Raw genomic sequence first — 144179 nt, 5'->3', positions numbered from 1 at the left:
ACTTAACAAAAACAACTATTGATTTCTTGTAGCTTTTTAACTGCTGCTGTTGAATTGTGGTATCTAATGAAATAAATAAAGTCATGAGATCACCAAGGACCTCCAAAGTGCTTCCCTCTGTTAAAACAGTGGCAAAAGAATTAGCCATAACAAATAACAACTTCAAACAGAGCTCCCTAGTGAGGACTGACCAGGCGCTGGATGCTGTTCAAACACAGATTCCAGGGAATTACCTCAGCTCTCTTGTGCACCTTTAACTTTTACTGTGGCCTTGTACCAAGTACCCTGACCAAAGGAGGTTGAATTGTCTGAAGGTAAAACAACTTACTGAATAAGTCTTATGTTCCAATTAGAATTTAAGTCTGCAGAATGTCGAGACGGTAAAACACACACACACACACACAATCAACAAGAACACTAGATTTCAAGGTATTTGGTGAACAAGTACATGCATACAAATGGCCAACAGTTTACTGCCACGTTGTACAGGGGATGCATTGTGATGTCAATCTTACCCTATAGTAATGTCATTCCACGGACTAGCAAAATTGCTAAATTGAATTGAGAGTATTTGGTTTAGTTACTCTTGTTGCTATGTCAGCAATAATGTGCAATTTCTTTTGCCCATTTTTTCATGTCTCAGTTGTTTTTGCATGTCTCCAATTATTCATTTGACATTTGTATATTAAAGCAAGAATGACCATCTCATTATTTACCTCAGATGACATCTATGGCTTTTTATTTCAATTGCTACCCTGTAAGGTGGAATAAACTAAACCTATTTTAAAATGTGGTAAAACGCGTTCCTCTCCATTTGCTCTGGATAATTCAAGGGGATAAAGTGTACCAGTACACCAAAATCATATCTCTAATATATTATGTTTTTATATATTGCATGTCAAATAACAAAAAAATGAATATTCATTTGGATTATTAACAAATATTTGAATATCCAATAAAATGGTTCCCAGTTTGGTTCTCAAATGCCTATACATTTAGTTCCACTAATGATAACTAAATAGAAACACAACTGACACAAAAGTATAAGTAATTGCCAAACTACAAAAATAGCTAAAGTATACAGTGAAGAAAAAAAAAAAGGTTATTTTTTTCTATTCTAACAAATCCTTAGGTAAACAATGTGGCCATCCAAGGAAAACATAACCAAGACAGAAATAGCATCAAGACACAAGTAATTTGTTTGGGTTACCTAACTGGATAATTGCTAGCTTTAATTAAACTAACCTTCCTGCAAATTGGTGCAATTGAGCCTCAGAATCAGCCCTGGATCATTAATTTCAAGCTGTTTATAAAAAAAATACTGAAAAACAGAAGCAGTTGCTTTGTGCTTTCTTCAGCACCAAAGGCAAGTCCTCTGCAAAACAATTCACTTTCACTAACAATGTAGCCGCTGGAGTAAAACAAGTAACACACATCATGCAAGCGCCATCAACTACAAGCCATATTCCCAAAGCTTTAACGTATGATTTCAAGTATGACAGTCATACAATGTTAACTTTTACTGCACATTGTGGGATTCGGGAATGGATGAGTAATACTTTAGCTCTGTGCTAAACCTGTTTTTTACTCTAATGAGATTCATATACTGTATGTGTTTTAGCATGGCGCTACTTGGAAATATCATGCAAAAAAAAAAAGCATATTTAGCACCTGAAATCTTTAATACAGTATTAACTGTGTTTTAGCCTAATTTTAATTTTTTTACCTTTAAACAAGTTTGTGGTAAAAAAAAATATCATAAAGCCATGTGCTTCCTCCTATACGTGAAGTTCATCAAAGGCCAGTTTCGGTTTATGTAGCCTCTGTTTTTTCATGATTCTGGTATGTCATTTGTTTTTTCAACACAGATTTGCGCTACACTTCTTGAGAGATGTGACCTGTAGCTGGCTAGTTGCTTCATAACGGGACAATCAGCAAATACCTGCTGGTTCAGATATATTATTTATTTGGGAGGGGCCAAATAGCATGCTAAATAAGCTGTGGCCATATACCTGATGCATAACAAACATTATGAACATCGGTAGGAAAACCAACTGTGCTAAAATAGCCTAGTGTTAAATAAATAGCCTTACGCAAAAAAAAAAAAAAAAAACCTTTATGAATATGGCCCTCAGTCTCAAACTAATCAAACTCTTAACAGCTTTACTGGTCTACCTTTTATTGTTCTGATAATGTTGGTGCTTCACTTTTTTTTTTCTTCATTAATTTACGATACGCAAATATTTCAAACACTTTGGAAAAACTTCTGCGTCAAATACTGCTGGTGCCCATGTTGTGGATCACATTATCGGATTGCAACTAGACCACATGATCAAGTTTGAATAAAAAAACATGAAACTTTTCATCTAAATCAAAGAATAAACTACACACATACTCATATTTAATTAATGTCAATAGTGTGGCATGTTTTTAGGATATTGGTAGTGCTTTGAAGTGTCAAATTAAGTATCTTGGTGTTTGCAACCCTATGCTGAAGCAAGGAAGTGTATTATTTTAAAAATAATCCCAATAGAGATTAGTTTGTTGGGCCCAATAACCTTTTTCTCCTCCTAAATGTGGTGCTTTCCATTGCCCTTTCTCACTGAGCACTGTGTTAATATTATCAGTCACAATCCCAAAGCCAGTTATTTAGTTTGTAGAATTTTTTTTTTTTTTTTTTTTTTTTTTTTTACATACTTTAAAAAAAAAAAAAAAACGTAATCCTTAAGCAGAGTAAGATATGTTGGCGTAAATATAAATATTAGGTTCACAAGTGGTGAATATTTACCTTTGTGTTTGCCATGTCCACAATATACTGGTCGCCCTTGACACACTCGATTACCTGGAAACCATCTCGGTCAAGGATCTTGGCCTGCGAGTTCCCAGACACAACAAGGATGACATCCCCTGTAATGCTGTACTGTAACGACCTGATCTGGTGACTGGACGTAGTGGGAGATAAAGAAAAAAATGAATAGGTTTTGTGAAATTGTAAAAAATGACTGGAGAGTGTACAGGATGTTACATACCACTTCTGGTGGGCTGTGGTGTGTAAATTAAACAGGATTTGTGGTACTCAGTCGATAGAACTTAATAGAATTTTGGTTAAACATGACGGCATCAGAATAGACTGTAAACATTATTTCATATTGTTAAGAGATTTAACTTTTGGCATATAGTCTTGTGAGATATGAAACCTGGAGTTGTTTGCGGACCACCTGGAGTTTACTCACGGACCACAGGTGGGGAACCACTGATCAAGATTAATTAACTTCTACATCCCCTTGACAGTTTCACTTTGTTTAATGTGTTCTTTTAATTCCTAGACATTGACCACCTATATTTATACAAGTTACCTTTCACTATATTAAAAAAAGCCTGGAAAACCTTTTCATTATATCAATTGCAATTGGCTGCGCTGAAAAGCAAACTATTAAAAAGGTAGGCCACAGTAGGCAGACACATAGTTTAAGATAGAAAGACAGAAAAGAGTGGTCAATATTGTTTTGTAAACTATTATGTAATGTTATCTACAGGTACTCTACTATAATGCCTTGTACTAAGTTTCCATTATTAAAGTAATCCATCAGTGCTTTGCGAAATCAAAGACATCACAAAAACTCCACACAGGCCAGACACTGTTCACACAAGTTGTACGAACATCCCGAATAAAAACAAAGCGTCATACTGGCATTCAAAAATATGTAAACCACTTTTTCTAATGGAGATCTGGTCTTGCAGTGCCAGTGGCAGCAATACAATGCATTGTACGGAAGGAGTCATTTGTGCGTGTTCCATCAAAGCAGCCAGTTCCGCTGATGGAAGCCACAGACGAGTGGAACGGAACCCTCTTCCAAGGGAACAGCATGTGGAATTTCAGGGATCATGAACTCTGAATGGACCAGAGCAGCAGACATTTGCTTATTACTGGCGACCTCTCATGCTGACCTGTAGAATATGCCCTATTACAAAACAATAAAAAGGCAGTTTGTTATACTGCTGTAAATGACTCCATCTTTTCTGGAACCAAGGGGTTACCACTTTCCAGAAAGCTTGCACTTTCATGCTCCAGATGATGTGATTTGATGTCCATCTTCAGATAAATTCTTGTCTTTTTACAATTATTTTATGTATTTGTTTTAACTCCAGTGTGAACTGCCAGCACATTTCAGAGTTTTAGAGAACAAGACCAGAGTATCCCTTGGGGAACAATAAAAAGTCTTATTAGACGGAATGGTTTGTAAAAATGAAGCAAAACGGATATGTGAAAAACATCTGTATGAAACAAGGTGGCAGTGAAATGGTTAATACTGGATACAACCTGTAATTGAACTTTATTGAGAGAATACTAAAATGCAGCATTGTACTAGCTGAAGACACTATGTCAAAGAGTGTGGTATGTATCAATGATATGGCCAGAGTTTAATGCAATGCTACGGTAAAGGGGCTAATTTATCGGTAGTGGAGAGAGAAAGAAAATCAGAGAAAACTGCTGTGTTACAACCAATAAAACAAATGTGTACATCTCTATACAGCAGAAACACAGGTTCGATGTCATTAAGACATTTTGCATTCAGGGATTATATATGAAACCAAAATCTACTGTATATCTATATAAATTGTCACAAAGACCTTGCTCAATCTGACCCAATAGTGGAATGGGTTTGGAAAAGCTTTCTCTACCTACCACTCACAAGGCTGAAGACAGCGAAAAGCCTGGAGAGCTGAATCCATCCCAGCAAAATCCCAGAACTTGACGTCATAGTCATACCCACCAGTAACAAGCCGAGCTCCAGAGGGGTCCAGCCCCAGCGCAGACACCTGAAAAATGAATCTTAATAAATGTAGATTATGTGAATCAAACACCCCTGAACATCTCAGTCATCCCTTAGAAAATAACAAAATATATCACAATTACTCAAAACACATCATTTTTAGTTAGACAAAAAATTCAAGTACAGTCCATTCACCAACTAGCAACCTAATCATACTGTTCAGTACAGTACATGCTTATGGTTACGTACAAAAATTCTATAAAAAGGTATGTTTCAATAAGACAGTAAAAAAACTTCCCACTAAAACTGCAAGCAGCATTTATTTATTGATTTTTTTCATTATTTATTATAGACTGGGCCTAAATTTCGTGAGTCACCATGGTACCGGAGGGGGGGGGGGGGGGGGGGGGGGGGGGGGGGGGGGGAGTATACAGTATATAGAGTATATAACAGACTGCTGGACAAGCCCTCCTAAAGAAAGCAAGTCCGCCTGAGCCATGTCACACTCCCATTCCATAGCTATACAGTACGTGTGAAAGCTCAGATCTTCTCCAATTGCAAAAATCAATTATTTCTTGAGCATAATATTTTACATCACCGGTATGAAGAAAGTGTAAGACTCACCGTTTTTGTCCCGTGTTGCAGTGTAATTTCATGTGTATCAGGAATTCGCTTCACAGGGTTCTAAAGCAAAAACAAGAAAGTGTACAGAAGATTTATTAGGTATTATAACTACAAAACAGTAGAGCTACTTGGTGTTTTGTGGTTTCGCGAATTATCCATAGTGTATACCAGTGTTCTTCACTAATTTTCAGAGGGGGGCCACTTTTGCCGATAAGACATCAGTGTGAGGGCTGCCACACCACCTTATTCACATTTGTGTATTGTCAGGGGCCACGGGCCTTGCAATGAAGAACACTGTGGCCCATTAAGCTCATAATAAAATCTGTAATGGCGCACACTACTTTGCAATGGGGACTAATAAAGAAACACACACTCATATATATATATATATATATATATATATATATATATATATATATATATATATATATATATATATATATATATATATATATAAATATATAGACACACACACACACACACACACACACACACACAGTGCCTTGCAAAAGTATTCAGACCCCTGACCAATTCTCTCATATTACTGAATTACAAATAGTACATTGAAATTTCGTTCTGGTCGATATTTTTTTTTTTTTTAAAACACTGAAACTCAAAATCAATTATTGTAAGGTGACATTGGTTTTATGTTGGGAAATATTTTTAAGAAAAATAAAAAACTGAAATATCTTGCTTGCATAAGTATTCAACCCCCACACATTAATATTTGGTAGAGCCACCTTTCGCTGCAATAACAGCTTTAAGTCTTTTGGGGTAAGTATGTACCAGCTTTGCACACAGTGTCGGAGTGATTTTGGCCCATTCTTCTTGGCAGATTTGTTCCAGGTTGTTCAGGTTGGTTGGACGACACTTGTGGACCGCAATTTTCAAATAGTGCTACAGATTCTCAATGGGATTGAGATCAGGACTTCGACTGGGCCACTGTAGGACATTCACCTTTTTGTTCTTGAGCCACTCCAACGTTGCTTTGGCCTTGTGCTTGGGATCATTGTCCTGCTGAAAGGTGAATTTCCTCCCAAGCTTCAGTTTTTTAGCAGACTGAAGCAGATTTTCTTGCAGTATTTTCCTGTATTTTGCTCCATCCATTCTTCCTTCAATTGTAACAAGATGCCCAGTCCCTGCTGATGAGAAGCATCCCCACAGCATGATGCTGCCACCACCATACTTCACTGTAGGGATGGTGTGTCTTGCGCCACACATAACGCTTTGAGTTTTGGCCAAAAAGCTCTATCTTGGTGTCATCTGACCACAAAACCTTTTCCCACATCGCAGCTGGGTCACTCTCATGCTTTCTGGCAAACTCCAGATGTGCTTTCAGACGGTACTTTTTGAGTAACGGCTTCTTTCTTGCCACCCTCCCATACAGGCCAGTGTTATGCAGAGCTCTTGATATGGTTGACTGGTGCACCATTACTCCACTCCCAGCCACTGAACTCTGTAGCTCCTTCAAAGCGATTGTTGGCCTCTCTGTGGCTTCTCTCACAAGTCTCCTTCTTGTTTGAGCGCTGAGTTTTGAGGGACGGCCTTTTCTTGGCAGTGCCTGGGTGGTGTGATGCAGCTTCCACTTCCTGATTATTGATCCAACTGTGCTCACTGGGATATCCAAACACTTGGATAATATTTTGTACCCTTTCCCTAATCTATGCATTTATATTACTTTAACTTCTGTAGAATGCTCTTTGGTCTTCATTTTCCTTCAGATTCACAGCCTTACCAATGATCCTTCAACAGTGGGGTTTTTATCCAGAAAATGTGACAGGAACTTTAATGGTCCACAGGTGGAGGCCAATGGTAAAGTAACTGTGTCCTCTTTAGGGCAATTTCTTTCATCGGTGCAAACTGGGAGTTTCCACAGCACAGGGGTTGAATACTTACGTAAGCAAGTGTAATAAAAAAAAGTGTGTTCTAGAAAGTTCTAGAAATGCGTTCGAGTTCATCTGTGCCCTTGCCCTATAATAACCCCATATCTTATATAACTTGTTTTTGTTAGAATGTTCTAGGGAAAAGGATGGTTTATTCAGAGGGCCGAGCCTCGAGGGAGTGATCTGGCCAATTACTCTCTCGCATGCAAAAGCCTAACATGGTAAGTTATAAAGGACGGGGTTCTCCCCTGCTCTGATGAGAGTCAGCCGTGAGGATTAGCGCGCAGTCCTGCTCGGTAATTTCTTGGAGACAGCTGCTTTCTCTTACCAGGGTCGAAGGGCTCTCCCGATCCGCTTGGAAGGGTAAGAATTAGTTCAGTTGCGTCTCATGGATTGTATTGATCTGTGATTAATATAATCTTTGTATGTAACCTTGTTGGGTTGTGTCCCGTTAGGGATATCGTTATTCGCAGTATAGCATCTGTGTATGTAACTGTGTGTGTGTGTGTGTGTGTGTGTAATAATAAAGGACCTTTTAAAATTACTCTGTGAAGTAATTGTCTTATTTACTTCCACATCAACTTCCTTTTAAATTTAAAGTAATTAAATTTCACACAACAGCAAGATATTTCAGTTTTTTATTTTTCTTAAAAATATTTCCTAACATAAAACCAGTGTCACCTTACAATAATTGATTCTGAGTTTCACTGTTTAAAAATAAAATATCAAACGGAACGAAATTTCAATGTACCATTTGTAATTCGGTAATATGAGAGAATTGGTCAGGGGTCTAAATACTTTTGCAAGGCACTGTAAGTATGTTGTCATGCTGATGCGCTGGGGATTGTGGTTGATTCCCGGAGCCAGCATCGCAGCCATTGTGTGTGCTGATGCGCTGGAGCCAGCATTACACTTTAGCCATTAACACCAGGCAGAAGGATATCTACATCATCAGATGGATAGAAACGCAAATGGATGGAGATGTACATGGACCACATTAGTTTACTGTAAAGTTATGTCTTAGTTGGCGATTATCTTGGCAACAGCAGAGTTCAAATCAGCATGAAGTTTTAAAATCTACTCTCCTGTAATGGAAACCATTATTTTGGACCCATAACCAACATCTTTGAAATTCTTATTTTTATAATCAAACAGCTGGGGATGCTAAGAAACTTCAGCTAACAGTAGCTCCTCCATGTTGATGGATACTCAAGTACATCAAGGCTCGACGTATCCCACACCATGGACCTGACTGGCTAGACCTAGATTTGCCACTGCGGGAAAATGTTTGAGTGGCAAAATATCGCTCACCAAGCGATATTTTGCCGTTCTAAAATTCTGCTGCTGCACCACTTTTTCGCAACGTAATTTTCTCAATAATGTATGTTAACTCTAATTGAAATAAAAGGTGCCACACCACTCTTGTGTGTCCTAGGCTTTAAGGGTTTCAGCGAGCAAGTGAACACTGTTAACCGGCCTCCCCTGGTATTTCCCCTTTGTGTAGGTTCATAATGGAACAAAAACATGACGTTCACACGACAGATTTTTTGATTGACGCTGCACAGCGTATTGTTAATAAATAATTTTTATTTTGGTAAATTAAGTAGCATTAAGTTTTCCTGTCAATCTATTTCCTTTTGCTATCAATCACAGTCCTTCTGTCCTATCAGTCTGATACATCTGCCTGCTTGATGGTAAGCAATTTTAGACTTAATTTGCTAGGTGAATTTATTGACACTGCTTGCAAACAGTGATGGCGTGTCCTGGGAATGAGTGGAAATTAGAAGCAAAGCACAGAATACTTAATCACACTGCAACTTTCTGATATTAATTAAAAAGCTCTAAAAGTATGATTATGGCTTATCTGATTATTTATCATTTGTTTTTGTTTTCAGTAAACTCAATTAAATTATGTTTATTTCAATAATGCAGTTTTAGAAATGTACTGCTAGTGCTTAAACTTAGAACACGGTTTAAAGTAGTAAAGAGAACTTGTCGGCATAGTAAACATCATTTATTCCTTTTATTGTGTATACATCCACAGTGCAATACAGTCCCAAATTTAATTAAATTTATTGTTCGCTTATTAAAAATAAAGTTGCACATGTCCATTTATTGCGAATTTCTTCATCAAAATGACATCTCAGGAGGACTGAGCACAAGCTGATCATGGGCTTCATATGACACCGATGAAGTAAGGGGAGCAACCAATAGATGCTGAAGCTGTATCTTCAGGTGAGTTTGTGGCCTCATTACATGCGAGGCACACATATTCAAGTCCATTTTCATCCTTTCAGATCTCAAAAGAGGTTTTTGTTAGTTGTCGTACACCCTCGCATCCAAGTCGTGCCAGATTAAGTTGTTGTTGAAGATCAAACCAGACATTACGCATAAATCCAACCGTGGTGTCAGGGGACAGTGCCTCAGTTTCCCACAGATGCTTTAAATCCAGGCCGGTGATTCAGGGTGGTGTCCGGCCTTGTCTTTACCTGCTGTTCTAAAAGTTTTCATGACTGACAGGAATACGTTCTTGTTGGTTTAAAACTCACCATTAGCAGAGATGTTAAAACTTCTACTGTTAAAACATCTATGTAGTCCAGCTCAGCGATATAAAATTGGAGACTGAATACTGAATACCCAGTGGAACTTTGCATAAAATGTTGTTGACGTTTTTTTTTTTTTTTCCTTCAAATGAATGTCCATATTCTTTTTCTTTAAACCAGTGTAAGTACATTAACAACCCATGTTGTAGTTTGTTTACTGTTTTTTACTTTGTTTTCTTCCATTTCATTTAGCTGTTCCTCATCTACTGTTATGTGTCTACTTTTGACAGTTGCTGGTGCACTTATTTTATTTTCTTCAGATGGAATGCCTTCTTCACTCAGTAAGTCTTTATCCCCAAATATATTAACGTAAATAGGTAGAATGACACATTTTTGGTAGTGGTTTTGTAACTAGCAACAAATAAAATGGTAATTTCTCATGTAATTTAGAATGTAGTGGTACGTAGTGATTTATTCAGTGTGAAGTGGCTCATTAGTATGCAAGCCATGGTATACACTATATATACGCACAGTCATGTGGTGCTGTTTAACCAATCAGAGGTTGTATTTTTCCAAGCCGTGTTTTATATTTATATGACCCCGTTCACACTTGCGGTTTAGGCCGGCCCAGGGCCGCCTATCTCATGTGTGAACGTTCAAAAAACGAAAAGGCGGTCCTGGGCCGGGTGAAATTTAGACCAGCTTTTTGATGCAGCCTAAAGTAGGCAATGCCGCCTCAGGCCCGGCCTATCGGTATGTGTGAACCCAACACAGGCCTTGGGCTTTCCTTAATGCGTGAATGCGGTGACGTAGCTCAAACCACTCCCCTCCATGGTTGAGCATAGCAGAGCAAACAATATCGGTTTTAAGAGATAGCAACTTAGCAGTTCATTTATTCAGCGCTTGTTAGGCACGTCAGGTTATTTTCACACGCACCGTTTATTTTACATATGCTGTTTTAATTATTTTTTTCTGAGTAAAACAGGTTTAAAAGGTATTGAATAGTAAAAGGACACCATCTCCAGCCAAGCCCCACCCCTAGTTCGCTGTATTTTTGAGTGCTGGATGCAAAGCAGCTATCTCCTTTATGTCCATGTTACCTCTGAGGTGCTAAGGGCTATCAGATACACCCTTTTGAGTGGAGTTCAGAGAAAAACCTGCAAGTATAAAACATATATCACATATAATTTCCATTACATGAGAACAGGTGTTAAAATTTCATGTTGATATTGGACTCGGCTCTCACCAACGAAGATATAGCTTCTTGTACCGTAAACTAATGTGATCCATCTGTAGCTATCCTTGTGCCTGGTGCTGATGGCTGAAGTGTAATGCTGGCTCCAGGGATCAGCCTGTTTTGCCTCCCTGGTCCATCGGCACACACAAAGGCTGCAATGCTGGCTCCAGGGATTCTGGCGTTCCAGCCTCATCCAACACCTCCCCACCCCCCCCACAATCTGTTCCCCACTCAGCTAAGACCAGCTTACTTGCATGGGCAAGACTTGAATTCTGAAGTGAAATCAATGGACAAAATCTGCAAGTGAGCGTCACAAGGATGCACATTAAATATACTGGAAGAACTAAATCAGTCCCGCCAACTGAACATAACTGCACTGTATGCCAGAGGCATACCTAGCCAAACTTTAATCTAAGAGTGGGCTGGAGTTTGCTTTCAAATTGAATGAGTTTCCCAGAAAACAAAAGGAAATGTTTTTACTGTAACAGCACAAAGACAATGAAGCATCCCTTCCATAAATCATTGTAAATTAACACTTGGAAGAACTCTTATAAGCTTACTGTATACGTTAATGTTAAGCACCTTTCTAAAGGTCTGCAAACAAACTGGTCTCCAGTTTGGAGAGGCATTCATATTGGTGGGTGGACCAGTCTGTTCACAAGTCAATTTTCACACCTACTACATTTACAAATTGAAGTCCCAAGAATTTAAGCAATTTTGCAGAGTGGAAATGTCACTGAACTTACTTCCTTAACTGTAGGTACATTCAGCTCAAGCACTGCTAGACAAACAACCAACATGCTTTTCACATAAAAAAAGCAGAATTTGAAATACCTTTTGAAGAAAGCTCTTCATGATAACTAGAAGGAGGAAATATCAGCCAATTGGAAGAAACAATGTCCTCCTCATTGAGATACACATGCTATCATGAATTTCCTGCGCATGATCATACATATATTTTAGATTTGTCCTAAAATTGTTATTGATGAAGTGCCCTGTGTAACAAAACTTAGGTCAATGTATCAACATAAACCCAATCCCTTATAATGCTTTTGAGCATTGCATTGGTGCGATTCTTTTTTTACTTTTGTACGTTTAACGTAATTTCCTCCAAGCTTGTAATGCCCAATCGCTTTTCCCCCTCGCCGTGCAGTGGGCATCCTCCAATCTCCCGACCAAGCCACCTTCCTTTTTCACCCAGGAACTCGAGGGTTAGATGCCAACAAGCTACCGACCTCTGGAGAACAAAAGTTAGCCCTGCAGGTATTCACCCTTGAGCTCACTGCCAGAGGGGTTCGCTGCGGCATGATGAGGAGAAACATTCCCTGCCAGTTTTACCTCACAAACCCATAGGAGCAGCAGAGCCAATGTGACCGGCCTACTTCACACAGCTAGAACGAGAACCTTTGTTGTATGACACCCTGTACAGCACACCACTGCACTCAGATACCAGACATGGGCTGGATTTTCTTTGTTGCTTAACTTTCTGACATGTTTGCCAGCACTATTGGATTCACCATTACCATGAGTGTTAGACATTCCAAAATTAAGATAAAGAACGAAAAAAGACACTGACCCATTTTTCAATAAAGGAATGTGGTCATATTCTTTTATGCAAATGTTCAACTTTAGGCAGAGAACTAAAAAGTATGTTATTGTTTAAAGGTCTGTATCAGTCTTTTGAACCCCAAACCCTTTCAAGAAGGATACATTCTGAAAATAGCAGTCACTATATTGCATCCCAGTGCCACGAAATGGTGCAAAAACAAACTTGCGTAGTAATTTGTCACTTACAATTCAAAAAGGCTCTTAAATGTAAACTATACACACACATTATATATATAATATATAATATTAAAAGCACACAATAAAAAACAACTGTGAAATGTACATACTGTGCATAGACAACTGAATAGGCATACTGTAGACAGGAAATACAGCTGTGGACAGACATTAGCAAGAAAGATGACAGATAAATGATAGACTACACCAAATGAGTGGTAGGAAGTCAATTAAATGATCCTTAATACAAACACCTTCACCTCTAATAGGTGTGCCTGGTATTCCATGAACGGGGTAATAAATCTTGGGAAAGTGATGTTCTCTGTTTCAGGAAGGAAGGCCTATCTTCTATCATACTTACACAGCTGGTTTCAATTCTCCTTATGCTTTGATTAGCAATTATCTCATGCTAGCAATCAATTTCATCCCAAACTGCGCCTTTAAGCTGTGTTATGAACTGTGACATAACTAAAGATTGTTATGGCGTGTGACATAACTGTGAATTACTAATCTCTAATTAGACCTAAAAGGCTTTACACATCTGAGCATTTGTAAGCCAGAGATGCACTACACTGTTTGAAACTACCATGTTCATATTTTATAAAAACAACAACAAAGTACTCCCTTTACAAAAATAGTAGAAAATGTACCAACTTCAGAAGAAGAGGACTTAAACAGACGATCTGATTAACCCTTGGAGGATTTACCAGATGCATTTAAAAAGTGGCAGAAGGGTGGTCTACTATAATTCTCTCAATTAATTAATTTTCACATAAAAATAATTCAACCCCTTTTGTCTTTCCTATGTAAAGTGAATGATTTAGTTTATTTTGGACTCACACAGCATGTTTAGTATCTCAGACATCTCGTAGCATTTCCAGGTTTTTTTTTTTTTTTTTAATATATTTGTTTTTGTTATTTATTTTTTTGTTTATGGATGTTTTGTCATGTAAATTACACATTCTGCTTACCAAACTGGATCTCACTAAACACCTAGACACTAATTATGGTACATCAGTAGAAACCTACAATTTAAGGAGGGGCACAACAATGCAGGTTACCCATTATCTGGTGAACTACAATTAGCAGGCATGTTATGTTCACGTAGCACAGTTTTTAGAAGTATTTGTTAAAAAATAACTAAACCTACCCACTCTAGTTTCAGAAAAATTCCAGACAAATAAGACTAACTGACAAGTGCAACGGTAGGGAAAGGGATTAAATATAGAATTAATAACATTGTTTTTATCCTAATAATAAGAGTATGACTACATATATTTGTGCTGAAAAGAAACATAAGCAGAACGGGTAAATTACAAAGCATCTATAAAAACTTAAATACAGAAATAAACAAACACAGATATAATGCAAAACTGGAAATGACCTAAGATGTCCGAGATACTAGACATGTCGTGCGAGTCCAATATAAAACTAAATCATTCACTTTATATAGGAAATACTAAAAGGGTTGGATTTTATTTTTGTATGAACATTAATTAGTTGAGAGAATTATAAAACCCTAAAAATACAATTCAGTTTAATAAATATCCTGTGTATTGTGTATAACTGAGATCTGTCTACACCATCATTACTTGTTTATTTAGCAGACACCTTTATCCAGATTCCTGTGTAAGGAAGGTAGGAGCACAAGGAGTTTAAGTGACTTGCTCAGGGTCACATGGTGAGTCAGTGAGTGAGCTGGGATTTGAACCAGGGACCTCCTGGTTACAAGCCCTTTTCATGACTTCATCTGGACAGCTAAATCTTCAAGTATTTACTGAGCACAATAGAATCTAAACAAACTGCCCCACACTTCCTGATGATAGAATATCCTCATACAGTTGGTCTGTGGAACATCTGGATGTCAAGAAACTTGTATCTTGTGTTAAAGGAAATTACTAAATCAACAACCTGCCCAGTAATGTTCTAAAAGAGAGTGGAAATGTTTATGAATCACACTCAGGAAAGGTAACTGGACATTCAATAGACACATGTGTCATTTTGTTTTCATGCACTTGTCAGGGAGACTACTCTACCCTTGTACCGTATCGTACAGATGTCTGTAGGTGTCATTTTTTTCCCCCCATGCAAAGTTTCCTAATGCAGTGAATTAGGTCCTCAAACTCTGAACTTGATAGCCAAGTTTACACTACACATGCAATATAACAGAAATTCATGCTGTACCGTATGCTTTGCGTCCATAAAGTTTGACTGCCGTCAGTGTCAGGCTTGTATTAAACGTTGCATTTTTACTGTGTCTCAGGAGAAATGTTCAGCTTGGCAGTGAAAATATAATAAAATTTGCATATTAGGGATGCACCTTAGTCTGGAGTGGATTGTATTTTGAACGTATATTACTGGTGGTGAAACTGGGTGAAACCACATGATGACCACGAGGTCCAGCAGATTTTTTGTGTGTGTGTGTTTTTGTTTTCGTAATCAGGTATCTTTTGAAATCAGTCCATTTCACTCTGATGAAGCAGTTAATTATCAACCTTTTTTTTATTGAAATCATTCCACATGGTTATTACCATAATGGGAGGTACACAAATCCAATATTTGTAGATGATGCAAAATATAATTTGCAAGCAGTTAACCAATTACTTCACCTCAACTCCTTAATTTAACAAAAACTCCCTTAAATGGATGAGCGGTTCTTAAATTCTGCATAGCACACAGATATGCAAGGCAAACTAAATCACCCCAACACAAAAGAGGGTTATATAAAACCAGCTGTAACAAAGCCAAGGGGAAAAAAAAATTACCAAAATAAATTTCTCTTAGACTTTGCGTATCATACTGGAGTAGTTATCTTTCACCCTGGAGATAGACTGAGTGGTTGATTAATACAGCCCACACTGCATATGAACTTTTGAATGTTCTTAAAATCTTTTCAACATAGTGACACAGATCTGGGGACTGTTTCCATAAAGCTCATCTAACCTGTGAAAGTATCTTAAGCTTTTTCAGCCTACTGGATGTCCAACCATTTCATTTTTTTTTTTTTTCTTTTGCCCAAAAGGTTAGTTGAGATCAAACACTGCTGCAGTGATCATTTATCATGAGGAATTGTACAGCAATTCAAACATGCACACACCACAAGATATTTATTTAAAGCTGCAATTATCTTGACATAATGTCTACATTAAAAAGAGATTTCTCTTACAAGTTTAGCCGAGATAAATAATGTTCAATTTGCCAACTCGCATGAGAAAGACTTAAGGCTCTTACACACCAGACGCGACTCAATGAGCAACACGACAAAGCGATGCGAGAAAATCAATAAAATCAATTTTCAATAGTGCCCTTCACACCAAAGGCGACACGACAAGTGACGTTGCCACAGACACAAATTCCACAAGAACCTGGTCCTATTTTTGCAAATTCATCGAGCGACAACTACACAACTGAGCAATCAAAGAACAGCTTCATGTCATGTGGTTTGAAATCAAGCCCTGTTTCACTTTGTGACGGGGAAAATCAGCTTTCTTGCAAAACAGTGTTACTTAAATCGCAAGCAATTGGGATTTGAATGACCCATTTCTGTGCCTGAAGATAAAATGCAGTGAAAATGATTTATTATTATTTCTCTGAATATATTAGGAATAAACATTTCAACAGAATGGTTTCAAAGTTGGGACAGGTAGTGTTCTATTGAACTTTGCAGCAACATATTTAATATGTGAATGATTTTACTGTTTTTATAGTAACTGAAGAATGCATGAAGTTATGCATATATAATATTAGGATATGACGGCAATTACAATCCCTTTATATAAAACAGTTTATATTTATGCGATAACTACAGTGCCCAACAAGTGCATAAGAGGCTTTCAAATAGGTCAAATGCAAAACAGAGTCAGTTACGTGCTGCTTCTGTTTTGAGACTTCAACAGGATCAGTCTTTCTTGACGAAACTGAACGGCATTCCACTTGTTTTATATTGTATGATCAAATACACATCAGCAACTATTACTTCAAATGGCTTGACAGTGTCTGCAAGTTTTTGCAGACATTTTTGTTGGTTGGGAGTTGAAACTCAATGTGTTCATTCTTACTTAATGTCAGTTTGGGTCTTTGTGGCTTTATGAAACAAACAATAGTATCCAATATGTATGCTTATACCATAAAAAGGTAAACATTCGAAGCGCATAATAAAAGGAAATGGCGGTGATTAAACTAAAACCAATAAACTTGTCTGGCAATGTGGCAGTACATTCTGCTGGTGCGCAATGCCGACAGCATAAAAATATAGCCTTTATTATAAAATATTACTGTCAGTTTAGTCCTCGAAATGAATCTTCAAGACAGCATTAAATTGCCTTTACATACCAGTTGTTGGTTTTGCCATTTCCACTTAGGAAAACTAAATGAAGGACCCAATGGATTTGCTTGCTCACGTGTGCCCCAGCATCAATCATACTAAGTTGTGGCTGACATTCAGCATTATGCACAGCCAGGTTATAAAGCTTGAACATAGGTAGATAAACCCAGCCTTAAAAGCTGCTTAACAGCTTCAATACACCATACAAGGAAGCAATTTACTGGGCTGTGTGGTTTTGAGCATTTCTACCTCTCCCCCATTACAGCAGAAAGAAAACTACTATCAGGACACACTGCTAAATCATTTGTACTGGAAATGAGCAAGGTCATGACTATGCACCACGTAGCATTTTTCTGGCTGTACTGGAGACACTGACCGAGCTACAAGTGCAGGTATTCAGTTTAATTACTGTTAAAATTAGGGTGAAAAACAAAAAAACATCTTTAGATAAGCCTATTGGATGTCCAACCACTGCTGCACTAACCTTCAATCTTAACCTATATAATATTACTAAATTTGTACTGTAGACAGATGTATACATAAATCATCCTCTACATATGCGCTCCAGCCTAATTGCACCCATACTTGTACATGTTTCATAGATCATTACCATGCTAAAGTCAGAAAGCTGTACAAACTATGCCTTTGTATTTAAATAGGCTATATGCCAGTCAAACCACATGTTGGTAGAAAATGAAAGTTAATTTATATTGAGCCAAGAAGATAGCTTATTGAACCCTGTTATAAGTGGATTCTTTCAATCCCTAATGAAGCCTCTGTTGCCCTCCAGTGTTCATACCACGTAGTTGCCATCCAACAAGTTTCATTACTCATGATACTAGTTGTACATTTACAGCAGCGTAATAAAGCACTACTGCAGATTAAATAAAATTGATCAATCTATATGAAATCATCATTTTTATTTTCCATGTTTTTTTTTTTTTTTTTTTTTTTTTTTTTTTTTTAAAGTCACTTGTCCAATTAAACAGTCTTCTTGTCCCATGGTAGGTGGTTTGGGAACATGGATACAAGAAAACATAAGTATATTTTACAACTGTACCTGGACAGTACAGGTTTTTCAAGAATTCTACAGGTCACATGGAAATTGGTTACCAGACGCTAGACTACTTTAAGTAAATACTTTTTGTTTAAATGGTAAAATAATGCAAATGCTTAAATCTACACACATTATACACAGAATAATTTACAACATAGATGCAACATTTACCTTAAGCACCTTTTTTTAGGTTTATTTTAGATAGAAAAAATATATAATGCCCTGGGTCACAAGATATTGCCATTTCAAGAGTCTACCTAAATTAAAATCTGTGAAAGTAAGTAGGTGTGTTCTCTTATCAAACATAACAAACAAAATACTTGTGCTGCAGAGCATACATTGCACAGCGGTCCCGTTTAACTTTTTTTCAAAATTGCTTTTTTTAAGATGTCATTTTCACTGCTCATGTACTCCCTGCCAATAGCAGAGCTAGGTAACGAAGTGTGCCCACCTCCTGTCAGTTATCAGTAAGAAAGACAACTTTCTCCTTTCTCAAAAATATCGTGTCAAGTTTCTCCAGTTGTAGTTGAGCATTTTTCTATTTGTTTTAGAAATGAACGAGTATTTGAAACTTGATCAAAGTATTCGAGTAGTAATTTTATTTAGAATACTCTAATCATGTCTGTGACAGGACACTGTAATGAAAGCTCAATTCGCAGCTGCTGGACAGCAAATCAATAGGGAAGACACGATTGGTCCACACGTCTGTCATCAGCTGGATCCAAACAACACTCACCTTCAAAACCTGCCAGTCAAACTGCCAACCCTGTTTCAGTTCTTTCTGCAATAGCCAATCCACTCCCTGCCAGCTTGAATGATGCCCCGCCTCCAACAACAAGTTTCGAGTCCGATGCTACACGGACTATTCAACAATTGTATATGTCCAGATAAATTATAATAAGAAAGAGTGAGACACCAATAAATAAATATGTTAGCAATAATAATAATTTTATGTTTTTAACCATTTTCCTCAGTGGAATGTTACCTGCCAAAATATCAGAAGTTCAATGCAATTATTTATATTATTTTATATAAAAACATTTATATTATCATGCAATGCTGGCTCTGAGGATCAGCCTTAATTTAGCCTCCCCAGTGCATCAGCATGCACAACTTTTGAATGAATTTTATTTATAACTTTTATACATTTATTGGAATTAATTAGTTCATTCTTTTCTGTTGAGTCCCGCTGGCATAATCATGTTCAGTCAATTTATCCATTTACTTTCTTTTATTCTTCTATATGTCGCATTGTTTAATTTTATCTGTTCTAATACTACAAACTTTATATAATTGATGTCATGTCATTGACTGGTGAAGTGCTGTACTATTGGTTCATTCATTTTTTATTTCTAATTAATGAAAGGTGGTTCTGAATTATTTTATATAAAGTTGTTCCAGTCTCTCCAACATATTTTATTTAATCACAGGCTATTCCATAAACAACACTGCTATTTTTACAGTAGGTATTAGTATTTAGCAGATATGTGTTGTTCTTATGTTTAATTATATTTTTACTTTTGTCCATGAATTTACACACTTTACATGTACTAGTGTAAGTATTTGTACTACCTATTCTGTCAATTATTCTTTTATGTTTACTGTGAACTAAAATATCACCTAAATTAGCTTCTCTTTTGAATGTTGCAACTGGGGCCTTAAGAAAAACTTTTTTAATTTCTTCTGAATTATGTAGAATCCGCAAGTGTTTCCAAACTATCTTAGAAATATTGGGCAAAAGTTTAGAGTAAGTCATTACTAATGGGACTCTTGACCTTTTTATCTCTCTTTTTAGTCTATCCACTTTTCTTCACTGTCTAATTCTTTCTTTGCATCCTCTTTAAAGATTTGTTTTTAATAAATTTTTGTTTTACATAGTCACTTTATATATATATATATATATATATATATATATATATATATATATATATATATATATATATATATAAGTGTGTGAATATTATTACTTTTTAATTGCATTAATTTTGCACACATCACCTCCTCACATTTCGCTTATTTACAGGTTCATACATAATCGCCCCTCTACAATTGAGCACAGCACACCTACAACCCCCGCCCAAACCCTCTGAAACATTTCCAGCTGATGCACCAGTGCATAATAGGTGAAATCGAGACAACAGCAGCACCCTAAACACCAGCAACACATTCCTTGTCATCACCCCTCTCTCCCAGTTCTTTAGTATGGCCATACTTGCCTGACCCAAGAGGAAATTAGCCAGCTGCACTCTACTTTTTACCTTTGCAGTATATAACCCAGAATATACAGTCGCAGACCAGTAAACAGTTCCTTAAAAAAAAAAAATAGACGAGGCTGTAGTCTTGAACAGTGAAAATAACAATGGAATATTGTTTCTCTGCTATTGCATAAAATACATTTATCAGAACCCCCTTGTTTAATAATGGTAAGTAAAGAGTTACTGGCCATAACAGTATGCAACACTCTCCACTGTAAATGTCCTACTCACTTCTGCAGTGGTGGCTTATACAGAGCCCTCCAGGCTGGAACAATGGCCTCACCTACATTTGTTTTCACGACAACATGTGTCTGGAAGTTCTTTGACATTTTTTTTAAGTGTTTAATTTTCACACAGTCTGTATAGCTCTTTTTTTCCCCCCCATTTGCACTGAAGTGTATGGTATAGCTGTCCCCAAACTGCAAAAGCTTGTCTGGACTGTCCTCTCTGTTCTACAGCTGGTCTAGCCTATAACCCAAAACACTGGGATTTCTGACTCCAGGCTGTCAGTAACTGTAAAGAACTCCCCCAGTACTGCCAGGCACTCTCCTGACATCAGCACACAGCTGCAATTAAACACACACCAATGAATCTTACTGACCTCACACTCAACTGACCTACCAGGAACTCAGGGCTTTTCCAAACTCACCTGTCCAAATGTTTAAGGACTCCTCTAGACATTAATTTTTATAAAACTATCAGATTCTAAAATTGGCCAGGTCAAAGCTTGACTGTATACCAATGGTATACACTAAAACCAATACAACTAAAAAACAATAGTGTCACCTTGCAAAAATCTCACTGGATCCTAAACAACCTTAGAAAAACCAGGTTAAACAGACAGGTTGAGCTTTTCAGTGTTTATTAAAAACATCTGTCTATCAAAGTTCAGATTCTCCACTTTAGTTTCTTTCATAAACACCAGTGCTTTCCAGGGGAGAGACTCGAGGGGCAAACAGCAGCCTCTGCAGAGACTGGAGTCAAAATGCTGCAACCCTGCTACATCCACCAAGCCCTACCCACCCTCCTTTACAAGCAGATAAAGCACACTGTTTAACCCAGTGAATACCGTCCCAGAAACACTCTGCTAGAAGTCTTTGGATCTCCTTTACCAGCAACGATGGGGGGTCTGCACAAATGAGCTTGTGCCATAACAGTGAAGTGACCAGAGTGTTAATAACCAAAACCCTACCCCTAAAGGATAGTTTTGTTAAGTCAGCTCCAGCACTGCAGCCTTCCATTTACCTGTTCAATAACCCCACTCCTGTTTTCCTTTGCCACCCCCTCTCTTCCCATAAACACATCCAGACATTTAAAATCTTGCTGATTCCACTGCAGACTGGCAGCTACAAACAAGGGACGAGCACAATCTATAATTGAGTCTTTTAGTTAATAGTATTTTTATTACCAAATGGAAATATATCACCAAATAAGATTTCAGTTTGAAACTTACAATTTACCGCTAGCCCCCTCCCTGCATAATAGAAATGTCAAAATGCAGAACTATTTACTTTACCGTTACAAGAAAGGAGAGCACCACCGTTGCCATACTCGAGCAGTAACGCTCCGGAAAAACTTACTGACCTGAGTGTTGTCACCTCCCTCAATCCTCTCCCCAACATTGCCATTGTTTGCCTGTTCAGAGCCCACATTCCCTCCCCTCTGCTTCTGGCTCTACAGCACCCTCAATAATCACCCCAGTAATGTTAGAAGTCCAGCTTCCTGGCTGGCCAGCTCAGTGATACTTTCCTCTGCTTCACTTTCCCTCTGACCTTTACTGTAACATACACATGCATGTATTATGTACACAATTTCAAAACAAAATCCTATTATGTTCAGAACCAGATGCAGCTCTCTTTGGCTCCAGCTGGTATTCAAAAGTCAGCACAAAATCCTTCTTTGACATGGCTGTTGATATTCAAATCAATCTGCAGGGTTATATAGGAAATTCCAAAGACAACAAAAACCATACATGCTCTGTACACCAAGAAGAAAGGCTTCTAGCACAAGGGCTCCACCTACCAAAGGCACAGAGAACATCATGCAGAAGGGAGCAACTTTATAAACCACAACAAACTGGTGGCAAATCATCAACAGCTTCAAGTTACAGGACGATAACTTCTCCCTGTAGTGTGGCAGGCCCAGAATCCTGTCTATTGCCACTGTCAGGCCCAACGCCAATACCTCTTAGCGCAGCCTCAGACTGCAGCAAAATTTAATAAAACTGACATACCAGTCCCTGGTGCTCAAAAGACAGCACTATGTACTGTAAGGCTGTACCAACATCTTTTTTAGGTTTGTGTTTCTATATCTGCTACATTTCTGTGGACAAAGCCAGGATGGACTGCAGTATTGTGTTAAAACTATCAATATCATAACTGATCACATGCCAAACTCTCTCTAAGAACAAAATGACATGCCCAGAAGAACTCAGCATCTGGATCCCATCAGCAGCAAACCTGGTGTTCCTTGAAACTCATAATACACACCTGCAAATGTGACAAGCATTTTAAGGGCAATCCTTTTTTATTACACACTTGTTTGTAAAATCAAAAACTATATATTCAACAAACTGCAGACGCCCTGCTGCAAACAAACCAGGTCCCACTGGATAAACCTAGACCTCACTGCACTCAGTTTTAAATTCCCAGCCCACTGTTCTTAACTTCTTGCACATTTATTACTCAAGCATCTTGAAAATGTTGGGTTATGTAATCAGGAAACGCCACCCAGTTAATCTTATATTACAACACACAATGAAATTGAATCTGCCTTTTCTTATGAATTATTTTTTTTATTATGACTTCATATACATGTAGAACATCCAGGCTTGAGAACTAATTTATACTGTTCAGTTCACTGTGGCCCTTTGGTCAGCATAGGAATTTCAATGATTATAGGAAAAACTGACCATTTTTATTATAGTGTCTATAGAAAGTCTACACCCCCTTTAAAAATGTTCACCTTTTGTTGCCTTATAGCCTGGAATTAAAATGCATTATTTATTTTTTTTCATTTATCTACACATCCTACCCCACAACTTCAAAGTGAAAAAAATATTCCAGATACTTGTAGAACATTAATAAAAAATACAAACTTAAATAGCTTGGTTGGCTAAGTATCCACCCCCCTTGTAATAGCAATCCTAAATTAGCTCAGGTGTAACCAATCGCCTTCAAAATCCCACACCAAGTTAAGTGGCCTCCACCTGTGTTAAATTGTAGTGATTCACATAATTTCAGGATAAATTCAGTAGTTCCTGTAGTTTCCCTCTGCTGGGTAGTGCATTTCAAAGCAAAGACTCAACAAGCAAAGAGCTACAGGCTTTTATGGCCAAGACGTGCATGTGACAACAATATCCCCAAGCACTCCACAAATCTGGCTTGTATGGTAGGGTGGCAAGAAGGAAGCCATTATTCAAGAAAGCCCACCTTGAATCCCGTTTGAAGTATGCAAAAAAAAAAAAAAATACTCCCCCAAAGCACACAGCCAAAGCTACACTGGAGTAGATAAGGAACAAAAAGGTAAATGTCCTTGAGAGGCCCAGTCAGAGCCCCGACCTAAATCAAATCAAGAATTTGTGGCATGACTTGAAGACTGCTGTCCATCAACGCTCCCCAAGGAACTTGACAGAGCTTGAACAGTTTTGTAAAGAAGAATGGTCAAATATTGCCAAATACAGGTGTGCAAAGTTGGTAGAGACCTATCCAAACAGACTCACAGCTGTAATTGCTGCCAAAGGTGCTCCACCAAGTATTAACTCAGGGGGGGTGGAGACTTATCCAATTATGATCTTTCAGTTTTGTATTTAATATATAATTTTTTTCTCTCAATAAAAACTTGTTTTCCTCTTAACAGTGTGGAGTATGGTGTGTAGATAAGTGGAAAAAAATCCTCTTTTAAATGCATGAAACTCTGAGGCACTGACACAGCAAAATGTGAAAAAAGTTCAAGGGAGTGTAGACTTTCTATAGGCACTAATTAATTTATATATATATATATATATATATATATATATATATATATATATATATATATATATATATATATATATACACACAGTGTTGTGTAACACTGAAAAAGGTTAAGTACCACTTTGTTGAAACTATTTAATAAACCTACATTACATATTTAATTGCATTTAGCAATTGCAACACCTCAAGCAACAGCTTTGTCATCAACTCACTTCAGAGAAATCATAGAAATCAGAAATCCTCATGCCATATTCTAGCTTTAATTGTAAGTAGCAGTTCCCCAATATTGTAAGAAAAGATACAATGTTTCCAATCTTTGTGATAAAATGTAATACATTAATTAAAACAAAAATTAAGAGATCAATCGACATGAGTCGATGAGTGGTGAAGATGGAGAGACGCGAGCTAATGTTACTTTAGTTCTAATCAGTCTAAAGAATGTGGCATACATAAAGACAGACATTGTACAAATTGTAAGTTTGACATACAGTAAGTATAGACAAACTAAACACCATACTCTCAATTACATGTGCTAAAGAATGTCCTAACCCTGTATAATCACAATTCAATAAACAGTTCTTTTTTTAGTAAATTACAGAAGAATAACACTTCCACAATTCCTCCATTTACAAGGATATGCATTCCCAGCAGGGCATAATACATTGAGAAGCCAAAAGCAATATCCATATGCACAGTAATGTGATCATTTCTGCTGTTTGTACAATGCTTTAGAAAACTATTTTTGACAATAAATCTGTTACATTAAAAAGTCTGTACATTCAAACTTGTAGGACAGTAGGCATTAAACAAATGTAAATAGTAAGTTTCATTTTTATTGTTCCTATTTGTCTATCTGGTAAAAAGGTCTGTGCCTGAAAGCAGAAACTGCAGAACACCAACCCAGATGTTCCACCATCTTCACCTGCATCCTGACTGAGCTCTTATGCAGCAAAAACAGAAAGAGCTGATGACAAAAGCAGTCAGGCTGCATGAGTCACTGTCTAGTAGTGCCAAGCACACACCAGATCCCCAAGTAAAGAGCCCAAGCCTGTGTGGCAGAGTAACAAAACAAGCAACTTGCTGTTTGATTGCTGCTCTAGCTGGAACTCTTGATCAGAGAACCAGAAGTGACCACTGGCTTGATTTTACACTGCACTTTCGCTCAACCTTACAAAAACACGTGATCTGATTTGGGCTGGAAACTGATCCAGTGTGATAAAACGGTTAAGGGTAAGCTACCATGGCTATTCCAGTCTAGATCTCTGTTCCCATTGTGGCCTTAATTACTACAACTGGAACAATTCAAAACTGTGATCAGAGTTTGGTGTAGATCAGAGGTGGTAGACTGAAAGTCTTAGTTACTGGACAAATACTAAAAAACATCAAAACTGGATAAACTTACATCATCTTCCCCCTCATCCTCCTCCTCATCACTGTCTTTGTACCCGGGAGGAAGAGGAGGCCCCACAAATTCTTCATCCTCCTCTGCTGCTCTTCGACTAGACAGCTGACCTGGGGGAGGGGGGCCAATCAATTTGTCCTCTGAATCATCTTCACTATCGCTGCTGCTGCTGTTGTCGGATTGAGCTCTTTCATGAAAGGAAAGAATGTATTAGAATTTAAAAGGAACATTTTTCATCTCGCAGGTTCAAGCTTGGAATGTGCATTTACGCAGGGATAGTGTGACTGCTGATCTTAAATCAATTCTTGTTCACCCAAAGCGGACTGCTTTAAAAATGTGTGAACTTAGACTTGTGTACAGACTTTAGATACCATTTGGGCTACTTACTGGCTGCTAGAACACCACCCACAGTATACTTTCTTTTAAATTAATACTATTTGTTTAACCATTAAAAGATCCACTGATATTGAAGATCTAATTTGAAATAGCACCTTGGCAATTAACGATAGGTAAGATAATTTATTTTACAAAACTAAGAACCCATATGTATTTATTTAAAACTCTTCAGCTGCAACATCACCTTTACATGGGAGTCATGTGGGGTTCAGCAGGGTTCACTCAATTAAAACTCGACAATCGCACGACAGCAGTGAAAGAAACTAAATCTAAATAATTACATAACAATAAATTGACAACTGTTGAAAACGAATTAAACGACAGCTACTATAGGATTACTACATCTCAGTAACTATAGGAAGCGTACCATGGGAAAAAAATCTCAGTTTTATATTTTATCAGCTGCTTTAAAGTAAGTGACAGCCAGAGCTGTGTTTGTTGTTTTCTGTATTACGTGTTTGTTTTGTTGTTGCAGAGGAGGAGTGAGAGCAAGGAGCTGCAGCCACAGAGCCAGTCCACAAAGCACTGAACACTTCCCTCACCACACAACATCAGCACACACCATGGACCCGATTTTGAAGAGCACACTTTCGTGAACCGGACGTGGGAATACAATTGTTGTTTTTGTTTTTAAGTGTGAACACTCGCCGTGTTCCTCCACATACCACTGCTGGTAGGAGGGGTGGCTCTTTTTTGTTGTTTGTTAAAAAAACAGACTTTTTGGGAGAACCTCACTGTTTGGACTGTCTTTGTATTTACTACATCACTCACACTTGTCACAGCACCTTACTGGGCGACAGAATAGAACACATCTGATTTCAAATCAAAACAGGCTTTTTTTTTGGCAATCAAGGTCAAAGGACAAAGATTGATTGGTGTGATGGGATTATATATTATTTTTGAGTGATGCACTAATGAAAAGCACACTGTATATGTAGCTCAAATAGAATAAAATGTATTTATACAAAAGGTGGTTTGCTTTACTTTTCCTATGGACTCATTCCCTCAGCTAGTATCTCCTGAATCTAAGATGGCAATTCTGGTATGTTGATTTCACATGGAGCAACCCCATCACATTTACACATTATGGATGGCAAATGACAGAACCAATTCAGTGTGTAATGAACTATAAACTGCAGTGCATACAATTATTCTTATTAGAGAAGAAATTAAATACTCACTTGAGGAGTCACTAAAGAAACAGCAATTATGGCTACACATTTTAGTTTCCAAAATGTTTCACATTCAGCAGTTTTATATCACAGTGATGACTAATGTCATATCATACAGTTTAGCAATAAATATATAATACATTTACCTACCAATACATACTAATACTGTAAAGACTTGGCTTTAAAAAGGCAGTTATATTCAATATCTTTCTTACCTGGAAGATGACATAGCAGGGTGTCCTTTACCACCAGAAACAGAAGCCTTGCCAGCATGAGAATCCCCTCTCATTAACGCCTGCTTCTGCTTTTCAGCTTCTTTCATTTCTTGCTGCTCTAAGAACAGAATCAATAAGATTGTTTAACATATCTACACTTTCCCATACTAAAGTTACTATAATTTAAAAAACCCTGACTAAGTCACAGAACTGTGTCATTAAGCAAGTTTGCATACTTTTTAGACCAAATTTGCCAGAAAAAGTATTCTTCAAACAGCAATCTAGAGTCAGTTTTGAAGACTTACCCATGACTTTCTGGCTTCTTTCAATTGCAGTTCTTCTGGTCTGCTCAAATATTGCATCCAGATCAAACGTCCGGGCTTTTTTTCCTTCAGAAAGAAAACATTACATATATCTATTTGATCAAAAATCTGGCAAGGGATTGCTTTTTTTAAAATATATCAATATAGGTCAACAGTTGCATTCCAGTTAAATTCCCTCAGAGTTGTGTTTTATTATAGCTCAAAGGCATTCCGTGCAAATCATTATGGCAGAGAACAGTTTATTAAAAACAGCTTATCCCTTTTTTACTCCTGTTCCGAGTTATTATTATAGTACTTATCAATAACACTCAACAATTGTAGAAAGTAGCTGGAGCACACCAGTTTGGTCCAGAGTGAAACTGCCTAAAACGTAAGACCAGTGTTTAATCATTAACCTATCACCATGCAACACTGCTCCCAGTGGATGTAATACATTCCACACTTGTCCTACAGTCCTAGTTGGCATTTCTTTGACTTTCCAGTATTGCTTACATCCACAGACATCAGAGTGAGTTTTTAGACATCCGAGTGAGTTTTTTTTGTTTTGTTTTTTATTTGTCGCCACAATGTGAGGACTGAAACTGACATAGAAAGTACATAAAACGACATACTAAGTGATTCTAAACAACAAGAGTACAACAATCAATTAAGATGACTGCTATTTCTGACAAATACCGATTTTTTTTTTTTTTTTTTTTTTTTTTTTTTTTTTTGGGGGGGGGGGGGGGGGGGGGGGGGGGGGGGGGGGGGGGGGGGGGGGTTTAAAGAGCCTAGAAAGCAGTTTTCTCTTGAAAGGATGAGTGTGAAACATAACGCGCATACGAGCTACACTAATTAACACACTATTGCATTCTCCCATAGCTACCTCCCTGTGCTGCACCGTCATAACAGGTTGCTATAAATATTTACGAGTACTGTATGTATCCATGAGTTTTTCTTACAACTGAAACATACCAAACCCCGAGAAGCCCATGACTGAAGCGATATCTGCGTCGTTGCCAGCAGTTCCAGATGCTGAAATAGAAATGTAGAGAAAATCATGAAAGATCACACACAGAAGCTTTGCTTGCATGTTTTATTACTGACCAATCACTAACGGATGGCAAATCATTAAAGTGCGGTAAAGATAGCATTTAGTATAGTGTAAAGCCGACTAACAAGAACTAGTGGGGGCACAAGAAAATGGGGGCGTTGGACTAAATTAATCTCCATTAATACATTTTTATTTCAGGTTTATGCAATGATATCGAGTGGAATTACTGATGGAGTAAGAAAGAGCAGACTATATGCGAGTTGTTTGTTTTTTTATTTATTTTTTAAGGAAAACTGGATGGTTGAGTATTTCAGGTACATATCTTTAACAATATTACACTTAGAACATAAGAACATAAGAAAGTTTACAAACGAGAGGAGGCCATTCGGCCCATCTTGCTCGTTTGGTTGTTAGTAGCTTATTGATCCCAAAATCTCATCAAGCAGCTTCTTGAAGGATCCCAGGGTGTCAGCTTCAACAACATTACTGGGGAGTTGATTCCAGACCCTCACAATTCTCTGTGTAAAAAAGTGTCTCCTATTTTCTGTTCTGAATGCCCCTTTTTCTAAACTCCATTTGTGACCCCTGGTCCTTGTTTCTTTTTTCAGGCTGAAAAAGTCCCTTGCGTCGACACTGTCAATACCTTTTAGAATTTTGAATGCTTGAATTAGGTCGCCACGTAGTCTTCTTTGTTCAAGACTGAACAGATTCAATTCTTTTAGCCTGTCTGCATATGACATGCCTTTTAAGCCCGGAATAATTCTGGTCGCTCTTCTTTGCACTCTTTCTAGAGCAGCAATATCTTTTTTATAGCGAGGTGACCAGAACTGCACACAATATTCAAGATGAGGTCTTACAAGTGCATTGTACAGTTTTAACATTACTTCAGTATTTAGATGCCGAATCACGTTAGTAGAGGCGCTGGACTTTTTAATAAGTGTAACACTACCAATAAAAAGTGTGAATACATTTGACACAGAATTCTAAATAAAACCGACATCTCAACCAGATGAATTTGGGTCATTAAGACGTTAGCTTAGGTGATGTGTATTTTTAAAACGTCTATCACATTGTTTAATATGTATTGTGCAATACTCTGCATTTAACTGTCTGATCTTCTTTTAACATGTTTCAAAAGAATAATTAAAAGAAACCCCTATTGCTCTTACTCTGGTCTCGGTCTTCCTCCTGCTGCTCCATGTTGTTAGTTTACATGAACCGGCTAAACAACAAGTTGTAAAAAAAAAAAAGAGCAGCTTTGAAACAAAATGTAATGTAGAATCTGAGCAGCGCCATCATCTGGGGGTTGTTGGTTATGACAAGGGCTTCGCACGTTAAGTGCGGTGGTTGATGTTTACTGTAGGTGCCAATTAAGACATTGGAAATAAAAACTGAACAACTAAATGTTGCACTTAACTCGTAGCGCAGCACGTTTTATATATAATCTTAAAATCAACACAATATGGATCTAGATACAATCAAAACAACAACAACCGTGCATGCATACAAACTACTATTCACAAATGTTTGTAGGTGCTATGGAAAAAAAAAATAGATATAAAAGATACAGACACACACACACACACACACACACACACACACACACACAGTACCAGTCAAATGTTTGAGTAAACTAGGTTTTTTTCATAATTGACAATGTTTTATGTTGTATACATTTCTGTAAATACTTGAAAATAAAAACACATTACAATATACAAAACATAAGGAGTATCAAAGCAATGTTCAAGAAAATTGAAAATTGTCTCTAAATCTTGGATTCCTCAAAATAGCCACCCTTTGCCTTAATAACAGCCTCACAACCAGGCTTTCACTTAACAAGTTTCAGCAGGAAATCACCAGACATGTCTTCCCAGCTCTTCTGCAGCAATTCCCAGAGATGTAATGCACCTGGGGGTAGCTTTGCTTCGACTCTTCTGTCCAGTTCATCCCATACAAGTTCTATGGGATTGAAGTCTGGAGACTGGGCAGGCCAGGTCATTAGATTGAGTTGTCCTTCACTTTCCAACTTTGCCAGATCGTTTTTGCACAACTTTGAGGTGCGTTTTGGGTCATTATCTTGCTGAAGAATTAAGGACTGCCCAACTAGCTGTAATCCTGATGGAATGGCATGCCTCTGAAATATGCTATGATAGCCATGCTAGTTGAGCTTGCCATGGACTTGGTAAAGATCACCAACTCTGTCACCAGCAAAGAAACCCCAGACCATGACACTGCCTCCTCCATGCTTGACAGTGGGAACCACACATGCAGAACTCATGCGCTCACCCTCTCTGCATCTTGCAAATACTCGGCGGTTGGCCCCAAATATTTCAAATTTTGACTCGTCGGTCCATAAGACTTCCACTCCTCAAACGTTCAGTTTCTGTGTTTTTTGGCCCAGGCAAGTCTCTTCCTCTTATTCTGCACTCTTAACAATGGTTTCTTTGCAGCAATTCTTCCAGTTAGGCCAGCTTCACGAAATCTCCTCTGAACAGTTGACGTTGAAACATTTGTACTTCTAGTAGCATTTAGCTGAGCTTGTATTTCAGGGGCAGTTAATCTCCAGTTTCGCAGACTTGTGACTCGAATGAACTTGTTCTCTGATTCTGAGGTCACCCTTGCCCTGCCTGACCTTGTTCAGTCCTCATGAGTGCCAGTTTCTTCAAATCGTTTGATGGTCTTGGCCATAACAGTTTCAGACACTTGCAAAGTTCTTGCGATTTGTTTTAAAGATTGACCTCTATTTCTAAAAGTAATTACAGACTTTTTTTTTTTTTTTTTTTTTTTGCTTAATTGAGCATATTTTGTAATTTTCTGCTCCCTTACATTCAGGAATGACAAACTTGTGCCTATGCTACCTATATTTATAGTAATCATGGACCCTCACCTGTTAACAATAATTGGTGACAAAAGGTTAATTAGGTAACATGCTAGTTAACTCAGAGAACATCTAACAAAGACACTTTTATACTTAGGCCAGTGTTCTAACACCGTGTTATACACATTTCAGACTTTTAACTGACTTGGGCTTCAGACTGAAATCCCCTTGCTTTGGGTGACTATTTCATTGAAATTGACAAGCTTTACATTTTCATTTAAAAATTAAATTTTTGAATGTAATTCACTTATGATTATCAGCTTATATAAATACAGGTATCATATAATTAAAGAGTACGTGTTTATAGACAAGTTTATACAGTTAAAAGCATAGATAATCATGAAAAACTTGGTTTCAAGCAGGTGTATTCAAACTTTTGACTGGTACTGTGTGTGTATATATATATATATATATATATATATATATATATATATATATATATATATATATATATACACACACACACACACACACACACACACACTTGTTTCGTGTAATTGATTTCAAGCCAACATACATCAGCAATATCGGTGACCCCGGTATTACCATTCTGTAATGTTTCATTCGTTGCAGTCCTCCAGCCACGGTGTGGTTCGAGCTGCTCGGCGCTGCTTGCTCAGTGAGCCAGGCCCTAGAGTCGCCTCTCCGTCTCCTCTACTCGAGTGAACCTTCACATTTCACTCTGGTAGCGGCGTGAGGCTGGCGGGATACACACGGGCAGTACAGGGAGGCAAGTGGAGAAAGTGCAGTAAAGAAGTGTAATTTAACAGGATATATTCCACTTTTGATATCTGGCTATCTGAGGTAACGGGGATTTTTATATTGCCCAATGTAAATTATGACATGCGTAAAAAGCCGCGTCTATTTTGTTCAATTAACGTTGGGAGGCATGTTTTCGCATAAGGCTGGCAATGCCAAAATCAAATGGAAACAGTTACCGGTAATACCAGAATTAGTAAGTAGGCCTTCGTGTTACAGAGGTTACTAACATAAACTGTTAAGACTTTCAAGATTCATTGACCTAGAGCTTTTGATTAATCAAATAAATAAACTAATATTATTATCATTATTCCATCGCATTACAAAATAGTTATGTGCATAACTCTCATACTGTATTGTGATGGAAATTATCTTAATGCATTTGAAAAGCCAAAGTTCTACGTGTCAAATTATTTAGCTGTGCAGTAAGGTACTCAACATGTTTGTGGAGCAAAGGTTTAGGAATTGTGTGTGCAGTATAATAGTTTTGTGAATGAAAGAGAGACATGCTACAGTTATACGGACTAGGAATTGTTGAGATTTACAGAAAAAAAACCCCTCTTTAGTTGCATTAGCGTCATTTCAATAAAAATGGCCTGTAAATGTATTGCTATAATAAACTGTATGCTGCTGTGTTCTATTGTAAACAGCTTTAAAATGTAATTATCTGTTTTGGTTTGATGTTTGTTAATCCAGTTTTTAGTGTGCATGTTTACAATTCTTCTCCCATTACCTGTCGCAAGCGCGTTATAGCTTTCGTGTGGACTTAACTGTACCTTCGCTATTACCCTCAAGTGTTTTTTGTTTGTTTGTTTTATTTTTCCTTTAACAGTCGGATTTAGCTTCCCAACATGCCTTCTGTTCAGGGTGCGAGCACCCCTACAGCTGCAGTCCAGGAAGCCTTAGAAAATGCAGGGAGACTCATCAGCCGGCACCTTCAGGATGATCGCTATTACCCGGACCTCTCGGAGCTCCTCAGTGTCATTGCTCACAGTGAGAAAAACCCTTTACTCTTGTTATTGGAGAACCAACTAATATACCAATGTGGATATTCTTGCAACTCAAGTTACCAGTGGTGTTTGACACAACTGGTAACTTTAGTGGTCACCGCTGGCTGTAATATCTTGCTGAACCCAGTGATGGGATGAACCCCCTTTACCCCTTTAACTATGATGGCATATGCTTTTTTCACATCCCCAGAGCAGTTTGGATACTATTGTTGTAGGTTCTATTGTAGTTTGCTATTTCTGTCAGAAAAAGTATATACTTAATAACATTGTACTGGTAATGAATATAACTGTAAGATTTGTCAGTTTGAATAGTAACAGTCACTTATTACGGAAATAATAAGCATAACTATTGCAAACAAAATAAAAAAAAAACACTTGCAGAAAGTAAAGTATAATAATGTAAATGTATAATTTCACGAAATTTGTCATAAAACTAAGAATTTTAGGAAAAATCTTTTGTAGCACAAGTTTTGCTTTTGTGGATTAGGAAAAAAGTTAAAAGAAAAATATGTTTACAATTACTTATTATAGCAATTTTTTTTTGAAAAAAAATGCTAATTCAAAAGTAGTCATACCCTTTGATGCCATGATAGTATTGTCTACAAGGTGGATAATGCAGAACCTAATTCTAGAAGTCTGGAAAATGCTGGATTACAGGTGAACATTCTTAGAGTATAAAAGGATTAGGCATAGGATGATTGCTGTCATTACAAATAATTAATATGGGGAAAAAGTAATGAGCTATCTGAAGACCTTAGGCAGACAAGAAGATTTCCAAGCATTTGAGTATGCCAATTTCAACTATTGTTTCTAGTATCAGAAGTATAAGACTCCTGTTACTTTCAAAACGCTCCATCGGTCTGGAAGAAAGAAGGTTCTTTCACCAAGTAGAAGAATTGTGAGGAAGGTTAATAACAATCCCAGATTCACTGCCAAACATATTCAAAGTGAACTGGCTGCAAGTGGCACTGGGGTTTCCATTTTGATCACAGGTCAAGTATTGCATGGTGAAGGTCTCTGAATGATGCATGGTATTTGAATGATGGATATGAGTTCTGGTCAAAGATTTTGTGGAGTGATGAAACCAAAATCGAGCTATCTGGTCACGCTGATAGTTGTTACGTTTGGAGGAAGTCTGCTGAGGCACACAAAGAAAAGAACACCCTACCTATCAACAGCGTTCCCTCTAAGGCTAAAATGCGCTCATTTTCGCAGTAACTGGCAACAACCTTCGCAGTTATTATGATAGCTATCAACCTCAATTGAGACTCCAGTCTCTCGAGGTAAACCTATTATTTTGAGACCATTCTTACAAAGCATTAAAATAAGCATATTTTTAGTTCAGTAAGACAGAGCTAAAATAAATCTGATTATCTATGTGAGGATGGATGGAGTTAGGAAAGAAACAATTCAGAGGATTAATTATGCATTTACATTAAAAGGGGCGCTGTTTAAATTGCAGTCGGGTAATACACAGCAGTGAACCTGATTTAGAGCAACGAGTCAGTCAACACGCCTTTATCAGTGTTTCATATTTTATCATCCTGGTTATTATTAGAATGCCAGTAAAATGCTAAACATAATTTGTGGAGTACTATACATAGGATTACTGTCACATGACATTGCTGGACTGTTACTAAACTGTGTCATATTTTGTATTATTGTAAATGCCAGCAATAAGCTAGACAGGTCTTTTTTTAAACACCTTTATTTGTATACTGAACTACTGTGTTAGCGTAAGACTAAATATAATTCTCACAACTATGCTGGACATTTGGTTTTCTGAACTGTTGTGATATAATTATTAGGTTTTCCTGCTTATTTTAATGCCAGCAGTGAGCCAAGTGATGTCTGTAAACATTGTGACAGTTGAAGTGTCTTCAGGTGCTTTACTTACTATTACAGAACAAGAGTCTGATTTGAAAAAAAAAATAATTGTAATATTTATTAAATGTACTTATTGTAACTAGCAGCATTATATTTGTTCAAATGCCATATTTAATGATTCATATGTTGATAAAAAGGAACAAGTGGAATTGGCCATTTTTGAAAAACAGAATTTGGTATTCCCAAGAATGGAACAGTTAGTAGCTCTAAAGATGGTTACAACTGAAGGCAGTGCAGAAGCCAGTGTTTTATGCAGTAGTATAAAGCAGTGTTACGCAGGCCACCAGTTAAGCATGCAGTCTATATCTATGATAACAACCAACAGGGCTGCACAGGATCAGAGGATGATTCAGAATCAGAGGCAGAGCCACAATAAATATCTTGTTTAAATTGAAAGTAAATTTTAAAATTGCTGGGATACTTGTGTTGGAATGTTGTTTCAAAATTGTATAATTCAACAAAAACGTATTAAAAGGGTCAATGCGTGGCCGAAGGTTTCTCGCTGATAATTTACCCTTTCTCAGTCAAAACGGCAAGTTTCTCAGTATCTAAAAAGCTTAGAGGGAACACTGCCTGTCAAGCATGGAGGTGGTGATATCCTTCTATGGCTGTTTTTCCTCTAATGGCACAGGAAATGTAGTTCCAGTACATGGTAAAATGGATTCCATAGCAAACCACAAGATATTGGCCCTCCACTACAAAACTTGGTTTAAAGCGCAACTGGACGTTCCAACACAGAAACGATCCAAAGCACACATCAAAAGGTTCTGGAGTGGCCTAGTCAAAGTCCCGATCTAAATCTGATTGAGAGTCTTTGGTATGAGTTGAAGAAGGCTGTGTACGAGAGAAGTCCTTCGAGTTTGAATGAACTGGAACAGTTTTGCGTTGAAGAATGGTCAAAAGTCACTAAAGAATCATGCCATAAGCTCATTGACAAATATCCTAATCATTTAAAAGATGTTATTATTGCTAAAGGTGCCTCAACTAGCTATTAATTAAATTTCTCTTGTTAGGGTATGAATATTTTTGAATTTGCATTTTTCGAGTTTTGCAAAAAAAAAATTGCTGAAATAAATAAATAATAAAAAGACATCTATTTCTTGTAACTTTTTTTCCCTCATCAACAAAAGCAAAACTTTTGCTTCAAAAGATTTTTCCTGTACTTGTTTGTTTTCAAGAAATTTCTAGAAATTATAAATTTTGATTCGAGTATGTAAACTTTTGACTACAATGGTATACTGAACGGGTTTTATAACAATTGTTCCTCACGCTCTTTTTAACAGATGTGCCATCTGTGTCCGGTATCTCTGATATGGATTACCCCCTGCAAGGTCCTGGTGTGATGAGTTTCCCCAGCCTCCCAGAAATCAGCGCTGTCCGCAGAGTGCCGCTGCCTCCTGAACTAGTGGAGCAGTTTAGCCGTATCCTTGGATTATGTCTTTGAGAAAGCCTTGTTAATTCTGAAAAAAAAAGTTTGTTAGTTCTTTCTTATTCGGCCGGTTTCACTGGCTTGGACTGTTGTACACAAGTTAACGTTAGGCGGTCCAAGATTAGTTGTGGGTCGTGAAACCAGCCAGATTAGAGTACAGTTACAGACTTTTCTGTAAGATTTTAGGTTACCCATCCCTCAGTTCTTTTTGGACAGTTTGTTACAGAGGACTGAATGTGGCGCTAGGACAATTTTGTAATTTATTATTATAGGAATTTTTGGGAGGATTAAAATCAAACCCTGTCAGCCCCTTACCATTATTGAGATACATATATTAATGATCGTATCTAGGCATTTAAACCACAATACAGTATTATCTAAGCATTACTTGGATATTTCCAGCCCTGCTGTGTGTCTGCAAAATACCAGAATTTGTATAGCAAAGTCAGAATAGTGATATTAACAACTTCCAAATGCTGATTTATTGTTTTTGCCTTGACTGTGTGTTAGATATGCAATGTAACTGCATGATGGGTGTTTTCCCAGAGATAAGCAGGGCATGGCTGACCATTGACAGCGATATATTCATGTGGAACTACGAGGACGGGTATATGCAGTATACAATGTTAAGCCATCAATTATTGGGTCTTAAGTGGTTTGGGTTCTGTAATAATTCTTTAGCTTGAAACACATGGCTTGTGTTAGAATGTAAAGTGATATACTCAAAGCTATAGGGAATTCCTGTGCCTGAACTGTTGGAGCATACTTGCTCAGAGATGAGCAAAATATACAGGAAAAATTCAGTATTAAGCCCAGAATCCCAACAGCATGTGTTCCTTTGGTTTATCCTACAGAGGTGACGTTGCTTACTTTGATGGTCTGAGTGAAACCATATTGTCTGTGGGTCTTGTAAAGCCGAAGGAAGGTAATATGATCATATTCTGTTATTACATTAGATGCACCACTCACTCAATATGTCGCAGGCTTCGGGGTCCAATACAAATCTGCTATATATCAAGGGCCGAAATATAGCTAGAGACCCATAGAAAAACAAATAGGCTAATAATAGATACTGTACAACCACTGCCTTGTTTTATTGGGGACATCGGGGTCCAATATAAATCCTCTACACAAACCGTTTTTTCTCATTTTTCGTATAAAAAGCAGCACATCTTTTTAATTCGTACTGCGGAGTGTAATTGCTTCTCATTAGCTTAAGCCTCCAATCAATTTCATGAATCTTCCTCTCCTTTCTCAAATGCTCAAACCGCTGCATTGAAAGAATCCATTCCCAACATAGGAGGCTTGTTGCTAGGGAGCTGACTCCACTGCCCTGTGACTTTTGCTAGTGTATTGCTTAAAAAAACTGCTTCAACAAGTAGATTTTTTTTATTTGCTTTGTGTTATTGTGCAGTGTGTGTGTATATGATAACAGTATGATATTAATGCTTTGTTTTTTAATTGTTCTGTATATTTTAGTTTGTGATGTGCAGTACAAAATAAAACGAACAGCAATTCTAAGTGAAATTGTCTATGTAGTGCATCTAAGGCATGCGCAGTTAGACTGTAAAAATGGGGAGCCAACTCCAGGAACGCAATAGATCCGAATCCGCAGTGTAGTATCTAACAAGGGGTGGGTGTATTTTAATCAGTCTAGTTTTAAACCTTTATTATTCATTTTTATTTAAAAGAAAAATTCAGTGTCACAAATAGACGATATTCTGATGTGTAATACATACAATGAGAACTTCTGTAGCATAAGAGTTTAACTGGAGTTTTGGTCTTGTCCCCGTGCAGGAATTTTTCAGCCTCATATTCAATACCTGCTGGTTTTGGCTACTCCTGTAGATATAGTGATTCTTGGACTGAGCTTCCCTGGATCCCAGGCAGGTAGGTTCATTCTAATGTGCTTTGTATTCTGGCATTTCTCATTAGGTCTTTCTAATAGAAAAGCTGTGGTTTTAAACTATGGCTGTAAATGTACATTTTAGTAGATGAAAACATTTACTGTTTAGACATATTTTCACTGAGAAAGTAGACTTGGTTTAGTATTCTTTGTCCTTTGTGTTTTACTTTTAAATTTCTTTCAAAGTTTACATTGCTGTTCACATACAGCATTCAGGTACATTGGTTTACAGTTAATCAAGGTACTGCTTTATCACTTATGATTTTTGGTTTAACCTTTAGTAAAATACTATGCAGTTTGGGAGTTTTATTTTTGTTTTGCATTTAAACATTTATGGGATTATTTAAAATTTTAAACAGGCATAGAATTAGGGACACACCTACATACTAAGGATGGATTTATGTGACTAGAACGAGTTACAACCTCAAAAACAAAGCAGTTGTCCTGCAAGTAGACAGCAGAAAAATAATAATGCAGAGTTGGAGTTATTGGAGTTAATGCTGGTTTATGTCTGTGAAAATAGCATTGTATTGTTGCTATCACCAGTTGCAGGAGAAGGTGTAGTCAAATATACATTTTCACACTTTTTATTTTCATATGTGTTGCCACTACTTTTTGTCACACATTCTGTAAAGTCACAAGCATGTATGTCTTCATCATAAAAATGCCCCTCTGCTAGGTTCTGAAGTTCTGAATGACAGCATATCTGGAGGAATGCAGCTACTCCCTGACCCACTCTACTCCATTCCCACTGATAACACATACCTGCTTGCCATCACTTCCACTGACCACGGGCGCATATTCCTGGCAGGAAAAGATGGTTGTTTGTATGAAATTGCCTACCAGGTAAGAAAAGAACATCATAATCTTTTTACCAAATTGACTGCATAGTAAATATCTTGCCGTTCCTGACTGGCTCCCTCTTAAATGCGGCTTTTCTGGTGCTTTGGTACTTAAAACATATTGAGGCAGCCAAGAATATATAATAGACAAAAGATAAACGTGGTGTTAAACATGTGCAGTACTACCCCAAATATTAGCAAGCACTGCAGAATGACTGGGTAGGATTTGTGTTTAAACCCCAAAAGTGGATTTCTTCAATATTTCTGAATTCTAGTTTGACAATCACCATTTCAGAATTTTTGGGGGGAAAACGGAAGTACACGCTCCTTCCAAGTTGTTGAGCAGTAAAGTGTGAAGCACTTTTTGCAGAAAAGACTAACATTATTTTTTTTTTATTTTCTGTGTTTAGGCTGAGGCTGGCTGGTTCAGCCAGCGCTGCAGAAAGATAAACCATTCGAAAAGCACACTGTCCTTCCTTGTTCCCTCCGTGCTGCAGTTCACATTCTCAGAGGATGGTAAGTCATCATTAAGTTCAAGATTCTGTGTAAATCATTTTTTACACTGAACAGGAATGCATATCTTTTGCTTTTATACTATCTCTGCTAAGGTAACAGTTTGGCTACATATTGACAAGCCTTTGCTTTGTCCTGCAGATCCTATTGTCCAGATTGCTATTGACAACTCTCGAAACACTTTGTACACCCGTTCAGAACAAGGACTCATTCAGGTAGGCCACTGCTTTTTGCTCTAAATTTGAGTTTTTTAATGTCGTAATTGGTGGTGTCCCTAAGCACAAAAGGCAGTGTCATTAAAAATAACACATTAACCATTAATGTGCCAATTACAGTGCCGAGAAAAAGTTTGTGAATCCCTTAGGATTTTCACATATTTCAAACCTAAAATGTTATTAGATCTTAATCTAAGTCCTAATGGTAGATAAAGATAACCTGATTAAATAAATGACACAAAAACATGATACTTTTTCAACATTTATTTATCCACAAATGATTCAACATTCAATATCCATGTATGAAAAAGTATGTGAACCTTTAGATTCAATAACTGGTGGCATCCCCTTGAGCAGCAATGACTTCAACTAAGCATTTCCTGTAACTGTTGGCCGGTCTCTCACATCGGTTTTGAGGAATTTTGGCCCATTCCTCCTTAGAGAACTGCTTCAACTCGTGACATTTGAGGGCTTCCTTGCATGGACAGCTCGCTTCAGGTCCTGCCACAACATTTTGATGGGGTTTAGGTCCGGACTTTGACTAGGCCATTCTAAAACGCGGAATTTCTTATTCTGCAGCCATTCTTTTGTATATCTGCTTGTATGTTTAGGATCATTGTCTTGCTGCATGACCCACTTTAGGTTCAGCTTCAGCTTCAGCTCACGGACGGATGGCCTGACATTCTCCTCTAGAATCTTCTGATACAATGCAGAATTCATGGTTGTGTCAGTGATGGCAAGCCGTCCAGGTCCTGAGCCAGAAAAGCAGCCCCAAACCATCACACTCCCACCACCATGCTTGATGGTTGGGATGAGGCTCTTCTGTTCGAACGCAGTGTTTGGTTTTCGCCAAACATAACGTTTCTCATTGAGGCCAAAAACTTCTGCCTTTGACACATCTGTCTAGAGAACATTATTCCAGAAGTCTTGTGGATCATCTGTGTGCTCTTTTGCGAATTTCAGACGGGCAGTAATGTTCTTTTTAGAGAGTAGTGGTTTCCTCCTGGCTATCCTTCCATGAACACCATTCTTGTTCCGTCTTTTTCTGATAGTTGAGTCATGAACACTCACATTAGCCAAGGCGAGAGTGGCCTGCAGATCCTTGGATGTTAGTCTGGGGTTCTTTGTGACTTCCTTGATGATTTTTTGGTTTGTTCTTGGAGAGATTTTGGTAGGACGACCGCTGCTGGGTAGAGTGACTGTGGTCTTGAACTTTTTCCATTTGCAGACTGCTGTCTGACAGTGGATTGGTGGAGCCCCAAATCCTTATTGGTTTTGTAACCCTTTCTAGACTGAGGAGCATCAATAACTTTTTCTGAGGTCCTCAGAGATTTCTTTTGATCGTGGCATGATGTGTTTCCACACACCTGTATGGTGAAGATCTTTGTATAGGGTGGGGCCTCCCAAACTCTTCCCTGAAGATCTACCTAATTTAAACTCCTGATTCTAATTATCAGTTTAATTGAGCTGATAAAACCAGGGGTTCACTTACTTTTTCACATACCCTGAATCTTAATTACTCATTATTTGTCTAATTCATACATCATTTTGTTTCAAAGGACATGGAATTGGTTAATATAAACCCTATTGGATATTTAAGAAAAGACTTAAAAGTTTTGATTCAAGAATGCTGTCATGGTAAAACTATGGAATTTCCATAATTATCGTTGGGGTTCACAAACTTTCTTGGCCCTGTATATATATTGCTGTTGTATGCTTTTACCAGCACAATAATGCTTTATAAACATGACTTTAATGAAGGTGGCCATGGCTTGTGATGTGATGGGAAATGTGCTTGTGTATTCTCTAGGTTTATGACCTTGGCTTGGATGGACAGGGAATGAGCAGGGTGGCAGCTATGTCTCAGAACTCCATAGTATCTGCAGCTGGAAACATTGCAAGGTTAATAGACAGACTGTTCAAAATCCTGCTTAGGGAGTAGTTAACTGAACTTCACTGAACAGCTACAACTATCGTGGTACCTTAATCCTGTGTTAATGTGTTTTGTTTTTTCAGGACGATAGACCGCTCTGTCTTCAAGCCAATCATTCATATTGCAGTGATTGAGCAATCCGAATCTATAGATTGTCAGCTCCTGGCTATTACACATGCAGGTAGGAAATGCTGTATATTACATTGCATTTTTTTAAGCAGAGTACTCTAGTCATGTTTGAAGATGGATACTGGTGACCTAACTGCTTGTGTACTTGGACAAATTCCTGTGCTCTGAATGAGGAACCTTTCACTGGCATTAACGTTCACACAAAAAAATAAATAAGAAAAAGAGGTGCCTAGTTATTAAAAATATAATAACTTTATAGTGCTCCTCACCATTCAAACTGGGGTTTTAGCAGATGAGGTACACTAGTTATTTTATTTTTTATTTTTATTAAGGTCTTGAAAATGTAACTTTTTATATCCTAAAGGCTAACAAATTATGTTTTCCACCACCAGAATACTCTAAGAATATTTTCACTCTGGCTGATTTTCATAGTTTTTAAAAATGGTCAATGTTTGTGTTTATTTACTGGCATATATGCATTTATTGACACACTATTTTCTAAAATCTTTCTAGGAGTTCGTTTGTACTTTAGCACAACCCCATTCAAGCAGCCCATGGCCCGCCCATGCATGTTAGTGCTGGTTCACATGCGTCTACCTCCAGGATTCTCCGCCTCTGCAACTTTGCAGAAACCATCCAAGGTCCATAAAGCATTGTATAGCAAAGGTAGGTTCTGCTGATTTGCTGGTAGAGTGGAATAAACCTGGTTGCATTTTCCAGCAGTATGATAACAGAATGTGCACAATGATAAAAGTTGTTTGTCTTTTGTTTTTAAAGAAAAAAGTGTAATTACATTTTGGTACTTGAACTAGATATCTCTTCCCATATAATTATTTAACATGAGATAACAGGAGTTGCAGTTATTTCATTGGTAGTTTGTTTAAAAATGTTTAAAAATGTGAAATATACCATATCAAAGATATAAATACACCATGTTTAATATACAAAAATAATATTACATGGGGGCAACAAAAGCTGCTTTTTTTTAACCTCGATTATCAAAGAAAGCAAAAGTGATTCCTGAGTTTTCCATTTTCCAGCACCTATAACTGAGTTATGTGGTTGTCATTTGAAAGCCATAAACTGATTTCCTGTTCTTTTTTTAGGAGTTTTACTGATGGCAGCCTCAGAAACTGAAGACAGTGATATCCTGTGGTGCATCAACCACGACTCCTTCCCGTTTCAGAAACCCCTGATCGAAGCACAGGTAGAAGCAAACAAAGTTTTCAGTAGTAGCAATTTTTCTTAAATTAATTTCCTGTGTTACAAGCAGTGGGACTATGTGTGAGTCCTCAGACATATGTCCTCTGTCACACTTAACAAATGCAATCTAAGTGGGGATGTGTTACCGACTACTTTCATGAATGGAAAAAACACCAATTAAACATCTAAAGAATACCAAACAAATTAATACTTCATTCAAGCCCATAAATAAAAGCCTTACTTGTTTATTTCTGGTTTGGTAACTTTATTGGGCGTGTTTCTCCTTTCTGAAAAACATGTGCAAATGCAGTAATTAGCTTTGACAAATTACCCCTCAGTTATGGTAAAAAATAAATAAGTGGCTTCACCTGAGTGAAAATAAAGTCTTGATTGTTACGCTTTTGAGAGTTAAGTATTTTTTAAAGCCTTGCTTATTTAGAGGTACCGTGTCCTTTTTAAATCTTTTTGTATCATAAATATGCTCTCTCATGGTTACATTAAAAGTATCATGAAAGTATATTTTGATGCACCATGTGGACTGTGGATGGTTTATATATTAAAAGTGTGTCTTATTTTTATTCCATTTTTAAGATGACATCAAATGTGGATGGACACTCTTGGGCTCTGTCTGCCATCGAAGACTCAAAGACTGAAAAGATTGTGACTCCTCTCAATAAAGATCTGATTCCAATAACAGATTCTCCCATTGTGGTACAACAGCATATCCTGCCACCCAAAAAGTTTGTCCTACTCTCTGCAAAGGTATTTTATTTTTTTAGGTGTTTAAGATCTTGGGTGATAATGGTAAATTATTATATTTAATTTTCTTTTTTACTGTAGCCTGCTTAGTATGCAATTAGCAGAAAACAGAACACGCACTTTACAGAAATATGTTTTTTTAATTTATATAGAAAATTTGATAGTGTACTTATTGCAGTTTTTTTTATTTGCTTTTTTGTAGTCTTTTTCTTCTGTTTTTGACATCCAGATTTGTGTTTCTTTTTATTTGGAAGTTCCAGAGGTTCAGCAGGTTTAACCCTTTTCAGTCCATTTAATCAGCGCTTGTCAGATGCATCAGGTCTAATTTATTTTCACACGTGCTGTTTATTTTACATGCACTGTTTAAAATATTTTTTTCAAGAGTAAAACAGGTTTAAAAGGCATTGAATCACAAAAGGACACTCAGTACTGTATCTCCAGCCAAGCCCCACCCCTTGTTCGCTGTATTTTTCACATACCTCTTTATAGAGTTGCATACTGATGAATCCTCTCCTGATCACTTGTTTTATCACTAAACTCCTCAACAATGCGATCCAAGTCCTTATTTTATTACTATAACATCTCAAAAAGCTATGCAAATGTCTGTGATATTCTTTGAGCACTGGATGCAGAAGCAGCTGTCTCCTTTGTTTATGTCCGTGTTATCTCTGGAGTGCATGGGCCTATGAGATGCACCCTTTTTGACTCCTATCGGTGTCAATCAGCCATTGAAAGGTTTTCTTGACTTTTTCCGGAGAAAAAACGACTAGAGAACTGCGCTTTACGTCTTTTTGATAATGTTGGACAGGAAAGGGAAAATTGTAATGTCAGACCTGGTCCTACGTAGGACCACAAAGGGTTACCATTTGATGGTTTAAAATCCTATAAATATAATAGTCGTTATGATATTGAGGCTCGATAAAACGCTTGTCAAATGAAAGTCTTGATTGTTGGAAAGTAAGTGTGCCAATTGTAGGATGTCTTTAATTGGCACATTTGTATAATTGTATGTCGAGATCGGCAAATAGCGGGGAGTTCTGAAAAGTTTGGCTGCACTGCATGCATACAGTTTTGTTTAGTTTAGTTTTAGAAACTAAAAGTTTCTAGTCCGAAAGGCTGCTTAAGTAGGATACCTGGCACAGAAATAGTACATTTACTCATGTTTGCAATTTTATTTCTGTATTTGTATGGGACCCCCTGCTGGCATCAGGGCCCCGGGTGGTTGCCTGGTGCTGACGCCAGCCCTGGAAATGCTAAATGGTCCTGACCGAGGTTTTAAAGAAGAGCAGAGCTGATACAGTGTCATGCATAAACTCTCTTAATAGTACAGTTCAATACAATTCTGGCCTGGCTTATTTATTCAGTTCTGCAATCACTTAAACCAGGGGAGGACATCCCTTTATCTCAGTGGATCTGTCCTGCCAATAATAATAATATTAAATGCTTTTGTTTCTTGCTTGCAGGGAAGTCACATTTTCCACAAGCTCCGCCCTGTAGACCAGCTCAGACAGCTTCTGGTCAGCAATGCTGGGGGAGAGGGAGAGGAGATTGAGAGGTTTTTTAAACTGCACAGGGTATGCTTCTTTTTATGTTGGGTTTATACATCAAGAGTATCACTCACTAGAGGTACTGGCTTAGGCTAGCATTAAAAAAATAAATAAATAGTCTGCTCTCAGTTTAATGTAGTTTAGTTAATTTGATGGTCTGCTGTGTTTAAATATTTTCTGTGACTTCCTCTCTCCCCAGGAAGAGCAGGCGTGTGCTACCTGTCTGGTCCTCTCCTGTTCCACAGCAGCCTATGATAGAGAAGTGGCAGTCTGGGCCACTCGGGCCTTCTTCAGGTGGGATTCATGTTTACCTACAAATGTATAGGAAACTGCATTCACTTCTAAGATGATAACCTAAAATAGAGAAGTTGCTAGTAGTTAGAAGCCATGGTTATGAGTCTCTGTGTGTTTCACCCTAGAATGAGTGCAAGTTAAATGTTAAGGGGGTGCAAATGTGAGCTACAGGCTGCCACCTTTTTCAGTAACCAGTACAACATTAAAGCAACTTATTTTTTTTAATAGAAATGTCACATCACTAGTGTTTCTAGATGCAATATCTTGAATTACATTGTTTAATCGGCTCATTTTGTTTTAACCTAGGTATGGTGGGGAAGCACAGATGCGCTTTCCGTCAGCACTGTCTGCTCCGAGTAATGTGGGACCCATCTTCAGCTCCCCTGTTCCTGGTGAGTTAATCAAGGGAAAATGAGGCTAAAAGTTCTGAGAAGTAAATGCCACTTGTTGCATGGGAGAAACAGTTTGCTTATTTTTAAAGTGTTTGTTTTTTCTTACAAAGTATTGAGATTTTGTTTTAACAGGCTTTTATGCAGTTTTATTTAAAATGTAATTTGTAATTTGCATGGATTGTCTTTCTGTTGCATGCAAAAACTTGTTCATGTGTATAAACTCATTATGTTTTTCTTGTCATGCTTGTGTTTTAGGCTCCCCGCTACCTGTTGGTAGGCCACTCCCCAATCCAAGCTTCTTGGCTACACCAGCTCCAGGTACTAATATATATATATATATATATATATATATATATATATATATATATATATATATATATATATATATATATTCCTTGTCATGTCATTCTGTGTGAGTATCATCCATTTTTTTAAATTGCCAGTCTGAAAGTTTAAAAGCTGTGTATCTTACTAAATGTGCATCTGCAGAGTATACTTCAGTAGGTGAACTAGCTAGTTGGAATGCAGTTAGATAATCTGTAACTATAACCTTATTTTTCCTCACCTTCACTAGTTCTAGGAGCCTATCTGTTTTGCTATGCTTTCAGTTAAGTCTGTTTCTCTGTTTGTTTCTCAGGAATGCAGCCCCAGAGTGTGTCTACCCCATTCATCCTGGCATCGCCTGCGGTCCAAGCTGGGGGGCCCCTCGCAGCCATGGCTGGTCCTGAGGTAGTGTTCTCAGGGAAGCACAATGGCATCTGCATTTACTTCACCAGAATCTTGGGGTAAGAAGAGCAGGCCTACTGCCCAGACCCACTAAAAACTTAAACCTTTAAATGTGTCAACTGACGTACAGATTTTAATATGATAGACCCAATTTTTATTATTTAATGTTGTTTTTGATAGCAGAGAAGAATCTTTTTTTTTTTTCTTCTTGTTTTTCCAGTAACATCTGGGATGGAAGCATTGGAATAGAAAAAACCTTCAACACAGGAAACCAGGTGGTCACCTCTGTAAGTAATCACTTTTACATCTTGCCTCTGTATTTGACATAAGATAAAAAAAAAAAAAACAGACATGAGAACGTGCTTGAGCTGTTCCATTGTGGATATGCATGTTATTAGTGCTGCACAGACCTATTGCTTGGATTACGTTCACCACAGAAATCTGCTGCTGACATTCAAGTGGGGGTAGTTTGTGTTGATTGCTTTAAAAATGAAAAACTAAATAAGCAGCTGCTTGGATTGCTGTTATCCACAAAGTCAATGAGAGGCAGCAGTCATCACAAATCCAAGCAGGCGTTTCTTCACTTCAATTGGTAAATTAGCCCAGTGAACACCAATGACTCTCACCTGATTGTCGGCACCTGATTTATGTGGAGAACTCAGTCTGAATAATTGAGTAATCGGTTTGTGCAGCTCTAAATGTTACAGTGTGATAATTAGTTTTTGTGTATTTGTCTGACTCCAGTAATTGTAATTGCAGATTGAGAGCAGTGTATCATCCAAGATCCTGGAATCAGTGCTCCACGAGCTGAATGGGTTAAAAGAATTCTTGGACAAAAACTCTCAATTTACTCCTGGATCCCTGGGTAGTACAAGGTAGGCAGCGAACAGTGTTTGAAGTAAAAATAAATAGTGGACTTTCCCAAACATTGCCTGTATTTTGTCTGATAAAACCATAGCTGCAAATGATTGTTATAACAATGTCTGTTTGATGGCTTGTTCATTGTTAGTATGTCATGTATTTTCTGTCAGAGAAATGAAGTTAGTATTACTGTGACTGAAAGATACGGTCCGGCGACAAAATGGGATGAAATACCTCTCTAGTGGCATCAGCTTCAGTAAGCAATGAGTGTTTTTTGTAGTTTCAGTAGCCCTGCCAACCTGCAGCAGAGACTGTTGGGCTTCATAAGGCCAGATGGGGGGAGCTCGCAGCAAGTACGGCAGGATCTGCAGAGGAAATACCACAGTAAGTAAATCAGCTTTTTTTTCCAAAGCAGCCAGGACACTTAATATAAGGCCAGGTTTATTATCCAGATAAAACTGAATATCTGTGTAAAGACTAAGCTGGTCCTACAGTAAGAAGCTATATGCAATCTACCAAAGGACAATGACTGCTCAACTGAGAAACCGGTTTGCTGTTTGAGTATATTCCGTACTCTTGCTGAATCGCATCATTTTTATTTATTTATTTATTTTGTGGCATTATGAAAGTTGCAGCATCTAAAACTGCAACATTGCCATGTGAGTTTGTCTGCTGATGGTGAACGGTGTTTTCTTGTGTTTTCAGCTGAGGCTCAAGCCTATGAGAAGATTTCCCTGCAGGGCATCCAGCAGCTGGTTCATCGAACGTGCCAGACGCTGGCTCTGTGGAAGCTCCTCTGTGACCATCAGTTCAGCGTTATAATAGCAGATCTTCAGAAGGTGAGCTTTTATAGTCACTCTGTATTACATCTTATATTCAGATCACATTAGTTATGTGCATAGAGAAAACAAGGCAGAAAAACTGAAGATGTCTTTGACCCATGCTTTGAGAAATAGGGTAAATCATCCATAACTTAAACATGTGGACAAACATTTCTACTTATTTTCTGCACAAACAATACAGTAAGTCAGGAGTTAAAGCTTTTAACTTTTTGGTAATAGATTTGTTGATGTCCTCACACCAAAGTGCAAAAGGAACCACTTTTTCTAGAATACAACTGTAAATATTGCAAAACAACTTTTTTTTTTTTTTAAGATTTAAAAATTGTGTCAAGATGTGTGTTATTACAATAGGTTCACAAAAAAATTAAGTTGCGCCAGTGTTCTGTATAAACTAACATTTTGTTTAAAATAGGAGTTTCAGGAGCAAATTAAACTGATCAGCTTCAAGGACGTTGTGATCCATGGGAAGGAGCTGATGGGAGCTCTCATCACATCTCTCATTAACCGCTACATCGGCGACAACGCCTCTGTGGACGCCATCAGCTTTCACCTTCGAGAAATCTGCCCTCTCCTTTACAGCAGCGACGATTCTGTGTGCTCCAAAGTGAGTGCTCAAAGATGGTGTTACAGACTGTACACCTGCCAGTGGTTATCTTTACCTGGGCACAAGTAGAAGATAAAGAGCAATATTGTCATGCTGTTGCACTTGTATACCTGGCAATTGCATTTCTTTCTGTAGATCCCAACACTCCCAGCAATCACCTTATTTATAAATAACTTACAGCTAAAATGTAGAGCTCTAATAATCTTCATTTGATCTTGTTTTGCCATTTCAGGAAAGAACAACTGTTATATAACAAAACTTTAATGAGGTTGAGGCGCATGGATTAAATGAGCCATGTTTTCTTCATTATGCATCAGTCACTAGAGAGAGTAGCTACACAGTGCTTTTCTGTATTATGTAAATATGACAAGATATTATTAACTTTTTATACACACCATTAGAAACTTAGGTCACGCAGTAAGTCATTGGCTGAGCTGGCATTTTAAAGCTCTTGCATACACATACAGATTTCTATAACTGTAATCTGATGTTTTCTTCCCCCACCTCCCAGGCAAATGAGCTTCTCCAGAGCACTCGGCTGGTACAGAATAAAACTGAGAAGGAGAGAATGTTGAGAGAGTCCTTGCGCCAGTACCAGCAGATCAGCCACCAGACTGACCTCCCCCACGTCTGCACACAGTACCGGCAAGGTGGGGTGCGAAGGAACAGTCTCCAGCAGAGGTTGTGGGGGCCACTGTTATCACATGCTAAGAGCAGAGAATGTAGCTCCAAAGAAGGGGCACTGTGGCAAAGTGTCTGCTGATTGTGAACAGGTGCAGAGGTGATGCAGTGCAGGAATAATCACAGATTTTTTTAATCCAGGTCTGGTGACCAAATAATAAACCCCGGCAATACACAACGATGTCTAATGCACGGAGGAGACAAATACGGTAACAGTCCAAACAATAAACACAAATTATCCGCCCCACAGTAAATACTGGACATGGTCACCAGTCCTGCGTGCTCGTGGTGGATGATAAACAGGTTATTTTGTGACTGTAGTGCAGTGCTGATCCGGCTTTGTGCTGGCCCAAGACGACAGCTCCGGATATGTGTTAGCTGTCTGGTGGTTTACAAACGCAGACAGTTACTAACAGATATAACAAACAAAACACTCATGGATATTCTTTTTATCTCCTTTATTTTAAGAAGTGGTTACTGTGGCTCTCACAGTCCTTCAAGGTCAAGTTCAAATAACCAAGCTAAGGAAAAGATTTACGATTCTCTGTCCCCTTTATGCTATCATGCATGACCCCTTGGTAAACGATTGCAGCTGTCTTTATTTTAGTTTCATGGTTGATTATGTACAACTTATCATTATTCAGGTATAAAACGATATGTACAATGAATCACACGTGCAGAAGGATAAAATAAGAAAATGAGCTTGTAACTGAAATACCAGCTCACCATCCCTCTGCTAATTCTGACATGTTTGCACAAATCCAGTCCCCTCCACTGCTGTCCTTCCCACTGTTGTTCTAAGGTACAGTATTAACCCAGCTGCTGTCCTCTTTGTGGTGCTCCCTCCGCAGTGCGCTTCTATGAGGGGGTAGTGGAGCTGTGCTTGACTGCTGCTGATAAGAAGGATCCCCAGAGGCTGGGACCCCACTTTTATAAGAACGGAGAGCCTGAAGAGGACACTGTAGGGCAACAAGCTTTCCAGGACAGGTACGTGGAGGAGCTACACGGCAGAGCATGGGTTAAGTGCAGGATGCTCTGAGCGGCTGGAGGACAAGAAATAAATGTGTTCATTTAGGATGGGAGTCTGTGTTGGGGTACACCCCTCCCATGTGCATATTTTGTATTTGTGTTATATTATTATTATTATTATTATTATTATTATTATTATTATTATTATTATTATTATTATTATTTAAGTGAAGGGTATTGAGCATTAGTGTTTTACGTTGTCAGGGAAGGGTTAATTGCCTTCCCTGCCAAATCACTTCACATAGAATGTGCCTGAGCCGGATTTTGAATGATTAATTAATAGGCAATCGAGCTCAGGCACAACTGCATAAGAAGCAGGAACCTCTCAGTCTGGGTTGGGTGTTCAGGGAGTAAGAATGAGAGAGAGAGACGTGAGTGAAAAGGAATATAAACAACTCTAATACTACTCTTGCTGGATTTGAATCCACACGATACTTGTTTGTTCAAAGTGTTTTGTGTTTACTTCATTTATTTTATAATAATGCAAGTGTAAGTGATATTTCCCTATAAAACACTATTCTTAATTCTATGATTACAGGCTATTCCTGATGACAGTACTATACTGTAATCCCTATTGGGACAACAGATTGCGCTGATATTTCTGATTACAGGCGCGATCTGACATAAATGGAATAAAAAAAAAAATTCTGTTAGTTTCAAAGTGCTTTGAAAGTTCAAGTAGACAGTTTTCAAATAGAAAGTTTATTTGTTAAAAAAAAAAAAAAAAAAAAAAAAAAATGTCCTCTCGATTTTACCGTTGTGTCAGAGGCTTACAGCCTCCAGAGCATTTTTGGGCACAATTGCATTTTTAACAATTCAAAATTCAGTGTGAAATTTTTTAAATCTGATGTTAGCCAAAAGAAAAAGCCAGGATACTAACTGACAGCGCCTAATTATTATTTAAAAAAAAAAAAAAAAAAAAAAAAAAAAAAGTTTATTTTTAGTAAAGAGAAGATTTGTTTAATTTTATCTGTTTGTGTGTTTCTTTTTCCTTTTTTATGCTGATATGCAAAACAAAGTACAAGCTACTGTACATAATCAGATAGTAAAAAGCCACCTCTGAGTTCCGTGGCATCTCAAGAGGACTCATCCTTTGTGATGTCACGGAACTCCTTGGTGGCTTTTTACTGTCTAGTTATGTACAGTAGCTTGTACTTTATTCTCTATATAAAAGTGCTTCAACTCACATTACTGAACCTGTCTGATTCATTCTGGTCTGACGTCGCCCTCAAGCATATCCATGACAGGATTGGATTTGATCCTGGGTTTACCACTGGTTTCAATGACCAAGGTGTCAAACCAAAATGCCATTATTTCCACTTGAGCCAGATGAAATACTACTTCTTTTTATTAGTTTGTTTGTTTTTCATTTCAGAAAAATCTAAATGTTAACATAAGAAGACCTGTTGAGATTTTGGTGTATTTGTTTATTTGCAGGTTGAACTGCTATAAGTGTATAACTGATACCATTCAGGAGCTGGTTAACCAAAGCAAAGCCGCCCCCCAGTCTCCGAGTGTGCCCAAGCAACCCGGACCTCCTGTGATGTCATCAGATCCCAACATGCTCAGCAACGAAGACGCGACCGCACATGTAAGGCAGGATAAAAAATATAAATCTACATCAACAGATATAACTAAAGCTAAGCCAACCATTTCATATCAGTCATTGAGACTAGCTTATTGTACTATAAAATATATATTGGGAGAGGGGCAGCAAGTTAAGCACTGCCTTGAGTCTGTGATGTGACCATTCAACTACCTTTTTCCTTCATGCAGTTTGAGCAGATGTTAGGACTGGCCCAGCGCTCTAATGATGAGCTTTTCCACATTGCTCTTTACAACTGGCTAATTCAAGCAGACCTCACTGACAAACTTCTGGAGGTAAGGGAGAGAAGACACATCTTTGGCAGTATTTTTTTGTGTGTGTTTATAGCAGCAAATCTTTTGTTATTGTTTCAGGAAATATATTTAACATCGGATTGTTTATTACTGCTGTGCAGCATCTGTTCCACCATATTTAAAAAAAGGTTTCTAATTAAGTATCTCAGTAATAAACCCATTCACAAATTTCTTCAAAGTTCTTTTTTTTTTTTTTATTCATCCAGACAGGCTTAAAAACATTCACATGTTGTGAGCAGGGCCCATTATATTTAAATTTGATACAATGCTGTGGTCTGTCATCTCTGTCCCGGTCAAAATCCATTTTGGGTATCTTGTAAAAATGAATATTTGACTGCCATGTTGTTTGACTTGCTATTTCAGTGACAGAAACCAGTGTCTTCAAATCTTGGAACAAATTTCCTTGGTTATGTTAAAAAAAGGAAAAATACCTCGGGAAGGTGGGGCTGAGAGAATGTGGCAGTGACCTTGAATTTGACTGTTGACCTAGTACTGTGTGAATATGCTTTTTCTATTTCCAGTTGGGGAAAAAAAAAACAAAAAAAACATGCACTTTGAAATATTGCTGTTCACAGCTGTATTATATTACACTCTTGATTATGAAAAGAGTAAAAATGTTTCTTTTTTGTAGGGATGTTTACTGTATATTAAAGCAAATTTGACACTTCACTGTATAATTATTTGTATCGCCCATTAAAAAGTCCAGTTAGTAAGTATTATCCCATTGCAATGCAGTTCACTCAAACAATCTTTACAAATGATAAACCAGAATTAAAGATCCCACAGCTAAACTTCTAAACGCTGTTTTTAATGTCTTGTTGTGTCTCTCGTGAAGGTGAACTCGCCATATTTAGAAGACCATTTGATGCGCATGATAAAACAGGACCAGAATAAGGTGTGTTACATGGATCTGCTGTGGCGATACTACGAGAAGAACAAGAGCTTCAACAAAGCAGCACATGTACTGGCCAGGCTTGCAGACATGCACAGGTGATCACCAAACACTTAAAAATACACACACAATAATAAGTACACCAATAAGGCTCACAGAATTGTTTTTTGTTTCCATTGCTGCTGCATTAGCTTGAACTTGTTTTCCTAGTTGGTGTTCCTTGGAAACACTTTTATCACTTATATTCACAGTAGAAATTTAAAAGTAACAAATAATTAATCATTCAGACTTCTGAGTGTACCGTTTCAAATGAATGAACTTTGAATGACGATAGATTATTATTTCTCCCATTAGTCCAAAATGAAAATAAATCACAATAGGTTTAGTAAGTCCCGTCACAAGTACTATTAACACGTACATTATACAACATGTATTTATTAAGCTTTTATACCTCTTATCATAGTTTATATAAATGCTTTTCCCGGGGAATATCAGTTTCAGCTACTTACTTAGTAGTTGATATCTGTCTTTGTTTCATCTCTTCAACAGTCGATTGTGAACTGGAGATAATTAGGGTTATGGACCAAAAACCTTTGTTTCAATCAAAATAAACATTAAGTGGAATAATATTGTGTTTAGTCATCTCATAAACCAGTATTTGTGAGGTTTACTTCTCAATACAAACCAGGCCTTCCTTTGAAATCCCTGTCCGAAGGCTTTTCTTCTAACCTTTTGATGGGTCTTAACCAGCAGTCATAAAATCTAGAATTAGCGCATGTTGCAGGCCTGCCTGTCCTTGCATAGTGCCATGAAAAATAATTCAACAGAAGAAAATATGCTGCCTTGAGTGCTAATAATAGAGACCCTTACCTTTCTGTCCCGGCCCCCTTCTTCCTAACAGCACAGAGATTACTCTACAGCAGCGGCTAGAGTACATCTCTCGAGCCATCCTGAGTGCCAAGAGTTCCACCTCTGCGACTTCTCAAGCTGCCGATGGAGAGTTCCTGCATGAGTTGGAGGAGAAGATGGAGGTATGGGCCTGATTCACTCAACAATGACTTAAAAATGCTTTGTACCCTTGTTAAGCAAGTTTTTTGGTTTAAGTAGTGAAAAATCTGTACAACAAGTTCTGGAATGATGGGTTTAGTAGATTGGTTACTGACACAAGTCAAACACTTACAGAGCTTTGCAGGTCTGCAGTGTTAATATATACCAGACTTCCTGTTTTAAGGTAGAGTGTTTTTTTTAAATAACATGAGAACAATATGATAGTGACTAGTCACTGTACATACAATTCAGTATCCCCATAAGCAGAAATATTCATGTTAAATTCCTTCAATTGTGTCTTGTTTTTAGGTGGCTCGGATACAGCTTCAGATCCAAGAGACATTGAGCAGACAGTACTCCCAGCATCCCTCAGTGCAGGGTGCGCTGTCTCAGCTGGATTCAGAATTAATGGACATCACAAAGGTAGCACGCATCAGTCGTTCTCTTTAATAGTATGCTGGGTTTTTTTTTGTTTTGTTGTTTTTTTTTGGGGGGGGAGGGGTTTACAAATAGGGACTTGGCAAATGTCACCTGTTGGGATGTTTAGTCTGTTGGTTTTAACAGTTTTGTCTGTTAGGTAAAGATTATTTGTTGAACTTAAACCTTGGTATTTGTGGTATTAAATCTGTTTATTGTACATCAGCACTACATGTTTTCTTTTTTTAAAAATGTATTCGTTGCCAATGATTTTACCCCATTTTTCATCCCAATTTTGGAATCACTAATTATTTTATTCATCCCGGTTCACCGCTGCAACCCCCTGGCAACTTAGGAAGCGGAGGCTGACACAGATCTGAATGGCTGCACTCCAGACTCACAGGCACCCTGTCAGCCACGGGAGTCGCTGGTGCGCGGTGAACCGTGGATTGCCCTGCGACCTAAGCCCTTCTTAACCAGGTGACGCTCGGCCAATTGTCCGGCGCCCCCTTTGAGCTCCTGGTCACTGTTGACAATGACATAGCCTGGATTCTAACCTGCGAGCTCCAGACTATAGGGCGCATCCTGCACTCCACATGGAGCGCCTTTATTGGATGCGCCACTCAGGAGCCCCTAGCACTACATGTTTTTAGAATTGTGTTAAATGGGTGTGCGCCTAACTAATTTATTTTTTTGTCCATTACCCCCTTTGTAGTTATATGGAGAGTTTGCAGACCTTTTCAGGCTGTCAGAATGCAAACTGGCCATCATTCACTGTGCAGGGCATTCAGACCCTATCCTGGTCCATACCCTCTGGAATGAAATAATTGAAAAGGGTTAGTAGCAAGTGTTTAATAATATAGTAATATGTGATTACTGTCTTTTCTAGGTAATGGACAAAATGCACCACTGAGTATTTTATAAATTTGTATACCGGTACATTATATATAGATTTGCACAGTCAAATAATTGCATTTACAGTACATCCCAATCGATTTTATTTAAAGACTTAATTCCTCTAGTTTCCAGTTACCTCTGCTATAGTACATTTTGAGCCTTTCATTTTCTACCTGTGATTGATTTATTTTGTTGTGTTTATTAGAACTGAGTGACAGTGTGGCGATGGGCGCCGCAGACCGAATGCAAGCTCTTAGCCTGAAGCTGGTGTTTCTTGGCAAAATCTACTCAGGCACTCCAAGATACTTCCCTCTGGGTAAGTCCCCTGGACCATATATGTCAAACTTCTGTATATTTGTTGTTTCCTTAAAATGAATACATACCATCAGTACATTCTCGGTATTCTTTTTATGGTTATTCATACCAATTAATGTCCATATAGTCCTCTCCGATGTCTTCTATTACTGCCAGTGACGATACCACAATAACTTGCAGTCAAGAAATCACTCGGATTCTGTGCCAGTACTAATGGCTCTAATCTACAGCATAGTGAGGAGCGTATCTTGCACAAGAAAAGGAATACTTTGTAGTTATTATTTTAGGAACCTGCAGTGTATGGGTAGTAGATTGTGTACATTGCCAAAATCCATTACAAGAAAGTGAAGCAAATCCTTTTGATGCCTTTGTTTGTGCAAGTGCCAGATGGTATTGTTGTGTACTTCTGCAGCTTAACTAATTGGCATTTCCTATTCCTGTGCTGAACCTGGCAACAGACAGGCCACAACCTGACAACTGCTTCATTTGATTAGCCCTAGATTTTTCCAGGGAGCTTCTTGTATATATTAATGATTGAACTCTGTAATTTTCATCAAGCAACCGAGGAATAATTTACTGGTGCCAGTGATGAATAACTGAATTAATGATTTGTTGACAGGCAACCTTTGAAGACTTCCCAGGGAGAGGTCCATTACAGTTAACATGATTGTGGTGTTGTTAGCATAGAGGTTTCTAGCTGATTGAAACCAAGGATCAAACCTCCAGGGATAGGCGTTTATTACTTTTTGTTGCTGTGCTTTATGTTCTCTACCAAATAACTAATTCGATACTTTCTGCATATGAAACATACAAATGGGGCCAGATTTATAAAGCTGTTTTCTCCAAACTGCATTTTGCGCCATATTTTTTTAGATAACAGTGAAACTGTTAGTGTAGCACCATTAGTAACAAACAGCTTGTACAGTTCATTTAAAGAATCGACTGTCCCTACAGTAAGTTGTTGGTTTACAACTAAACAACGAACTGAAGTCCTTGTTCAGTGAGGCATACCAATTCAGAGTAAATGTTTTTTTGGTGGATGATGTTTTTATTTTTTATTTTTTTTAATTAACAGTGTTGTTTCTTTTATTTATTGTTTTGTCCAGAATTTCTGGTGAAGACCCTGGAACTGCAGGCTTGCCAGTTGGGCTGGGATGTGGGGTTTGTAACGTACACCATGCAGGAAATTGGAGTGCAGCTGCCAAGGCTGCTGGAGGTGTATGACCATCTTTTCAAAATTCGGGTAAGGGGGGTACAGCCTTGTATTGGGTACATATTTTTACCTATGAACTCCAAGCACGGATAGTAGTCCCTAAAACATGCAAATCGCTTCATACGTATTAATTATTAATGGTGATTTATAGTGTGTGAAAGGCTAAAAATTCTAAAGTCTACTGGTTTAACGAAAAAACGATATGTAGATGTAGTAAAAGCTAACTATTGGTATGCAGTTAGGGTAGTATATGAATTCTGCTTTCAAGAAGTTTAAAAAATGTCATAGTTCTTTTAAAATATGTAAAACAGCACAAATTCATGCATTGGTAGAATAAGACTCCCTTGAATAGCAGTTTGAACTGTTATATTATACTGTGAGTGTAAATACATAAGGCTTGCCTCTAATCAGAACCATGTATCCAAATGTATGCTGAATTTAATTTGTTTCTTTTGATATATTTAAACATTCGAGTAATCAATTTTTAGAAGATATTAGAATCTATTAGATCATATAATCTATATCTTATATATATATATAATAGATATATATCTATATAATAATATATATATATATATATATATATATATATATAATGTTTTTTTGTTTTGTTTTAAACTAGCAAGTTTTAATGGATTAATGCCCTTGTCTAGTTAGATCTGTTGTCTGTAGTTGGATTTCACTGTACGCTGTTAAATCTTTGTTATGTTTTGTTACATTTAAAAGGACCCTTGCTGGCAGCGACTGAAGAAGGCCTTGCATCTGTTGGACTGCATTTACATCCTTCTGTCTGGATATGTGCAAGATCCCAACAAGGTCCCTGCTTCTGACAGGTGCCAGGTTTTTCTAGATCAACATAGCTAGATTAGGGTTATGGTATTTTTTTTGTTGTTATTATTTTCTCTCACGATGCAGGTCTCACAGTTTTAAAAGATGCACTGTTAAAGCAAACATTTGTTTTCATTTTTAAAAAGGCACTGTGCTAGGTTAAAGAAAGCCCTCGTTTGCATTGCTTACTTTCAGCTAGTCTTTTAATCTTGCACTTTGGAGATTGAAATTGTCCACAACCCCTTCGTCACCTTCGGCCAGCTGCAGGCTTTGGTGCTAGTGACATGCCTTTATCCTGAAGGTGCAGTTGAGCTGAAATAACCTAGGAAGTGTAACACGCAAACTGAGATTACTTAAGTATAGTACGAGATGCATTTAAAAAAAAAAAAAAAGAAAAAATACATGTTTTGATGACACATGGTACGAAGAGGTCTACTTTTAAGTGACTTTAACCCTTTTGCGGTCCTATGTCGGACCCTGTCCGACATCATCAAAAGACGTAAAGCACAGGTCTCTGGTCGTTTTTTCGCCAGAAAAAAGCTGAGAAAACCTTTCAATGGCCGAGTGAGACCGCTAGGAGCCAAGTGAAGCCGATAAAAAAGGGCATATCTGATAGCCCCATGCACCACAGAGATAACACGGACATAAACAAAGGAGGTAGCTGCTTCTGCATCCAGCGCTCAAAGAATATCATGGACATTTGCAGAGCTTTTTGAGATGTTATAGTAATAAAATAATGACTTGGATCGCATTATTGAGGAGTTCGGTGATTAAAACGAGTGATCAGGAGAGGATTTATCAGTATGCACATCTATAAAGAGGTATTTGAAAAATACAGAGAACAAGGGGTGGGGCTTGGCTGGAGATACAGTACTGAGTGTCCTTTTGCGATTCAGTGCTTTTTAAAACTGTTTTACTCTTGGGGGGTGGGGGGTGGGTATTTTAAACAGCGCGTGTGAAAATAAATTCGACCTGACTCACCTGACAAGCGCTGAATAAATAGACCGCAAAGGGTTAATACTCAACGGAGTTGCACATTGTCATGTCACTACTCCTTTCTGCAGCAAAGCTGTTCTTGATACTTTATTCATCTCATGAAACTTGTCTTGGCAGTTGCTTCAAAATAGTTCCTATTTTATCTCATTTATTTGATGATTACGATTGCCTCACTTTTAATAGCCCCAGCAATGCTCTATTATAAAGGGATATCTTGTGTTACCATCGTTTCCCTAACATTAGACATCGTGCTTAATAGATGTGTGAATTAACATTCAGAGAAGGCAGATAATGGTGTCATTATACAAAAAGAGATACTGAAGTTAAAAAAATACTGTATTACAATTCACAGAGCTTAACATTATAGTTATCTATATAATATAGATTATATATATATATATATATATATATATATATATATATATATATATATATATACTGTATGTGTGTGTGTGTGTATATATATATATATATACACACACACACACATATACTTAATAAAATGACAGCGGGGTATTTATATGTGCTTTTACACCCCATTCCTTGTTGGCTTGAAGAAACAGTGCACCAATGTAAAACTAATTGTTTTTAATTGGTACCCTTTATTAAAAAGATGTTTTATTCTTTTTCTACTTACAGGCGGAGATTCACAAATGTCTGCCTTGATAGCCTCTGTGCATACCTGGTGGAACTACAGTCTTTAGCCCCGAACCATACCTTACAGCAGACCATCGGAAACTTCAAATCCCTGCAGGCTAAACTACAGAAAGTTTACTGATATGTGGATGGTTGCTGCCTGGCATGTTGTAAATGCATCACTACCTCCAATCACTTGGCATGAAAAGCTGGTTCCTGACTCTTCCCACATCTGTATGGTGGAATCGGTAGTGATAAGCAAGTCCAGCTATTTGATTGGTTGGTCTGACCTCCATTTTACCAAGGATTCGCTGGAAGATTGTATTGCCTTGCCCACGTGTAGTGGATTGTCCAGTTATGGTAAAGATGGCAAGTGCAGAAGTGAAGCCTTCACTTAGTGTTGCCGTCTTTACTACGGACAAACAATGCGTTGAACAAGCACAGGGAGATGCCAAGAATTCTTAACAAAGGGGAGGCTAAATGAACCAATTTAAAAACGTGGACTCCAATGATCAAAATTGGTAGCTTGCATTAGTGTTGCCCTCTTTCAGTTTGAGAGTTTGAAGCGAGTTCCCACACAAATGTTGTTACATTTAGTTTACATAGAATAAATGACCATGCAGTCGCTGGAGTACAATTGTAAATAAACGGAACAGGTTTTGGTTATTTGACCTTGGTTAGTATAATGCACAATTGTAATTTTCATGTAAATGAAACTACAAATCTGAAGGAAAAAAATGCATGTACATTTTGACTAAAACCAAGCTGCATTTATATGTATTGTACAATGCAACAAGGTCATTTTCCATAACAGAAATGTCAAAATATGAGTTGAAATATTCTTGCCTGGAGAGATGTAGTTTTCCTGACCACCTCCAGTCACAAACTGGATCTTCTTTCATCTTATGATGTTATTGGGCATAAGCTAATAAGTAGCTTGGTTTTACACATTCAGCCAAAATATGATCATGTTTTGTTAATGTGAACATGTCTTAATCCAAATTTTGTCTTGACCTAGCTTAGATAAAAACACAAATAAAATTCCCTCCTACCCAATCCCCTAAACAAGCTTGGAGTTTCTTGGGCAAGGAAAAATGTATTCTGAAATTAATTTTAAATGATCTAATGGTAAACTAAATAACAGTTGGTGCCACGTATCTGAGTAATTTTATACTGTTAACATTGTTTTAATCCTTTCAAAAAATGAGCCATTGCACATGTTGTTGATGGACTGAGCTTAATTATTTTTTTTCCTTGAATCACTTCATTAGGTGTTGACTGAAATAAAGAATGACTGTTTAATATATAAACTGATTATGGGGGTGGGGGATGGTACCACCCCCCTCCCCCCAATCATTAAATATCAAATGTTAGTAGCAAAATAGTTCTTACAGCCAAATCTGTCCTTTTTTATAAATCTAAAATATACTGAAAAAAAGAAGAAAGTTTTCTACAAAGTTTTCCCCTATTTGTATTTTTATTATTCAATGTGTGCTTTTTCAAGATGTTATATTAGTAGAAAATAAAATAGAAGTTGCAGAGTAAGTGTTATGTATTTGAAAAGGTGGTATTTATTATACTTCCTCCTTTTATTTCTTACTGGTAACAACACTATTCCAGGTTTGAAAGATATGCAGAAGTGGTGGTCTCTGGTGGTCACAGGTAAACATTCACACTAGAACACAAAGCTAGTAATGCCTTGGTGCAGACAATGTTAAACATTCACAAATTGTAATATTCACATAGCCACCTTGTAAATGTTAGGTTTGGTGCATAATATAAATCACACACAAGTCCAATCAATGGACTAACTAGTAATACCAAAATGAAAATATGCTATAATTACATCCAAAATGTATTTACCTGTCTCTGGTGTTGCATGCGTTTATAATAGTGCAGGTATCCTCAGATGATGCTGTAATTATAAGGTAATGGCTAAGTCGTCACGGAAGAGCTTTCTGGTGCTCGGGGGTGATAAACTTAATCCTGTTATAATTGGGTAATCTTACTAATTGTGTTTTCGGAAGTGTTTGCTTACAGCATTTAAACTTCAGTTATTTAGGCCCAATTGCAGTTGCTGAAATTCTAGTAGTACCTCACTAAACCAGGCATGGCTAGAGCCAGACTGGTTGTCCAAAATAACGGGGTGTTTGGTTTAAAAAATACAAACCAAACAAAAAAAATCACACACATTTATACTGCTCAATTTATATCAAATATATAAACCGTCGCTCTGAAATAACATTAATGTGTTCTTTGTACACAATGTTATGTAAAAAATATAAATTTGCACAGCTATGGCTAAAAGTTTTGTATCGCATAGAATTTTAAGATTGAGACAATTAAAATAAATAAATAAATAAACCTATATGAGCATAATTTAGATCATTTATTTAACATCATGTAATCAAAGAAACTATAAAGTGATATCGCAAAAGTCTACAGGCAGCCATAATAGTAGTACAGTATTTCATGTTGGATTTCCAAATGTCACATTTGTTTCAGTTTTTCGTTAAGTATATTCAAAACTACAAAACAGTATGTAATTCACATAACATTATTCAGCAGTTTTCATTGGACTTGAAGCAAACCTAGTTCATTATATAGGGTAATGCAAAACTTGTGGCCATAGTTTTGGTTTGGCATTTGCAATAAAAAGCATAAAAATGAAGTGAAATTAGGATTTAAATGTTAAAAGTATGTTAATTTTCAATTTGAAATGGATCATGCCATTCACAGTGACCTAGCGTCACACTTGATTATTATTAGGGGATATATGTTGTGTCCAGCATGTCTGAATACACACTGTAGCATTGTCTGTATTATCAAATACTGTGTTATTCAATGTCCTGATCTACAGAAAATGTTCAGTAATATCATAAACATCATACACAGTTTAATATCATGTATAGTTTTATTTCAGTTCATTTCATTTCAGTTCAGTTGAGAAAACACAAGTATGTTATTAACATGCACTGCCTGCCAAAGTTACTGTTTTTATAATTACATTTCTATACAGAATGATAGATTTATTATGCAATACATTAAAACAGCTATTGATGTACTACATTTCTAAATTAAGCATAACTGCTTAAACTAAATGCTAAGGCTTACAGTAACACCTGTTTTATCAGTGTCCCTGGAAAGTGAACTGGAAAGGTGATTTTCGTATCAGAACAATATTCAATCTATTGGGTGGTTGGCCCAAGTTTTCTAAACACTACACACCATGTTATGTTGACTACACGTTGGTGCAAAACTGCATGACTATTGTCACTTCCAGCACTGACAAGACAGCTTTTTCACCCCGTATAAGAAGATGTAAGGGATGATGCAGGTGTAAGAGGCTGCAATGTAACTGGCTATCTCCACAATTAATGGAGACATATTCACGTTGCTTACTATCCGCAGTAACAGATGAATTACCCAGCAGATGAGAAACACACTTGCAACAGCCACAACACTCTTAGCTGCCCTGACCTGGGCTACTGGGGAAGGAGATGTCCGTGTGGATCTGGCAGGGACGCTGGCAGCAATAGTATGCACTTTTGAGGGGTGTAGAGAGTTTCCATTTGACTCTGAGCTAACAGTGGCAGGTGGGCTGACCCCAGGTGGTTTTTCACTGGATGTATTGCCATGTCTCTCCAGTTCTCCGTGGCTTGACAGGACATTCTCTTCAAGACGGACTGAATTTAAACCTTGATTGGTTTCTGAAGTGGGCTGCCCAGGTAGGTTAGGAATAGGCTGGTTTGTTTGTGAAGCTGCATGCTGTTCTTTACTGGCATGATTGAAACTAACAAGGCTCTTCCTGTGCATCAGGAGGGTTACCACTATCCGCAGGTTGGTGAACACCATTAAAGCAATAGGCACAGCATTTGCAAGGGTCAGGTAGAGCACTTCATAAGTTTGCTTGGAGGTATGATTTGGGAAATGATCGTCACAGCGTAACCCTGTTCCGTTTTCTTCCTTACTGTCTACCTTGGCGTAGAATAGGAGAGGAGCACTGAATATCAGAGCTAAGACCCAGGTTAACACCACAGTGCCGCTGGTTAGCAGGAGGCTGTCAAGCAGGACTGGTGCGTTACCTCGTCTCAGAGACCCTACCAGCTTCTGATACCAAAACACACTGATGAGCAGGGTGGTCAAAATGCTGCTGGTCTCAGATAGTTCCGAACAGAACAAGAAGAAAGTGCAGTAGGTCTCCCCCAGGAACCAGGACTCAGCAAAATCAGCAATGGTGTCAGGGAGGTCCACCAGGTAATTGGTTATCAAGTTGGAAATGGCCAAGTTGATAAGGAGAACTTCGGATGTCCTCACACGACTCATCTTGCTCGGCAGCAAGCGAAACGCCAACAAATTGTTTCCCACAATCCCTAGGAAACACATTATTGCTCGTATAAGGGATTCTATCAGCCCAACTTCATCCATATCAGACAAGGAGACTAAATGTATCTTATTTAGTACACCTGGAAGACCTGTAGTTGTCTTGTCATCTAAATTTGTTTTGAAGAATCTGAATCAAAACAAAGGAGCACCTGAAAGTTGTTTTCGTAATGTGATTGCATTTATAGGGGAAAAATAAGCTCTGTACTGGCTCCACCACTCAGGTGACTCCTCCAATCAGCTGAATCCTAATGTATCACTAAGCTGTACAGTAATGAGCATTGAACAATGATACGTCATACAGTCCAAAAGGTTCTTGTAGATTCATCTGGGAATATGACATCATTGGTATGGTCCAGGATTCAGCAGTTGGATAAAGAACATAATGAGATAACCTTAAACAAGGTATTATTCTTTTTTTTAATTGAGTCAGTTATGTGTGTATATTGATCCTATATTGTTAATGGATAGCACAACAATATGATATGCCACCTCAGGGTTAATGTGTTAAATTCTAGCAAGCAAGCAACCAGAATTCCATTGAATTGGAAATAACAAGGTATGTTGAAAATACTGTTTAACTGTAATGTAGGGATAAGGGCAGGTGCGTTATGAATGTATTTGGGGTACAACTTTATTTTGGGATGTGCTCAGAAACAGGAGAATTTTTAGAGACCTACTGTAACTGGGTTCATTTTAATTGGGGGAGGGGTTGTGGAATTTGACTGGTTGATAACACCAACTCCGGGGTATGGGAGTGGAACATCATCTCACTTTGCTATGAAAGCTGAATCAGTTATACTTTCTTTCCAGTGCACATCTGAACTGCTCCAGGGCTCAGCAGAGCTGACATGGTATAGTTTCCATTGTAGAGCTAAGCATGTAGGGGAGGGGTAGACATCATGCATACAGTATAGTAAACTGAGGAAAGTGAAGCATCTTGTTATTTTATATAAATTTATACCAACAGAACAAGGCCTGTAGAGTAATGTTATTACCTTCTCTTAATGCAATAAGTATGGCTGAGTCCTGTTGCCTGTCCCTGATTTCAATGAAGCAAATTTCATTTATTTAGTTAGCAAAATCTGCAAATACACAACTCTAATGTCCAACAAACAGCTGAAAACAAGAATCTAGCTGTATCTTTTATTTGCTTGAAAGTATGGTTGCTTGCCATGACCAGGTGACTGGTGAAATGAGACAGGCAAAGCATTACATTACTGCATTGGAGGTGGGGCGTGATATCACACAGGGGATATAACAGCTTACTAGGAATTGAGAAATTAGAGTCCACCAATGTGTTGAGGCAATTGCTCCCTCTCTGATACACTCAAAACCAGCAGTGACAAATTAACTTCAGAGTTTATAATTTTGTGAGCTGAAATGGTTTGTGTTTGTTAAAGGCAGTAACTTAAGGCACCTGGCAAATAACAGAGGCTTCAGACTTAAACTAAAATACCACAAAATTCAGACGATTGAATCGCTGAGCTACAGGAATATGGGGCATTAGCAGCAGCTGGAAAGATACAATTCCCTTGGACAAATAAAGGAGAACAACTTTGGAAAGTAAGGTGGATTTCTGCATTGAGGCCAGTATAAATGACCACTAAGGGTGCATGTGGGGTGTGAGTTTGTTTTGCATGAGTGCAGATAGTAATACATGGTGATTGAGAAAATCACATATCAGGAGATAATAAACAGATCAAAAATGTAATGCTATGCAAATTAAGCGGGTATAAAAAGGTATTTATAATTTGAACCTAGGTGCCGTTGTAGGCAATGTAATACACATGTATAATAAACAAAATCTCTGCCTCCCAACAAATATGCAGCTCTGGCTTTTCTGTTCCGTACCACATCATGGATCGCTATTGCTGTGTTACCTGTTTGACAATGTGGGCAATACTCCTTGTACTCCTGGCAATAAAAAGCAAACATCCATAACATTTTCTGTACAATTGGCTGAACAGGACGTGATCACATTATCCCCTATGAGGATAGTGCGTGTGAATCGTGAATGCTGCGGTTTTGAAATCGATGTAAGATTATCCCAATACTGTGCCGGCCCATAAAACAATAACAGCGAGGCTGGAAAAACTTCAAGAAAATCGTGCTGCAGCTGTTCATATAAAACTTTCAAAGACAGACTCGTAGACCCCATTCTCCAACCTTCCCATAGAGGCTTTTTTCACTTGAAATTATTCTGTAAGCTTTTGGACTGAACGGCCATTTGTGTTTAGTAGTTTTTATTTGTATGTTGGAACTACTGCACTAAAGTAAAATAACCTCTGAGACACATTTAAAACAGGTAGGGCAGGCATCTCTTTTTACAAGTTAATGTAAAATTGTGTGGATACGTGAATTTGAATACCTCACCTTATTTAGTAGTACTTGACCATATGCAATTAACTGCACAAAAAGGCAAACATTATATTAATTACTTAATATATTACTTGATTGTGTGTTAATTTGGCATTTAAAATAGGACTTGTGGCAATGTTTGGGAGGTTTAGGTACATTAGGACAGTATGTAGAGCAGAGTGGCGCTTGATTCGAGTACTCGGAAATCGTACTGCTCAAGTAGCAATAGATCTCTAAATCCCACCGCTACTATCAAAGACAGGAAACTTTTAAATCTCTGAGGCAGATTTTTTAATATTAGTCACAGTGTTCTTTAGAATTCCAAAATATTGTGGTGTTTTATCCCTGGTAATTGCCTTTTCCAGAAGAGAAAGTATTTCCAACTATCTAAAAGCGTTATAGATTCCTGTTTTGTTGGTTTTAAGTTGACTTATGAAACTCTCTATTCTAAAGTCATTATACTATCGGAAATATGTATATAGTTATATCTTCAGTAGCAACTTTAATTAATACTGTAAATATAAACATTTCAACATATACTTTGTGTTGGTGTTTTAGTATTATTATTATTATTATTATTATTATTATTATTATTATTATTATTATTATTATTATTATTACTACTACTTTGCAGTTAAGCGATGTTAAAACCTTATTTGCTTATTTAGGGTTTATTTGCTTAGAAGATACTAACCAGGGCTGTCCCTATCAGACTGTAATATAAAGAGAGTGTGTGCGTGTGTATGTAGATAGGGCTTAAATGTTTAAACGCCGACATTGCAAATTTAAAACATTCATAAAAATTTACCAAAAGCACATCTCTAACATATCTGTAAGGTATATTCTTCAATAAATTACAAGACATGTGTAGACAAAGATAGTTGAAACAAGAACACAATCATGAAAACATAAGTCGAGTATTGCCCACTACAGATACAGAAGCTAACCTGCAGTGCAGATGGCACCAACTTCATTTCGCTAATGGCCTTCAAGGTCCATTTTTGCTGCAATAAATGTTTGCGCTTTTTCTTTTAATGTACAGCACATGTATGAATAATATATTTCGCGACACGTTCATTTTGCGGATTTTTAATAAACACGAAATTAGCAAACGTTTCTTGTTTTACAGTATTTACGCTGGTGCATTCAATGTGTGCTTTCCCATTTGGTCAGTGTTGTTTTTTTTTTTTTAGATTTACCACAATAACCCCAGAAGCTCTATTTTAGGTGGATGCAGGTACTTTGTGGTTGCAAGACGGAGGTAATGACTGTAGTGTGGGGGATCTGAACGTGCTACAGTGTAATTATATCGTGTAGAAAAGCTGCACAGAGTTTACAGCATATCTTTTGTTTCCCATTCTGTTCAGGGTCCTCTGATCGATGAAGATGGGGTGACCTGGATGGTTTGGACCGCCTGTCTGAAAGCACTGGCATTATCGTCAGCAAGCTGGACTGAACTGCCATAGAGAACATGCTAGCGAGCGAGTTGGATCTGTGGACTGATTTACAACTGTCCTGTCCTAATTATTATTATTTTTTTTTAAACTGTAATAAAATCACAATTGCATATGTAATTTGTTTGAGAAGCTATGTCAAAAAAAAAAAGAAATACATTGAGGTTCTTTTGAAACCATTTATTAATCAAAAAAGAGATTTGCCAGAAGATTGTGTTTTGTTTGTGTTTCCTGTGGAACATTGTTCAATTTATTTTATTTGCTGTTTGTAGTTATAGTTGAAATATCTCTATCCACAAGGTCTAACTTACTAACAACTCTGTTTATCTTCACATTCACTCTGACAAGTCTGACTTTTAAAAATAACGCTGTTCGATGTGCCTTACTTTTTAATGTTTACTGTTCTAGTAGTGTTTCCCAACCAGGGGTACGCGTACCCCTAGATGTACGCGGGCAGTCCCCAGGGGGTATGTGGGAAGATTTTCAAAAATGTGCAAGAAATAATAATAATAATAATAATAATATTGGGGAAAATATTTACAAACAATTCATATGTTCAAGTAATTTCAATCTCAATAGGCAGGAAAACATTTACTGAGGTCACTGGTGTGAGCTCTCTAGTTTATTTTGTATTTATAGGACAATTTTTTACTTTAGTTTCGGTGTGTATTTTTTATTCACCTTCGCTCGCTCCTCCGCGGCCGCGCGCCAGAGTCACTCACGATTTCAGGTAACAGGCAGCGAGCTTTGAGTAGAAGAAAGACACTAGCTATGGATCAATGGCTGAAAAAAACGCACTGTTTCAAGCAGCAGCAACGCTAGCGGCAGGTCAAGTGAACAGGTGGAGAGAAGAAAGAAAGTCGACAAGTCAAAGTACCGTCAATTTCATGAACAGTATGTCCTCTTCGGTTTCACATCCACACCTACGGAGCCGCCTCAGCCACTATGTTTCCTCTGCGGCGATGTGCTCTCAAATAATAGCATGAAGCCAGCCCATTTACAACGGCACCTCAGTACCAAGCATCTTTCCTGTGTGGGTAAGACAGACGAATTTTACCATAGAAAGCTATCGGAATTTAAGGGAAGTCAAGAGAAATTAAAGCAAGCAACTGCAGTATCAACCAAAGCATTGGAAGCCTCATATGCTGTGTCGCTACATGTGGTTAAGTCCAAAAAGCCGATTACTATAGCTGATGAGCTAATTTTGCCTGCTGCTGTTATTCTCGCAGAAACAATGATTGATAAGAAAGCAGCTGATGCACTGAAGACTGTACCATTGTCAAATAACACGGTGTGCCGCAGGATCGATGACATGGGCGTTGATATTGTTGATCAAGTGGTGGAAAAGTTCAAACATTCCGGTTCATTTGCTCTGCAGTTGGATGAATCGACCGATGTCAGCGGGGAAGCCCAGTTGATTGGGTTTGTGCGATACAGAGACATTTCGGAAATTAATGAGCACATTCTGTTCTGCAAGAAGCTAACGGGGAGCACTACGGGTGAGGACGTGTTTCACTTATTGACAGCTTTTTCTCAGAGCACAATCTGTATTGGAAATCCTGTACTCGTGTGCACGGATGGTGCGGCATCAATGACTGGGAGGGTGAAAGGATTAATTGCCCAAATAAAGGTCAGCCCCGACGTTGAGTGGAATCACTGTATCATTCACAGGGAGGCACTGGCCAGCAAGAGAACGAGTCCTGAGTTACATGATGTTTTGAATGACGCAGTGAAAGTGATTAACTTTATCGAGTCCAGGCCTCTGAATCAGACTGTCTGAAAGGCTCTGTCATGACAGTGGGACTGAGCACCAGCAGCTACTGCTTCACACCGACGTACGTTGGCTATCCAGAGGGAAAACACTAGAGACTTTTTGAGCTGCCCGACGAAGTAAGTGCTTTTATGTGGGAGCGCTCACCCCCCCCCCCCCCCCCCCCCTTGTGGCTGTGTTCGAGGACACAGACTGGGTAGCCCGCCTTGCCTATCTTGCTGATGTGTTCAGCAAACTGAACAACCTGAATCTAACTCTGCAAGGTAAAGACACACACATTCTAAACATGTATGACAAAGTGTGTGTATTCATGAAGAAGATCAAACTCTGGGAGAGGAAATGTGAAGATGGGGACATAAGTTGTTTCCAGCAGCTTGACACCTGCCTTTCTACAGGTGATATTGACAGAGCTCCTATGGTGCAACTAGTAAGCACACATTTATCCAAACTCAACAGTGAGTTCAACTCCTACTTCCCTGACATTGAAAACAGGTCTGCCAAACATGCCTGGGTGCGTAATCCTTTCATGACTGAAAGTACAAACAACAACATTCCTACCAGACTGCAGGAAAATCTGCTGGATGTGTCCTCAGACCGTGGCTTGAAGATGAGGTGCTCAGAGACAACACTGTCACAGTTCTGGTGTGATGTGGAGAAGGAATATTCTGATTTGGGGAAACATGCACTGAATGAACTGCTGCCATTTGGATCTACATATTTATGTGAAGTGACATTTTCATCTATGACGATAATCAAGACCAAGCACAGGAACAGACTCAACTTGGAGAAAAGCCTGATAACAGCTGTTGCCACACTGTCCCCGAGACTGACAAAGCTTATGAGTGAGAGACAGGGTCAAGTTTCTCATCGATTGGTGAGTCCTCATATGTCGTACGCAAGTTTATACATATGGGTCATACTGAGAGTAGGCTACTACTATATGTATAAAATTTGGTCTTTGTTTTTGTATAACTGGTCTGGACTCTTGAAGACTGATAAATGTACAAGTATTATTATAGTAATACATGATCATTATTCACAGATAAATGACAGACAGACAAATAATATTGATATTAAACCTAATTTAGTCAAATTTACACCTAATCTAGGAATCACACCGGTCACACACACATAAGAGGGTACTTCAGGCAGGTGAAAGTGTTTTGGGGGTACAGTACCCAAAAAAGGTTGGGAACCACTGTTCTAGTAAGACCTTTGCTCATTTTGTAATTTTTGAAGAATTTGTTTAATATCAAAGTCTGAAATACAACACACAAAAAAAGGAATCCATCCGTGATGTAAAACATCTGAAAAGTGTGCATTTCAAAAGGAATTAAATTGTTTTGATGCTTCTTTTAAGACCAGGTGACAGTAATAAATATTTAAGGGCACATGTTCCAGGCTCACTGGAGCAGACTGTTGAAGGGTAGACCATGCAGGCAACTTACTCTGAGAGAGCATTCACTAATGGGCAACACTACTGTGTGTGTCATGACGAAATGTTTAAATATGCTCCTACATTCTATGCAATGGTCTATTACTGTAAGTCATTGTTCAAGGCAAATATTAAATACCATTATCTACAGCAGAGAGGAATCCAATTATCTGTATTGAAATGTTTTATGAAATCACAGTTTGGGGAGGTTAGATTTATAATGGCCATTGAATCAATAAACATTTGATGTTCAGATCATTAAACATGCATTTTCAACAAATTAACAGGTTTCTTCTCTATACTATGGAAATAGTTAAATACAGTGAGAATGTAATTACAACATTTGGCCAGCAGTTGGTGCATAAACACTATATGAAATATTACATGTTTTAATTTATTTGTGTGATTTTCACAGTAGACAGGAAAGTGCACCTGTCTGCTTCCTTGGGAGAGAGAATACCTATGGGTTGGTGTCTGTCCAAGTCTTTTACAACTGATACTTATTAAAATATTTTACAGGACTTCAGTCTTTCACTTTTCATAGTATTCTTTAGCGTAAAAGAAAACAACACTGCTTTGCCGTAACGTAACACTTCTAGCCTGCCCCCACTAAGTTAATATTATCAGTGTTTCTGTATCAGTCTAACTTTCCTAACTGGGAACTGTTCCAGTGTGTTTATATATAGCATTTTGTTTCTCATGATCATATACTATGTTACATGGTTTATCCCAAAGCTGTTTCTTTGGGATACATTAACAAACCCAAGGTTATATCCGTTTATTAAACATCTTCATAGTACATTCTTTGTTTTCTAAACATCTTCATAGTGCATTCTTTAATAAGTCAAATTAAAAAAATAAATTTTGCCCAACCATTTGTACCCAAGCACCTGTGTTAACACGGTCAATAAGGTGCAGAACAGTTAATGTTTTAAATGTTAGGTGATCATTGTTTAGTAAGCAATAACACACATGAAGGTACACCTTTAACCACCTGTCCAAACCCTACATTAAAATAGTGAACAGTATAGTTAAGGGCTGAAAAAATGTAGTTAGAGCAGAAAGAAAGAAGAAACCGCAATAATTAAATGAAGAGCCATCAATTCATCAATCTAAAAACAGTTACACTCCGTTAGTATACAAGTGATCTGTTGATTTAAAATACTTCACCAGCAGAATCATCTCATTTCAAGAAGCATTCACTGTTAGACCATAACCTGCAAAACAACTAATATGGCAATTTGACATTTCAGGACTTAATGCAAATGCAGTGAAGATGAGTTCAACAGGATGACTCTAAAAGGATTAAAGATTCTCTGAATTACAGAGCTCATCAGCTTAACACTTTGATTAAAAACCTAATTCCTATTAGGATTTAGAGACGACACAATCTTAGAAAGGTCTCAAAGAAAACCCCTTTTATGTATGTATTACATAATCAGCTTATATAGGCTAATAAAATTGTTGGATACAGTACCACATAAGGGAACACTGTTGGAATTAGCTTCTTTAAAAGAACATTGGTCATCATGTGATTAATAATTTGTACTTTAAAAGTACAAAAATTATGTCATCTATAAACTTAAATCGCAGGAAGGCAAATGTAATGTACCATTTAAAAATGAACCTGCTAACATACAGGACCTACACCAGGATTAACCCTGAAAATAAAAGCAAAGGTTTTATATATTTCTTTGAGTATTCCTAAGTATTAATTCTGTAGACACTGAATTCCAGTGGTAAGGAAACAGCCTTAAACCCAGAGTTGAAACTTAAGGAAAATTCAGACTTAAGACTGGAGAATGAAGGGTTGCAAGGACATCCAGATGGAAATTCAGGGAAGTTGGACACATCGGTGAACAGGTACAGTTGCAAACTAATCCAAAGGCAATTACTGTATATATGAGGGACTGTAAAGAGATTGACTTTTGTTTTTAGAACTCCTCAGGAATACAAGCACCCCGCAAAGATTACTTTGAGACAAAACATTGTAAAGGAAATCAACAGATGGCAGCTGATGAATCCAGATGAGATAATGCATGGATGGAATCCAGGAAGCTCACCCCCCATCATTTATAATGTCTGTGATGAGGAGGAACAGTCTCCGACACTTTTTGTCTCTAACCTGTGGAATCGCCATAGCCAATGTAATGTTTGCCTCCGGAATCCCCAGCAAAGACTCGTAGCCATGCTTTTACCAGGTGAAACACTCAGATCTCTGATACTTTAAAAACTTTTAGAAAAGGTTTGAGAAAAAGGAAAAGGATACATGACATTTGTTTGACAGACCAAGACAGACTAATAAATAATAATAAATAAGAAAGTCTTGGATCAGACTGAAGGCCATTTCAAATTCAAAATAAATAACTACCTTTTAAAATCGAAATCACAATGTCCCTTCATTTTGATACAATGTTCTCATTTTAAATGCCAAACTAGAAGTATTCCCTGCATGTATTTCTGGTAAAAGTGAAAATTCAACATAAAATTATGAATTTAAGAAATCTGGATGCACAAAGAACTCCAATCAGACTGCTCAAAGAATGACTAAATGACGAGAGAAATTGCAAGGTTGACAATAAGAGTTAATATTCATGTTGCAAAATATAACTCAAGTATGTATTTAACATATTCTCAATAGGGAAGCACAGGTTACCAAGAACTGTACTTAATTATTATTACATAGGATGTGTTACACAGTTTTTTTGTAGTTGTTTTTTTTTTTTTTTTTTTTTAGTTTAAACCAAAAATTACCAAGTCAGTAAAAGGCATTTTAAAAGTGTGTGGCATTTGGTAATCTTTACGATAACACTATCATATTATTTTGTTTTCCCCATTACTTGATATTAATAAATATTAACAGTCTACGCAGTAATAAGGTTTGAAAAATCACATTAACTCAGTCTTCATTTCTATATAAAAATCATCAAAGTATATAAAAAGCAAATACAAAACACAAACATGTATATTCCTGTCTTGAATTGTCATACAATCTATGTAAAAAAAACAATAAAACAAGCAATTATTTTGTTAAATACACTTATAATATATATATATATATATATATATATATATATATATATATATATATATATATATATATATATATATATATATATATACATATACGCTCACTGCTCATAGCTCACAAAATCCAAATTGCGGTAGCTTGAATTTTGGGAATTTTAGTGTATGTGTCAAGGGGTGAAGATAGCCCCTTGACTCTCATCATAAAGGGACTGGCTTGGTGAATGATGGCCATCTAGACACTAAATCTTTTGTGGGTTAGTTCCACTTAAGTAGGTATTCCCTAAATCAGCAGTGAGTGTACACTTCTGTTAATGTTAAAAAGTAATGCTATGTATATTTTAATAACATACCACACAATTAACTATATAATCCTCTCTATAAATATGACCAGTTTACAAAAGCAAGCATTTTCAAGGCAAGAACTTCTTGCACAGCTTGCTTTAATAATCTGTAGTCACTAACAGGGAAAGCTTTAAATAATAATGAAAAAAAAAAAAAAAACTGATGACACTGTTGAACAAAATAAGAAAGTCAAATGGAAACAGACAAGTAACAAAGAGAAGTAAAAAAATTTATTGCAGTATTTGTTCCACCAGTTTTGCTGGGGATCCCTTTTCTCTTATTACCAGGGTGACCTAATACATCAAAATCTACATTTACAAAAACTCCTCCTGCAGATAGGCCACAGATACTGCATGCTTCTTTTTCAACAGAATAAATTATATCCAGGAGATTCTGCCATTTTACAGCATGGGAAAAAAACGCTTCCCTGGAAACTGAGCTAAGCTAAAGAAAGCCATCCGTCGCTAGGTTAAACTCCAAGAACACTTTATTAAGAACATTAACAGACTAATTTCCAACATTCACTTTAAGTTTATTTATTTTTTAAACAGATTTTTTTTCGAGATATAAACATTTTTTTGTTAAACTATAATACAGTGGGAGTAGAAATCAAATGAGAAGTTTCTGCTGCACAACAGCGAAGGAAGCTCCCACAAAATGTTTTTCAAACATTTCCTTCTGGGTTTTTTGTTTGTTTGTTATTTTCAGTGTCCTGGATCTGTATCTTTGTACTTCTTCACAGACCAAACTTAATATTTTTTGCCAGAATGTTGCATTTTCAAGTTTTTTTTTTTTCAGTCCCTGTTGGCTGTAATTACAAGTTCATTAGCTGGAAGTTCCATCCTTCGCATTATACAGCGATCGTAAAGTCTGAACAACTTTATTAGTCAGCTTATGTGCGCTCGTCAGAGCAATTTTCTTGTAAATGATGTCCGACTCTTTTACAGTGTCTACCCAAGGCACCAGTTTGCGTCCATCCCGTTTCTTAGCCTCAGCCCAGACTCCACTATAAGAGCCTGCCATCCAATGAACACTGTAACCGTTGCTGGTCTTCTGTATAACTCTGGCAATCTGTGGCCGGTCCTTGTACTTCGGGCAGCAGATAGCAATAACATCCATGGCTTCCACAGTTTCATTCAAGTGGCCTGCAACTTCTGCTGACTCTCCTCCCCTTCTGGACTTTCTTGACTATAAAATGGAACAAATATTTTATTAAAATTAGGGAACATTCTTCAACTACATCTTTGAAGAAACACAGACTACTTCATTTTTATGACATTATTAAATACTTACTTAAAAAGGCTTTGTAAGGCACTTTATTGCATAAATCTTAATAAATTTCATAACTAATTTCTGATATTGTGGTATGAAAGCTGGATACATTTTCTTTTGATATTTTCTATATGTCCACCACAGAAAGCCTCCCTGAGATGCCAATAACGCTATGTTAAAATGAAATCCCTCAAATGCATCTGCAGTTCAAAATAAACATTTCTTTTGCTTACCCCGGAGGCTCCTCCTTTTTCATCTCCATCGCTCTCATCATCCTCAGTGTCAGCAGCATTGTTTTTTGGACTGGCTCCCCCCAGCAGTGCGTTGATAGCTTTGTTTCGGGCATTTGCACTAGCCTCACCCTCCTCATCCTCTTCATCAGGATCTAAGTGTTCCATTAGTAACTTGAACTGAAACAAAATAGCACACAAATTAGAAGACTTAACTACACAGTGTAATATTGCTACGCTCTGCCTCTTATACAATGTGTACTATGCTATAAGGAGATAAAATACAATTCTTTTGAGGTGTTGTGAAATAAAACAATAACTAGTGCAATACAGTTGTATTTTTCTGCATTCCTTAACCCTTTGCAGTCCATTATAATTTCAGACGCATTTGTCTGATGATGTAATTGCACACAATGCTGTCACAAGTATGTTATTTTTTTTCAAATTATCATAAAAAAAGTTTGTCAAAAGCAACGCTTTTTTTTTTTTTCTACTTCTGCCAAGCGATTTGGCAACCACAATGCGTTCAAGAACAAAGAATTACCTGACAGCATACTAAATCACCCAAAATGTTTATAAACGAACAAAACATTTACTGTAGTGAAATATCTGTGTGACAAACTTCAGGCATGACAAACCAATCCAACTGTATTTCACTAAAGCCCCTAGCCAATAGAGTTGAGGTTTTGGACGTAGTGCAGCATTTCAGTATCTATGGTTGCAGTGTTTACTCAAGATTACTGTAGACCATGGTATCAAAGCACAATGCTTTACCGGAGAGCTTTCTAAATCGTTTAGCAAGACCCAGAACTCTTACTGATCCAATTATTTTATTTTAAGAATTATTTTATTTATTTATTTATTTTTTATAGGAGATGTTGATGGAATGCATGCCAGAAGGAGATGAACATTTCCTGGATTACGAACTTCTTCACACCGATATGAAGATTCTGAAGTAGATGAGTCTGGGAACATTCCAGTTTTGCTTGTTTATTTTTCAATAGATGTTAGCTATGTGAAATAAGCCCTGGTTATAAACATACTAATGTGTATATAGATAGTAAATTGTACAATTGTTTAGTATGTTACACTCGGAATAATGAATCAATTAAGTTTGCTGTTAGTGTTACCCTTTTTTTTTCACATTACTGGGTTTTCATTTTGCAATTTATGAATTTGGTCCAATGTGGTATATTACTTGCATAGCTATCAATTAGTTATTATAGATGTAGTACGGAGTATTTATTTATATTGAAAAAAAAATGCTGTTTAAATATTTGATGGTTAAAGTCCTAATTTTTCTGAAGTTTCTTTTTTTTTTTTAATGTTTGCTGTTGCTCAGACATTACTGACAATCTAACATATGTATGTAAATAAGTATACTGATGATATCTGTTATAAATTAAATATTTTAAAAGCAATTAAAAAAAATAAAATTGTGTGTGTTTTTTCTACTTTTGTTTTGGTTTCTAGTTGGGCACATTTAGATTGTACTTAATGTCAGAGTGTAACCCTTGGTATGTCCAGGTTCTACAGACACTCAGCTTTTCAAAAAAGTATCACACATTATGCTTTAAAAGGACATATACTTTAACCCACATAATCAGCTAAAACCCTGCCAATCACTTCTCAAAAAGATAGAGCACCTGTCAAACAATTGTGTGCAAAATCAAAACAAAGCAAAGAAAATATTTCTTACATCAAGATACTGTCTGATGATCTTCCTCTTAACCTCATTAGTTAATGTTGCATTAGCCATATCATTCAAAAGAAACTCCAACGTCTGTCGAGGGTTAAAATGCACTGAAGACTTCCTGTTTACAGCTTTGTCGTACACTTTCGCTGATTCAGTTGGAGAATACTTCTGGATTTTACTAAGGAAAAGAAACACACACACACACACACACACACACAAGCAAAAGAAATGTTTAAAGAATCAACATTTTAGTTACAACACTAATGCAACAACATGACGAATCTAAAGCTTACAAATGTTAAACTTATTTAAAATTATATGTCATACAAAAAGGTGCCAACATTTTTTATTGTAATTCCAAGTGACATGGTCACAGATGACCATACCTGTCAGAAAATCCATAGAGATTCTTTAGATGCTGCTTTAGGACCAGCAGAAGGAGGATTCCTTGGGAAGCATTGGCAAATTCGATGAGCGGTGTGGGATTGTCCGGTAACCTCCTCATCACCTTGTCCTCATTCTCAGTGTCAGAATCTGATTCAGAGTCTGAGTCGACACGCTGACAGGTCTTCCTGGGTCGCCTCACTGCCTCATCCTCACTGTCGCTGGTTTGCTCCTCATCCTCTTCCTCTTCCTCTGAGCAGTACTTTTGCTCTTTTGGTTTGGCTTCCTTCAGAAGGGACTAGAAAGGGAGAGCAACGTATTTACTTAAATCTTGACATTCATTCATGCTAGTTAAAAGATTTGGGCAAATGTTATTTTATATAAACACCGACACCAAACAGTTACTGATTACACTTAAACGGTGCCATTAAAATCAGCCCTGAAAGGAGCATATTCTACTGCAGTTTAAATGCTTGGAAACTAAATATTCAAACATTTTTAGCACTGATTGTTCAAATGTCTGTACATGACAAAGCATGCCTGTTTGTTTCACAGAAGTCCTGATAAAATACAGTTTACTTTATTTGTGCACCTTGCACTTGCATCCTAAATACAAAAGACATTCTGCTTGCTGTGGCCGTGCCTGTTCTGATTCCTTTTTCGGTGACTCGAGTCAGACACACTGATACTTCACAGTAACATGGATGAAAGTGGCCAATGATCATTTTGACTAACTCCAGGGGCAAGACCAATCTTTTGATCGGGGGTCTGGGGACCGCCTAGACCCCCATAAGCTCTCAGTTGTACATGCTCTCAAGTGCATTCTGATCCATTTTGACCACTTGAGAAGCAAATTTGAACTTGATATTTAAATTACTTCACTTACAACTTGTCATTTTTGATCATGGTCCAACCTCATGAAATCACATAAGGCTAGTTAAACAGTTTTTGAAATGTTACTCAAACCTTTTACATATATGCCCAATTCACATATTATTCATTTTATAAAACCTCACCTGCAAAAATCACTGAATTAACCATGTATAACACGATCACGTCCTAGTACAAATGCAAATGGTTGGCGGTTTAGACCGGTAAAGATTAGAACAGTGTTGGCAATAAAAGGCTAAGTGTGTTTTTCACCAGCAATGTATTCAACCATCACACTTTGTAGTTTTCTAGTCAGATCACTGTAACTTGTAATCCAGGTAATGGACACTGTCCATTTATTTATTAATTTTTAAAAGATGACACCTAGCCATCATAATATACTATATATTGCAAAACATAACAAACCACAAATGAATTTGACTCAGAAGGACATTACATGTAGCTATCTGATAATCAGTGCAGGTCTATTTCATCCCACATTTCCATCCCAGTTATATTTATGTGTCAAAAGTTTATGATTTGCTGGCAGCCACTTTTTTTTCTAACAGGCTCTAGAAAGCATGATCAATCTTCGGTGCTTAGCAACAGTAGATTAAGGCTAGTCTTACGTAAGACCCTCAAGGTTTTGCTTTGTGCAGCAGCCTTATCACAAGGTCTTTCCTCAGATCAATTTAACTGGAGTCTGAGACTTAAGTCAAGACCTTTTTAGTGCAACCGACCCCAGAATATACACTTTTAGGTGACTAATTTTATTTTTGTCATTAAAAAAGTTTTTTCTTCATCATGACGTTTCTATCTTAAGAATTTGGCTACTAATCCTAGAGCGGGTGAAGCAGGCCGGCTGCCTCAATGAAGAGTTCTGCTCAGAGTGCTCAGTGCTGTTCATGAACTTTGCAGTTTTCAACTCGTTGTATAATCGAATACTATTCAGTGAAGCACAATCTTCCTGCATTATTTAGAAATGTATATACAAATCACAATATTTTGTTTCATTTCCCTTTAAAAAAACGACAATTTCAGAAATATCACCACAGATGTTTTGAAACTCGTAAAAATGTAATCAAAATATAATACCATGTAAAATGTATTTCTTTTTTGCTTATACTATCTTCCAGGGATCTCAAAACTCAAATGTGTCAGTGACGATCCCTCAGTTATATACCGCATTTTGAAGTATAGTACTACGACCAATAATATATTAACAGGATCAATAAGCTTTAGTAATTCTTCCTTATTTTGTTGAGTATGCCTTTATCTGATGAATTACTGCTGCCTACCTCTTTAAAGGACTGCAGTAGGTTACTGCCTGAGACAGAAAGCGTGATGTCAATGTGATGCATTACGAAAAGGGGCTCCTCCTGCGTCTGGAATGGGAAACAGGCCAGATTGTCCGCTATGTACAACAGCATGTTCACGTCAGTTTTCTGTAGGGTTGAAAGAATACACAAATACATTTGAATACATAAATGCATTTCTCTCAAACATTTTCTACACATGCATACATTTATTTACTTCTACTTTTTGGTCTTTAAGAACATAATTCAAGAAAACTATCAAACAGTCAACTTCATTAAAAAGCAAAAAATGTGAAGGTTTTACAATTTGCTAAATTTGTTTAGGTATGATCTATATACACTGCAGCAAGAACAGTACTGATTTTTCTTAATTCACACGCAGATATTTTAAAAGTCCCTTATACTCACTGCACTGTCATCAAAGAGGTTGAGCAGAGAAATAAGAAATGCTCGTCTGTGCTGGCGGTTTCCACGGACCATGGTGAAAAGGTGGGAACACAAGGCAGTGTTTTGCTCATCCTGTCTGAATCCCCTTATTATTGTGTTGTGGGCTGCCCAGATTGCCTGTTGTACCTGGTATGACATCTTTATCCCAGCCACAGCTTTCATCTAAAAATGTAATTGTAACAGCACGTAAAACACATCAGCAAGTAAACTTCAGATACCAGGTGAAAAATAAGCAGCTAAGCAGGTCTGCCCTTTACATTAAGAAAAGTGGATCTAAAACATACATTACTTCAGTATAAAATGTGCTTTACTTACATGAATAAAACCTGTGTATTTCTTATCAATTTCAATCAACTGCTGGTCAGATTTGTTCCTCATGGTAGGCTCAGGATCTGTACCCATGGCTATCAGGTATGGCACACACTGAAAGAGTATACATACATAAAGTAAATAATCAAAACAAGGTCCACTTGTGGCGATGCAAGACCAAGATACTTAAGTCACACAAAACCCAAAGTACTTGTTCTGCATTCACAGAATGGAAAATATGTATAAAAAAAAATAATTACAAGCTTCATGTGACCAATCAACCTGATCTTGTGCGTGGATTGGTGTAGTTCAAATCTTGTAAGACTGCAATAGAATTGAGGATATCAAGCATCACAGTGTGAAATATAGCATACCTGTACTGGGTGAATGAGACCTTGGTTTAGTGTCAGGGCAATAACATTTAGAGCGAAGTGGCGTACATTGGACTGCGTGTGGAAGAAAGCCTCGAGAACCTGTTTGAGGTAGAGCTGCATTATGGAACTGCTCATGCCTGAGGAAATATCGCCCATTTCTTTCAGATCCTCTTGCTTTGACAATTTCTTCCCTGGAAGGTAAATTAATATAGTGAACAGCCTGGTAACATTTACAAAAGTCCAGAAAAGGACAAACAAACGCCTCCAAGCATAATTTGTCTTATAGTAATCTCAAAAAGAGCTTGAGATGCCACTTGCTAGGACTATTCCTTTTTTTAAACCATAAACTGTAACCACCTTTCTGACTCTACACAATCACTTTTATAAACACCAACATTTCAAATGTCCCACAACATTTTATTCAGTCAATATAAAACACCTACACTGTTGAAAATGAACAAACTGAACTGGCATACACCCTGGCAAAACTGAACCACAAGACTGTATGCAGCAAGAAATTGTATATGAATTTCAACAAGCCCAAAGGAAGATATAGACCAGACTACTTAGACAGAAGTGAATACCATAACCTAGCAGTACATTATATAAAGACCTGAGAAAGAGGGGCTCATCCAGCACAGCAGAGATGTTGGTTATTATGATGATTACTATTATTTATTTATTTCCCGGACGCCTTTTTCCCAAGACGATTTACAGGTTTTACAGGGCAGTACAGGGTTACAATGCAAAACCAGTACTTCAATATAGTATAGTTTAAAGTAAGTGCAAATAATTCTACAAAGATGTAACATGTTAGAATTACTGCAATTTATATCTACAATAACATAATAGTAATGCAATAGTGCAAGGATGGTGCATCAGCTGAGGATCCAGTAACGTGGTGCTTAGGAGCAGGCACGGCAGGATGGAGAGTGGAGGGAAGGCATGACCAGTCAGTCAGTAGAGGAGGGGGGGGGGGGGCGAGATGGGGTGTAGCGAGACCCGAGGGATTGGAGGTAGGAGGGGGCAGTGTGGTTAAGAGAGCAGTAAGCAAGAACAAGGGTCTTGAAATAAATGCAAGCACATATATGTAGCCAATGGAGTGTGCGAAGTAGAAGGGTAGCATGAAAGTAGCAAGGTTGGGAGAGTACAAGACGAGCAGCAAAATTTGAATATGCTGAAGGGTGCGGATAGCCAAAGCAGAGACCAGCAAGTAGAGGGTTACAGTAGTCCAATCTGTACAAGAGCTTGGACCAGGAGTTGAGTGGAATAAGTAGTGAGAAAATGACAGATTCTGTAGATGTTGAGAGATGTGTTGAGAGAAGGAGAAAGGGGTCAAGAGTAACACCTAGGTTTTTAGCAGAAGGAGATGGATAAAGAGTGATAGGGATAGTCAAGGGAGACAGATGGAGAGGTCAAAGGAGGCACAGGAAGCAGAAGGAAAATAGGGCGGTTTGATTTAGGTTAACCTGTACTTACATTCCCGGTCAGCCGCCTGCATGCGGGTGTCCTCCTCCTGCAGGTAAGTTTGAAGGTTCTTCAGCACCTGGATTTTCAAGTTCACAGAACCGTTCTTGTCTGACAGGATACCATTATATAGAGTCTTTACATCCTGCTCAAACATCAAACTAGGGTGCTGAATAAAAGAAAACCCTGAAAAAAATACCATTGTCAGCCTTTAGACTTTGCAACAGCACTGAAAAAGCATTCAAATTCAGCACAACAGCAAACCTTGCCAGTTGTAACACTTGAATATAACTAAATCAAAAAATGTAAATATAACATAACCCAAACTCATTGAAACTCAATAATTACATTAATATACAACACACAAACTAGCCTTTCCTATCCAAGCCTTTACACTCAAGCACAAAAGAATCCCTTACCTAAACCAATGATGGCCTTCGTTTGCACCTCCTCATCTGCATGCCTGGTAAAATACAGCAGCAATTCGAGTACCTTTTCTTTTATAACAACCTAAAAAATAAAAAAAATTGAAATTTAAAGTCGTGCCACAGAAAGGGTCATTTTTAACTTGCGTGACAGGTATACATTTTTTTTTAACCTTGGTGTTGCCTTTAAACTCTTCTTGGTCAAAGTCGAAATGTCGACACAGAGCACCAACAGTGAAGAGTGAGCGCAGGAGTGCAGGTTTATTGGCAGCAAGGATTGTGCTGTTTGGATCTTCTTGGTTCTGTGTTTTTAGCTTAGTTATGGCACCTGTGCAAAAACAATATGAATATTTATTTAAAATCCAAAACAGCAACGAAAATAAATAAATACAAAATCAGCCACCCAATTCAGTTAACCACACAATAAAAAAATAAAAGTTCAGAAAGGTGATCTTCATGGATACATGTGACTGCAAAATGTGTATTTTAAGGGTTACAATGTTGCATTAAATCCTTATAAATTACCTGTTAAAAACAACCTGTTTAATCCCTTTTCCTTACATCCTGCTGGTAATCTATTGGTGTAGTTCTTTTGTTCAAACATCGAGTTTAGTCTATAGTAGGGTGTAGTCACATAGTAAAATGATTTTCAAGAATGAAGAAATCAAACAATGGACAGGCTACCAGACAGAAATTGGGACAAATATGAATAAAATGTAATACTGGAGCAATAGAACTTATGCAATAATAAAAAGGTAATAGTAAGAACAAAAATTACTCTATTCAGTCCACCTATTATATACACCTGCATGCCTTCTGAACAGTTGCTCAGAGGAACAAGTATCAGTGCAGAACCAGACAAACCACAGGGAAATGTACATGTTGTGCAGCAGAGATAGTCCAACCCCAATTAGAAAATGGATCAGAGATTTCCTTTAACCTGATTGGTCAATATGATGTCCCTAATATCTGTTCCAAATGAATCTGTGAGAAAATAGGCAAATACAGTGTACATTTATGGAACACATCCCCTGAATGTTGCCTGTTTACGTAGACAGTCTGATTTCTCGCTATCCTATACTATTGCGAGTAGTTTTTGCTGTCAGTGGCAATATGGTAACCACAGCAGGAACAGCAACTAGTCTCCGGTTTGAATGGCAAGTTCTAGAAATCAAACAACTGGATGCAGGCGAATTATTTCCAGCAACTTTGTCAGTATATAATAACACAGGCATGGTGCTGTCTTCTATAACAAGGTTTTTAATAAACGTCATAAAACACACTGAACAACTTACTGAACAAACACATGCAGACTACTACATATTTATAAGTACTAACACTTTTTTTTTTTTTTTTAATTTGCTGATAAATTTTATGACCTAAAAGTAACTTAAATACTGAAGCTTGCACAAATACACAAACCTACATTCAAATCCTGAAAATACATTTTACATGCTTTACATTTAAGAGGTAGATAAAAAACATGTTCACCTTTGTGTATGAGGTGCCTGAACTTTTTTATTTGTATTATTTAGGTTATTGGGAATATCCACGATGTGACATGCCTACCGCTGGTAATTAACAATCCCCAACAAGGAACTACATTTTAATATTGTAAAGGCCTCAGAATTGACCATGTCAACAGGAATAATGAAGCCTGAAGGCTGTCAAACCACAAATGGATTCTGAGGAAACTGCATTGCTCAGGAAATACTGAGGAAATGTTTGTATTCTTTAGCAACAAAAACTAGTGCTGCATAAAAATCAGGAAAAAACTAAACAGAAAAACTAACCATTACTTTCAACGCAGCTATTTTCTAACAATAGAAACCTCATAAGAAGGCTTTACTGGCACAAGGCAGCCTTACCAGATGGTAAAATTCTATGCTTAAACAGTGGCGATACACACCATTAACTGTGTATGAATGCAACTTTTATTTGTCAGACGAACATTAATGATGTTAAGTAGACTTACCATAATATCTGTTGAAGCATGCCCACACAAACTTGTAGTTGTGTGTCACTTTATTAACAACTGCCCCAAGACAACTCACACAATGTTGCACCACCTGAAAAGAGAGATTATTACATAATCCACCTGAAAATACTTAGTGATTTCCATGGAAAATGTGCCCAGTACAATGACAGTCACAGTACCTGATATCGGTCAGGTGCCACAGAAAAACAGCCAGGTGCAAAATTTTCTTTACAAATTAAAAATAACAAAACACCAGATGGTGTCGTTTCAAGTAACAAACACTATTGCAGTTGAAATTAACAGTAAAAATTCTGATTTATTGGAATATTATGAAAACCAAATGTAACAAATAACACGTTGTACTGTATACTGCTTTATGACTAGAAACCATTTTTTTTAGCTTAATTTCCATTTGGTTTAAAATTAATGCAATGTGACCAAATGTTTTTTTTAGTGGTTATAACAGTGAAAGGAGTATATTTCTGCAATAATAAAAAAAAAAAAACAACATAAAAATCTATATACTGGTATACAGGCAGTAGGATAGACCTACACTGGTCTAATGCTTTAATATTTTCTTTATTTCTTGTAAATTACAGTAATAACACTGAAATTAACCTAGATTACCCTAAACCAGAATTCATACACAGGTGGGTTTCCAAGTACAGCAAGAAAATTAGAATCTGCAGTCAAGGAAAAAAGCCTACAGATTTTAACTATTTGAACAGGAACAAGTACTGTTAATTTATTTAATTTCTATATGAAATAACTAAACATTAGAATACAATACATGTAGGCTGCTGTCTGTAAAACATGCATGGTTTCTGTTCATTTGTAATTAATGATATAACTAACTATATACCTGTGACAGAGAGCGAATGAATCCTAGTCAACAATCTCCCTCCCGATCTCAGAAGACACTGTATAACAAGAGCAGAATGCTCCGTAATGGATGATTTGAAAGTTCATTCCAGGGTCAGTCCAGGAAGGGGTTGGGGCCATGATACCAGAAGTCGTTGCCTTAATGTGGTTGGCGATGTGTCAGTCACGGACTGGAGGAGACGGGATTGGCCACGTCACTGAAAGAGGGCGTGACTGAGCGTATTTAGGGGAAGTGGCCCCAGCAATCTGTTTCTTAGTTTATGGTTTAAGAGAAACTAAAAAACCCCAAAGTACTTTTGTGTTTTGTTTGTTTGTTAGTCTGATTATCATTGTTTGTTCTCACTAGACGGCTAACACGAACCAGGAGCTGTCACTACACGCCAGCACCAAACTCCGGACTACATTGCACCACTGAATCACCTGTGACTGTCCTTCACCATGCACCTGTACTAGAGCACACACTTTGAGGAGAAGAGTACATGTCTGTGTTTGTGTTGATTTACAAGTGTCTTATTATTTCAGGACTGTAGACCTCCTTTTGCACGGTGCAATACACATTGGCGTGTAGAGCCGGTGCATATTATTTAAAAGAGTTGTTGACATGCAACACAGCATCAATAAAGAGCTGTTTCATTGCAAACTGACTTGTGTGTCTGTAACGGAGCACTGCATCATCACTACACCTGCGCACTGCAAGCCACTTGTTCACAATACCTAAATAGTTATGAAAATGAAATGAATAAGTAAAAACACCACATAGCAATGCACACAGTTAAAATCTCCCAGTACACCCCAGTATTGAAAATCACTATGCAGAGCTTCTAAAAAATTCTCTGATCCCAGATGCTAATTTCCATGTGGTTTTCTAAGTTTGAGCACAGGGTTAATTTCTTTGTATCTTTACTTTTGTTTTCCAAAGCATTCTGCAGGATAGCTTCACAGATCTTAATCCAAACAAGACAAGGGAGGAAAACTATGAAGCCTGCTCCTCTGCCTGTCTGATCTTATGGGTTAAATATGCTGGGTATCATTGCGGGTAATGGGATTCGAATTTTGCAAATTATGTTTCTATATTATAAAAAAAAACAACATTAAGCGGTAGGCCTATTTTAGACTATTTTTGTTTTGTTCCTTAGTGCAGTCTAAAAGGTTTTTAAAGTGATAAACAAAATAAATATTTGCAAAATAAATCCATTGGAAGGCAAAGTATTTTGGCTTGCGTTCACAGGACACACAGAATGGGAAAGGGATGCAGACCTGCATATTCGCGGTAATCTATTACAATGCAGCAAAAGGACAGTCAAATACACACACACAGTAGGGCTTGAAGTTGTCAGGTTTTATTTTTAATCAGGTAATGTCCCTTTAAACAAATTTAGCTGATTCTATTTCAATCAAACTGTTTTAATGTTTTAATTAAGCTGTTAATTACAACAATATTTGCTTTTGCCTTCATATCTTGCCTGAGCCTAATTCTACTTTTATTTCAAACAATTGAGAAATTACATGAATTGCTCATCCCCAATCCTACTTTTAACTTGCATTTCATTTTTGCAGTCGCTCAATTTAATTCAGTATAAATATGTGTGGAGTGTACACCGATAGCAAGTCAATGCTATGCAGACAGCATCTTCACGGGATTCTCAAGATGATGATCACCCATCTGCATTTCAGCCACGTACTTCGGACTGTACGAGTACTACAGTGACCAAATCAGTTGCAAGCAGTAGTAATGCAGAAAAATGCAAATTAAAAATGCGTTCTTAATTTTGAATGGGAGGTGAAGTATCCGTGGCTTGTTTATCATGATTGCACAGTGGGTCGATTCCTGTAGTGTGTGAGAGAAAGAGCTGTTGTGCAAAAACATTTTCAAGATTCTCCGCTTAAGACAGACACGGTGATGCTGTTGCTGTTACTGGATTGCAGAAAAATATGAAAACACACACAGATGAAGGCAACAAACAATGATTAGAACTTTGTCTCGTCATGTGAACGATCTACTGTTCGTATATAACAAAGAAAAAGTGTGTCTGTGCTCATATGTATATCAAACTGCTATATGGCATAGAGTTTAAATGTGCATTAAAATGTACCAAAATGCACATCCCTGGAGTTTATTAGCCTTTGTGTTAACAATAGTTTAGTATGGGATGGGACGCAAAATTTTGGGAACGTGTGTTTCAGGAAAGAATGAACAGAAAAGTTAGCGCGACCTCTGCTAGCGTTCCCTTTTAAGTACAAAATGTAACCATTACCGAATATGTCATTATACCCAAGCCGTCGCAAGGGCAAGACTGCCGCACGACCGGAATGCTACAATGCTAAGCAGAAGCGGCCTTTTGCATTACCATTTGGAAATCCAGTAACAAGTAGCTAGGGCTAAAAAAATTGAGAGAAAAACTCTCCTCTATGTCTGTGTTGTAAGGGTCGACTGAGAAGACGCCCTTAACATTAGCCAGGGTTCTCAGGATGCACAACATTAAGCCTGTGGAACCTAAGTAAAGGTATGGGGAGTAGCCCACACTGATGCATCGCAAATGTCCCCGACACATGCACCCTGGAATAAAGCCCAAGAAGTTGCCATGCCCTTGGTGGAATGGGCAATGAGCTTTTAAAGGAGGGGGCAAGTTGGCTCGCTCAAAGGCAGTCCTGACTGTGTCTGCTATCCATATGGACAGCCACTGCTTAGCCATTGGACTTCGCCCCATAGCAGACAAAAAACTCTCCTGTCCTGTCAACATAATACGCTAAAGCCCGCACTGGACAGCGTATGGAGCTGCCACACTCTACCAGACTAGAAAGGAGGTGGATGTAAAGCCTCTAATTCCATAGACTGGTTTACATGAAATGCAGAGATAGTCTTTGGCAAAAAAGCAGGATTGGTACGGAGCATAAGCTTTGTCTTAGCTTCTGCAAAAAAAGAAAAGCCACTTTGAGAAACAAAAATGTCAGCCAAGCTGAATGCATGGGCTCCAATGGAGACATCATGAGTGCATCAAGCACCAATGTATGCCTCCAGCAAGGAATAACATCCTTCATAAGCAGACAAAGCCACTGAGCTTTCAAAAATTGCCCTGCCAGAAAGTGAGCTCCAGGAGAGACCAAGTCAATTTTGACATGGTAATTTGAAACAGCTGCCAGATAGACCATTAATGTAGAGGTTGATTTCCCCTCGTCAAACAGGTCCTGCAAAAATTGTAGTATAACTACCATGGGACAGTTCATGAGGTCGAACCCCAGAGTCAGGGACCTCGTCTGAAAGATGCCCCACTTGTACCCATACTGGGAACGTGTAAACGCTGCTCTGGCACTTTGCAGGGTGTCATTAACCCCACTGGACAGACCCAGATGGCTCAAATTCTGCCGTTCAGGAGTCAGACCCTGAGCTGCAGGCTCGATGGGTCGGGATGCCATAAGGTCCTCCGCGCCTGACTGAACAAGATGCAGCATTTGGGCAGTCTCCACAGTTGGCCGCTCAGGAGCTGCATCAGGGCTGTAAACTACAGCCTCCTGGGCCTACTAAGAGTACCTTGGCCACTGGTGTGCCAATTCATCTATTGCCAGCGGGTCCCCGTCTGTTAGGGAGAACCAGAAGAGGACATTGGGTCGATTCCTGGGAGGCAGAGATCAATCTCTGTTTTCCCGAATCTCTCCCAAATGAGGCTCACCACATAGGGTGAAGCCCCCACTGAGGTGCCGGGAATTCCCCTTGAGAGAAGGTTTGCCGCTCAGTTTGTCACACCAGACAGGTGCACTGACCGCAGTGAGAGGCAGTTCTTGTGTGCCCAGAGCGAAAGATTGCAGGCCACAAGATGGAGACTGGGATGGCAGATGTATCCGTGGTGATGACCTCTCCCTTCTGGTGCCTTTAGACAGTGGTGAGGCACTGTCAGTAGGCGGTCGCGGTTCAACGCAGGCTGAAAGACCCTGTTGAACTAGGCCTGCAGAGGGCGCATGCGCAGGAGACCCAAAGGAAGGGTCTGAGAAGCTGCTGCCATCAAGCTCAGAAGTTTCTGGAACATCACTACTGTGAGCGCTCTGTTGAGCTGAAATAGCTCTAAAGGCGACTATTCTCTGCACTCTTCAGTCTGACAGAGTGGACAGCATGGATCTGGAGTCCAAGCACACTCCTAGATAGGAGGTTGTCTGAGAAGGCGTCATCTGGCTTTTCGCATGATTCACCATAAGGCCCAACTGTTGAAGGTGGCCAGTGACAACTTCCATGTGGGCGTCTGCCTGTGCTGGAGACTGGGCACAAATGAACCAGTCGTCCAAATAAATGAGCACTCTGATGCCTTTGAGTCTCAAATGTGGCCAGGATGGCTTCCATGCACTTCAAAAATGGCACAGGAAGCTAGAGAGACACTAAATGGCAAGACCCATAACTCGTATGCTTTTCCCTGAAATGCGAACCACAGATAATTCCTGTGTGCTGGTTTTATGGAGATGTGGAAATAGGCGTCTTTGAGGTCCAACGTAGTGAACCAGTCGCCTGGCCTGATTGACTGCAAAAGCTGTTGCATCGTCTACAATTTTAGCCTCTGTCGGCTCAGGTACAGGTTGACCTGCCTGAGGTCGAGGATCGGGCTGAGGCCACCATCCTGCTTGGGCACTAGGAAGTAGCTGGAATATAACCCTTCTCCCACTGGAGAATAACTGTTTTTGCAGCAAAGCTGCTACCTTATGAGACACCACCGAGGCATCCTGTGGGTCCGGGACTGATGTTGCATTTAAGCCCCGAAAAGGAGGGAGACCACGTTTGAACTGCAGAGAGTAGCCGGTCCGAACTGTAGTAAGCACCCAGATGTCCGTGGTGCACTGACCCCAATACTGCAGATGTCTCCCTGAAAAGGGGACCCGGGCCTGTGGCAGCAAACTCTTAGGGCTGATGCATGGCTTCTCTGTCTGCGCTGTGCAGGGGAACCTATTGTAGCCTCTGCAACGAGCAGACACAGGCAGATTCTGAACACCTCCTCTGGCAGCATGCGTAGCTGGCTGTGCCAGTCTATGAGGCTGTTGGGGCCTAGGACGCCAGTTTGCCACTGATTTGTAAACTGCAGGTGGCTGCTTGGGAAGCAAGCTCACCAGCTCGTTCGTGGATTTGCACGTGGCGAGAGCGCTGCAGTATCTCATCCACTGCGGGACCAAAGGTATCGTCTGCACTCCCTTGGCAGAGCAATTGGGTGAGGACACAGCCACCTCTCTAACAGATGGTGATGGGGCAGATCGCTGTGCAGGAGTGAGGGACGCAGAGTGCTCTGTAGAGCTGTGGGAGAATTGTGCACAAAACTCACAGAAACTGTAGTTCACCAGTGCCTCCTTTGCGTGCTCAGGCCCCAGGCAGGAAGAGCATCTGGCATGCTTGTCCTCAACAGGCAGACTGGCCTTGTATGTCTCGCAGGGATAAAACCCAGGCATTACGCAAGAAGCAATGCATTGTATAGTACCAATGTACAGGTGTTGCCTCAGTCTGCTTAAAGGCAGTAACGGTGCTGTTAAAGACCCAAACAAGACCGGACTGCGGATGTAAGCATCGGTCGGCACCGGGTTGGAACCAGGATTGGTACCGGTTCAATGACTTTAGCACCAGGTCGGCTCGATACCGGTTCAGTGACTTTAGCATCTGGCTGTTGACCTCGATACCGGTACGGGTCCACCGGTTTGCAGTTACCGCGGGTAGCACTGAACAGGGATGCCCACCTGTGCAAGCTACTGACAAAACCACACAGTCTGTACCCACACAAGACTGATGGAAGCTTGCTTGTTAAAAAGACCACCGATCAAGATGCTGTGGTAGAGATTAAAGCAACCACAACCGAAGCAACCACAACCGAAGCAGCCTCTTGGCTCCGAACCCAGCAGCTGTTCTCAGTACACTTGTGCCGCAGGACACGTTGCAGACAGGCCTATGCTTAGGCTCTGTGATCCATCTCGTAAATTTGGCCGACTTACATTGTTTGATCCCTGGGAAGGAGCGACTCAAGCCACTGGCTTCATGCAAGGCACAAGGCCACAGCAGGCTGTAGTGCACAAATATGCTCAATTAGTAAAACGAATACAGCAATTACTTTTAATAACACATATAAATGCAAAAATCTACTGCAGAAAAAACAACAAGTACTGACCTGAATAGGCGCTCCTGTCAGTTCTTGAAAGGAAAAATGGCATAGACCTGTGCGCGCAGTCCTTTATGCCCTCGGGGATGGGCATGACTGCGCCACAGGCTCGGCTGAGCAGCTTTGATATACCTTATTTTCAGGTTTCGGGTCTTTAGGAGGTAAATACCCATTCAGTAATGGTTACATTTTGTACTTGAAAGGGAACACCGTGTTATTTAACTGTATACAGCATATTATAGTTGTAAAAGTACTCTGGCGCAACCTGCTAGGAAAAAAAGTATTGGTTTTACACTTAAAGCTGCACTGCACAATAACCGCCATATACTGTGATGTGGCTCGAGGTGCTGCAAGTTTACTGCCATAGCAGGGACTTTTTGGAACCTATAGTACACCATAACAGTAACAATTAAACATCTTACCAAAAAAAAAAGTTTGAGACAGCAGAAATGATAATACATATAAACCAACACTAGATACTCATTATTTAAGAGTGTCGACAAAATGTGTTTCGGAGTCACTTACTGTCATGCCATATTTAATGATGAGTTTCATGAGATCTTCCTCAATAGTAGCAAGGAAAGTTTCACTGGGATGCTCCATCAATGGCACTACCAGTTCCAAAATCTTTGCAACATTACAGATGACCAGGAAATCACTCTGAGTCTGTAATAATAAAAAGTATGTATTCACATCACAGCATAAAACTTGAACTGAGAATTCATGGATCTGAAACTTCAGCCACTGTCTATTTGGTAGAAGGCACATCAACATTATGAGAACTAAGGTGTGAAAATACATATTTAGGTTTTGAACAAATGATTAGTTACCTTACTGGAAATGTTGATTTATTACTGCATCTAAAGGAGTCTGTTTCCCTTTTATGATCACACATTCATATATACAGCTATATATAATCAAAGAAACTACAAAATATCACAAGAGTCTACCGGAAGCCATAATAGTAGTACTTGGTATTTGCAGTACAGGCTTCTTTAATCCTCTCAGGCATGGACTCAATGAGGCACTGAAGGATGGAGTTATGTTTCCTCCATGCAGCCTTTACACTTGATTCCAGTTTGTTTCAGTTGCATGGTTGCCTTTCCGATTTTCTGTCCTATCAGACCCCAAACATTCTCAACAGGACTGAGATTCGGCAAATTTCCAGTGCTGTGAAACTGTTGTCTTCTAACCGTTTCCTCACTTGTTTGTCTCGATAGGAAGGGGCTCCATCTTGGACGTAGAAATCACCGTTAAGAAAATGGTTCCAAACAGTAGGAAGGAGGTGGTCTTGGAGTGTTTTCAGGTAGCAGTCCTTGTTCATAGCTGTACCCTTGGGTAAAACTTGAGCGCATAGGTGCCGATCCTGGCCAGCAGTGCTGACCTTTGGGTGTCCAAGCCTGAGGGCAGCTTTACAGCTTCCAGTCTTCTTATATTTCTGGATGATCCTAGACACTGTGCTTTGGCTAGCATAACCTCTGTTGACTATCTGACATCTGCTAAAACCTTCCTTATGAAGTGCAATGATTGCTGAGCGTGCTTCTGACGAGGTATGGCTCTTCTCCGTAGCTTGCTCTGAACTTATGAAATCTATGTAAAAATCATGCTTATATAGTTTGAATCTACTTGTTACCACTTCTAGTTGTCACCTTTTGATTATTTCAATTGAGTAACAAGTCAGGAGTTGGGACGTCTTTTCGGAAATCATGTTTTCATGTTAGATTTCGAAATATCACATTTTTTAATTTACCAGTATTCCTTTGAATTTAAGACGCCTTTTAAAACCAATTTTTTCTTCTAAAAAATAGCAGTATTGTGATGCGTGTATTAAAAATAGGCAAAAAAAGATGCGATTGCCAGAGTACAGAAACAGCAAACAGTTATTCTGCGGAGCGAATGCGCTCCTCCTCGATGCAAACAAAGCAAGCTTTTGCATACCGCCCGTCTGTGTAGCTATGGCAGCGGTGCAGTAGCCTCGAACTAGCCCTGCTGCATTCTTAAACAGACGTAGGCTCCCCGGGCACACCCCCCAGCCAATCAGGACCTCCTGATCAGCTCAACTCCGGGCAAGCCTTCCTTGTTTACTAAGCAGCAGCGCAGGGTCCTCCCTGTCACAAAGCGCCATTAGCTTCCTGAGGAAGTCAGGGTTTCACCGTTGTTACTAGGCTCAGTTCTAAATCAGACCCCCATATTGTTCTACTTGCCAAGCAATACCACAGTTCACAAAAGGGGAGAAAAACAGGAGTAATCACAACGGGAAATGAGAAGCAGCGCATAACTGTAATGCTCTGTGTGATAGCAGATGGCTACAAACTGCCTCCATACTTATTTTCTTATATGAGTAAATGCATCTTTATTTGATTTTTCCTCAAGCTGATGGTGGGAAATTTGGTTTGTGTCTTAAAATCAAAGTAATACAGTATGTGGAAAACTACACAGCGGTATATAATATATAATATCTTTATTTTTATATAGCACTTTTCATAGTGGACCACCATCACAAAGCGCTTTACAGAGGTAGGCTGTGAACTGTGCATTATATGCAGAGTCGCTTACAATAGGACACTGATTTAACATCTCATCCTCAGGATGTAATTTAATATGTTAACGTAACATTATTCAGGGGGTTTCATTCAACTTTATGAAGCAAAATTAGATCATTCTAGAGTGATGCAAAACTTTTGGCCATAGCTGTACATTAAAAAGTTCTGTGGATTTGTCAGGTCAAGCCTTGCATGGACCATCTCTTATTAAACTTTTTTTCAAGGATCATTTAATTTGTATAAACAGGATTATTTGCTATGCATCACCAAAAAACTTACGCTTTTTACTTTTTAATTTAGCCTGGTACTACACACCTCAACTGATTTAGTTATGTAATAGCGAGGTTTTGGTTTAACCAATTCAAATATTCATATATGATTTTTGGTTGGTAAAGTCACATTTGTTTCAACATCAGTTTCTTTCCAAAAGCAATCTCATACTCACGTTGCACTTGGTGGTGAGGTATGGCTGCATGGTCATTGCATGTTTCACCATAAGCTGTGCCCTGATCTTACTGAACAAATACAGAGTGGTAATACATGCCACCAGGCGGTTGGAGTTCACTCCTTTGTTTTCAGAATCTAAAAAACAGGGAAAAAGTTGTCAGTATATCATGTGGTTCTCATTACGTTTCCATGGACTGGAAAGTGATCCTGTACATTGTTAAAATGGTGCACATTTGTAACACATTTTATTTCAAATAAAACAAGTTTAGTGAGATTCTAAGGACATGTTAATCGTTTTTTCTTCCTGTATACAGTCAGAGGTTTGCTCTGAAGTGGTGGACTATTTTGTTTTCAATAGTCTGCGTATAAACTGTTTCGCAAAAGAGTAAATACTTCTTAGGCTGTGATCCAGTTCTGTTTTTGGGATGATCTTGCTCCACCCTTTGCACATTCGTCCAATTAATTTAAGCAATCTAGTTGCTGCAGCTACAAAGAGGCTTTTACTGTCTTTTGTTCTATAGTTCCAATTCTCAAGCTAACTGTCAAACTACACACATCACAGGGTCCTTTTTGAGATGGTTGCATACTTGTTGAGTCACAACTGTTCTGTCTTGGCCACATAAATGCATAAACAATGTTTTCTATAAATCCTGAAAATTACAAGTTGTCAAGAAGATGTGTTCATATTTATTAGAAAATGATTCAGTACCATCAGCCAATCAGCTTCCAGCTCTAACAGGTTTCTACCACACAGTGAATCAAACTTGCACGACAGCTTTTTCATTATGACTTCTTGTAATGAAAGCTCAGTTTGCATTTATTGGACAGCAAATGCTAAACAAAAAGACAATTGGTCCAAATGTATTTCATTATACATCAAATCCAACTAATCAATACTTCACACCGACGAATGCAACCAGTCCTGTACCCGCAACTACCGAAACAGCCAATCACAATCTGTCAGCTCGACTGGAGCTCAGCAGCTTTCAACAACAACAAACTCAGCCACAGACAGTTAATATTGCTCCACTCAGATATTTGGCAGTGTCCAGATAAACTATAAGCAACTCTGACAAGTACAAAGTTATTTGTTTAATATGTTTGTTTCTCTACTTATGTATGTGATCCTTTACGAATATTCAGGATTAAGTTCCAAAAACATTTCTCAGCGGAAGGGTACTCGACAAATTATTACTACTTTCAAGGTAAATCTAGGTTTTAAAGTTTTATTTTAAAGAAAATAATGAGAACAATTGTTTTCTAATTTGAATGGTACCCTCTACGAAGGCTCAGGACATGTAAACTCCTGTTGCAGTCAACTACCACACAGTAGAGCTTATTGAAGTCAATCTTCCTTGATGATTATTTAGACACCTCTGTCAACACTTAGAAAACAGAAAGAAAAAAAACTCAGTTGGATTAAAAGTGTTGTCTATTTTCTTAGTGTTAATTTACTTTGTGACAGAAAACTACACCACTTAGTCCAATTATTTTTTGGATCATGTATGAAGGAAAAGGTAAAGTATCAAATATCAGGCTTTACAAGTCTTTGCATTACAGTGGATGGGAAGAAAAAACTGCATACCAGCTAGAGATTCTTCATATTTAAGGATGTGCTCCACTAGATTGTCTACAAGCTGTACACAGGCTTTCTTTGCTGGTTTGTAAGAGGCATCCTCCTCTGACTTCAACAACTGCAATAAATAATTTCTAGTTTAGAAAAAAAACCCACAGTATTAGAAAAGACTCGACAAATATTACACAAAAAACACATGACAACTCTCACTTCAGTTAAATAATAATTAAATACAATTAAGTAATAATAAAATAACTAACTAAGCGTTGTCTCATGGAAATATAAAAACAATTCGTTATAGCAAATCATCATTCGAAGAACTGATACTTACATTCTGAAGAAGCTGTTCAAACCAATCATAACCAGTATCTTTGCAAGCAGCAACCTGACAGGAAACACATTTTTACAATGACTGAAGGCTCCAAATATATAAATATTTGAACAAAACATTTACTTTCAATAACATGATTGTTTTATACCGTACAGCTACATCAAGGGTAAAACGTTTGACTTGCCACATCTGTAATGTTGAGTATTTTTCTGGTCATAGCATCCTTATCATGACTGGGAGTGGGAGTAAACCAAAGCTTCTGGAATGTTTCATTTACTAGTTTCTGTCAAGAGAAGGAAAGGGATAATGCATATTCTCAGACCTGTTGCAGGTGTAATTATTGCAACTACATTACCTATAAACTTAACAGGCAAGACTAAAAAATAATAAACTAGGTACTTAACATGAACATTTTAAAAATGTTCAATAATTGTTAACTTAATATTTACTGCTGCACCAACAACTGGAAAAAGCTAGTCATTATGCTACTCTTTGCATGTGAGCCAAACTGTGTTCAACTGAACCAATGAACAAGTGCAGGAAGCAGGACTCTCTTGGCCTAGAGACCTTTATATTAATTTATTTATGTCAGTGCAGCAACTGTAGAATATTTTACCAATATCTGGAAATATTACTGTCAAGTAATCATACCTTAATGCCTTCTTCATCGTTCACTCTGCGAATCATTTTCACACACATCTCTGTAACTTTGCTAAAAGTCGGCTGTTCAAGGCAGATATCACGAAGGATCTTTATCACCCTCTTTCTTACACTGATACCGGTGTCCTGTTAAAGAAAAAGATCACAATTATTACATTGGTTCAATAATTCAACAAACAATAGATATAGACACTATTTGAATATTAGGACAACAATTCCTGTAAGCTTATTACATTTTGATGTCATTTGGAAATAACAACCACAGCAAAACCACAACAAAGGCAATTCTCTTTGAATCCAGTAGGTGTTGACATTGAGCTTTTGAAAGTTTATCTAAAGTGAACTTTCGTACACTTTGTGAACTTTCCCTTAACATACCACACTCAGAAACTTCAGGGGGCTTGGTAATATTACAAATCCAGTTGAACATGTTGTAATCTTCTGTATAACTAAAAGCTTTTACTAGTTTTGAAACTGAATATTTTATTTTAGTGATATTATCTCTCACTCTGATATTTTGTACACCACTGTATATCAACATATTAAAATTAGAAAGACAGATAAAATACTACAATAAATACCAAGTCCAAAATACACAAAGGGTTTACATGTTTATGGACTCGCTTTCAATTTAACTAGACTTTTGAGAAGTGCATGTCTTGTGACATCTTCAACTTAACACCGGGATAAAACTCACATACCAGTATTCTCTCTATCAGCATATCATAATACTGCTCAGTAAGCTGTGGACGACTTAACACGAATCGCCCAAGTAACTCCACTGCTGCTTCTCGCACACTTGTGGAGTTATCCATTAACCGTCCATGAACACCACGCTGCATGTCAAGCTGTAAAAAAAATAAAATACAATAAAATAAGATCAGTCCGTTACCGTATGCAGTACTTTCTCTATATTGTTTCTAGAAGGATAATGGCATGAACATTACAGACTTTATTTATTAAGACACGTACCCTGGCCAGAATGCTAGGGTCCACAGCAACAACCTCAGACAGACATTTCATGGCTTTAGTTCGAACAGCAATTGCATTCTCTCCCAGAACACGAAGAATCTAAAAAGTGCACAATACAACAGTACATAATTGATAAAAAAAATTTGATCACATGTTCTGATGAAAAGCAGCACAACAGGAATAACTGAAGACAGACAATGCGGTGCACAAAAAGATATCCACCTCAAGCATTACATTAAACCATTAATGACTAGTGCATTCAGTTTTATTTATACATTATTTCTACTAGGAAATAAACATCTCTCACCTGTGTTAAATAAATATCGAAGCTCTGTGCAAACGGCCTCATAGAGGCCAAATATCGGACAATCAGGCAGGAATCCTCATAGTCCACGGAATCAGAATTCATTCTGTAAACACATGTCAAACAATTACAAAGATACATTCAAGAATGAAGCAAGAGTCAATAAAGTGATTGTGCTTTTGGCTCATGCTTTGGCATTCACTTTACATGATTGTAAATTTCCAAGTCTTAATACAATGTCAAGCCTTTAACAAAGATCAGGGAATGGGAATGCTTCAAGTCTCAAAGACACTAATTACATTCTTAAATGTTGGTGTTTACTGTTTACCATTGTTATATTCTTTATTTTCACCACAAAACATTTGACAAATTATGGGTTTGTGGTAAAATAATGGTAATCCACACAGATGTTTTGAGAACACCAACAAAACTTAGAAAAATAGGATCTTTGGTTGATAAAAATGACACACCAATCAATTAACTTATTGGAACCATATTTTACTTGACCTACACGTAAATGTTTTGTTTTGACCAGAAATGTAGCTAACAAATTGACCTATGTTTAATGAATAGGATGAAATTGAGGCAAAACAATAATTTATAATAACTTTGACGTAACAAACATACTTTAACGTGCTAAACTTAGATGGTGTAGTTTTAATGATGGATCGAAGACACTTCTTCCGAGCCTCTGCTTTTTGCATGATATCTCCTGTTGTTTCTATGTCTCTTGCATGATGAGGCCCCTCGGACGAATCCTCATCTTTTTGGTTCTGTGACCTCATTGCCTTTTCTGTCTCAGTTGTAGTGTCCCTGAACCACTGTGCAATGTAGAACTTCCGGGAAAACTAAAATGAGACAAAAATGTTGAAATACACAGATAATAATTTTTTTTTAAATTCTAAACTGCTGTTCTCTAACTTTACCACAAACAAAAATGTACACTAATGACTAATGCTAAGTATTACCAAACAAAAGTCTGCCTGTTAAGAACAATAATAAGTAAATATAAAAAAATAAAAAATTGAAGTATACATTTTATACTTGCATGTGCAACAATAGTCAAATTAATCAATGTTTAAGATTCAATAAAAAAAAGCAACAGATGGCAAAATACGTACAGCCAAAGATGGATCAGTTTCTGCATTTATATCCAGGTAATCTAGCAAGGCCTTCTGTAACTGTTGTATCTCATCGGTTCCCGGTGACTGCATTACAGAAGGAGTTAGAGACAATAGTGTGATCATAGAATCAAGTAGGGTAGGAGAGCATTTTAAATTCTAACCCCCCATTTGTAGGTTTAAAGGGCTTTTTTTCTTTCAAGATTAAAAAGTGTAGTGACTTACTGGTCTTTAAGTGTTAATTCCCTAAGAGACTTTTTAAAATGGTTTTAAAATGTCCATATTCTTTTCCATGATAAACCACTGTGCACATCTGAGCCCAACTGTTACAAAGCCTTACACAGTTTTTACACCCTTTTCGATGTAAAACTTAATACACCTGTATGATTTTTGTCATGTGCAATAAAAAAAAAACTATTGTTAACACCAAGCAGACATCTCTCAGACACAAAACTAAAAGAAAGTGCAAATCTAGGAATCTGACTTCAAACCAACTCCAAAGTAACTACAGTAAAATTTGTACAATACAGCATTGCTTGATAATTATGCCGGATTAGACAGTGTGCTGGATTACAGAGTTAATATAAAAAAGTATAACATAATAATGCCGTAGCAAACTTTAAACAACAATATCTCAACAAATGATATGTTATTAGCACAAGCTTGTTTAAACCATTCCCACAGAATGCCGTTCACTTGTTCCTAGTTTACCTGTGCATGAATGAGGACTCAAACACTGCTGTGGTTTTCTGTGTTGCTTTTATGTAGACATCTTTTTAGAATGTCTGAAATTTTGCCTTGTGATTTAGAATTTTTCAGTGAGCTCTTTGTGTTTTGGTAAACGTTCAGATTTTCAGATAAGCGCAAACTTTCATTCAAGAGATAGCTCCTGCACAATTCAGAATGGTGCCAGAGGGGCATGTGAGTATATAAGTAACATTTTTTTTATATACTAATGTTAAACTTAGAAAAAATATCACACCACCTGGTGCAGGATTGCACAATCAGATTTAAATTGATTTCAGGCAGAAGATTCCACAATAGGTTCTGAATTGAGAGGTTATCACACCTTTCATTTCAATGAGGATTTGGTCAGGACCCAAAGATCATGCCAAATTATACATAATGCTAAATAAATGTTAAGCTGTAAAGGTTGTGCTGCTTGTATTTATTTGAATATGTCTTTGATGCATCGGACAACAGTATTGGAAAAATGACCAGAAGAATTCTAAATGGCTGAGGAATACAATGCAACTTAAACCCATTTTAAACCATTAAAACATTGTAAACCATAGTTAAAATGTACACACTGCATCAGTCATTTGAAAATGCAATACATGCATATTAAAATGTACCTCTTTCAGTATTCGATCTATGGTGCTCTGATCCATTTTACTTGTCACAGCATCCTTCCTGAGCCTTGCTGCAACTGTACCAAGATAATCAAGGGATGCCACTCTCAGGGCCATCTCTGTTTGCTTGTTACTGAACTGGTGCACCTGGAGAAAATAGAAGCAATGTTTAAAACCAGGCTAATAATTTATTTGCAATTTCTAAAACAAAACAACATTAAATTATATTCAACACATTAAACACAACCTACAAGTAGGGCGTCTGATGTTCAGGTTTTACCCGATTTAACTCGATCATCCCCACAAATGCTTTTTTCTGCATTCGGGTTAAACCTGAAAACTCCTCAAATAGGCACATACTGTATATGAATAAACACATGCACAGTTGTCTGTGATTCAAATGCAATAGAGCAGAACAGGTGCTGATGACGGTAAGCTGATTTACCCATTAGAAATATGTAGCTTCTTATGTGCATGTGTGTGTGTGAGAGAGAGAGAGAGAGAGAGATGTCGTCAAAAGTTTGCAAAGCCCAATGTGTGGAAATATACATGTGTTGGGGATTTAAATTGTTGACGACAACTTTGATGTCAACACTTTGTGCTTAAGCATTTGTTTCTTTCTAAATAAACCCTGATTTCTACCTGAATATTTATTCTTTCTTGATTATATATTTAAAAAATCCACCCGATTACACAATTTTTTTGTTAAATAATTCTGCATGATTTTTAAAAAAGCATTCACCCAAATTTGGAAAAAAAATTCACTCAAAAATCAGACGCCTTACCTACAAGTGTTGGTGCATTTTTAAACTGAGCAGGTAAAGTAAACAGTAATTAGTCAGATTACCACCTGTCATGTGATGTTTATCTAATTAACTTACCAGCAGCCTGCCCAGAAGACTAAGCAATAACTCAGCAGCTGGCCACTCTGGCTTGTTCACAGTAGATAATAGATCCTGCACAAAATTCTCAAACAGCGGCCTGTAATCCTCTTCGCCCTGCTTGCTTCCACACCTGTAAATAAAGCAACAAGTTTAAAGTTTTTGTCAGTTGGATAAAAGGTTCTTTGGATGGGTCCAATAAATACCCATACACTTGCATCTCTTATATATTAAGAAAATGTTAAAACATAGTTCATCGTAGTAGCCTATTGGCCTGTTCACCCTCCCTCATAACATACTTAAAAATGTAAAACATTAAATACTGGTACTTCATACATTAAAGTAATACAATTCTTACTTTTTTAGAAAGACTGAAAGAAAGTTCTGTGCTGTCCTCATTGCAGTTTCATAAGAATTTGTAATTAGAACATCCTGATCAACCTGCAAAATATCAAACACATTTTCTAAATGGTACTTTTCCCAAACATTTGATACAAATGCAATATTTGACCGATAGTTATAACTCTCTTGAACAGTTATACATCTTCAAGCTATACATAACTCAGAGAAATATGCTACACCGATTACATTACATTTACAAAAAAATCTTAAATAGTATTTTTTATAACAATAAAAAATATGGCATGTATGTGCAGAATGAATAAGCAGCATTTTACCTTTTTACCATACTCATCATCAGCATTAGAATCCTTGTCTGATGGCAGGTGAACCACACATTGAATAAGCTGCAGAACTAGAGCAGTTACCATCTGTATATACATAGGCTCTCCGTCAGTGTCACTGCTATTCAGCCTGATGAAACAAAATGTAAGTGTTTAACGTGATGAACAGAAAAAAAAGGCAAAGCAAAAAAAAAAAAGCCAGGTGAAGTTAGCTCCTGATTTCTTTGACAACCACTTCAGTCAGTGAGCCAAATGTCACCTCCAGATACAACCTGATACAACCCCTTGTATTCAAATACTTGAATGCCTAATATCATCACAGCTGTCAGAAATAATAGCCGTTTTTTCTTCAGCAAATTACATTTCCTTGGTCTCTTACTCTACACTAAACTACCCACCCTTTGACCTTTTATTATGCAAAACTAATCAATGGCTCAAATCCTACATTTCACAACTTTTTCTCTCATTATCTAATTGCTCCCTCTTGACATTTCTCATCTCTTACACCTTTACTCCAACAACCTTTTCACATCTCCATGCTCCAGCCAATTATTCAGTTATTAGACCATTCTGTAAAGGCTTTGATGCCTAAATTGTTAAACTACATACTGTCCATTCTGCAGCTTGTAAGGGTTGATTTAAGTGCCAGTATCACTTAAATATGAGGGATCTTCCAAAACAATGCAATTTATCCTGTTACTGAAGTGTTGAGCAGTCTTCTACGTGCATGACCATATATACACATTTAGAGTTTTACAGATCTTTGGGCATTTGTAGGAATGCTTACCTGAAGTTCCTCAGACTTCGCTTACTCGTCGGCAGCCTTGCCAGTGATGTGAATATCTCCTCCAATATTAACTGCCTATGCTTCTCATAGCGTGAGAACACCTGTTTTGGTAAATGTTGCAAAATGAATTATCCAAAAATGGTGTACAAAGGTGGAGCTTAAAAATCAGTCCTCAAGCATTGATCATTTTTTGTAAAACAGTTGTACAGCAAATGAGAACTCTGATGATTTTGCCCACTACAAACATTTAATACATTAATTGTGAATGGGTGTTCTGAATAAGTAGATGTGCTACTTACAGCAGTCACCAACTTGATGGCACACAACTGCAGCTCACTGACACCTTCTACGAAAAATGGTGTAATTCCCATTGATGAAACCTACATATGGGAAAAAAAGAAAATATGAAAAATGAAAACATTTATGTTGTCATTTGGCATTAAATTTTTTATTATAATTGCCATGTTGCTTAACTTTTTAAAAAAACAGAACCACAACCTGTCAGTGTCAATACAATATGAAAACTGACGATGTCAAACGGTGAAAAATAGCACCATCATCTGAAACCTTGTTCAAATAAGGATTTGGTTCTTACCTGTAGGATGGTTGTATCAGTGAGCAACTGTATCTCCAGCAGTTCTGACATATTGCTTACAATATCACACACTTTATTGTACAGCATCACGATTGCTCTCTGTTTGTGGGTGGAACACTTTGCCCGCTTTGCTCTGGAACTCAACAAACCACCTATTTGAAAAAATAATACACAAATCTCATTAGCAGCATGCTTAGCACATACAGTTCCTATAGAAAGTCTACACCCCCTTGAACTTTTTTTCACATTTTGTTGGGTCAGTGCCTCAGAGTTTCATGCATTTAAATGAGTAGTTTTTTTTTTTTTTTTTTTTTTTTTTTTTTTTCACTTATATACAGTACCGTGAAAAAGTATTTGCCTCCTGTCTGATTTTCTGCATATTTTTTACACTGAATGTTATCAAATCTTCAACCAAAATCTAATATTAGATAAAAGGGACTGAGTGAACAAATAACACAAAATTCTGATACTTATTTAATTTATTTATTAAAGAAAGTTATGCAATACCCAATTCCACTATGTGAAAAAGTAATTGCCCCCTTAGACTCAATAACTGGTTACGCCACCTTTAGCAGCAATAACTGCAACCAAACGCTTCCTGTAGTTATTGATCAGTCTCTCACAGCACCGTGGAGGAATTCTGGCCCACTCCTTCATGCAGAACTGCTTCAACTTTGTGGGTATTTAAGCATACACTGCTCATTTTAGGTCCTGCCACAAGAGCTCAATGGGGTTAGGTCTGGACTTTGACTAGGCCATTCCAAAACTTTAAATTTCTTGTTCATCAACCATTCTGTTCTAGACATGCTTGTGTGTTTCGGATCTTTGTCTTGACCCAGCTGCGCCTCAGCTTCAGATTTTGGCAGGACGGCCACTCCTGGGAAGATTCACTACTGTCCCAAACTTTCTCCATTTGGACAATATGGCTCTGACTGTGGTTTGGTGGAGCCCCAGAGCCTTAGAAATGGCTTTGTAACCCTTTCCAGACTGACAGGCATCAACAGCTCTTCAGGAATTTATTTTGATCGTGGCGTGATGTGCCTCTCTAGAACCTGTGTGCTGACAACTTCACTCTGAAGGTAAGGGCCAAAGTTAGTCAGATTTATATTGGGCAGGGCTGGCCCAAGTCAGGCCTGACTGTTAACCAAAGTATTCAACAGCTAACCCTGATTATCCCTTTAATTGGGTTGAGTTAACTAGGGACGCAATAACTTTTTCACACCTGAAGATTGCATGTTTGATTACCTTGCACACCAAACAGATGAAAGAAGCAACAAACTTTGGAGTCATTTTTTTCTCTCAGACTCCCACTGTATACTACTACAACCCACAAAAAGATCTGACCAAATTCAATGTGAAAAATGTGCAAAAATGCTGAAAATCAGACAGGGGGCAAATACTTTTTCATGGTACTGTACACACCATACTCCACACTTAAGGGGAAAAAAGTTTTTATTGAGAAAAAAAAATTATATTAAAAATACAAAACTGAAAAGATTATAATTGGATAAGTCTCCACCCCCGAGTTAATACTTTGTGGAAGCACCTTTGGCAGCAATTACAGTTGTGAATCTGTTGGGATAGGTCTCTACCAACTTTGCACACCTAGATTTGGCAATATTTGACCATTCTTCTCTGTTCAAGCTCTGTCAAGTTCCTTGGGGAGCGTTGATGGACAGCAATCTTCAAGTCATGCCACAAATTTTCGATTGGATTTTGGTCGGGGCTCTGACTGGGCCACTCAAGGACATTTACCTTTTTGTTCCTTAGCCACTCCAGTGTAGCTTTGGCTGTGTGCTTTGGGTCGTTGCCATGCTGAAAGGTGAACTTCCATCCCAGTTTCAGCTTTCCTGCGGAGGGCAGCAGGTTTTCCTCAAGGACTTCTCTTGCCTTTGCTCCATTCATTTTCCCTTCTATCCTGTGCCCCAGTCGCTGCCGATGAGAAACATCCCCATGATGCTGCCACCACCATGCTTCACAGTAGGGATGGTGTTCTTTGGGTGATGCGCTTGTGTTGGGTTTGCACCAAACATAATGCTTTGCATTTTGCCAAAAAATTCCATTTTAGTTTCGTCAGACCACAAAACTTTTTGCCATATGGCTACAGAATCTCCCAAGGTTTTTTTTGCATACTTCATTCAAGGTGGGCTTTCTTGAGCAATGGCTTCCTTCTTGACACCCTACCATACAGGCCAGATTTGTGGAGTGCTTGTGATATTGTTGTCACATGCACATTTTGACCAGTCTTGGCCATAAAAGCCTGTAGCTCTTGCAAAGTTGTCATTGGCCTCTTGGTAGCCTCTCTGATCAGTCTCCTTCTTGCTCGGTCATCCAGTTTGGAGGGATGGCCTTATCTAGGCAGGGTCTTGGTGGTGCCATACACCTTCCACTTCTTAATAATCATCTTGACCGTGCTCCAAGGGATATTCAAGGCCTTTGATATTTTTTTATACCAATCCCCTGAACTGTGCCTTTCAACACCTTTGTCCCAGACTTCTTTTGAAAGCGCCTTAGTACTCATGGTTGAGTCTTTGCTTTGAAATGCACTACCCAGCAGAGGGAACCTACAGGAACTGCTTAATTTATCCTGAAATCATGTGAAGTACTACAATTTACCATAGGTGGAGACCACTTAACTTGGTGCGTGATTTTGAAGGCGATTGGTTACACCTGAGCTACTTTAGGATTGCTATTACAAGAGGAGTGGACACTTATCCAACCAAGCTATTTCAGTTTTTATTTTTAATTAATTTTCTACAAATTTCTAGAATATTTTTTTCACTTGGAAGTTGTGGGGTAGGATGTGTAGATAAATGAAAAAAAAAAGCATTTTAATTCCAGTCTATAAGGCAACAAAAGGTAAAAATTTTGAAAGGGGTGTAGACTTTCTATAGGCACTGTATCTAATTTACATATAAATGGAACTCTTAAGAATGTATACACAAATTGAAGTTATCTTTGTTTTTATTGTGCAATAAGCAAATTTACATATTGAGTGCAGAGTAAAACTTATAAACAGTATTTTTTTCATTATCATAACAAATCCCACCAAAAAAAACATGACCAACCTCCATGATCCACCCTGTAAACAGGATCATACTGAGGATACAGAGTGTTTTGCAAGTGGAATTTAGTGTATTGGAGCACCCTTTCTATCACATCTTCAATATACACAGCTTTCGGCATGTGGGTAGAAGTCATGATATTGAGAGCTGTGAGACAAGCATCCGCGGATTTTGTTACTCTCTCCATTATGAGATCTCTCCAAAGCCTTTCCTCTTCCTCAGTGTCGTTGTCCTGAGAGCAAGTACACAATTATAACACCATACATTTGTTTTCCTTTAATCTTGTTCAAACATCTTATAAAATGAATAGAATGCATTACAGATAGACACCGTGAATTATTTACAAATCTGCTAGGAATAACTTAACTCTTATGGCATTGTATAACTATTATTCTGTTTCCAGATACAATTACATTCCAAGTCCCTACTTTTACCCCCTACAACATGTCAGCGCCTGTTGCAAGAATGTTGGGTGTAATACACAGGTGTACACCAGCACCAACTTGTCTAACCTTTCAGTGTATTAATTTCTTACTATGTTAAGAGGCTGACAGTCTGTTGTAAAGACATGAATATAAACTACAAAGCCCCTATTAAAGAGGCCTAGTCCTGACACACTTAGGATGTTAAACAAAATACAGTAACGCAGATCAAACTTACATGGTTGATCAGTGTAGAAAGTTTTGCGCCATCCTGTATATTCTTCTCCAAAATATTTAAAACTTTGACCAGTTTTTCTGAAGGAAGCTGCAAATAAAAATAATTAAAAAGTTTGATACAACCCACTTGTTAATCTCACTCTTGCGCACACAAAAATACTTGCGCCTAGACTATGCCTTTTAAAGGCACAGGCAATCGAATGAGCGAGTTCCTACCTTGGCGCCCATGCTTATTAACAAAACAAGTAACCGATGGGCTGATTCAAGCTTAGTTTATTTAGTTTTCATCCATGGTTATGACTGACTATGCCTCATGTGTTCGTTGAAATGAAAGCATAAAGCAGGTGTAGTTTATTTTTTGTCTAGCCTTATGTAAGTTTTCACATCCTCCTATCTTTTCAATACGAAATGCTTCAATTAAAGCTGATTTTATACCTGTAGTTTTCAGTTACGCTAACTATTGTTCAAAATATTTGAATCTGAAATTGAGGTGAAATATGAATATTAAAAAATAAGAATATTTCAACAACTAAATAAGGCTGACAAGTGAAATAAATTATTTATTTTTTAACTCTCTCATAGGCCTATTTTTTCTCCATAACTAAGTTTGTGTATTGCTTTAAGAGTGGACAGATGTCAGACGACTGACGATGACGTTTTGTGACTGGTAAAACATTTAGTGACCTAGGGTTCCTGAGTGGCGCATCCGGTAAAGGCGAGCCACGTGGATGTGCCCTATAGCCTGGAGGTTGCTGGTTCCAGCCTATTCCACTACTGTCCAGAGACGGGAGTTTTCAGGAAGCAGTGCACAATTGGCCGAGCGCCACCCAGGTGTGGAGGGTCTAGGTCGACCAGGGTCTCCTTGGCTTACTGCGCACTAGCGACCCCTGTAGACTGGCCGGGCACCTGCGGGGCTGCTTATAAGCTACCCAGAGCTGCGTTGTCCTCCGACGCCGTTGCTCTGAGGTGGTTCCATGGCGGGCCCGCAGAGCGAAAAGAAGCAGACGGCTGACGGCACACATTTCGGAGGACGCATGTGTCCGTCTTCGTCACTCTTACTCCCGAGTCAGCGCTGGGTGGCAGCGGTGAGCCGGGTTGAAATAATAAATAATTGGACATTTCAAATTGAAAAAATAAGAAATAATTGGCAATTCCAAATTAAAAAATACAAAACAAAACAAAAACAAACAACAACATTTAGTAGTCCGTCACTGTGACTCTGCTAGGAAAAACTGCTGCCAAACACTGCAATAAGTTACTACACACATAGTATGTACTAAATAATTAACGCTTTGCTATAATAGACATTTGTAAAATTTTTCACTCTCTGCACCTGACATAAGTGTTACATACCCTGCATGTAATTCCCATCGCTTTAATTTTTGCAGACTCGCTGCCCAGTTCGTGGAGCTGGTGTTTGCCCAACAGTAACTCCTGCGGAATTTCATCATCATCCGCTACAGGAAAAAGGAAGTGATTTTGCATAAGATGAAGCAATGCTGTTCAGATTTCAGGGTATTACTACTGACATTTTACAACTATTTTACAGTCTGCAATACTTAAGCAAACACTTAGTTTACGGTAAAACTGTCTGGACCCTTACACAGAATAGTTAAACAATAGACATTTTCAAAGCCAAGCTGATGTATAAAAAATGTTTTGCATAATAAACATAGAAGGCAGTAAGATATTAGGGTAAAGGGAGTCCAATTTAAAAAGACATTGACATAAAATATCTGAATTGAACATAGGATATTTTATACCCAACTACTGTTTAATTCTTACCCAAAGCTGTGAAATCCATATCTTCCAGGTTCTCCAAAATATTATCAACACTGGCCGAGAACCTCTTAAACGTTGATGAATCCATCATTTCTAGATGAGGAGAAAAATGCAAGATGACATCAATTTCAGACAACCTAAAAGTAAGGGCATAATTGGTTAATCACAGGTCCAAAAAATTACTGTAAAAATAAAACAAAAGAATACCTTCAGGTGTAAGTTTAGGTTCATATGCTTTTCTCTTTTTCTGTTTTTCTTTTTTCTTCAACCTTTTGGCAACTGAAAATAAGTTGCAGAAACCTTGTTAACAAATTTAAAGTTTTCAAACAAGCACAAGGCAATAACTCATTTTATGTATGTATATTTGGATTAAATAAATGCCTTTAAAATGAGGTGGAGACCACTGACAAATTAGGGTGAACGTTAAATAAGTAAACTCACTGTCACTGAGACTAGGAGGCGGAGTGTCGCTCTCCGAGTCCTCAGGGCTGCGTTCTCGGTACCGGCTGCCTGAGCTCCTCCTGCCCTCGTGTGAATGACTGCTCTTCCTGTGGTCGCCCGAGCCCCGTCTCTCACGTACCTCCTCACTCTCCCAGGCCTTATCCCGATCTTTCTTGTGTTTCTTTCGAGCAGCTAGAGAAAGTGTAAAATCACATCAGTTGAGATTGCTGTTGTTCAAAAACTAAATATTTGTTTTAATGGTATTTCAGTAGGGAGTTCTCAGTAATAATGGAACTCCCTCTTTCAATTATTGCCTCAACCTCTGATCTCGGACTCTGACTTGAGTTCCATTATTACCTTGTAACCTGCCACAAATGTCATATATCTTAACAGTGCGGCAATAAGTCATTGTGCAGTCATATCACTTTTTAGAAATATTTTTTTGTGTGATAGATTTCAAAGCAGACGCCCTTCAAACTCTCATCAATGCTAACGTCTTCAGCATATATACATCAGAAAACTTGAGTTGCAAATTTTCAAATCACGTCACATACTGTATCTTCTACAGTTTCAGGTACAGGTGTCTATCGCTGTTGTATGCATTATTATCTGTAAAGCGTAAGTAGAATATATCAGTTTTTTTGACCAATACCAATCCTGACAACACCAATAAAGAAAAAAATCCCCTCATCTCATTCTTTGTAGCAAGCGTCCATTTTTTATTCCCAGCTGTGCTTATCTAAGGATGGGCCAGCCTGTCCAACACATTTCTTAGGGACTGCTGCCATCTACCTGTGAAAAACAAAACTGCAGACTATAGCAGTATATAGTCTGCTTATTGATTTAGTGTAGCACGTCAAAGACATGAGAAACTTTGCAGATGCACAGAGAAACGCCTGCACGCTACTCTTAAGGGAGTGACAAATTTGGACTTGCTTGCGCTCCATGTCGAAATTGCAGGATAAGCAGCTGGGTGGTTAAATTGCAATTGCAATTTAAAACTGATACTGGTTCCTCTGTCACACTTACCGTTCAATGTACTAGGAAGTCTCTCTCTAAAGAAAACTACTATCAAACCAAGCAGCAGAAACAGCATTTCTGTTTTGGTAGGGCACTTTATGGAGAAATTATGTTCCATAAATAATGTTTCTGTATGCAATACTTAAACTTAGCGGTTTACTACTCTGTTTAATATTCTATAAGAATCCATGAATCATTATCATCATAACCCTGGTTCCCTGAAATAGAAATGTATCCATTACATAATGGGTTAACTTTGTTTACCTGAAAATTCAGAGATTTACCAAAGCTGTGACGCAGTGACCGGCAACGTCATTACGCCAGTCTCCGCCCCTCCTGGAAGGCACTAGACCCCATGATGACAGGTGAACAGCGCCAGTCAATTTTTTTATTCTTCAGCCTGCTGCGTGCAATGTACACAGCAAGCGAATATTGTAATGGATACATTTCTATTTCAGGGAACCAGGGTTATGATTTCCCTTTCAAGTACGAAATGTATCCATTACATAATGGGTAATTATACCTAAACCTTTGCAAAGTGCATTACTTGCAGAATGACAAAATCAGAGGGTCAGACAGTAAGGCTGCCACGATATAGATTTTTATTTTTTTTCAATATTATTATTTTTTTTACATAACAGGAATCAATGCAATGCAGGTGTGGCCAGACCCAGAGCTATATGCCTGATGGGTCGGGGTACCACAGGGTCCCTCGTGCCTGACTGAGCAGGTCGCAGCAGAGAGGCAGCTGCCAGGGGTGGTCACACAGTAATTGCAACAGCGCCGAAAACGGAAGTCCTCCTGGGCCAGAAAGGGGCTACTAAGAGCACCCTGGCCCGGGCTCGTCTGATCTTCTCCAGACACATCGGTAGCACTGCTATCGGTGGGAAGGTGTACAGTACAGCCCTATGCCACTTGTGGGCCATGGTGTCTACACCTATCAGAGCCTTGCTTTCCTGAATGGAGAACCAGAGGGGATTCCAGGGAGACTTACAGAGCTATCTCTGCTCTCCCGAATCTGTCCCAAATCATGTTCACCATATCGGGGTGAAGTCTCCATTCCATTCCGCAGGGAAGCTTCCTTAATATGAGGTTTGCTGCCCCATTCATAGCTCCTGGCAGATGAACTGCTCCGAGATAAAATTTTGTCATGTGCCCAAAACAGTAGTTTTCTGGCTACTCTAAGGAGGTGGGGTGACTGCAGGCTGCCTTAGGTGATTTACATAAGCCACCACTGTGCTGTCTGTCCAGATCAACACAATCTCCCGAGAAAAATGCTGCAAGTCAGATGCACATCTTGCAGTTTGAGGACATTGATGTGGTAGCCCAACCAGGGGGGTTGACATGCGCCCTGCACTCCTCACCCATTCCATATCGCACCCCAGCCTGCGCCAGGGGTGTCGGTGGTGATGACCTCCCTCCTGGTAACAGTACCCAGAGCCACTCCCAGGCACAGATGGGTCAGTTGTTTCCACCAAGATAGGGTCACCCACGCAGTGATCCGTTACTGTAAGTAAGCGATTGGAGCTCACCACAAGCTGAAAAACATTGTGACTGAATAAAGTTGGAGGGGGCGCATTAGGAGGAGACCCAGAGGAAATATATGGGAAGCTGCTGCTATCAGGCCCAGGAGCTGCTGGAAGGCGGACACCTTCAGTCTCTTGCCAAGCTGAAAAAGCTCTAGGAAGGACGAGAACTTGTGAACTCTGGCAAAGTGGCGATCATATTGCTTGAGTTCAAGTGGATTCCCAGGTAGGTGATAACCTGGTATGGCACTAGCTGGCTTTTTGGTACGTTTACCATAAGACCGAGCTTGCCTAAATGATCAAAGCCACAAGGTCTCTGCTCAGTGTCTGTCCATTAAATTTGAACAGCTCTAAGAGGTGATCTGTCACTAGGTGCCGCTCCTCCAGCGTGCGCTGGGAGGATCTGTGGTTCAGCACCTGCAGCAGTGTAGCCTGGTATGTCACAAGGGTGCTAGTAATGTTACCCATGCATGTGGCGAGGGACTCTGCCAAATAAGCCTTTCTGAGCATGGTCTCAGTGACCTTGCTTTGCTTATTCAGGTAGGACACGTCCTGAGTCAGGACTAGCAAATGAGGAGCCTGAACTAAAGCGGCGATCAATGGCTCCACCAGGGGGGGAGTGGCCTCGTGCATCTTCTACAATAGGTCAGCCAACCGCGAAACAGCCAGGGCTGTCGCAGGGTGACCCTATGAGGACTGGACCTCATGCAGAAAGTCCAGATGGACAGCCGGACCAGGGGTCTCCATAGCCGGAGCCGAGGGTCGATCAAATATCGACCTCCTGCACTCGCTCTGCTCAGGCCAGCGCACCTGTCGCGCTGTGGTGGCACACTTTAACAGGGCTGTGAGTTCTCCAGGAAAGGGAAGGAGAACTGAAAAAGTTTCTGACTCTGTGTCCTCAGTCTGAGGCCAAAGTTCCAGTTCCTGCTCCATGTCCTCATTAGGCTCCTCTGAGGCTGTAAGAGACACAGAGTTATCCTGCTGCCAGACAGTTACGTCCTCAACCTGCTGTTCTATCAGTGGAACTGAAGCAAGGGGGCAGATGGAACAACGTGCATATTTAACAGGCTTGTCAACAAAGACTGCTTCACAGCGATCGCCTGCCACATTCTGTCCATCTGCTCTTTGAAACCTTCAGAGGACGGGGCCCATGAAGGCTGCTCCTTCTTTCAATTGCGAAGGGGTGGAAAGGAAGAGGGCGATGATGAAGAGGAACTTCTACCCTTGAAGCGGCACCTGTGCGAAGCAGAGGTATGTGCAGGGTGTGAAGAGCCTCTCTACTCCACAGAAGGACAGTGTGACCTTTGAGCCGGGATGAGTGTCTCCTTTAATCAGGTGCGTCTGCCGCATCTCAACTGAGCGTCTCATTAGGGCAGAGCAGAACTTGCAAAAGAGCAATCCTTCATGGCTTCAGACGAATACTCAGTCCCACGACAGGACAAACAAAGTGTATGCTGGTCCTCTGGCGGGGTGTTTGTATTGCACTCCGTGCACTGGTGGAACCGAGACATGATTAATCGGAACATTGACTCAATGCAGTAACCGGTGCATGGGCGGTACTGAGGTTGTTGCAACCTGGTGCAGTGCACAGGCGGTACTGGTGAACACTGCACAGGATGGTTTGGTACCGGTCGGTGCTGGTGCGGCAGCGGCTCGGTGTGGTGCACCGGCCAGAGCTGCTGGTGCAGCCAGCTCGGTGCAATGTACGGGCAACCAATGTGTTATCAGCCAAGGCTGGCAGCAACCGCACAAACCACTGGCAACAAAAGCAGGGGTACCGCAGCAGAGCCTGTCTGTGCCCACTTGATAGCCTGAGCTAAAAAGCCTTCACAGCGTGGTACTAAAAGCTGCCCACCACTGCAGCATGAACAGCTCTCCAATCGGAAGGCTCCTGCCAGTGGATCGATCGTTGTAGCCGGCCAGCTGAGCACCAGAGTGCTCGTACAGGAGCGTGAGTCAGCAAACACAATCTGATTCCAGAAAATGCTGCTAGCTGAAGAAAAATCAGTAAATCACATTGTGCACCTGGAAAAGAAACAGCGGAGAAAGCAGCACACAGGCAGTTCTTACCGATATACAAATAATCCAGTAACAACAGATACTGTACAAAATATATACTATACACAATACACAAGTGCCCAAACTAGCCTGAGCCCACACTATGTAGTACTAATAAAAGGCTATCTGAGCCCAGATAGCTTGAAAAATCTCCTCAGATATCTCCTCCAGCCGGTGTGAACTGTGACACAGAGAGAAGGGTGAAATGATCCGCGGGGGGAAGTGCAGGCTCCCGGCTTGCCACAAGTACGCGTACGGACTCATAAACCACACTCAAAACCTCTGGGACAAAAAATCTTAAATTATAAAATAATTCAGCAATTAATTCTGCAAAGAAGCATACAATCAAATTATATATGCTTTTTTAAAAACAAAATCTTAGCTTTCGATGAAACCGTTTAAAACGATAAATCTCTCTGCAGCTTGCTCGAATCAGGCTGAAAAGAAAATGGCGCTGTTCAACTGTCATCGTGGAGTCAGACACTAGCGTGATGACGTTGCCAGTCGCTGCGTGACAGCTTTGGCAAGTCTCAGAACTGTCAGGTAAACAAAGTAAACCCATTATGTAATGGATACATTTCGTACTTCAAAGGGAATACTGTTTTACTTACACTCGAAGGCCTCTTCGCTGTTACTATCATCATCAGAGCTGACCTCGGCATATTTTGGTTTCTCATTGACAGTAGCACGTTTTCGCTTGTTCATCTTTACCCGTTCACACAAAGGCATGGTAGACTCGATCTCTGCAAGCAGCTCAGGGGGCAAGTCCTTCAACACAGACTGGTCTATTCCACCTGTAGTCAAACAAACAGGTCTGTATTAAAACAAGTCACTCACCCAGTGAAGTATCAATAGGTAGGCTACACTGAAATTACAACGTTCTATGGACAAGCACTAATTCAGATACATTACTACTGTAGCAGGGATATTTACTACTATTGTGCTAAATCTTTGCCATTGGCGCTACAATTAACCTAAACTTAAAATACATGAACCACTGCATGTATACAGTACATGCTTAAGTAATAACAAAGCAAATATATAGCAATTTAATTTCATGTATATAAGATAGTTTTATAGATCATAATTAGCACTAATGTTGGTCCTTGCCAACACAGGATAATACAAGATTGGCTGTCTTCAGGGTCTGTGAAACAAACTGCACAGTGCTAACTAAATGTTACAGTAATGTTGTAACTTCTAAATGCTTGTATTACATTCTTTACCGTTTGAGTTGGTGCATAAATTGTGCTGTGAATTCCATACTATCAAGCAGTCAACTATCAACCAGTTTATTGCATTTAGTGTACAATTTGGTAAATTCCATGAGAAATCACACAACAGGTTAACCATAACCCCGATTTACATCAAATGTGATTGTTGCAGGCAAAAATAAATGAAATCCAATCCAGGGAGAGAAACTAACGCTCACCGGAGGCAAATTAAAACTGATGAGGACTAGTTAATGTCTGTGTCTCAGTAGTCCTGTGGGCGAGTGCTTAAAAAAAAAGCATACAGATATACTCACATTCACAGGTTTGCGTTTAAAATATGTAGGACAAGTCTAATTTCAACCAGGGTGTAGCAGTGGTGAACAAACATTCTCAGTACTTACAAAAGAGTGACTTATAACTGAAATCTTGCTTCATCTTGTCATGCCGTATTTTGCATTATTTTGAGATATGCAAATGCGTTAGGGTTTTGTTGAATTTTGTCCGTGTGACTACTTACGCTATTCATTTATTCATCGCCATGGTTTAAGTGTGAACTTTCGATATAAACACAATGTACTTTTTTTTACATCAAAATAGTATAACAGTATTAATGCAGTGTGCTCCAGTGGTTAAAGTCCAAGGCTTGTAACCAGAAGGTCACCTGTTCAAATCCTACCTCTACCACTGATTGACAACACTGTGTGACCCTGAGCAAGTCACTTAACCTCCCTGTGCTCCATCCTGCAGATGAGATGTTAAAATCAATGTCTACTGTAAGTGACTGCATATAATGCACATTTCACAGCCTACCTAGCTCTTTGTGATGGTGGACCACAATGAAAAGGTGCTATGTAAAAATAAAGATGATATTATATTATAAAAATGGCTATTTCCTCAAATTATGTTTCATTTTTCAATGATGTATTTCTTATTTTAAAAATGCCCAATAAACAGACACAGGGGTGTATACACGCCATTGTGAGGACCCAGCGTCCAGCGTAGTTAACCTGAATGGCAACTGCTAAATATCTGTCGGTTATCTCGTACGGTTCTACAGATAGTTCTATTAGTGACGCAGTGAAATGCTACGTGAGTATGCTGTCAACAGTGTTGTCCACAAAGACTTTATCGGGGTTCAGAATGTGGGGAAGGCAGATGCAGAAACCCAATCAATGTATCTGGAAATGAGTATTAATGTTTAATGTATTTTTATTTTATTTTTTTACATTTTTTAATACAATGAAAAAAGCCAAAATTTACAAATGTTCATTTTTTTGGGAAAATAATTTAAGCCAAATATTTTGATGACCCCAACATATCAGTTTAATGAAACTGCATGAGGATTCCAAATACGGTATTTAAAACAAATTTGGAAAACAAACTGGGAAATTGACCTTTGGGTAAAACCACAATAATAAAAACTGAAAAACTTTCCACAAAAAAAATGTCTCAGCTAGCGGTGCACTGAAAGATTTTCTTGGCCAACACCAATAGCCGATGGTTATCTACCCATATCGACCGATACTGATAATAACAGACAGTGCAGGTAAGCTACTGTAAACTACTAGAATAAGACACAGGGGCCTATAAAGCCTCTTACAATTATAAATGTTAAATAAACAGATAGTTTACTTGTTGTATTTATGACAAGAATGAACAGGCATTGTTTACTTATTATTTTTACTTCAGAAAATGAATACAAAGAATAACATAGTATTATATTGTGTACTTGACAGCAATTATATATTTGTTTTTCAACAGTCACACAAAAATAATACTTTGCATTTGTACTAGAAAAACACTTCTGTAGAAAAAAAATACATAATGTGACATTAACTTTTATAGCCACTTACTGTCAAACATTGCGTATTATAACATCGACAAAAAGAAAAATGTAGCCTGCACAATGTCAACTACAACAATGTTCGTTAAACTCTTATTTTAACCATGCACTGCTTAAATGCAGCACTACTTAAATTGTTCACTTAATCAGAAACAAAAAGACGTTATAAAAATATCTGGTTACAAAATTCAGTCAAACTTACGGCTAAAATATGGTACAGTAATCAATTCAAAATGCCGCTGAATACATCAGCAGCCAATACAGATTAAGGAAGACAAACACAAAATACAAAAGGTAATTTTGAAGTATATTGTGTAATAATAACAACAACTTAAACCATCAGTGTTATTTAGGATTCAACCTAAATAACCTTTTTTATAATAATATTCTACTCATAGTTCATCGTTGGATTTAATGCAGCATCAAGTCTGCTTTTCTGCACACAACTCGCTATCCTATTGCTGTCTTCAGATATATTAAAAAAAAAATAATAATCCAAACACCGCTCTTGAGAAATATTTGAGAAAAAATGAGAATCTCAGTGTTCTTGCGTCATTAGTAAGCGTGCATGACCAAACATTCAATTCTGTGCTGGAAGAAATTGAAGCACGAATATTGGTGTACATTACTGGCTAAAATAATAAAAACTGCTGACAGCCGATTGTGTTTTTTATTCCTTATATCTGTGCCATGGCGATAGGCTACCGATTATTAGTGCACCCCTAGTCTCAGCTTCTCACCTACAAAGTTACTTGTTGCTTTCTTTAAAAAAAAAAAAACCTAACCCTAACCACCTCCTTCCAAACCTGAATAACATTCAGACAACATCCTGTAATGGAATGAAGTATCACATTTCGGGTAGGGTTTAATATCCAACTGAACTGAACCCTCACTATTCGTTTTTATACATTCATACATGTTTAAGAGAAGTAGAGTTCAGCAGAAGGTTGTGCAACATGTTTGTTTATTGGCATGCAAAGTTATAAGTGTTATCAGTGTAAGATGGAGACAGTTCCTTGACCTCCTTGCTTTGATGAGAAGTACAGCTAAAAGTACATGAGGTGGTGTTAGAGGTCACAGACACAAAGTAAGGACATGCAGAGAATAAAACAAAAAAAAATAACTTGCAATGGACAGCATTCAGATAAGATGTGTAAATTGCACTCATAATGTGTGTAGTGATGACTAAGGATGTCGCCGCACAACCAAAAACTATTGCCAAAAGTTTAATGCCAATAACAGCACTCTGTATGTGGGCCGGAAATACCCATGCTGGTTAAAACATCTGAACAACATTAAGCACAGAACTTCTCTGCTCCACTCAGCTCTGACGCACTGAATCTGCATGTGATTGAGCTCACCTTCTCCCACCTACCCCGCCCCCTGCAGGGTTCTCACCAGGAATTTTTCACAGCGTGGTGGTGGGAGGAGCAGGGAGTGGGGTCAGGGCCTGGGAAGGGAAAGAAACGGAGATCCTCGCAACCCCCTGCAGTCATATCTATGGCTGTCAGTAGGTAGATGCAGAGTCTGCTTCAGAGGTTGACGTTCTCCCTAGCAACACATGGACGCCATTCCACGGAGGGGAAACTAGATTTTTGCTATATAATACGGACTTGTTAGACGAGTCAATGCGCTGGCAACATAAATTTTAGCAATGTGTTGCCTGTGACGTCACCGCTGGGGATTTGACTTGTTGCACGACACAATGAAGAGGCAACTCACATTCGATACAAATTGTCTTTAATCTAAGCAATAGCCAATCATATTTAAGAACTATTTCACATGGTTCTGGAATTAACAGTAAATTAACAGTTTGAAATGGCAGCCATTAAACAAAAAAAGGCTATAAGTAGGGCTAGGAGTTTGTCACAGAAAACGTGGACATAAATCACGGAGCAGTCAAGGTCAATGAGTTCAAAATCACTGAGAAAATGACAGATGGAGAATAAAATCATGGGGATAAAAAATTTAATAAAATAACTGACTTTAATAAAAGCATATTGCGGCGTTGTTGCGCAGAGGTTCAGCAAAGAAGGAAGAGACAAACAAATGGAATTTCAATTTGTTGCTTTTTTATTTGCTCTGCAGCGATGACTACTAACTAACAGTAGCATTTATAAGCGCTGAACTAAGCAGAGAATAAAGACGCATACAGGGGAAAGGGTTACAGATAGCAAGAGTAACACACTGGGGACGAGAAATACACACGAGGATCACACAAAGAGGGTTTTGGGCTGGCAAGAGACATGTACATTAAATTAAGTGCAACCATACAACAATTAAACAACAAGTGGAACAATAATTTCAATTAAAAAGAGGAAACTTTTCAATATATGTCCCGCAGCAAATGCTGGCAGTTAGTATAGTACACACACACACACACACAGACACACTGAATGTATGAACTGTTAACATAACTTTCACGAAGTACTTAATCAAAGAGCTTAGTTTGATTCAGAATTTTTTGTTCTTCAAAAAAAGACAGGAAGTACAGTGTTGGAGCTAGTTCAAAATATGTAATCATTTATTCGAATTAATAAACGATAAATGCATTTTTTTTAAATGTGAAATTTGATGTTAATGAGAAACACTTTCCAATAAAATCACATACAGATTGAACACAATTTACTAACATCCCCGCAAGTCACACACATCAGCAAACATCGCGGACACTACTAAAAGTCACGGAATCCATGACACCCGCAACCACAGTGACTAAATCCCAGTCCTAGCCATAAGTGTACTATTAATTCATTTGTTAGAAGATGAAGAAAAACACAAAATGCCAGCGAAACAGCATTCAGGTTAAGAAATGGCTCTTACACGACAGGAAAAAGGCTGCTTTCACAGTTTACTGAATGAGCTTCAAAGCAACGATACAACCAGTTACAGAGTTGAGAACATACAAGATACAGTAATACGATATATTTTATTTATTTATTGGCAGAAGCCATTTATCTATCATATGCATTTTTTTTTAAATGCCATGCTATGTGTATACACATTACACAGGGATGTACAGAAGCGATTGTTTTTTTTTTCTTTTGTCAGTCATAATAAAAAACAGCCTTTCATGGTTATATTAATCACAGTGCTGCGGAGCAACAGCTTAAAAAATGTAACGAAATAACAGAATATGGACATCGGTTTAGCAGAGTTACAGAAGCTACATTTTTATTCCCCTACAGTTAACGACAGTTGGACCAAAGGTTTTAAGAAGTTTTAAAAACTTGTTAAAAGTAACTCTTCCAGCATTGGTTGTTATCAAAATACTACCAAATTAAAGCTGTGTTGACCACCCTTCATAAAACTCTGCATGGGGGTAGGGGTCAGGGCTTGTAGGTGACGCAATCTGAAAAGACATAAGCCCAAAATACGCTCCTGCAAGGGAGCCGGCTCTTTTGTACAGCGGTATCTGCACTATGCTTTAGAGTGGAAGGTCCCGGGTTAGCGTCCCATCTCAGCCTGTGAGAAACTCCTGCCTGCGGGAACTATGGTTCATTACAATATGAACTAAGGTTTTTTTTTTTTGTCATATGCTGTCCCTTAGTTGTTAAGACCCAAGACAACTATTCCCCCCCCCCCCCCCCCCCCCCCCCCCCGATTTTAGATTCTGCAGTCCTGGGCTTTACAGGAACTATCTCCATGGTCAAAATGATTAACGAAAATAAATCAACAGAAACTGATTGATCTTCAGAGGTGATTTGCCCCTAGCTTTGCAAAAGACAATTCTTATTGCACGTTTATTGCTTAGCCAATCACGACATCCAATTTATTCCAGCCATTTTATAAATTGTACTTATTTGCATATATAAAAAATTTCTTCCTGGTGATGCTTGCACTGAATCCTGACACACTTCTCACTACGCTACAGACAGTGTTTATGCGCTACTCTAACGACACTTGACAGCAGTAGGTACCACTGAAAATGTTCAGTTTTTTGCTATGCATTGAAAATTCTGCAAGTGGGGGCTAATTCCATGTTTTTTTCCCCCACGATCGTGGAATTGAGTTTTTCTAGAGGGGGACAATTTTATAGCATTCATTCTCCTCAGTTTAACAAATTAAACTCTAGTTCCTACGTGTTGCCAAGTAACTGGGTTACATTTACAGATGAACTTAAAAAAAAAATGTGTTGTGGTAAAAATAAGGACATTTAAATAAAAGGGTTAAAGGCAACTGAAACATTAAATAGTTACAGTGTACCTTTTTTTTTTTTTTTTAAACCTGAAAGAAAACAGCTTTTAATTACCGTAAACATTTTTCTGGACTCTTTTCTGACATGGCGTTATTATGCATGGTAGAAATCCATGTGCTTGAAGTGCAGTGTTGTTTGTTGTTTTTTTCCCGCTGATGTGACTTAACCATGGATCCATACACTTCCTAATACAGGTGTCTCTAGCTGCTGTAGCTGAAAGGGCACTGCAGCCATAATGGTCCTGAACAGACATACAGTGCCTATAGAAATTCTACACCCCCTTTCAAAATTTTCACCTTTTGTTGCCTTGTAGCCCGGAATTAAAATGCATTAAAATATATATTTTTTTCACTTATCTAAGCATCCTACCCCACAACTTCCAAGTGAAAACAATATTCTAGAAATGCGTAGAAAAACAATAAAAACTGAAATAGCTTGGTTGGATAAGTGTCAACCCCCCTTGTAATAGCAATCCTAAATTAGCTCACATGTAACAAATAGTCTTCAAAACACACAACAAGTGGCCTCCACCTGTGTTAAATTGTAGTGATTCACATGATTTCAGGATAAATTAAGCAGTTCCTGTAGATTCCCTCTGCTGGGTAGTGCATTTCAAAGCAAAGACTCAACCATGAGCACTAAGGCGCTTCAAAAGAACTCCGGAACAAAGTTGTTGAAAGGCACAGATCGGGATGGGTATAAAAAACAATATCAAAAAGGCCTTGAATATCCCTTGGAGCATGGTCAAGATGATTATTAAATAGTGGAAGGTGTGTGGCACCACCAAGACCCTGCCTAGATCAGACCATCCCTCCAAACTGGATGACCGAGCAAGAAGGAGACTGATCAGAGAGGCTACCAAGAGGCCAATGACAACTTTGCAAGAGCTACAGGCTTTTATGGCCAAGACTGGTCAACATGTGCATGTGACAACAATATCCCAAGCACTCCACAAATCTGGCCTGTATGGCTTGTATTTTTCTTTTTTTACTGGAGAACATCACTAATGGAACTTGACAATGAATCACAGGAAACAACTGTATATACACTGGGTTCTATTTTATGATCTTAACAGCAGTGCATCTAATAACATCTTTAACTGCTCTTTAGATCATTAAAAAAGACAATATCTATGTGCTGAAAAATGGTCAGAGGCTAAAACAATGTGGCAGAAAAACAGTTAATTCCTTCTGTACAGCAAGTAAAATAGCATGAGGCTGTGTATCAAATATTAAGACAAACTCAAAATGACTAGATTTCACAGACACCGTTTAGAGCTAACCTTGCACTCCTGAATCTTATTTAAATGGTACTGAAAGAAGCGATCAGCCTTCTGCGTTCTTTCCATTGTCTCCGATTGTGTGAATGAGCTTGTTAGAAGGTGGGCAATGGCAACCTTAAAGCTGCTGCTAATTACCAAAAATCACCAAATATGCCTCTGGAGACTGCTGTTAAGCAAGCCCATTTGTAAATTTTGTTAATGCGGTGAAATCAGTAAAGAGAAATAAAAAATGAAGTCACCCCCCCCCCAAGACAATTTCAAAGAGACTGAATTACTCAGACAAGGTATTAGCTTATTTCTTTCTTGCCGTTTACCACAAATCCTACATGATCAACTAAAGCTCAACTCAACACACTGGTAGTAACGAACATAAATAAGCAAAACAGCCTTACCTTTACCCGATTTTAAGGATGGTGTGTTCTTGCCAGATTTGCTCGAACTCCTTGCATTCCTATCCTCCTTCTCCTTTATGAATTTCTGAACCTCATCAAAAGTTAATTTTTGCAGGACAACCACTGGCTTAGATCCTTTGTTTAAATCCTCCACCAAGCTCATCTTCTCTATCTTGACCTTATTCTCTTCTCTTGACTGTGTCCTTTTCAAATCCTGAGTGATATTACCATCCTTGTCCCGTTTGATTTTGGGAATTACAAAGTTTTTCAGTGCCCCCGACTTGCCCCCTAGCAGGTAGCTGGGAAAATCTGGCTTGCTGTCAGGCTGCTGCTGCTGCTGCTTGTGGCCATCCGGTCTATTTTTGCTCCCGTCTGACCGCCGATCCTCCTTGCTGCTGGGGGATTTAAACCCAGGTCTGTCGAGCCGAGATTTGCTGCTAGAGTCTCCGCGGGGCTCTTGTTTCACCCGAGGGCTATCAGGCCTCTCCCTGGACTCACCTGATTCGGGCCTGTGTTTCTTTTCTCTGTCTCTCTCTCTCTCCCTGTCCCGGGAGCCTGCCGATTTGACACCATGTTTGGAGTCATACTCGCCCCTGCTGGAGGACTTTGGGGTGTCAGGCCGCCTTATCCTGGAGGGGTCTCCTCTATGCCTCTCAGCATCACCACGGTCCTCTGATCTCTGCTTGTGGCCATCCTGGTCTCGTCTGGGATTCTCTGAAGTAGAAGAGGAGGCAGGACGCCCATCAGGTCTCTGCCTGGGTGTCTCTGATCCCCGTCCTCCAGTTTCGACTTTGATAGAGTCAGTTTTGCCGTCGTGTCTATGTTTGGAGACCTCTGGCCTTTTTTCAGAACTGGGAGGTTTGGCAGAGGAGTCCCGTCTGTTGTCGTGTCTGTGTTTGGGGGTCTCCGGTCGGCCCTCTCCTTTCTGCTTGGGGGTCTCCGGTCTGATTTCACCTTTATGCTTAGGAGTTTCAGGTTTGCTTTCTCCTCCTTTCTGCTTGGGGGTCTCAGGCCTGTGTTTAATGACCTCAGGCCGCCCGTCAGATGCTTTCTGAACCTCGCCATCTGACTTCCTCCTGGGAGTTTCGGGGCGGTTCTCAGGTTTGGGCTTGAGGACACCAGCTGTGTCTTCTTGTCGAGTGCTGATGGAACCTTCCCCAGGAGCAGCAACAGCAGCAATGGCAATGGACAACCCTCGGGGGTCCTCAGTCTGTTTCTGTCCCTCGTCTAGAGGCACAGGGAGAGTGGGGTCTGGGAGAGTGGGGTCTGGGAGACCCTGCGAGTCTGTCCGCCCCGCCTGCTGGAGGTCGATGCTCACCATCAGGGCTGGTCGGCTAGAACCATTCCCTGCTGCGCTGGCCTCCTGAGGAGCAGCTTTGTTCCCAGCACTGCACCCTCCTCCAACACTGGCACCTGTAGCACCGGCAGTGCCTCCAGCTCCAGGCTCCTGTGGGTAAGAGTCCTGTTTCCGTTTCTTTAAAGGTTTGTCTGCAAATAGATATAGAGAAGTACATTTATAAAAGAATAAACTTTAAATGAGCTGTGGTATTGTGTTTTGTTAATGATCATTTCTTCTTGTTAGGAATAGCATTAAACATATAGGTATATATGCAAAAAACCTAAAGCTCATGTTTAATTCATCAGGTGTAGGAGCTTAGTAAAATGTCAGTGATAATCAGGTAGAAGCTTAGCAAAATAAAATATTTATATTGCCTTAGTGAAATATGACATTGTATGGTTGCCAGGTTGCTGAAAGACTGGACTGGATTAAGGATATTTTTTTTCCCCATAAAGTACAATTGGATTTTTGGCAACAGTTAAATCAAGACAGACATACAAATCCACAGAGCACAGTGCTAAAAAAATTAAAGAAAAAATCAATAATGCAAAGAAACAAACAATTCTGGGAGTGAAAAAATGTCCAACGTATAGATACCCTAAAATACAACGGCTAGATCCATCTGGAAAACAACAAAAACAATCACACTACACTGAAGGGCATCATGCACCTCAGAAAGAACTACTTGGAGAGAAAAAAAACAGCAGCACCTTACTAAAACATTTCTCTTCAGATCTATTGCGCTATCGGTTTTTGAAATTGCAAACAGCTTACTTAACTGTATCAGAATGATACATATGTATGTTGAACACTAGAATGAACATTGAGATCAAACACATGAGATGTTTTTTCCTGGCCTGAACACAGTAATGTGTGGGCTATATGATATAGCCTCTCAGATGATACCTTGGGTGCACCAAATTCACAAAACTTATTTCCCTAAGGTTGTTGGACTTTTCAGCAAAACAGTTGATGTCTGTCAAATACTAACTAGGATATCACATTAGTAAATACAATCAATACTCCTTAGAACGTCTGTGACAGTGTGCCACTAAATGTGGTTGTGTTTGCAGTAGCTGGATGCTATTAACAAGCTATATTTTTTTGCAAAAATATTGCTGTTGAGGAAAAGACTAAAAAAAAACAACAAAAAAAATAGTTTTTTTGTCTTTTGGTAAGTACAGTAGGCACCTTTATCCTGCACTTCTTTTGAACAGCGCTCTCTCTCGATGGCTGACTCCCGCTCTATCCTCTCGATCTCTGCCAAAGCGTCCATTTCCACCTCATCGTAGGGGGTCACTGACAGGGGCTGCGTGGCTCCCTGCTGTGGAGGAGCACCTTGGGGTTGCAGTATGGGAGGCTGTGGCTGTTTGGCCGATACCACCGAAGAGTTCTGCTGTAAAACAGGCACCTGCTGTGCCTGCAGAAAGGCGGCCTGCTCATTCTGTGACAGACACTGTGCAGCAACATTGAGGGACCGGTGCAAATCCTGGGGAGCTACTGGCGGTTTGGGGGGCTGGCCCATACATGGCATGTTGTTATATGCCAAGTCACCCTCAGGATCAGTACCGATTTCCATGCCAGGAAGCAAATCTTCCTGTGGGTCCATTTCTGATGATTTCACACGTGAAAGTCTTAAAGTAAGCTTTGTCGAGTCTTTAGACGGAGAGCTAATTATGTCGTACATTGCAGCCTTATCTGCCTGCTCTTTTTCTTCTTTGCTCATTTTCATTTTCTTCTGCTTTTTCTTTCTGTCTGGAGAGTCTAGTAGGATGTCTGGTGGGCCATCTCTTGGCGAAGCATATGGAGGTGGAGACTGTAAGATAAGGGGTGGCCTGGATCCTGCTGGAAAAGCAAAAAGTTTAGTTTTTAGCCTTACTGGAATTTCCCCATAACTCCAGCTGAAAATAAATAATTCTTATCAATTAACAAAAATCCAATCAAACTCTCCTGATATGGTGGTAAAAAAATGTTACAGGGAAGCACAGACCCCAAATGAGAGCTTCTGGAAAAATTAAGCAGATGATATGTTACTGGTATTGTCTCCAATGTGAGTCATCAGGCAGAAAAAAGTGATTTTGACAATGCTTGTGCTACCACAGGTTTTGCTAGTTATAAAAAATATAACAAAATCAGGACAGGGGATGAATATTGTTACTTTACGAAACTAATGATTCAAAAGTGCAACACAGTGAACGAGCATGTGTGTGACAGTTATATTAGTTACCTTTTGGAGTTCCGTCACTGCCTGCAGGAGAGCACGCAGACTGGGGAGATCTTAGAGTGAAGGAAGCATTTCTCATGGAGGGATCAGCTTCCTGTTACAAGACAAAAAAACACAACTTATATCTCTATATATTCATAACTATAACACTTGTTACAAACAAGAATACAAATTCTTCTGGTGATTTAAGTTCTGGTTGGATATAATCATTCCACGTCATATCAATCAAATCACTTCAGTTGCTTTTTTTGACACAGATAATGCACGTCATTATAGTTGTTCCCTTTTAAGTTATTTGCTACTAACACCACCCTTCTACTCTGGTGGCTCCACCTTCTTCATACTAATTACTATAGTGCCATCTACAGGCACAAACAATGCCTTGTGGATTCTGATACATAGAAAAAATATTACACTTTTGGGGAAATGGTCATTAAAAACATTTCAGCAGTGAATGTTTATTCATACCTCATTCCCTAGTCTGTGCACCATGTGTAGGTAGTCTTCATTTGACCCATGCCTGGAATTATCTGCATGGTGATTAGCAGAATTACTTGACACCTGGCCAGACACCTTGTTCTCATGAATGTTCCTCATGCTGCCAGCAACCATGGGGCTGGCTACTGAAACTAAATAAAAAAATGTTTTCTATAAAGTACTTATCTACCTACCACATATATACATGCATACAAAACACACAAAAATAAACAGTGATACTCATTTAAAAAGAACAAACATTCCTAATCTTGAGTGAAATGAAGGGTACTGCTTTTAGAAATTAAATGACGGATTGTGAGGGACGAGATTGACGAACACTTAAAAAGCACGTCCAGTAAGACACAAATGGCACATGTAAAGAACTAGTTAGCAAAATGTGACGCAACGTTTGACTTTAATAGATCAAGCCTGTTGTACACATCATATTCTAACAAAGTATAATCACTGGCAACATTATCATTAGTATATCACGAACAAGATGCCTTTTAAATGTATGCAACCCATTACATAAATTCTATTTGATTCCATCCATCTGCCATGACAACCTAGCAGTCAGACTAACAAAAAAAGGGATAGGAAATGGCCGATGTTGAAAGTATACACAAAAAAAACCCCTGAACAATGGGATGTAATGGCCAATGTTTATAACCTATACTGTGGGCTCCAGAATGGCAATTCACCATTAAGTTGGAATCAGTACTGCTGTCATACCTAATGCTGGGGTAGACGGATTCTGCTGTGGAGAGGGCTGAGTCTGCACTATAAGACAGGGCTGCACTGGCCTCTGAGGGCTTCCTGAATATGTAGGTGCAGATACAAGAGGGGAGCCATGTAATTCTAAAAATCAGAAAAAAAATAAATAAATAAAAAATATTGGGTTGCCATTAACTTTAAATATACTTTGTACATATACACGTTTCAAACATTTTATACATTACTGAAAGGGTAACTTGGACATGTTATTGTATTTATCAGTTGCATTACTAAATAGCTTAGTTAATATGTGAAGAAATACACAATGTTTTGACATGATATTTTTAGAAAATCATTTTTAAGCACTTGGACGAGCAAGTATTTGCGATAGAGGATTTTTAATAACTTCTATGTGCCATGTGTCCATGTCAAAATATGTATATATTTTTTACTCAATTTTTTTTAAAAACATGTTTATTTGTTTAAAGCAAAAATGCCTTTAAAAAAGTGTTAGTACCAGTGTTACTGCACTTTGACAGCAGGGCCAAAGGGATTTTTCCCCCTGGGCTGTTTAAAACAATTGGTATCAAAAGTGTTTAACTATTCAACAGCACCTTACCAGAGAACAGACAGTAGCATGGTTCCACAAGAGAACTCACCTCATGAGCCTCAATGATATGGAGATTTTAAACAACAGTTTTTGGACCTCTAAAATCACTCTTACAGCACCAGAAACTAGATTATCCTTTTCATCGAGTCAGTGTGTTATTAGACAATGACAGCACCTCTCTCAAAGCTCTCCCATGTCTCATCCTCTTTGCTGTTACCTTGCTGTATCTGTTGGTGCTGAGTGTAACTTGGGGGGTGTGGATACTGCATATATCCCGGAGGGCTTTGAGGGGTGTAAGGGCTGGGCACAGGGCTATTTTGTTGAGGCATAAATCTGTTTCCAGATGTCGTCTGTGGTGGTACAAACCGGCTGTTAATGAAACATAGAAAGAAAAGCATAAGTTGGTCTCACTTCTCAGAGAATATCACTGAAATCGATATTACAGGATAGCTTAACTATAAGATCACAAAGGCAAAACAGAACTATTTAAGTTTAGAGTAAAACTGCTTAGCATTAGGATTAATATTTCCATTCATAATGTTTGCTATATATTTACTGTCAGTTATTACACAAGTTAGTTAGTTTTACTACCAACTACTGAACACTGTTTATGTGGGGGGAAAAAAAACAAGAGGAGGTAACAAAAAATAAGAAACTGTCAGTCACCTGGAAGGACTGTGTGAGATAGTGGTTTGCTGGTAGGTTGAAGATGCAGGGCTGCCATGCATGGAATTCTGAGACATTTTGTACTGTGGCATCATTGGCTGCTGCATAATACCTGAAAGTAAACAAAAAACAACTCACTTTAACACAATGTTTCACCTACAAGCTGTAAAAAGTATTTGTAACTCTTCATATCTTAAATGTTTGCATTTTACACAACAAGCTGGTCTACCTCAAGATGAAAAACAAACATACTACCATAATAGGAAATACCATAAACAATTGGTGTATATACATGTACTTCCTCAAATTAAGACTGAAGAGCACAATTGCGCTCTCAGCGCAAACACAACATGAGAAGTAATTATCTTCATCTGAATGCTTCGATTTAACAGCATAGTAGCATTCGCCCCCCGCCAAGGCAGTAAATATCAAATTAAACCAGTTAAAATCAGTGTTATAAAAAAAGCAGATCACTTATATGTTACGAAGAAGTATTAAAACTGGTGACATGTATACAGACAGATGGACAAGTTCTTTAATATATACACAGATTATCAGAGACAATAACTACACACAAATTTAAATGTGACAAATACACAATAATACATATGTAAGGACAGATGGACAGACACCCCCAAATTCTAATGACTCAATCAATGTTGAAACCAAGTTTCATCATACCGGGACAAGTGGTTCTCCAGTTTATATCTGCTCTAACAATAAATATGATGAAGCACTATACTTATGAATAAATGTAGTAATCTCCATACACCAGTGGTTGGCAAACTTCCAATAAATTATACAGCTAGAATTCATTCACTTATAGTCCAACTATTTAATTCTTTTTGATTTTTTTAAATGCACCCAGCATTTATAAGTCAGTGCCTCACAACATTCTGGAGTGCTGAAATAATTTAAAGTATGAGTTTATCATCTGGAAATGGTAAAGTCACATAACATAAAACATGGCAGTCAGTTATATTAGGTCAAAGGTGAAGTTCAATATCACTTTCACCAACACAGTGGTATTGTACCTTTTACGGAACACATGTATTTTAACTTCAAGGACAGAATCATAAAATACAGATGTGTACCAGACATTACAAGGTGTGCTGTGTCCATCATGCAGAAACTCGTGATGGGTTCCACACATTTAGCTTGCTGTATTTATATAACCCTGCAAATATAACACAGCATCTGAAATCTTTTTTTTTTTTTTTTTTTTTTTTAAATGCCAATTTTAAAATGTCGCCTCATTGCTACAATCCATTAACTTAAAATCAGGAAGCCAGGAGATCAGTTGCCTAAGATAAGCCAATCAATTTAAGAACATATGTCATACAACTAACAACAACTTTAACACCACCACAAACACAAAACAAGCCCTTACCTTGGTCTTAGTCTTCCTCTTTACAACAGTACAAACATAGCTATTTCCTTTACTAGTCATTCCACCAGACAAACAGCTGAATAATTCCCTGCTATGCACCAAATTTCCTACTCTGGGACTAACACTCCCACTCCCAAACAATTCTTATTCCCATTTCCACAAAAGAAAACTGGAAGACCCTGAATGGAACCACCTCAAACTGATCTTAATTTTTTCACTAAATCCTACCATTGTAGAACTATTTACTGGCAGAAAATCACACTTAAATGTGTGACATTTTTTTAATCTGATTTACAAGTCAACAGCATTTTTTACTTTTAGGTTTACAGTTAAAAGCTCACAGAAAATAGAGGCTATCAAAAAATCAGATTTTTATGTCAACCATTTAAAAGTGTTTCAGCAGCAATGTTTCCATCTCCTCCTTACCGCCCTGAACCCCGTATCGATTCTGCATACTTTTCTCCCTGAAAACATTGGGGTTCCTGGTCAAGACGGTCTGTAGCAGAACTGGGATATCCCCCTCTGGATCATCACTGCCAAGGTTATCCTTCAACTCTCTGCAAAAAAAAAAAAAAGCAAATTATAACCTATTAAAAAAAAACATGATACAGAACTGGTTAAAAACCAGAAAGCAGAGTCATTGTGAGTGGTATAAAAAATTGGTGGGGATGGGGTTCTTAGTGAGGTAAAGGGTGTACTTGGACCCTTACTGTTCCTTATTTATATAATGACTTGGACTAAGACACACATTGCAAGATTGCTAAATTTGCAGATGATACCAAACTTAGGGAGAGGAGTGAAACCGCAGACCAGATAATTGAGAGGGATTTGGACCCGCTCTGTAACTGGGCAATCTTGTAGCACATGAATTATGATGTTAAGAAATGTAAAGTATTGCATATTGGGTGTAGTAATCAACTTTATAAAGTATAAAAAGAACATAGTAGGGGACGAAGACTTTGAAAAAGATCTCAGGGTTATAGTGGAGTCATCATTAAAAGTATCTCACCAAAGCCATCATTAAAAAGGAAAGTAGAATGTTAGGCTATATTGCAAATAGGTATCAGATTTTGACGGTATGATAACGGTCAAAAAATACACCACGGTTATCGGCGTACTGCAGTACTATGTAATGTTTTTTGTAATCCGTTTTTAAATGGCTATTTAAAGAAATACACTCAAGTGATTTTTTTTAACAAGAAAAATAACTTTAAACTACAGTTTTAAAAGAAATACAACACACTGGTACTACAGTTCTATCAGGCATTACCTAACGAAGTAGTGTTCATGGGCTCAGTCTGGAACGATAGGGGGTAAGGATGTGACCACTGCAACTGAACACCCTCTTCATCTTTATCAGTTTGGACGGCATCCTATTAGTTAACACAGGGATTTTAACCGGGGGTATGCGTACCGCTGGGGGTACTTCTAGGGTGATAGGGGGTACGTAGGACAACTCAGAAATGCACAAATAAAAATGAAAGAGAAAATAATTATCTTTTAATTTTTTAACAGTATTATATATTCTCTAAACCACGATGTATACTTATTTAATCTTTGTTTAGCAGCTCAAAGAGAACGGCTAATCACGTCCACATTTTCCACCTGTACGCACAAGTGGTTTCGATTGCGTGGATTTCCACTCTGCTATATAGGTGAAGCAGGTGTCTGGCGATTGTGCCTAGAGAGCGTTATGTGCTGCTCATGATCTGTTTTCAGCTTGTCGTATCAGTGAAGCAGTGTTTCTGCGTTTTTTGGAAGTACAAATGCTCTGGTAAACATAAATAGTCATCATACTTTGACGGTTTTTGTTTATTACCGTGGCTGCATTTTATTAACAGCAATAGCGGCTGGTTGAATGTGTGTTCGTTGTTTGATGCATTTCTTACTTGCAACAGAAGGAAAACACAAGTCAGAAAGTGCAAAGCGACAAAGTTATACAGAGCCCCTTTGGATCATTTTTTAGTTGGTAATTAATTATAGTTTTTTTCTTAAGGTTAATGTTTTTATATTGTAAACATTTTAAAATGTCACATACAATTAGGCTGAGGTGAGAAGTAAATAGTAACATGACAAACACTCACAGTGCAGACTATTTTGTATTACTTATAATTACTTTTCCCAATAGAAAGTGAAAGATTCCTAATTACTACCTTTTAATTCTTTGCATCCAAGTTTCCAGAATGAAGCCTACTGTTTGGTTTTCTGTCTCAGTCCCAGACTGTTGTGTAAATTATATATTAAATAAACGGGAGAAAAAAAGAAAATGTGGTAACCAGATTATTCTGCCTCTTATTGCAAATGTGGTACCATTCATAGAGCGAAAAATGTAAAGGGTACTTTAGCTGAAACCTCCCGACAGTTTCAAAAAAAGATTGAAAACCCCCCAAGTTGAGAAGCAAAGTGTTACCCAGCAATAGCCAATCGAGCGCATTTTAAGATATGCAGTGCCCGCCCACTGATCTCTCAGCAGTGCAAAACTTAACGATGAGAAGATGGTTTATTTATTTATTTATTTATTGGACTACATGTTAACAGCAACGAACATAAAGGAAAGAAGAAATGTTAAGGTGGATACGACACCGTTGCAAGGTTAAGTGGCATCTAAGGGACTTTTTTTTTTTTCATGAGATACAATTGTATTAATTTTTGAATACATAAAACCAAAATCCCTATAACATTCAACTCGAGAAGACAGCAACATCTTTTCAATACCGTTGAAAATTAAAAAAAAAAACAATACAAATGCCTGTAGCATCTTAGACTTAGTTATACAGTAGTAAATACAGACTTTTCAATTCTCTGCATTGGTGTGTGCTTACTGCGTTTCTCTTGACCGATACAATAGATAATAGCTACTGTTGCTTCTTTGGTTTGGTAAATTAATAGGAAGGCAGTGATGAAAAGTAGTGACTTGTTCTTGCTGACATCTGAGTATTTGTGTTTCATTTACTGACAAATCACGTTTGCTAGCGATCATTGTTTAGTAGGGCGGTTTATATTAAACATGATGTCACTTATTTAATAGCCTACATAAAAAGAGACAAGATTCTGTACTTTTAATGAGATCCTCCCAGTATAGGATCCTCCCAGTAGAGATGTGCTAACAAGGGATGAGACTTGATGGCCACACTTTTCTTACACTTATGTAATAAGATTGTGTTACCAACATTTAAAACAAAATGGTGCTGTCCTTAGCCCAGCTAATCAGCACAAGCAGGAAAGTCAGTCAGGTCTGCGCCTCAGAACTTACTGTGAGCATAATAAACAAATCATGTGTGCAATTGCTTTCTTACTTTTAAAAAAAAAAAAAAAAAAAAAAAAAAAAACAAACACGTTTGATGCTGCAGTGTTTATATCACTTCAATGACTGTAAATGTCTATGTAACATACATGTGGTCCGTGGAGACCTGGTTGAGGCTGTGTGCGAGCTGGGACACCAGGTTCTCATCCCGACAGGCCAGGAGACAGTTGACCTCTTCTGCAATCCTCCCATTGTACAGCAGGCTCTTGGTGGTGGTGGCAGGCAGAGGAGATGGAAGAGGGAGCTGGTTTAATACTAGGTTTAAAAAGAACAGAACAAAAGGTAATTAGGACTTGATTGAAAACCCAGAAAACACATGTAGCTAGCTGTCATCTTGTGTTTGAAGCAGTGTTGTACAATGCACAAAAGTCATTTATTAACTTTTTTTTTTTTTATCTGTTGTTAGAAAAAAAAAAAAAAAAAGGAATGAGCATCCCCAAATATTTTGCTTTCTAGTCAATTTAATACAAGAACCGCCATGCGGGACATTTTTGACTTTTCCTAAATGTAGAAATTAAATATCCTGACGGCATTTGATAGCCAGAATCGCAAAAATGTTAGTTACAAACAGTTCTAACTAGAACCATCACGCGGGTCAATGTGACCCACGCATTACAATAAATGTATTTTATTTTTAATATAGTGTAAGATATTCTATTATTTTTGTAAATGCAGCAAGCAAGACACGCCCCCTCCTCCTAGCACATGTTTTTCTTTTTTTTTTTTTTATTTCAAGCCTTTGTAGACTGACTATGAGACAGAGATTACTATGATAGTGGATTTGTCAAGATGCCAACTCAGTGAAAGCCTAGTTGCTTATTTTTCAATGGACCTGGGAGACAACAATCCTTCGTTTTGTTGGATGCAGATTACAATGCAGTCGTAAAACCGGAAGTAGGGTTATATTTTACTTTTCAGTAGTATTAGAAACAAAGATTTCGGTTTTACAGTTCAGTGTTTTGTATAAAGTACATCGTTGTAATGGGGGGGGGGGGGGGGGTTAGATTCCATTGTCACAGGAAATAAGTTAGCGTTTGCCTTTTTGAGCCTTTCTACGCATGTGTGAATCTTAGACCTTAAAGGCAAGGTTTTCTGCGTTTATTGAAAATTACAGAACGCCATTTGTATTTTTTATTTTTGAGAAACGAAAGCAAGCTTTGCATTGCAGACAGTAATTTGTTTAAATTTTGCCATCTTATTTATAGAAGTGTATTGCAGACAGTATTTTTTTTTTTTTTTTTAAAGGTTACATTTATCGTAATGTATATTTACGTTTCATTTGTATTATAAATACATTTTACCTTTAGGAAATTGCTCGCTGCATTTTAGGTTTTTTAACAAATATTTTAACATTACTTTGTCGGTATAATTTATGTCTATGCATATTTAAAATCACTACTTGCTAAATGTATATTTCCTTTAAAAAATGTTGTTCGTGGACATGTCATATACTGTGGGGTAAGCAAATAAGTGTTTAATTAAGTCTTTGTGTAAGCTCACTTAACAGTTATATTATTTTCATGATAAATTGCTCGGTGACTTTGAACCTTTTCAATAAATTGAGTGGGAACAAACACTTCTCTCCATGTAGAGAATAATATTTTTGACGTTATAATTAAGTCTGCGTAGGGCATCTCTAAACCTGTTAATATATAAAATGTACACATTTTTAGTGGAAGATCTGTTTTTAAGGTCTATAATTTGAGAAACGCACAAAACGATTGGCTTCCCCATACATACCGTCCTAAATTGCAGTTACATTATTTATATGAATATCTGTAATCCGAGTTGACATGCTGGATGTACATGCACGTACAGCACTAAATACTGTAGTAGTAATTCAGACAGCTCTCCAATTTAATGTAGTACCCTGTGCAAATATCTGATCCTCACTTCTACAATAAAGTTGCTATTCATCAGTCGTTGTATTTCAGGAAAGATAAAATGTCATATCAGAGGTTATACTTTTTACTTGCAGATTATTGTGAAACTCTGTGAGAACTTGCTCTTAACTTTTTCATTTTTCTAACTATTCAATTTACCTATATCATTGCCTCAATCGTGAATCATCTGAGGTCAATATGAGGTTTGGAAGAAGGGGAATTAAAAAAGTGAATCCTAAACTCCTGTGTCTGCTGGTCCGTCCGAACCAGCAGACACAGGAGTTTGCAAGCTACAGGTCCAGCCCGAGGCAATTTTTTCTTTGGTAACCTCCATGAAGTTCCTGTGTGTGTACATATGCACACACACACACGTTTTTGGTCAAACACATTTTAATAGTAAGCAGCAAAAATGTCTGTTCTCAATAATTTAAACATGGAATCGTCATTTGACTGTGTTAAAATAAGTTATTAGTGAGATTTCTTTCATACTTATTAACTATAACATTTCTCATTCTTTTTGAAAATGTATGAAAGTGTATTTCATCGCTCGTTTTATTCTAGTGCAGTTCTAAATCTATCGGCGTGAAGAATTTCACTGCTTGAGGGGAAACTATCTATACAAATTAAGCGTTTGATTGAGAGGCAAGTGTCTGATAGCTTGACCGGCATTTCAAAACTGGCCGACAGCTTTCAACACTGTCTTATGACCGCAGTATATAATTGCACATCAACATAAATCGCAAGACAAATGCATAAGGTTTCTGATACAGTATGTCACACATACAAATTATATATGTACTTATGTCTCTTTCACTGTATTATTTTTTACAAAGAAAACCTAATATAAATATCTGCAGCAATTACAAATTTAAAATGACAACTCTGGTGAGAGTTTGACAGGTCTTTGTAAACTGGGAATTAAACTTAACGCCTACTATTAAATAATAGATAATATGCCATATTAGAAACTGTTATTACATTTTAAAACACAAATATAATTGTACATAAAAATAAATTGCACAACATATGATAACTTATTTCTGTTTATGTCATAACCCATATTCAAAATAATGCATCTATTGTATTTATTGCAAGTACATGTACGAAGAAAACCTATAATATAATTAAAGTAGCCAGCAATTAAATGTAAACTTTGTAAACTACATATCCTAAAGTTAACCTCTTATTAAATAATTATATGAAAAACATGATATTAATATTACAACGACATGTTTCCGATGTTTACCACATATACCGAAGCTTTTAACAAAGATCCTGACAACATTAAGAGTAAAACAATTTACTAGACATTGGAAACATCGCAATAACAGCCTGTTCTGAATAAAAGTACACAGACAGAAAGTCGACGGCTTAACCTTGCCTTTAAGCTCTACGATTCGTGCATGCGTACAAAGCCTCAAAAAGGCAAACGCTAACTTATTTCACTGCTAACTTATTTCCCATGAAACCGTCTTTACCAGCAATGTCTTTATATTGGATTTATTGTCTGTTTATGCATGACATTCCATTGAGAAGGAATGTTTGAAGGAATGAGGTTTGTCGTCTTCTATAAAAAGTGACGCAATAGACTAGAGTTAAGGAATAAGAGGAAAAATAAGCTAGGTAGCATTTGTGAAATTTTCAAGCAATAATAAGAAAAGCCTAACCTGGGCAGGACACTTGCATTAATATATTATTTTTATTTTCTACATTACGTTTTAGAATAACAGTACTGAATTTAATCTTCTATTTACAATTGACCAGCCTACTTATTCTCATGTTGGCATGCACCCATTAGGATTCCCACATGTATGTTTGTTTTTTTCCTGCTGGGCAGAGTGAGATTCATTCTCCCAAAATCTATCCAAGCCTATATTCAGTTCTCTCTCTTTTGTGTCTTCATAATGGAAACACTGCTGCACACTTTGCACAACTAAGAAAAAAGGCAAACATACTAGCATTCAGTTAGATTATTTAATAAACAGTTTTCAAAAAGTACTGTGACAGACTGTGAATGAAGAGAACAAATCTGTAAATGGAAATCTACCTCCCGACCTGGGAGGGCGCTAAGTAAGGTTGGTGGTATGCCTTCACAGGGATGGGCGGACTCGATGGTAGGACAGAAAAGGAAGTCGAGGTGAAAGGGCATAGCTGTAAGAACAGCTCTATTGCGATCAGCTGTGTTGCGCAAGGCGATTGGCTCAAACGTGGCGCCACACTGCTCACAGGGAGGAGTTTAGCAGTATAAACGGGAAGCAGCAATGCGAGTACGACCCCTTGCGCTGACACACTAACAAGCCGGAACACTGCTGCTGCTGTTTTTTGTATTTTGGCAGAGGACTACTAATTGGGAGATGAAGCAACAGAGCAAGCACAAACCCCCGGAGCATCCTCACTACCACCTCGGCACAACACCACAGGGCACAACCTGTCACAACACCACAGGGCACCTGCACTTGCACACACCCTCAACCTGTACGTGCACCTTGGATTGGGAGAAGTGGTTATTATTGTTGGTGAACTTTCTGTTACTGATACCATTGTCGGTAGATGGGAAATTGAAAATAAAACGAGACTATTGTAAATACACTTTTCTTTGTGGACGTTTGAGCATTGCCGCACCACTCACATCCTGTTCACAATTACTGTATTATGGAAATTTGCTATTGTTAGTTTTAGTGAAATTTTAAAAAGCATGTGAAGTCTTAACTTAAGAAATTTAATTTTTTTTGTCTGGATATGAGTAAATGAAAAACACACATTCGAAGTCCTTGAACTGAAAAAGGAGTAATTAAAATACATAGGCGATTCAATATTTATTTAACACACAACACCACAACAAGAAAAGTTAATGAAAAATACTTAATGCTGTATTTGAAAATCATTGGAAAACAGCTGCATCCCAATCAGGTTGTAATTAACTCCATCAGTCAACTACTAATACTTGAAATTTCTGCTGTTTTGAGTTTCATTACATCATATATCTAAACTTAATTCAAAACGTAGGTGAACAAAAACATCAAAAACAATAAAAAGCTTAGTTGCTTGTACTGTAAATCCTTTTTGAAGCAGATGAAACACTGAAAATCACATCTTCAGATTGGGTTAAGTTGGAAGTAAAGAGCCACTTTAAATTATGTCCAGTTAAATGTTATCCAGTTTAAAGTCCTTGGTGTCCATTTCCTTCAAAACCCGTTCAACATCAACTTAAAAATATGTTATCACTAAAATTGTTGTTGTAAATCCTCAGTGCCAATGTTCTTTAATTCAACAGGAGTCCCAGATATCAAGCCAACTTCAACCATATTCCGTGTGTGTCGCTTCAAATAAAGCACAGCCAGTCGGACGAGCATCCAGATAGTGCATCCATAATCCCTTTATGTTAAGCCATGTTTGGAGAATAAAACAAAAATCTCACCAGGAAATCAATATAAAATTTTCACTTTTTTTTTCATATCTTTAACAAAATAAAGTTTCATCACCATTAAAATCACTTGGGGAAACTAAATATGTGCATAGTTAAGAATGTTCAACCTCTAGAGGAAAAAATTACCAGTATTTGCCATAATCTGCCTAAAACCAACACAAGTGTTTCTGGAAGAGGTTCCGGTATTTCTTATATACATTTAACAGCTATGTAATGCTATGTAAACCATGTTTACTTACAGTCTGTGAGGCTAGCAATCCCAGCGAGAGTGGTGATGGGAACATGAGGCATATCCCCATTCATCCTGAAGTTGTGCGGCGATCGTGTCTATGCACAGATAGCTGTCTCGTCACCAGCTAATGTTACTTCACATCTCCCAAGCGCTAAAAGGAAAAACAAACACTATTAGCAACTCTCTCTGTGAATCAATTAACAACAGAGCAGGAGGTCATCAAAGTTGGTTTGTCATAAGATCTTTAGTTCACAGCACCGATACACAGATTGTTTTTAGTCATCTCCACCAGAAAAAACAGAAGCTTAAAACTCTACGGCAGAGAAAATCAAATGTTATTTTAGCCACTGAAACCTGTAGACTATATTAAACTAGGATTATCAATCTTTCTTATCCAAGGCGACTGAAAGAAGACAGCAAACAATTCAACTAAATTAAAAACAAATGGAGTCACGTTCCCAAGTACTAGGGGCTTTATATATATATATTACACACACAGTGCCTATATTTCTTTTCATTTATCTACCCATTCTACCCCACAACTTCCAAGTGAAAAAAACATTCTAGAAATTTGTAGAAAATTAATTAAAAATAAAAACTGAAATAGCTTGGTTGGCTAAGTGTCCACCCCCCTCGTAATAGCAATCCTAATTAGCTGAGGTGTAACCAATTGCCTTCAGAATCACACACCAAGTTAAGTGGCCTCCACCTGTTTTAAAAATGTAGTGATTCACATAAGTTCAGGATAAATTCAGCAGTTCCTGTAGTGCATTTCAAAGCAAAGACTGACCCATGAGCACCAAGGCGCTTTCAAAAGAACTCCGGGACAAAGTTGTTGAAAGGCACAGATCAGGTGAAGAGTATAAAACATTTTCAAAGGCCCTGAATATCCCTTGGAGCACGGTCAAGACTATTATTAAGAAGTGGAAGGTGTATGGCACCACCAAGACCCTGCCTAGATCAGGCCGTCCCTCCAGACTAGATGACACAGCAAGAAGGAGACTGATCAGAGAGGCTACCAAGAGGACAATGGCAACTTTGCAAGAGCTACAGGCTTTTATGACCAAGACTGTGTGCATGTGACAACAATATCCCAAGCACTCCACAAATCTGGCCTGTATGGTAGGGAGGCAAGAATGAAGCCATTACTCAAGAAAGCCCACCTTGAATCCTGTCTGAAGTATGCAAAAAAACCCTTGGGAGATTCTGTAGCCATGTGGAGAAAAGTTTTGTAGTCCGATAAAACTAAAATAAAACTTTTTGGCCTAAATACGCATTACGTTTGGCGCAAACCCAACACAGCGCATCACCCAAAGAACACCATCCCTACTGTGAAGCATGGTGGTGGCAGCGTCATATTATGGGGATGTTTCTCATCGGCAGGGACTGGGGCACTTGTCAGGATAGAAGGGAAAATGAATGGAGCAAAATACAGAGAAGTCCTTGAGGAAAACCTGCTGCCCTCCGCAAGAAAGCTGAAACTGGGACGGAAGTTCACCTTTCAGCACGATAACGACCCAAAGCACATAGCCAAAGCTACACTGAAGTGGCTAAGGAACAAAAAGGTAAATGTCCTCGAGTGGCCCAGTCTGAGCCCTGACCTAAATCCAATCAAAAATTTGTGGCATGACTTGAAGATGCTGTCCATCAACACTCCAAGGAATCTGACAGAGCTTGAATAGTTTTGTAAAGAATGGTAAAATATTGCCAAATCTAGGTGTGCAAAGTTGGTAGAGACCTATCCCAACATACTCGCAGTATATATCGTATATATATATATATATATATATATATATATATATATATATATATATATATATATCAAAAAACAAAAAAAAAACACACCTTACAAAGTAAACCCTTAAATCACTTTTTATTCCGACTGGTCTTAAAATCTTAATGACATTGTGGGTGTAACAAGGATGTTTTTCAGTGCACAAAGACTAAGCCATCCAGATCAAAGGTTACCACACATAAACATTATGGGTTAAGACACTCATTCCACAGAATAAAAGGCAGCTACCATTACTCTGCCACTGCATCTAATTCCAGACTTTAAACCCAATCATGTGAATATTGATGTTTGGCCAGTGTTGTTTAGCAATTAATTAATGATAGATACCATAGGAAGTTAATGTCTTTTCTTAGAATGTTTAACTATCATGCAATATATACTACCTGGTGTTCTTGCATTTTTTCTTGTAGAATTCCTAGGTAATGGAGAAACATTAAAACTTTTTGTATAGTCACTAGCCCCCTGTAACGCTGAAGATGACACTCTGGGATCCTTCAAGAAGCTGCTTGATGAGATTCTGGGATCAATAAGCTACTAACAACCAAACGAGCAAGATGGGCCGAATTGCCTCCTCTTTCTGTTCTTATGGAAATAATCCCAAACTTGCTGATATTCCAGAGCTTTCTGAAAACAGCCAAAAACTAACAATTTCCATGGAAAATTGATAATTAATAAGGCATTTGTTTAATTGAAAACAATTAGGGGGAAAATGCACAAAAATAAATTCTCATTATTTTGGTAAACTCTACTTCCTTTAAAATCTTAGGTGAGTACAACACAGCCCTGTGGGAAGACCCAGTTCAGTATGTCACTGCAGCGTCTACTGATATTCAACAATAGTATTATTACAATCACGTGCGTGAGATTAAATGAAATGTGATTGAACTGAACGCTAAATAATATAATTCATTGAACAATGTCCCAAGCGGCTCTGGAAATAGCCATATCAAAGTTAAAGCTGTAGAAACTCCTGTTGTGCTGAGCCTTTTGTTGGAATTGATCAGCGGTGCACATCAAAGGCTAGAAATAGGTATCTGCAGTTCAAATAGCAACACTAAGTTACTAAATTGAAAAACATAACATCTATCAAGGTCTTGTACACACAGTATAATTTGTGTATGAAAACTGTAGGGGGATTTGTGCATGCCTGGAGCAGTCTAAAGTGCAGATTATTGAAAGTATCCTAAAAGAAGAAGTTCATTGTATTAATGAAAGAATTGTGCAGTATTTTACATCTTAAAAAAAGTCATATCATCTACTATGATTGTTA

At 38.2% G+C, this 144179-nt stretch overlaps 5 protein-coding genes across 11 annotated transcripts in view; 2 read left to right on the top strand and 3 right to left on the bottom strand.

Moving 5' to 3' along the window:
* Positions 1-30215, bottom strand: part of LOC121304909 (WD repeat-containing protein 70-like) — a 141664-nt gene extending 111449 nt beyond the window's left edge. The window contains exons 1-8 of the mRNA XM_041236335.1: positions 30165-30215; positions 28917-28976; positions 27945-28028; positions 27640-27757; positions 25857-26043; positions 5400-5459; positions 4688-4821; positions 2789-2942 (exon numbers count right to left, since the gene is read on the bottom strand). Coding sequence (XP_041092269.1) covers positions 2789-2942; positions 4688-4821; positions 5400-5459; positions 25857-26043; positions 27640-27757; positions 27945-28028; positions 28917-28976; positions 30165-30195 — 828 coding nt within the window. The 5' untranslated portion in view covers positions 30196-30215. The remainder of the gene's footprint in view (positions 1-2788; positions 2943-4687; positions 4822-5399; positions 5460-25856; positions 26044-27639; positions 27758-27944; positions 28029-28916; positions 28977-30164) is intronic.
* Positions 30216-32567: 2352 nt separating this feature from the next.
* LOC121304892 (nuclear pore complex protein Nup155-like) lies at positions 32568-61873 on the top strand. 2 transcript variants are annotated; one of them, XM_041236315.1, is made up of 36 exons: positions 32568-32677; positions 33465-33625; positions 36813-36950; positions 37469-37565; positions 37813-37883; positions 38756-38848; positions 39544-39710; positions 40117-40222; positions 40361-40434; positions 42245-42336; positions 42451-42548; positions 43010-43162; positions 43603-43703; positions 44291-44461; positions 45922-46032; positions 46205-46299; positions 46606-46691; positions 46947-47009; positions 47329-47476; positions 47638-47704; positions 48177-48292; positions 48559-48662; positions 48984-49117; positions 49533-49724; positions 50236-50374; positions 51257-51392; positions 52872-53025; positions 53211-53315; positions 54169-54323; positions 55127-55256; positions 55582-55695; positions 56405-56525; positions 56792-56902; positions 58008-58144; positions 58841-58947; positions 60578-61873. In XM_041236315.1, the coding sequence occupies exons 2-36, from the start codon at positions 33484-33486 to the stop codon at positions 60714-60716; spliced, it is 4167 nt and encodes a 1388-aa protein (XP_041092249.1). In that variant the 5' UTR covers positions 32568-32677; positions 33465-33483; the 3' UTR covers positions 60717-61873. The 2 variants fall into 2 exon arrangements, with proteins under 2 accessions (XP_041092249.1, XP_041092257.1); XM_041236323.1 differs by lacking the exon at positions 32568-32677 and adding an exon at positions 32710-32828.
* A 1974-nt stretch (positions 61874-63847) lies between these two features.
* LOC121327282 (rhodopsin, long-wavelength) lies at positions 63848-65002 on the bottom strand. Its single transcript, XM_041271227.1, has one exon. It carries the CDS (start codon positions 65000-65002, stop codon positions 63848-63850), a length of 1155 nt encoding a protein of 384 aa, XP_041127161.1.
* Positions 65003-70320: 5318 nt separating this feature from the next.
* Positions 70321-78540, top strand: LOC121304883 (SCAN domain-containing protein 3-like). Its single transcript, XM_041236303.1, has 2 exons — positions 70321-71417; positions 77725-78540. The coding sequence occupies exons 1-2, from the start codon at positions 70830-70832 to the stop codon at positions 77809-77811; spliced, it is 675 nt and encodes a 224-aa protein (XP_041092237.1). The 5' UTR covers positions 70321-70829; the 3' UTR covers positions 77812-78540.
* On the bottom strand, positions 75559-141261 carry LOC121304841 (nipped-B-like protein). 6 transcript variants are annotated; one of them, XM_041236254.1, is made up of 47 exons: positions 141122-141261; positions 135662-135827; positions 132695-132825; positions 130879-130990; positions 130430-130581; positions 129621-129746; positions 128880-129040; positions 128415-128505; positions 127379-128032; positions 124849-126336; positions 116531-116713; positions 111316-111507; positions 111082-111153; positions 110878-110967; positions 110446-110549; positions 109094-109180; positions 108437-108665; positions 105369-105520; positions 105073-105153; positions 104774-104874; positions 103981-104116; positions 103662-103744; positions 103304-103436; positions 102426-102569; positions 101071-101157; positions 100577-100797; positions 99953-100055; positions 99646-99744; positions 99375-99521; positions 98665-98799; positions 98198-98296; positions 98014-98067; positions 97692-97800; positions 96105-96241; positions 93642-93782; positions 86116-86209; positions 84314-84468; positions 84135-84225; positions 83728-83901; positions 82249-82439; positions 81881-81988; positions 81527-81727; positions 81101-81247; positions 78935-79230; positions 78552-78726; positions 76856-77032; positions 75559-76538 (listed from the first exon to the last, which is right to left on the bottom strand). In XM_041236254.1, the coding sequence occupies exons 1-47, from the start codon at positions 141183-141185 to the stop codon at positions 76176-76178; spliced, it is 8436 nt and encodes a 2811-aa protein (XP_041092188.1). In that variant the 5' UTR covers positions 141186-141261; the 3' UTR covers positions 75559-76175. The 6 variants fall into 6 exon arrangements, with proteins under 6 accessions (XP_041092188.1, XP_041092195.1, XP_041092202.1 ...); XM_041236261.1 differs by having other exon boundaries at positions 127379-128029; XM_041236268.1 differs by having other exon boundaries at positions 132725-132825.
* Positions 141262-144179: the final 2918 nt, after the last annotated feature.

The sequence above is a fragment of the Polyodon spathula genome, chromosome 2 (genome assembly GCF_017654505.1).
Source record: "Polyodon spathula isolate WHYD16114869_AA chromosome 2, ASM1765450v1, whole genome shotgun sequence".
In the NCBI taxonomy this organism is placed as follows: domain Eukaryota; kingdom Metazoa; phylum Chordata; class Actinopteri; order Acipenseriformes; family Polyodontidae; genus Polyodon; species Polyodon spathula.
Note: the sequence above shows the minus strand (reverse complement) of the source record. Positions and strands in the feature narration are given on the sequence as shown.

Excerpts from the sequence above, each read along its gene's own strand:
- LOC121304892 (XM_041236315.1), top strand. The coding sequence starts at position 33,484 with ATGCCTTCTGTTCAGGGTGCGAGCACCCCTACAGCTGCAGTCCAGGAA. Across the intron at positions 49,725-50,235 it reads ACGATTCTGTGTGCTCCAAA|GCAAATGAGCTTCTCCAGAG; the intron begins GTGAGTGCTCAA and ends CCCACCTCCCAG. Across the intron at positions 53,026-53,210 it reads ACGAAGACGCGACCGCACAT|TTTGAGCAGATGTTAGGACT; the intron begins GTAAGGCAGGAT and ends TCCTTCATGCAG.
- LOC121327282 (XM_041271227.1), bottom strand. The coding sequence starts at position 65,002 with ATGGATGAAGTTGGGCTGATAGAATCCCTTATACGAGCAATAATGTGT.
- LOC121304883 (XM_041236303.1), top strand. The coding sequence starts at position 70,830 with ATGTATGACAAAGTGTGTGTATTCATGAAGAAGATCAAACTCTGGGAG. Across the intron at positions 71,418-77,724 it reads GTCAAGTTTCTCATCGATTG|GAGATGTTGATGGAATGCAT; the intron begins GTGAGTCCTCAT and ends TATTTTTTATAG.
- LOC121304841 (XM_041236254.1), bottom strand. The coding sequence starts at position 141,185 with ATGAATGGGGATATGCCTCATGTTCCCATCACCACTCTCGCTGGGATT. Across the intron at positions 128,506-128,879 it reads TGCACAGACTAGGGAATGAG|GAAGCTGATCCCTCCATGAG; the intron begins GTATGAATAAAC and ends GTCTTGTAACAG. Across the intron at positions 98,800-99,374 it reads TGCTGATAGAGAGAATACTG|GACACCGGTATCAGTGTAAG; the intron begins GTATGTGAGTTT and ends TTTCTTTAACAG.